The 139,903-nt window shown below is 47.6% G+C and overlaps 2 protein-coding genes across 2 annotated transcripts; one reads left to right on the top strand and one right to left on the bottom strand.

Annotated features, from left to right (window-relative positions):
* The first annotated feature begins 22,309 nt into the window (after positions 1-22,309).
* Positions 22,310-76,656, top strand: LOC124020913 (formin-2-like). Its single transcript, XM_046336227.1, has 11 exons — positions 22,310-22,451; positions 25,375-25,466; positions 28,731-28,860; positions 31,393-31,539; positions 32,793-32,852; positions 37,832-37,952; positions 57,927-58,019; positions 65,235-65,286; positions 65,728-65,877; positions 76,234-76,315; positions 76,441-76,656. The coding sequence occupies exons 2-11, from the start codon at positions 25,393-25,395 to the stop codon at positions 76,465-76,467; spliced, it is 936 nt and encodes a 311-aa protein (XP_046192183.1). The 5' UTR covers positions 22,310-22,451; positions 25,375-25,392; the 3' UTR covers positions 76,468-76,656.
* A 4,695-nt stretch (positions 76,657-81,351) lies between these two features.
* LOC124020912 (gremlin-2-like) lies at positions 81,352-82,475 on the bottom strand. The gene has a single exon (XM_046336226.1). The coding sequence runs from the start codon at positions 82,473-82,475 to the stop codon at positions 81,972-81,974; it is 504 nt and encodes a 167-aa protein (XP_046192182.1). The 3' UTR covers positions 81,352-81,971.
* Positions 82,476-139,903: the final 57,428 nt, after the last annotated feature.

Here is a 139,903-nt window from a genome sequence, read left to right as displayed (position 1 = left end):
ACAACACTATACTGTATATAACTATATCATTACAACACTATACTGACCCCATAACTATATCATTACAACACTATACTGACCCCCATAACTATATCATTACAACACTATACTGATCATAACTATATCATTACAACACTATACTGACCCCATAACTATATCATTACAACACTATACTGACCCCATAACTATATCATTACAACACTATACTGACCCCATAACTATATCATTACAACACTATACTGATATAACTATATCATTACAACACTATACTGATATAACTATATCATTACAACACTATACTGTATATAACTATATCATTACAACACTATACTGACCCCATAACTATATCATTACAACACTATACTGACCCCATAACTATATCATTACAACACTATACTGTACCCCATAACTATATCATTACAACACTATACTGACCCCATATATAACTATATCATTACAACACTATACTGACCCCATAACTATATCATTACAACACTATACTGACCCCATAACTATACTATCATTACAACACTATACTGACCCCATAACTATATCATTACAACACTATACTGTATATAACTATATCATTACAACACTATACTGTATATAACTATATCATTACAACACTATACTGACCCCATAACTATATCATTACAACACTATACTGTATATAACTATATCATTACAACACTATACTGACCCCATAACTATATCATTACAACACTATACTGACCCCATAACTATATCATTACAACACTATACTGACCCCATAACTATATCATTACAACACTATACTGACCCCATAACTATATCATTACAACACTATACTGACCCCATAACTATATCATTACAACACTATACTGACCCCATAACTATATCATTACAACACTATACTGACCCCATAACTATATCATTACAACACTATACTGACCCCATAACTATATCATTACAACACTATACTGTATATAACTATATCATTACAACACTATACTGACCCCATAACTATATCATTACAACACTATACTGTATATAACTATATCATTACAACACTATACTGACCCCATAACTATATCATTACAACACTATACTGACCCCATAACTATATCATTACAACACTATACTGTATATAACTATATCATTACAACACTATACTGACCCCATAACTATATCATTACAACACTATACTATACTCATTACAACACTATACTGTATATAACTATATCATTACAACACTATACTGACCCCATAACTATATCATTACAACACTATACTGACCCCATAACTATATCATTACAACACTATACTGACCCCATAACTATATCATTACAACACTATACTGTATATAACTATATCATTACAACACTATACTGACCCCATAACTATATCATTACAACACTATACTGACCCCATAACTATATCATTACAACACTATACTGACCCCATAACTATATCATTACAACACTATACTGACCCCCATAACTATATCATTACAACACTATACTGACCCCATAACTATATACAACACTATACTGACATAACTAATCACTACAACACTATACTGACCCCATAACTATATCATTACAACACTATACTGACCCCATAACTATATCATTACAACACTATACTGACCCCATAACTATATCATTACAACACTATACATCATTACAACACTATACTGACCCCATAACTATATCATTACAACACTATACTGTATATAACTATATCATTACAACACTATACTGACCCCATAACTATATCATTACAACACTATACTGACCCCATAACTATATCATTACAACACTATACTGTATATATAACTATATCATTACAACACTATACTGACCCCATAACTATATCATTACAACACTATACTGACCCCATAACTATATCATTACAACACTATACTGTATATAACTATATCATTACAACACTATACTGTATATAACTATATCATTACAACACTATACTGACCCCATAACTATATCATTACAACACTATACTGACCCCATAACTATATCATTACAACACTATACTGACCCCATAACTATATCATTACAACACTATACTGACCCCATAACTATATCATTACAACACTATACTGACCCCATAACTATATCATTACAACACTATACTGACCCCATAACTATATCATTACAACACTATACTGACCCCATAACTATATACATTAACAACACTATACTGACCCCATAACTATATCATTACAACACTATACTGATATAACTATATCATTACAACACTATACTGACCCCATAACTATATCATTACAACACTATACTGACCCCATAACTATATCATTACAACACTATACTGTATATAACTATATCATTACAACACTATACTGACCCCATAACTATATCATTACAACACTATACTGATATAACTATATCATTACAACACTATACTGACCCCATAACTATATCATTACAACACTATACTGACCCCATAACTATATCATTACAACACTATACTGTATATAACTATATCATTACAACACTATACTGACCCCATATACTATATCATTACAACACTATACTGACCCCATAACTATATCATTACAACACTATACTGTATATAACTATATCATTACAACACTATACTGACCCCATAACTATATCATTACAACACTATACTGATATAACTATATCATTACAACACTATACTGACCCCATAACTATATCATTACAACACTATACTGACCCCATAACTATATCATTACAACACTATACTGTATATAACTATATCATTACAACACTATACTGACCCCATAACTATATCATTACAACACTATACTGACCCCATAACTATATCATTACAACACTATACTGACCCCATAACTATATCATTACAACACTATACTGACCCCATAACTATATCATTACAACACTATACTGACCCCATAACTATATCATTACAACACTATACTGACCCCATAACTATATCATTACAACACTATACTGACCCCATAACTATATCATTACAACACTATACTGACCCCATAACTATATCATTACAACACTATACTGTATATAACTATATCATTACAACACTATACTGACCCCATAACTATATCATTACAACACTATACTGACCCCATATACTATATCATTACAACACTATACTGTATATAACTATATCATTACAACACTATACTGTATTACAACACTATACATAACTATATCATTACAACACTATACTGACCCCATAAACTATATCATTACAACACTATACTGACCCCATAACTATATCATTACAACACTATACTGACCCCATAACTATATCATTACAACACTATACTGACCCCATAACTATATCATTACAACACTATACTGACCCCATAACTATATCATTACAACACTATACTGTATATAACTATATCATTACAACACTATACTGTATATAACTATATCATTACAACACTATACTGACCCCATAACTATATCATTACAACACTATACTGACCCCATAACTATATCATTACAACACTATACTGATATAACTATATCATTACAACACTATACTGACCCCATAACTATATCATTACAACACTATACTGACCCCATAACTATATCATTACAACACTATACTGACCCCATAACTATATCATTACAACACTATACTGACCCCATAACATATCATTACAACACTATAACTATATCATTACAACCCCATAACTATATCATTACAACACTATACTGACCCCATAACTATATCATTACAACACTATACTGACCCCATAACTATATCATTACAACACTATACTGACCCCATAACTATATCATTACAACACTATACTGACCCCATAACTATATCATTACAACACTATACTGTATATAACTATATCATTACAACACTATACTGACCCCATAACTATATCATTACAACACTATACTGTATATAACTATACTGAATAAACTATATCATTACAACACTATACTGACCCCATAACTATATCATTACAACACTATACTGTATATAACTATATCATTACAACACTATACTGACCCCATAACTATATCATTACAACACTATACTGACCCCATAACTATATCATTACAACACTATACTGTATATAACTATATCATTACAACACTATACTGTATATAACTATATCATTACAACACTATACTGACCCCATAACTATATCATTACAACACTATACTGTATATAACTATATCATTACAACACTATACTGTATATAACTATATCATTACAACACTATACTGACCCCATAACTATATCATTACAACACTATACTGACCCCATAACTATATCATTACAACACTATACTGTATATAACTATATCATTACAACACTATACTGACCCCATAACTATATCATTACAACACTATACTGACCCCATAACTATATCATTACAACACTATACTGACCCCATAACTATATCATTACAACACTATACTGACCCCATAACTATATCATTACAACACTATACTGACCCCATAACTATATCATTACAACACTATACTGTATATAACTATATCATTACAACACTATACTGACCCCATAACTATATCATTACAACACTATACTGACCCCATAACTACATTACAACACTATACTGTATATAACTATATCATTACAACACTATACTGACCCCATAACTATATCATTACAACACTATACTGTATATAACTATATCATTACAACACTATACTGACCCCATAACTATATCATTACAACACTATACTGACCCCATAACTATATCATTACAACACTATACTGTATATAACTATATCATTACAACACTATACTGACCCCATAACTATATCATTACAACACTATACTGACCCCATAACTATATCATTACAACACTATACTGACCCCATAACTATATCATTACAACACTATACTGACCCCATAACTATATCATTACAACACTATACTGTATATAACTATATCATTACAACACTATACTGTATATAACTATATCATTACAACACTATACTGACCCCATAACTATATCATTACAACACTATACTGACCCCATAACTATATCATTACAACACTATACTGACCCCATAACTATATCATTACAACACTATACTGACCCCATAACTATATCATTACAACACTATACTGACCCCATAACTATATCATTACAACACTATACTGACCCCATAACTATATCATTACAACACTATACTGACCCCATAACTATATCATTACAACACTATACTGACCCCATAACTATATCATTACAACACTATACTGTATATAACTATATATCATTACAACACTATACTGACCCCATAACTATATCATTACAACACTATACTGATTAAACACAACACTATACTGTATATAACTATATCATTACAACACTATACTGACCCCATAACTATATCATTACAACACTATACTGACCCCATAACTATATCATTACAACACTATACTGACCCCATAACTATATCATTACAACACTATACTGTATATAACTATATCATTACAACACTATACTACTATAACTATATCATTACAACACTATACTGACCCCATAACTATATCATTACAACACTATACTGACCCCATAACTATATCATTACAACACTATACTGACCCCATAACTATATCATTACAACACTATACTGACCCCATAACTATATCATTACAACACTATACTGACCCCATAACTATATCATTACAACACTATACTGACCCCATAACTATATCATTACAACACTATACTGATATAACTATATCATTACAACACTATACTGACCCCATAACTATATCATTACAACACTATACTGTATATAACTATATCATTACAACACTATACTGACCCCATAACTATATCATTACAACACTATACTGACCCCATAACTATATCATTACAACACTATACTGATATAACTATATCATTACAACACTATACTGTATATAACTATATCATTACAACACTATACTGACCCCATAACTATATCATTACAACACTATACTGACCCCATAACTATATCATTACAACACTATACTGTATATAACTATATCATTACAACACTATACTGACCCCATAACTATATCATTACAACACTATACTGACCCCATAACTATATCATTACAACACTATACTGATATAACTATATCATTACAACACTATACTGACTAACTATATCATTACAACTATACTATATAACTATATCATTACAACACTATACTGACCCCATAACTATATCATTACAACACTATACTGACCCCATAACTATATCATTACAACACATACTGTATATAACTATATCATTACAACACTATACTGTATATAACTATATCATTACAACACTATACTGACCCCATAACTATATCATTACAACACTATACTGACCCCATAACTATATCATTACAACACTATCATATAACTATATCATTATACTGACCCCATAACTATATCATTACAACACTATACTGTATATAACTATATCATTACAACACTATACTGTATATAACTATATCATTACAACACTATACTGATATTACAACACTATACTGTATATAACTATATCATTACAACACTATACTGACCCCATAACTATATCATTACAACACTATACTGACCCCATAACTATATCATTACAACACTATACTGACCCCATAACTATATCATTATAACTATATAACTATATCATTACAACACTATACTGACCCATAACTATATCATTACAACACTATACTGACCCCATAACTATATCATTACAACACTATACTGACCCCATAACTATATCATTACAACACTATACTGTATATAACTATATCATTACAACACTATACTGACCCCATAACTATATCATTACAACACTATACTGACCCCATAACTATATCATTACAACACTATACTGTATATAACTATATCATTACAACACTATACTGTATATAACTATATCATTACAACACTATACTGTATATAACTATATCATTACAACACTATACTGTATATAACTATATCATTACAACACTATACTGTATATAACTATATCATTACAACACTATACTGACCCCATAACTATATCATTACAACACTATACTGACCCCATAACTATATCATTACAACACTATACTGTATATAACTATATCATTACAACACTATACTGACCCCATAACTATATCATTACAACACTATACTGACCCCATAACTATATCATTACAACACTATACTGTATATAACTATATCATTACAACACTATACTGACCCCATAACTATATCATTACAACACTATACTGTATATAACTATATCATTACAACACTATACTGTATATAACTATATCATTACAACACTATACTGTATATAACTATATCATTACAACACTATACTGACCCCATAACTATATCATTACAACACTATACTGTATATAACTATATCATTACAACACTATACTGTATATAACTATATCATTACAACACTATACTGACCCCATAACTTATATCATTAACAATCATTACAACTATACTATAACTATATCATTACAACACTATACTGTATATAACTATATCATTACAACACTATACTGACCCCATAACTATATCATTACAACACTATACTGACCCCATAACTATATCATTACAACACTATACTGACCCCATAACTATATCATTACAACACTATACTGACCCCATAACTATATCATTACAACACTATACTGTATATAACTATATCATTACAACACATATACTGACCCCATAACTATATCATTACAACACTATACTGACCCCATAACTATATCATTACAACACTATACTGTATATAACTATATCATTACAACACTATACTGACCCCATAACTATATCATTACAACACTATACTGTATATAACTATATCATTACAACACTATACTGATATAACTATATCATTACTACACTATACTGTATATAACTATATCATTACAACACTATACTGACCCCATAACTATATCATTACAACACTTTACTATAACATTACAACACTATACTGACCCCATAACTATATCATTACAACACTATACTGACCCCATAACTATATCATTACAACACTATACATTACAACCTATACTGATAAACTATATCATTACAACACTATACTGTATATAACTATATCATTACAACACTATACTGTATATAACTATATCATTACAACACTATACTGTATATAACTATATCATTACAACACTATACTGACCCCATAACTATATCATTACAACACTATACTGACCCCATAACTATATCATTACAACACTATACTGACCCCATAACTATATCATTACAACACTATACTGACCCCATAACTATATCATTACTAACACTATACTGACCCCATAACTATATCATTACAACACTATACTGTATATAACTATATCATTACAACACTATACTATATAACTATATCATTACAACACTATACTGTATATAACTATATCATTACAACACTATACTGACCTATATCATTACTACACTATACTGACCCCATAACTATATCATTACAACACTATACTGTATATAACTACATCATTACAACACTATACTGTATATAACTATATCATTACAACACTATACTGTATATAACTATATCATTACAACACTATACTGACCCCATAACTATATCATTACAACACTATACTGACCCCCATAACTATATCATTACAACACTATACTGACCCCATAACTATATCATTACAACACTATACTGTATATAACTATATCATTACAACACTATACTGACCCCATAACTATATCATTACAACACTATACTGACCCCATAACTATATCATTACAACACTATACTGTATATAACTATATCATTACAACACTATACTGACCCCATAACTATATCATTACAACACTATACTGACCCCATAACTATATCATTACAACACTATACTGACCCCATAACTATATCATTACAACACTATACTGTATATAACTATATCATTACAACACTATACTGACCCCATAACTATATCATTACAACACTATACTGTATATAACTATATCATTACAACACTATACTGTATATAACTATATCATTACAACACTATACTGTATATAACTATATCATTACAACACTATACTGTATATAACTATATCATTACAACACTATACTGACCCCATAACTATATCATTACAACACTATACTGACCCCATAACTATATCATTACAACACTATACTGTATATAACTATATCATTACAACACTATACTGTATATAACTATATCATTACAACACTATACTGTATATAACTATATCATTACAACACTATACTGTATATAACTATATCATTACAACACTATACTGACCCATAACTATATCATTACAACACTATACTGACCCCATAACTATATCATTACAACACTATACTGTATATAACTATATCATTACAACACTATACTGTATATAACTATATCATTACAACACTATACTGTATATAACTATATCATTACAACACTATACTGTATATAACTATATCATTACAACACTATACTGACCCCATAACTATATCATTACAACACTATACAACACTATATCATTACAACACTATACTGTATATAACTATATCATTACAACACTATACTGTATATAACTATATCATTACAACACTATACTGTATATAACTATATCATTACAACACTATACTGACCCCATAACTATATCATTACAACACTATACTGACCCCATAACTATATCATTACAACACTATACTGTATATAACTATATCATTACAACACTATACTGTATATAACTATATCATTACAACACTATACTGACCCCATAACTATATCATTACAACACTATACTGACCCCATAACTATATCATTACAACACTATACTGTATATAACTATATCATTACAACACTATACTGTATATAACTATATCATTACAACACTATACTGTATATAACTATATCATTACTACACTATACTGACCCCATAACTATATCATTACAACACTATACTGACCCCATAACTATATCATTACTACACTATACTGACCCCATAACTATATCATTACAACACTATACTGACCCCATAACTATATCATTACTACACTATACTGACCCCATAACTATATCATTACAACACTATACTGTATATAACTATATCATTACAACACTATACTGACCCCATAACTATATCATTACAACACTATACTGTATATAACTATATCATTACAACACTATACTGACCCCATAACTATATCATTACAACACTATACTGTATATAACTATATCATTACAACACTATACTGACCCCATAACTATATCATTACTACACTATACTGTATATAACTATATCATTACAACACTATACTGTATATAACTACATCATTACAACACTATACTGTATATAACTATATCATTACAACACTATACTGACCCCCATAACTATATCATTACTACACTATACTGACCCCATAACTATATCATTACAACACTATACTGACCCCATAACTATATCATTACAACACTATACTGACCCCATAACTATATCATTACAACACTATACTGACCCCATAACTATATCATTACAACACTATACTGACCCCCATAACTATATCATTACCACACTATACTGACCCCATAACTATATCATTACAACACTATACTGACCCCATAACTATATCATTACAACACTATACTGACCCCATAACTATATCATTACAACACTATACTGACCCCATAACTATATCATTACAACACTATACTGTATATAACTATATCATTACAACACTATACTGACCCCCATAACTATATCATTACCACACTATACTGACCCCATAACTATATCATTACTACACTATACTGTATATAACTATATCATTACAACACTATACTGACCCCATAACTATATCATTACAACACTATACTGACCCCATAACTATATCATTACAACACTATACTGTATATAACTATATCATTACAACACTATACTGACCCCATAACTATATCATTACAACACTATACTGTATATAACTATATCATTACAACACTATACTGACCCCATAACTATATCATTACAACACTATACTGACCCCATAACTATATCATTACAACACTATACTGACCCCATAACTATATCATTACAACACTATACTGTATATAACTATATCATTACTACACTATACTGACCCCATAACTATATCATTACAACACTATACTGACCCCATAACTATATCATTACAACACTATACTGACCCCCATAACTATATCATTACAGCACTATACTGTATATAACTATATCATTACAACACTATACTGTATATAACTATATCATTACTACACTATACTGACCCCATAACTATATCATTACAACACTTTACTGACCCCATAACTATATCATTACAACACTATACTGTATATAACTATATCATTACAACACTATACTGACCCCATAACTATATCATTACAACACTATACTGACCCCATAACTATATCATTACAACACTATACTGTATATAACTATATCATTACAACACTATACTGACCCCATAACTATATCATTACAACACTATACTGACCCCATAACTATATCATTACAACACTATACTGTATATAACTATATCATTACCACACTATACTGTATATAACGATATCATTACTACACTATAGACCTGACTGTCAGACCCCCTACTGACCTGTAGCAGTCTGTACTGTAGACCTGACTGTCAGACCCCCTACTGACCAGTAGCAGTCTGTAGAGCTGACTATCAGACCCCCTACTGACCAGTAGCAGTCTGTAGACCTGACTGTCAGACCCCCTACTGACCAGTAGCAGTCTGTAGAGCTGACTGTCAGACCCCCTACTGACCAGTAGCAGTCTGTAGAGCTGACTGTCAGACCCCCTACTGACCAGTAGCAGTCTGTAGAGCTGACTGTCAGACCCCCTACTGACCAGTAGCAGTCTGTAGAGCTGACTGTCAGACCCCCTACTGACTAGTAGCAGTCTGTAGAGCTGACTGTCAGACCCCCTACTGACCAGTAGCAGTCTGTAGAGCTGACTGTCAGACCCCCTACTGACCAGTAGCAGTCTGTAGACCTGACTGTCAGACCCCCTACTGACCAGTAGCAGTCTGTAGACCTGACTGTCAGACCCCCTACTGCCCAGTAGCAGTCTGTACTGTAGACCTGACTGTCAGACCCCCTACTGACCAGTAGCAGTCTGTAGACCTGACTGTCAGACCCCCTACTGACCAGTAGCAGTCTGTAGAGCTGACTGTCAGACCCCCTACTGACCAGTAGCAGTCTGTACTGTAGAGCTGACTGTCAGACCCCCTACTGACCAGTAGCAGTCTGTAGACCTGACTGTCAGACCCCCTACTGACCAGTAGCAGTCTGTAGAGCTGACTGTCAGACCCCCTACTGACCTGTAGCAGTCTGTAGACCTGACTGTCAGACCCCCTACTGACCAGTAGCAGTCTATACTGTAGAACTGACTGTCAGACCCCCTACTGACCAGTAGCAGTCTATACTGTAGAACTGACTGTCAGACCCCCTACTGACCAGTAGCAGTTTGGGCCATGTACTGTCGCCTTGTTCTACACACTGACCTTGGGTGGAATACGACCCCCTAGGCACACTGTAATATTTAGAGGGAGAGGACAGTGAGTGAATCGATCGACTGATATTTTTGTACAATAAAAAGGCATTTCCTTCAGTTTTCATAATGCTCTTTTCTTGCGTCAACGAGAGAGTTGTCTTGTTTCCTGACCTTTTGAGTTGCTGGTTGTTTACTGACTGTTGAGTTGTTGGTTGTTTGTGTTGCTGTCATTGTTTAGAAGAGGATGTGTTTTGAAGTAAAAGTTCCCCTGGCTTTCTGGAAGCAGTGACCTCATTTCCTTTCTGTCCTCGTGCTCTGTTGTCTGGTGATGTGGTAAGATCTCCTACAGCATTATAAACTGATGTGGTGATGGCTCCTACAGCATTATAAACTGTTGTGGTGATGGCTCCTACAGCATTATAAACTGATGTGGTGATGGCTCCTACAGCATTATAAACTGATGTGGTGATGGCTCCTACAGCATTATAAACTGATGTGGTGATGGCTCCTACAGCATTATAAACTGATGTGGTGAGGGCTCCTACAGCATTATAAACTGATGTGGTGATGGCTCCTACATGCTACAGCATTATAAACTGGTGTGGTGATGGCTCCTACAGCATTATAAACTGTTGTGGTGATGGCTCCTACAGCATTATAAACTGATGTGGTGATGGCTCCTACAGCATTATAAACTGATGTGGTGAGGGCTCCTACATGCTACAGCATTATAAACTGATGTGGTGATTGCTCCTACAGCATTATAAACTGATGTGGTGATGGCTCTCCCCACTCTAACCACTAGACTACCCTGCCGCCCCTACACTCTAACCACTAGACTACCTGCCGCCCCTCCACTCTAACCGCTAGGCTACCTGCCTCCCCTCCACTCTAACCACTAGGCTACCTGCCACCCCTCCACTCTAACCACTAGGCTACCTGCCACCCCTCCACTCTAACCACTAGGCTACCTGCCTCCCCTCCACTCTAACCACTAGGCTACCTGCCACCCCTTCACTCTAACCACTAGACTACCTGCCGCCCCTCCACTCTAACCACTAGGTTACCTGCCTCCCCTCCACTCTAACCACTAGGCTACCTGCCACCCCTTCACTCTAACCACTAGACTACCTGCCGCCCCTCCACTCTAACCACTAGGCTACCTGCCTCCACTCCACTCTAATCACTAGGCTACCCTGCCTCCCCTCCACTCTAACCACTAGGCTACCCTGCCACCCCTCCACTCTAACCACTAGGCTACCTGCCGCCCCTCCACTCTAACCACTAGGCTACCTGCCGCCCCTCCACTCTAACCACTAGGCTACCTGCCACCCCTTCACTCTAACCACTAGACTACCTGCCGCCCCTCCACTCTAACCACTAGGCTACCCTGCCGCCCCTCCACTCTAACCACTAGGCTACCTGCCTCCCCTCCACTCTAACCACTAGGCTACCTGCCTCCACTCTACTCTAATCACTAGGCTACCCTGCCTCCCTCCACTCTAACCACTAGGCTACCCTGCCACCCTCCACTCTAACCACTAGGCTACCTGCCTCCACTCCACTCTAACCACTAGGCTACCCTGCCTCCCCTCCACTCTAACCACTAGGCTACCCTGCCTCCCCTCCACTCTAACCACTAGGCTACCTGCCTCCACTCTACTCTAATCACTAGGCTACCCTGCCGCCCCTCCACTCTAACCACTAGACTACCTGCCTCCCCTCCACTCTAACCACTAGGCTACCTGCCTCCACTCTACTCTAATCACTAGGCTACCCTGCCTCCCCTCCACTCTAACCACTAGGCTACCCTGCCTCCCCTCCACTCTAACCACTAGGCTACCCTGCCACCCCTCCACTCTAACCACTAGGCTACCCTGCCACCCCTCCACTCTAACCACTAGACTACCTGCCTCCCCATTTGTACATGTTTTTTTCCAGGTTGTTTGTTTGAATAGACGGATAGTTTATAGTAACATAAATCACGTGATCAGTGAAGTCCTGAGCTTTGTTTCTGATGTGGTTTTCCAGACAGTCGCGACAGATCTTAATGATTTCTCCGTGGTGCCGGTTCTTTCTTTGACGCGAAGCTGCTTTAAAACACCGGCCTCTACTATACACTTTACTGACTCATTTAGTTGGATTTCTTCCAGTTTATAGCACCTGAACGTCAGCTCAGCACTTTAGGGACGGGATTTGCGATCAGACCACGTAGGTACAAGAGAGAATTCCTGTCTATTGTTGAAAAATGATTTTCTGAAACCGCACCGTCTTCCCATTGTTCACATCATTAGTTTTATTTGGCCACCGTACCAAAACGAACGGACAGATGACCGGCCAACAGGCTGTCTGTTCGAAAGGAATTTAAATGTATTTATTGAACGTTTTATTTAGAAAGGAATAGAGAGTAATCCGAGTCCCTCTGCCTGAGCCTCATCTCCAGGAACTCAGTGTGTCTGAGACTTACAGAACGTATAAACACATTGATTAGATTGAAATGTGCTACAAATTATTCTGGCACCAGCATGAAATATACAGCAACATTCCTCCCAATAAGCCCTGATTGTTAAGCAGAGCTAAATAAACAGCAGGAATCTCCTCTCCATCCCCCTTCTCCACCCTCCACTCCACCCCCTTCTCCTCTCCACCCCTTCTCCTCTCCACCCCTTCTCCTCTCCACCCCTTCTCCTCTCCACCCCTTCTCCCCTCCCCTCCACCCCTTCTCCCTCCACCCCTTCTCCTCTCCACCCCTTCTCCTCTCCACCCCTTCTCCTCTCCACCCCTTCTCCTCTCCACCCCTTCTCCTCTCCACCCCTTCTCCCACCCCTTCTCCTCTCCACCCCTTCTCCTCTCCTTTCCACTCCACCCCTCCTCCTTTCCACCTCCCTCCTCCTTTCCACCCCTCCTCCTCTCCACCTCCCCTCCTCTCCACCCCCCCCCCCCGGTCATCCTCGACTCCATCCTCCTCCTCTCTACCCGTCCTCCTCTCTACCCCTCCTCTCTCCTCCTCTACCCGTCCTCCTCTCCACCTCCCCTCCTATCCACCCTCGTCCGTCCGTCCGTCGTCCTCGACTCATCCTCTCCACCCCCCTGTTGTCTTAGTATTCTCAGGTAGAAAGCATTTAAGAGAATATTCCCTAAATCGTTCACTACTTTTGACCAGGGCTCTGGTTGAGAGTAGTGCACCAAATGGGGAATAATGGTGCCATTTTGTGAAGCAGCCAAATCTGTCCTGTGTTGACTTCCCCTGTCCCTTAATGTCTGTCCGTCGGTTCAAACAGGCACCGTGTCGTAGCAAGCAGGCGAGACGTTCTCTATGGTTTTACTAGTGAATACACTCGCTGTACTAAACGCTTCAAAGTAATACTATATGTTAGGATTAAACATTCAACCACTTCACCTCTGTTTGTGTTCAAACATTAACTTTTTTAAAGGATTACAGTTGGAGGCGCCAGCTCTTTGCTAGCCCAGACTAAAAGTCGACGTGAGGAATTTAAACAGTCTTTTATCTGACAGATTTGAGGATTTTGTTTCTTTCATCGTTTCGCCGTTTCTTGTGGAGTGTTGCGCCGCTGATTATATGTTGGTAGACAAATATTCCCCCTCTAGACAAGACCGACACAGCTAGACAGGAGAGCATGGAGTGAGAAACACTAACACTAGTAGTGTCCTTGCTCTCTCTTGCTTTCTCTCTTGCTTTCTCTCTCGCTCTCTCTCTCTCTCGCTCTCTCTCTCGCTCTCTCTCTCTCTCGCTCTCTCTCTCTCTCGCTCTCTCGCTCTCTCGCTCTCTCGCTCTCTCTCTCGCTCTCTCGCTCTCTCTCTCGCTCTCTCTCTCGCTCTCTCCATGGCTTAGTGTTACCAAAGGCTCTGTCATTCCACAGGCGCTCTGATAAAGCTAACAACAAAGGAATGACCGAGAGGTTGCAACAAGTCACAGTGACTTAAACTGCCATTTGGAGTAGTGTTGAATCACAGGACTGTTCAGACTGGAGACTACTGCTGTTCAGAGAGGGCTGAGGATAGGTCATGTAGACACTGACTAGAGACTACTGCTGTTCAGAGAGTGCTGAGGATAGGTCATGTAGACACTGACTAGAGACTACTGCTGTTCAGAGGGCTGAGGATAGGTCTAGTAGAGACTACTGCTGTTCAGAGGGCAGAGGATAGGTCATGTAGACACTGACTAGAGACTACTGCTGTTCAGAGGGCTGAGGATAGGTCATGTAGACACTGACTAGAGACTACTGCTGTTCAGAGGGCTGAGGATAGGTCATGTAGACACTGACTAGAGACTACTGCTGTTCAGAGACTACTGAGACTACTGCTGTTCAGAGAGCGCTGAGGATGGGTCATGTAGAAACTGACTAGAGACTACTGCTGTTCAGAGGGCTGAGGATAGGTCAAGTAGACACTGACTAGAGACTACTGCTGTTCAGAGAGTGCTGAGGATAGGTCATGTAGACACTGACTGGACAGTTAACAGCATTTTATTAATAAAACTACATTTCGTCTGCATTTAAAATGTTTTATTTCACCTTTATTTAACCAGGTAGGCTAGTTGAGAACACCTTTATTTAACCAGGTAGGCCAGTTGAGAACACCTTTATTTAACCAGGTAGGCCAGTTGAGAACACCTTTATTTAACCAGGTAGGCCAGTTGAGAACACCTTTATTTAACCAGGTAGGCCAGTTGAGAACACCTTTATTTAATCAGGTAGGCCAGTGGAGAACACCTTTATTTAACCAGGTAGGCCAGTGGAGAACACCTTTATTTAACCAGGTAGGCCAGTTGAGAACACCTGGTAGGCCAGTTGAGAACACCTTTATTTAACCAGGTAGGCCAGTTGAGAACACCTTTATTTAACCAGGTAGGCCAGTTGAGAACACCTTTATTTAATCAGGTAGGCCAGTGGAGAACACATTTAACCAGGTAGGCCAGTGGAGAACACCTTTATTTAACCAGGTAGGCCAGTGGAGAACACCTTTATTTAACCAGGTAGGCCAGTGGAGAACACCTTTATTTAACCAGGTAGGCCAGTTGAGAACACCTTTATTTAACCAGGTAGGCCAGTGAGAACACCTTTATTTAACCAGGTAGGCCAGTTGAGAACACCTTTATTTAACCAGGTAGGCCAGTTGAGAACACCTTTATTTAACCAGGTAGGCCAGTTGAGAACACCTTTATTTAACCAGGTAGGCCAGTTGAGAACACCTTTATTTAACCAGGTAGGCCAGTTGAGAACACCTTTATTTAACCAGGTAGGCCAGTTGAGAACACCTTTATTTAACCAGGTAGGCCAGTTGAGAACACCTTTATTTAACCAGGTAGGCCAGTTGAGAACACCTTTATTTAACCAGGTAGGCCAGTTGAGAACACCTTTATTTAACCAGGTAGGCCAGTTGAGAACACCTTTATTTAACCAGGTAGGCCAGTTGAGAACACCTTTATTTAACCAGGTAGGCCAGTTGAGAACACCTTTATATAACCAGGTAGGCCAGTTGAGAACACCTTTATATAACCAGGTAGGCCAGTTGAAAACACCTTTATATAACCAGGTAGGCCAGTTGAAAACACCTTTATATAACCAGGTAGGCCAGTTGAAAACACCTTTATATAACCAGGTAGGCCAGTTGAAAACACCTTTATATAACCAGGTAGGCCAGTTGAAAACACCTTTATATAACCAGGTAGGCCAGTTGAGAACACCTTTATTTAACCAGGGAGGCCAGTTGAGAACACCTTTATTTAACCAGGTAGGCTAGTTGAGAACACCTTTATTTAACCAGGGAGGCCAGTTGAGAACACCTTTATTTAACCAGGGAGGCCAGTTGAGAACACCTTTATTTAACCAGGTAGGCCAGTTGAAAACACCTTTATTTAACCAGGTAGGCCAGTTGAAAACAAGTTCTCATTTACATCGATCTAATGAAGAGGATCTTATGTACCTTGTTGGAGTTTTATTATTGTTGGTGGTCGGAGACACTTACAGTATATATTAAGATAATAGCTTTTCCTTCGAAAGGTTGTTTGGTAAATTGGCCTGATAATTTCCCCTCCGTAAAAAGGCGGTTGAGCTGAATTGGTGTCAGAGGTTCTCGTTAGCCGAGCAGACAGCCAGTCTCTCCTTGACAGCGATTCTCGATGTGGAGGAGTGATTTTTTTTTGTTGCCATGCAGCCAAATGTAGTTAATACTCTCCCCCCAGCCTCATCACACCCCCATTAAGCGTCTTAGTGGTGTCAGGCTTGGAGGGCTGGGGACCTTTTTATACGCCTGTGGGTGGTACTGAACTCTGTGGGAATAGGAAAAGAAATACTCAGCTCTGCTCTAAAGCTGGGAGCTTTGCACACGGTGGATTTGACCCCGTTTCAAGGTCGTGGAGGATTAATCCAGCTGCTGCATTATGAGCAGAGCCGTGCTCCCCTGTGTCCAGGCCGTGTCAGGAATGAGCTTATTTGGTGTCTGTGGTACAGACTTCTCCCCCCCCCCCTCTCTCCAAGTTCTCACAGCTCTCAGGGTGTCAGCTCCCAGCTTGCACTTCCCCCCCCTCTCTCCAAGTTCTCACAGCTCTCAGGGTGTCAGCTCCCAGCTTGCACTCCCCCCTCTCTCCAAGTTCTCACAGCTCTCAGGGTGTCAGCTCCCAGCTTGCACTTTCCCCCCCTCTCTCCAAGTTCTCACAGCTCTCAGGGTGTCAGCTCCCAGCTTGCACTTTCCTCTCCCCTCTCTCCAAGTTCTCACAGCTCTCAGGGTGTCAGCTCCCAGCTTGCACCCCCCTCTCTCCCAAGTTCTCACAGCTCTCAGGGTGTCAGCTCCCAGCTTGCACTTTCCTCTCCCCTCTCTCCAAGTTCTCACAGCTCTCAGGGTGTCAGCTCCCAGCTTGCACTTTCCTCTCCCCTCTCTCCAAGTTCTCACAGCTCTCAGGGTGTCAGCTCCCAGCTTGCACTTCCCCCCCTCTCTCCAAGTTCTCACAGCTCTCAGGGTGTCAGCTCCCAGCTTGCACTCCCCCCTCTCTCCAAGTTCTCACAGCTCTCAGGGTGTCAGCTCCCAGCTTGCACTCCCCCCTCTCTCCAAGTTCTCACAGCTCTCAGGGTGTCAGCTCCCAGCTTGCACTCCCCCCCTCTCTCCAAGTTCTCACAGCTCTCAGGGTGTCAGCTCCCAGCCTGCACTTTCCTCTCCCCTCTCTCCAAGTTCTCACAGCTCTCAGGGTGTCAGCTCCCAGCTTGCACCTGATCTCGATGCTCTGGCGTCTTGTTGGCGCCACTGCGTCACTGCGTCTCGGCCTTGCAGAGATATGTTTAAGGTTTAAGTCTTGTTGGCGCCAACACTTGTTTTGACCCCATCTCTCCCGTCAGACGAGGGCTGTAGTAAGGTCAGTGTCCCCCCCCCCATTACCAACCCCCACCAGCCTTCAGTCTTTAACCTTATGACCAGTGGTCAGAGGGTAAATGGGCAAGACAAGGATTTAAGTGCCTTTGAAGGGGGTATGGGTATGGTTGTGGTTTCCAGGTGCATCGGTTTGAGTGTATCAAGAACTGCAACGCTGCTGGGTTTTTCACACTCAACAGTTTCTCGTGTGTATCAAGCATGGTCCACCACCCAAAGGACATCCAGCCAACTTGACACAACTGTTGGGGAGGCATTAGAGTCGACATGGACCAGCATCCCCTGTGTCACTCTTTAAGACACCTTGTAGAGTCCATGACCAGACGAATCCAGGCTGTTCTGAGGGGGTGCAACTCAAATATTAGGAAAGTGTTCCTAAGGTTTTGTACCCTCAGCGTATGTCTATAAACACGTGTTTGTATGTGTACACACACACACACACACACACACACACACACACACACACACACACACACACACACAGATACAGTTGAAGTTGGAAGTTTAGCCAAATACATTTAAACTCAGTTTTTCACATTGGCACAGTTATTTTAAGAATGTGAAATGTCAGAATAATAGTAGAGTGATTTCTTTCATCACATTCCCAGTGGTTCAGAAGTTTACATACACTCAATTAGTATTTGGTAGCATTGCCTTTTTAAATGGTTTAACTTGGGTCAAACGTTTCAGGTAGCCTTCCACAAGCTTCCCACAATAAATTGGGTGAATTTTGGCCCATTCCTCATGACAGAGCTGGTGTCAGGTTTGTGGGCCTCCTTGCTCGCACACACTTTTTCAGTTCTGCCCACAGATTTTCTATGGGATTGAGGTCAGGGCTTTGTGATGGCCCCTCCAATACCTTGACTTTGTTGTCCTTAAGCCATTTTGCCACAACTTTGGAAGTATGCTTGGGGTCATTATCCATTTGGGACCAAGTTTAAACTTCCTGACTGATGTCTTGAGATGTTGCTTCAATATATCCACATACTTTTCCTAGCTCATGATGCCATCTATTTTGTCAAGTGCACCAGTCCCTCCTGCAGCAAAGCACCCCCACAACATGATGCTGCCACCCCCATGCTTCACTGTTGGGATGGTGTTCTTCGGCTTGCAAACCTCCCTATTTTTCCTCCTAATATAATGATGGTCATCATGGCCAAACAGTTCTATTTTTGTTTCATCAGCCCAGAGGACATTTCTCCAGAAAATTACGATCTTTGTCCCCATGTGCAGTTGCAAACCGTAGTCTGGCTTTTTTATGTTGGTTTTGGAGCAGTGCCCTCTTCCTTGCAGCGTGGCCTTTCATGTTATGTGGATATAGATACTTTGGTACCTGTTTCCTCCATCTTCACAAGGTCCTTTGCTGTTCTCGGATTGATTTGCACTTTTCGCACCAACGTATGTTCATCTCTAGGAGACAGAACGCGTCTCCTTCCTGAGCGGTATGACGGCTGCGTGGTCCCATGGTGTTTATACTTGCGTACTATTGTTTGTACAGATGAATGTGGTACCTTCAGGCGTTTGGAAATTGCTCCCAAGGATGAATCAGACTTGTGGAGGTCTACCATTTTTTTTCTGAAGTCTTGACTAATTTTTTTGATTTTCCCATGTTGTCAAGCAAAGAGGCACTGAGTTTGAAGGTAGGCCTTGAAATACATCCACAGGTACATCTACAATTGACTCAAATGATGCCAATAAGCCTATTAGAAGCTTCTAAAGCCATTGACATTTTCTGGAATTTTCCAAGCTTTTTTACAGTTAAATAATCTGACTGTAAACAATTGTTGGAAAAATGACTTGTGTCATGTCAAGTAGATGTCCTAACCGACTTGCTAAAACTTGCTAAAACTGAAATTTGTGGAGTGGTTGAAAAATAAAATAAGTTTTAATCACTCCAACCTAAGTGTATGTAAACTTCCGACTTCAACTGTGTGTGTGTATATATGTATATATATATATATATATATATATATATATATATATATATATATATATATATATAAACAACTCACTTTCTTCTCTCCCTTCCAGCCATCCTCAATAACCACTAACTGTGTTCTGTCCCTTCCTGCCATCCTCAATAACCACTAACTGTGTTCTGTCCCTTCCAGCCAGCCTCAATAACCACTAACTGTGTTCTGTCCCTTCCAGCCATCCTCAATAACCACTAACTGTGTTCTGTCCCTTCCAGCCATTCTCAATAACCACTAACTGTGTTCTGTCCCTTCCAGCCAGCCTCAATAACCACTAACTGTGTTCTGTCCCTTCCAGCCAGCCTCAATAAACACTAACTGTGTTATGTCCCTTCCAGCCATCCTCAATAACCACTAACTGTGTTCTGTCCCTTCCAGCCATCCTCAATAACCACTAACTGTGTTCTCTCCCTTCCAGCCATCCTCAATAACCACTAACTGTGTTCTGTCCCTTCCAGCCATCCTCAATAACCACTAACTGTGTTCTGTCCCTTCCAGCCATCCTGAACCTGGACAATACTGTGGTGGATCTGGAGACTCTACAAGCCCTCTATGAAAACGTAAGGCTCTGATCTCTCATCCCCAGTCCAAAGGAAGGTGTGTCTTTGGCCAGGATTCAAACACATGCAAATAAATGAGCATCACACTGTGTTGGTTTGAATCATGGCCTTAGTCTTATTGTTGGCTGTCAATGTATCCAGGCTATGATGGACTCCCTTAGTTCTGACCACTACATGTCACTATGTATCCAGGCTGATGGACTCCCCTTAGTTCTGACCACTACATGTCACTATGTATCCAGGCTGATGGACTGTCCCAGTTCTGACCCCTTAGTTCTGACCACTACATGTCACTATGTATCCAGGCTGATGGACTCCCCTGAGTTCTGACCACTACATGTCACTATGTATCCAGGCTGATGGACTCCCCTTAGTTCTGACCACTACATGTCACTATGTATCCAGGCTGATGGACTCCCCTTAGTTCTGACCACTACATGTCACTATGTATCCAGGCTGATGGACTCCCCTTAGTTCTGACCACTACATGTCACTATGTATCCAGGCTGATGGACTCCCCTTAGTTCTGACCACTACATGTCACTATGTATCCAGGCTGATGGACTCCCCTTAGTTCTGACCACTACATGTCACTATGTATCCAGGCTGATGGACTCCCCTTAGTTCTGACCACTACATGTCACTATGTATCCAGGCTATGATGGGCTCCCCTTAGTTCTGACCACTACATGTCACTATGTATCCAGGCTATGATGGACTCCCCTTAGTTCTGACCACTACATGTCACTATGTATCCAGGCTGATTTTCACTCCCCTTAGTTCTGACCACTACATGTCACTATGTATCCAGGCTGATGGACTCCCCTTAGTTCTGACCACTACATGTCACTATGTATCCAGGCTGATGGACTCCCCTTAGTTCTGACCACTACATGTCACTATGTATCCAGGCTGATGGACTCCCCTTAGTTCTGACCACTACATGTCACTATGTATCCAGGCTGATGGACTCCCCTTAGTTCTGGCCTTGTTATTTTTTATATTCTTTATTTATTTCACCTTTATTTAACCAGGTAGGCTAGTTGAGAACACCTTTATTTAACCAGGTAGGCCAGTTGAGAACACCTTTATTTAACCAGGTAGGCCAGTTGAGAACACCTTTATTTAACCAGGTAGGCCAGTTGAGAACACCTTTATTTAACCAGGTAGGCCAGTTGAGAACACCTTTATTTAAACAGGTAGGCCAGTTGAGAACACCTTTATTTAACCAGGTAGGCCAATTGAGAACACCTTTATTTAACCAGGTAGGCCAGTTGAGAACACCTTTATTTAACCAGGTAGGCCAGTTGAGAACACCTTTATTTAACCAGGTAGGCCAGTTGAGAACACCTTTATTTAAACAGGTAGGCCAGTTGAGAACACCTTTATTTAACCAGGTAGGCCAGTTGAGAACACCTTTATTTAACCAGGTAGGCCAGTTGAGAACACCTTTATTTAACCAGGTAGGCCAGTTGAGAACACCTTTATTTAACCAGGTAGGCCAGTTGAGAACACCTTTATTTAACCAGGTAGGCCAGTTGAGAACACCTTTATTTAACCAGGTAGGCCAGTTGAGAACACCTTTATTTAACCAGGTAGGCCAGTTGAGAACACCTTTATTTAACCAGGTAGGCCAGTTGAGAACACCTTTATTTAACCAGGTAGGCCAGTTGAGAACACCTTTATTTAACCAGGTAGGCCAGTTGAGAACACCTTTATTTAACCAGGTAGGCCAGTTGAGAACACCTTTATTTAACCAGGTAGGCCAGTTGAGAACACCTTTATTTAACCAGGTAGGCCAGTTGAGAACACCTTTATTTAACCAGGTAGGCCAGTTGAGAACACCTTTATTTAACCAGGTAGGCCAGTTGAGAACACCTTTATTTAACCAGGTAGGCCAGTTGAGAACACCTTTATTTAACCAGGTAGGCCAGTTGAGAACACCTTTATTTAACCAGGTAGGCCAGTTGAGAACACCTTTATTTAACCAGGTAGGCCAGTTGAGAACACCTTTATTTAACCAGGTAGGCCAGTTGAGAACACCTTTATTTAACCAGGTAGGCCAGTTGAGAACACCTTTATTTAACCAGGTAGGCCAGTTGAGAACACCTTTATTTAACCAGGTAGGCCAGTTGAGAACACCTTTATTTAACCAGGTAGGCCAGTTGAGAACACCTTTATTTAACCAGGTAGGCCAGTTGAGAACACCTTTATTTAACCAGGTAGGCCAGTTGAGAACACCTTTATTTAACCAGGTAGGCCAGTTGAGAACACCTTTATTTAACCAGGTAGGCCAGTTGAGAACAAGTTCTCATTTACAACTGCTACCTGGCCAAGATAAAGTAAAGCAGTGCGACAGAAACAACAACACAGAGTTACACAGGGAATAAACAAACATACAGTCAATAATACAGTATAAACAAGTCTATATACAATGTGAGAAAATGAGGTGAGAAGGGAGGTAAAGGCAAAAAAGGCCATGGTGGCAAAGTAAATACAATATAGCAAGTAAAACACTGGAATGGGTGATGTGCAGAAGATGAATGTGCAAGTAGAGATACTGGGGTGCGAAGGAGCAAGATAAATAAATAAATACTATATGGGGATGAGGTAGGTAGATAGATGGGCTGTTTACAGATGGGCTATGTACAGGTGCTGTGATCTGTGAGCTGCTCTGATGGCTGGTGCTTAAAGATAGTGAGGGAGATATGGGTCTCCAGCTTCACTGATTTTTGCAGTTCGTTCCAGTCATTGGTTTGAGAGTAGTAGTGGTGAAATACTATTGAAATACTACTACTGTACTACACTACTACTGCCTGCAGTACAGTACACTATTAAACTACTACTGTACTACTGTCTGTAGTACTTCTGCCGTTGTCATGTAGTACAGTACTTTGATCATGTTGTCCTGTTGTCTTTTCAGAGAGCACAACAGGATGAGATGGAGAAAATCGATAAGCACATCAAGTCATCTAAAGACAAGGACAACGCCAAACCACTGGACAAACCTGAGCAGTAGGTGTTCTGGAGAATCGGTTCAATTATTCAAACAACCAGTTCAAAAAGTAGAGAGACTTAAAACCCGTCCTCCAATATCTTGTCTCCTCTATTCCAGGTTCCTGTTACATCATGAAGTGGTATCCTCAAACCCATCCTCCGATCTCTTCTCTATTCCAGGTTCCTATTCCAGTTACATTATGAAGTGGTATCCTCAAACCCATCCTCTGATCTCTTGTCTCTATTCCAGTTACATTATGAAGTGGTATCCTCTAACCCATCCTCTGATCTCTTGTCTCTATTCCAGTTACATTATGAAGTGGTAGCCTCTAACCCATCCTCCGATCTCTTCTCTATTCCAGTTACATTATGAAGTGGTATCCTCAAACCCATCCTCCGATCTCTTCTCTATTCCAGGTTCCTATTCCAGTTACATTATGAAGTGGTATCCTCAAACCCATCCTCCGATCTCTTCTCTATTCCAGGTTCCTATTCCAGTTACATTATGAAGTGGTATCCTCAAACCCATCCTCTGATCTCTTGTCTCTATTCCAGTTACATTATGAAGTGGTATCCTCTAACCCATCCTCTGATCTCTTGTCTCTATTCCAGTTACATTATGAAGTGGTAGCCTCTAACCCATCCTCCGATCTCTTCTCTATTCCAGTTACATTATGAAGTGGTATCCTCTAACCCACCCTCCGATCTCTTGTCTCTATTCCAGTTACATCATGAAGTGGTATCCTCAAACCCATCCTCTGATCTCTTGTCTCTATTCCAGTTACATTATGAAGTGGTATCCTCAAACCCATCCTCCGATGTCTTGTCTCTATTCCAGTTACATTATGAAGTGGTATCCTCAAACCCATCCTCTGATCTCTTCTCTATTCCAGTTACATTATGAAGTGGTAGCCTCTAACCCGTCCTCCGATCTCTTGTCTCTATTCCAGTTACATTATGAAGTGGTATCCTCAAACCCATCCTCTGATCTCTTCTCTATTCCAGTTACATTATGAAGTGGTAGCCTCTAACCCATCCTCCGATGTCTTGTCTCTATTCCAGTTACATTATGAAGTGGTAGCCTCTAACCCATCCTCCGATCTCTTCTCTATTCCAGGTTCCAGTTACATTATGAAGTGGTAGCCTCTAACCCATCCTCCGATGTCTTGTCTCTATTCCAGTTACATTATGAAGTGGTAGCCTCTAACCCATCCTCCGATCTCTTGTCTCTATTCCAGTTACATTATGAAGTGGTAGCCTCTAACCCATCCTCCGATGTCTTGTCTCTATTCCAGTTACATTATGAAGTGGTAGCCTCTAACCCATCCTCTGATCTCTTCTCTATTCCAGTTACATTATGAAGTGGTAGCCTCTAACCCATCCTCCGATCTCTTCTCTATTCCAGGTTCCAGTTACATCATGAAGTGGTAGCCTCTAACCCATCCTCCGATGTCTTGTCTCTATTCCAGTTACATTATGAAGTGGTATCCTCTAACCCATCCTCCGATCTCTTGTCTCTATTCCAGTTACATCATGAAGTGGTAGCCTCTAACCCATCCTCTGATGTCTTGCCTCTATTCCAGTTACATTATGAAGTGGTATCCTCTAACCCATCCTCCGATCTCTTGTCTCTATTCCAGTTACATTATGAAGTGGTAGCCTCTAACCCATCCTCCGATCTCTTCTCTATTCCAGGTTCCAGTTACATCATGAAGTGGTAGCCTCTAACCCATCCTCCGATGTCTTGTCTCTATTCCAGTTACATTATGAAGTGGTATCCTCTAACCCATCCTCCGATCTCTTGTCTCTATTCCAGTTACATCATGAAGTGGTAGCCTCAAACCCATCCTCTGATCTCTTCTCTATTCCAGTTACATTATGAAGTGGTATCCTCAAACCCGTCCTCCGATCTCTTGTCTCTATTCCAGGTTCCTATTCCAGTTACATTATGAAGTGGTATCCTCTAACCCATCCTCCGATCTCTTGTCTCTATTCCAGTTACATCATGAAGTGGTAGCTTCAAACCCATCCTCCGATCTCTTCTCTATTCCAGGTTCCTATTCCAGTTACATTATGAAGTGGTAGCCTCTAACCCATCCTCCGATGTCTTGTCTCTATTCCAGTTACATTATGAAGTGGTATCCTCTAACCCATCCTCCGATCTCTTGTCTCTATTCCAGTTACATCATGAAGTGGTAGCCTCTAACCCATCCTCTGATCTCTTCTCTATTCCAGTTACATTATGAAGTGGTATCCTCAAACCCATCCTCCGATCTCTTGTCTCTATTCCAGTTACATTATGAAGTGGTATCCTCAAACCCGTCCTCCGATCTCTTGTCTCTATTCCAGTTACATCATGAAGTGGTAGCTTCAAACCCATCCTCCGATCTCTTCTCTATTCCAGTTACATTATGAAGTGGTATCCTCAAACCCATCCTCCGATCTCTTCTCTATTCCAGGTTCCTATTCCAGTTACATTATGAAGTGGTATCCTCAAACCCGTCCTCCGATCTCTTGTCTCTATTCCAGGTTCCTATTCCAGTTACATTATGAAGTGGTATCCTCTAACCCACCCTCCGATCTCTTGTCTCTATTCCAGTTACATCATGAAGTGGTATCCTCAAACCCATCCTCTGATCTCTTGTCTCTATTCCAGTTACATTATGAAGTGGTATCCTCAAACCCATCCTCCGATGTCTTGTCTCTATTCCAGTTACATTATGAAGTGGTATCCTCAAACCCATCCTCTGATCTCTTCTCTATTCCAGTTACATTATGAAGTGGTAGCCTCTAACCCGTCCTCCGATCTCTTGTCTCTATTCCAGTTACATTATGAAGTGGTATCCTCAAACCCATCCTCTGATCTCTTCTCTATTCCAGTTACATTATGAAGTGGTAGCCTCTAACCCATCCTCCGATGTCTTGTCTCTATTCCAGTTACATTATGAAGTGGTAGCCTCTAACCCATCCTCCGATCTCTTCTCTATTCCAGGTTCCAGTTACATTATGAAGTGGTAGCCTCTAACCCATCCTCCGATGTCTTGTCTCTATTCCAGTTACATTATGAAGTGGTAGCCTCTAACCCATCCTCCGATCTCTTGTCTCTATTCCAGTTACATTATGAAGTGGTAGCCTCTAACCCATCCTCCGATGTCTTGTCTCTATTCCAGTTACATTATGAAGTGGTAGCCTCTAACCCATCCTCCGATCTCTTCTCTATTCCAGTTACATTATGAAGTGGTAGCCTCAAACCCATCCTCCGATCTCTTGTCTCTATTCCAGGTTTCTGTTCCAGTTACATCAGATCCCCAACTTCTCAGGCCGGGTGTTCTGTATCCTGTTTCAGTCCACCTTCTCTGAATGGCTCTCCTCTATCCTGCGCAAACTGGACATCCTGCAGAGAGTGTGCACGGTGAGTCTGTGTGACTGCGGAGAGTGTGCACGGTGAGTCTGTGTGACTGCGGAGAGTGTGCACGGTGAGTCTGTGTGACTGCAGAGAGTGTGCACGGTGAGTCTGTGTGACTGCAGAGAGTGTGCACGGTGAGTCTGTGTGACTGCGGAGAGTGTGCACGGTGAGTCTGTGTGACTGCGGAGAGTGGAGAGTGTGCACGGTGAGTCTGTGTGACTGCGGAGAGTGTGCACGGTGAGTCTGTGTGACTGCGGAGAGTGTGCACGGTGAGTCTGTGTGACTGCGGAGAGTGTGCACGGTGAGTCTGTGTGACTGCGGAGAGTGTGCACGGTGAGTCTGTGTGACTGCGGAGAGTGTGCACGGTGAGTCTGTGTGACTGCGGAGAGTGTGCACGGTGAGTCTGTGTGACTGCGGAGAGTGTGCACGGTGAGTCTGTGTGACCCTGCTGGTCATTTATGAACATTTGAACATCTTGGTCATGTTCTGTTATAATCTCCACCCGGCACAGCCAGAAGAGGACTGGCCACCCCTCATAGCCTGGTTCCTCTCTAGGTTTCTTCCTAGGTTTTGGCCTTTCTAGGGAGTTTCTCCTAGCCACCGTGCTTCTACACCTGCATTGCTTGCTGTTTGGGGTTTTAGGCTGGGTTTCTGTACAGCACTTTGAGATATCAGCTGATGTACGAAGGGTTGTATAAATAAATTTGATTGATTGTGACGTGTGTGACGTGTTTGTTTGTGTGTGTGTGCCTATAGACCTGTTTCGTGTGCCTATAGACCTGTTTCGTGTGCCTATAGACCTGTTTCGTGTGCCTATAGACCTGTTTCGTGTGCCTATAGACCTGTTTCGTGTGCCTCACCTCCGTAGAAATCAGAGGAGGTCTGCTAAGGTTTTGTCCTCTGGACAGTTCTACCAGACACTCATATTACTGAGGAAATACCGTCTCAATCCTTCCACTGTGGACGTTGTTTTAAACAGGAACGTCGTCGTAGGTTGATATTGACAGCCCTTCTGGTTGAAGTGTGTTCAGAAAACAGTTTTCATATTGAAGCCAGGTGACTGTGAATTCTTGATACTATTAATCTGCTCAGCCTCATAACACTGACTGTTGTCCCCGTCCCCCCCTCGCTCTCTCTCTGTCTCCTGTCTGTCCCCCCCCTCGCTCTCTCTCTCTCTGTCTCCTGTCTGTCCCCCCCTCGCTCTCTCTCTCTCTGTCTCCTGTCTGTCCCCCTGTCTGTCTCTCTCTCTCTCTGTCTCCTGTCTGTCCCCCTCTTCTCTCTGCCTCGATCTCTCCTGTCTGCCCCCTCTTCTCTCTGCCTCGATCTCTCCTGTCTGTCCCCCTCTTCTCTCTGCCTCGATCTCTCCTGTCTGTCGCCCTCTTCTCTCTGCCTCGATCTCTCCTGTCTGTCGCCCTCTTCTCTCTGCCTCGATCTCTCCTGTCTGTCCCCCTCGCTCTCTCTCTCTCTGTCTCCTGTCTGTCCCCCACTTCTCTCTGCCTCGATCTCTCCTGTCGGTCCCCCTCTTCTCTCTGCCTCAATCTCTCCTGTCTGTCCCCCTCTTCTCTCTGCCTCGATCTCTCCTGTCTGTCCCCCTCTTCTCTCTGCCTCGATCTCTCCTGTCTGTCCCCCTCTTCTCTCTGCCTCGATCTCTCCTGTCTGTCCCCCCTTCTCTCTGTCTCGATCTCTCCTATCTGCCCCCTCTTCTCTCTGCCTCGATCTCTCCTGTCTGTCCCCCTCTTCTCTCTGCCTCGATCTCTCCTGTCTGTCTCCCTCTTCTCTCTGCCTCGATCTCTCCTGTCTGTCCCCCTCTTCTCTCTGCCTCGATCTCTCCTGTCTGTCCCTCTCTGCCTTCTCTCTGCCTCGATCTCTCCTGTCTGTCCCCCTCTTCTCTCTGCCTCGATCTCTCCTGTCTGTCCCCCTCTTCTCTCTGCCTCGATCTCTCCTGTCTGTCCCCCTCTTCTCTCTGCCTCGATCTCTCCTGTCTGTCCCCCTCTTCTCTCTGCCTCGATCTCTCCTGTCTGTCCCCTCTTCTCTCTGCCTCGATCTCTCCTCTCTGTCCCCCCCTCTGTCTCGATCTCTCCTATCTGCCCCCTCTGTCTCGATCTCTCCTGTCTGTCCCCCTCTTCTCTCTGCCTCGATCTCTCCTGTCTGTCCCCCTCTTCTCTCTGCCTCGATCTCTCCTGTCTGTCCCCCTCTTCTCTCTGCCTCGATCTCTCCTGTCTGTCCCCCTCTTCTCTCTGCCTCGATCTCTCCTGTCTGTCCCCCTCTTCTCTCTGCCTCGATCTCTCCTGTCTGGCCCCCTCTTCTCTCTGCCTCGATCTCTCCTGTCTGGCCCCCTCTTCTCTCTGCCTCGATCTCTCCTGTCTGTCCCCCTCTTCTCTCTGCCTCGATCTCTCCTGTCTGGCCCCCTCTTCTGTCTCGATCTCTCCTCTGTGTCTCAATCTGTCTCCCTGCCTCTGTCTCTCTCTCTCATGTCTGTCCCTTTGTCTCCCTGTCTGTCTCCCTGTGTGTGTGCCTGCTCATCTCCTCCTCCTCCAGACCTTGCAGAGTGGCCAGTGTGTGATGCAGGTGCTGGGTCTGGTCCTGGCCTTTGGTAACTTCATGAATGGTGGCAACCGAACCAGAGGACAGGCTGACGGCTTTAACCTGGATATCCTGCCCAAGCTGAAGGATGTGAAGAGCAGTGTGAGTGGCACTACTAGGGCACTAGGACCTGCACCCTATTCTCTATGGTTGGTAGAGGCACTACTAGGGCACTAGGACCTACACCCTATTCCCTATGGTTGGTAGAGGCACTACTAGGGCACTAGGACCTGCACCCTATTCCCTATGGTTGGTAGAGGCACTACTGGGGCACTAGGACCTGCACCCTATTCCCTATGGTTGGTAGAGGCACTACTAGGGCACTAGGACCTACACCCTATTCCCTATGGTTGGCAGAGGCACTACTAGGGCACTAGGACCTGCACCCTATTCTCTATGGTTGGAAGAGGCACTACTAGGGCACTAGGACCTGCACCCTATTCTCTATGGTTGGAAGAGGCACTACTAGGGCTCTCGGACCTGCACCCTATTCTCTATGGTTGGTAGAGGCACTACTAGGGCACTAGGACCTGCACCCTATTCCCTAAGGTTGGCAGAGGCACTACTAGGGCACTAGGACCTGCACCCTATTCCCTATGGTTGGAAGATGTACTACTAGGGCACTAGGACCTGCACCCTATTCTCTATGGTTGGTAGAGGCACTACTAGGGCACTAGGACCTACACCCTATTCTCTATGGTTGGTAGAGGCACTACTAGGGCACTAGGACCTGCACCCTATTCCCTATGGTTGGCAGAGGCACTACTAGGGCACTAGGACCTACACCCTATTCCCTAAGGTTGGAAGAGGCACTACTAGGGCTCTAGGACCTGCACCCTATTCTCTATGGTTGGCAGAGGCACTAATAGGGCACTAGGACCTACACCCTATTCCCTAAGGTTGGAAGAGGCACTACTAGGGCACTAGGACCTGCACTACTAGGGCACTAGGACCTGCACTACTAGGGCACTAGGACCTGCACTACTAGGGCACTAGGACCTGCACTACTAGGGCTCTAGGACCTGCACTACTAGGGCTCTAGGACCTGCACCATAATGGCTCCCTGTTCTCTATGTAGAGTCCATCTGGTCAACAGTAGACTGATGTATAGGCAGTAGGGAGCCATTGGGACCAGGCTTAGTTACACCTCTAGTTACACTGTTCGACATGACTGTCTATTTTGACCGGGTTTATATTATAAAGACTGTAGTTACTGTTCCTACCATGTCTTTTGATGGTGTGGATTAAAATATATATTCATTTTGTAAAAGCTTTGCAGAACACTTTGTGAGAAAGTAAACTAAACATGAATTCCCTGAACTGAAGCGAATGCCTTGTCTTCCTCCTTTTGGCAGGATAACACACGGAGCCTGTTGTCCTACATAGTGGCGTACTATCTGAGGCACTTTGACGAGGTACGTTGAATCCTGTTTTTCTGAGTACTGTTCTAATCACTTGTTTTGGCACCGGGCAGACCGGGACTTTTAAATTATTTATTTTCCCTCAGTGGTAACTAATGTGTAGTAAGGTGTTTAGCTGGATGAAGCCCAGTAAGGTGTTTAGCTGGATGAAGCCCAGTAAGGTGTTTAGCTGGATGAAGCCCAGTAAGGTGTTTAGCTAGATGAAGCCCAGTAAGGTGTTTAGCTGGATGAAGCCCAGTAGGGTGTTTAGCTGGATGAAGCCCAGTAAGGTGTTTAGCTGGATGAAGCCCAGTAAGGTGTTTAGCTGGATGAAGCCCAGTAAGGTGTTTAGCTGGATGAAGCCCAGTAAGGTGTTTAGCTAAATGAAGCCCAGTAAGGCGTTTAGCTGGATGAAGCCCAGTAAGGTGTTTAGCTGGATGAAGCCCAGTAAGGTGTTTAGCTGGATGAAGCCCAGTAAGGTGTTTAGCTGGATGAAGCCCAGTAAGGTGTTTAGCTAAATGAAGCCCAGTAAGGTGTTTAGCTGGAGAAAGCCCAGTAAGGTGTTTAGCTGGATGAAGCCCAGTAAGGCGTTTAGCTGGATGAAGCCCAGTAAGGCGTTTTGCTGGATGAAGCCCAGTAAGGTGTTTAGCTGGATGAAGCCCAGTAAGGTGTTTAGCTGGATAAATCCCAGTAAGGTGTTTAGCTAGATGAAGCCCAGTAAGGTGTTTAGCCGGATGAAGCCCAGTAAGGTGTTTAGCCGGATGAAGCCCAGTAAGGTGTTTAGCTGGAGAAATCCCAGTAGGGTGTTTAGCTGGATGAAGCCCAGTAAGGTGTTTAGCTGGATGAAGCCCAGTAAGGTGTTTAGCTGGATGAAGCCCAGTAAGGTGTTTAGATGGATGAAGCCCGGTAAGGTGTTTAGATGGATGAAGCCCGGTAAGGTGTTTAGCTAGATGAAGCCCAGTAGGGTGTTTAGCTGGATGAAGCCCAGTAAGGTGTTTAGCTGGAGAAATCCCAGTAGGGTGTTTAGCTGGATGAAGCCCAGTAAGGTGTTTAGCTGGATGAAGCCCAGTAAGGTGTTTAGCTGGATGAAGCCCAGTAAGGTGTTTAGCTGGATGAAGCCCAGTAAGGTGTTTAGCTGGATGAAGCCCAGTAAGGTGTTTAGCTGGATGAAGCCCAGTAAGGTGTTTAGCTGGATGAAGCCCAGTAAGGTGTTTAGCTGGATGAAGCCCAGTAAGGTGTTTAGCTGGAGAAATCCCAGTAAGGTGTTTAGCTGGAGAAATCCCAGGAAGGCGTTTAGCTGGATGAAGCCCAGTAGGGCGTTTAGCTGGATGAAGCCCGGTAAGGCGTTTAGCTAGATGAAGCCCGGTAAGGTGTTTAGCTAGATGAAGCCCAGTAAGGTGTTTAGCCGGATGAAGCCCAGTAAGGTGTTTAGCCGGATGAAGCCCAGTAAGGTGTTTAGCTGGAGAAATCCCAGTAGGGTGTTTAGCTGGATGAAGCCCAGTAAGGTGTTTAGCTGGATGAAGCCCAGTAAGGTGTTTAGCTGGATGAAGCCCAGTAAGGTGTTTAGATGGATGAAGCCCGGTAAGGTGTTTAGATGGATGAAGCCCAGTAAGGTGTTTAGCTAGATGAAGCCCAGTAGGGTGTTTAGCTGGATGAAGCCCAGTAAGGTGTTTAGCTGGAGAAATCCCAGTAGGGTGTTTAGCTGGATGAAGCCCAGTAAGGTGTTTAGCTGGATGAAGCCCAGTAAGGTGTTTAGCTGGATGAAGCCCAGTAAGGTGTTTAGCTGGATGAAGCCCAGTAAGGTGTTTAGCTGGATGAAGCCCAGTAAGGTGTTTAGCTGGATGAAGCCCAGTAAGGTGTTTAGCTGGATGAAGCCCAGTAAGGTGTTTAGCTGGATGAAGCCCAGTAAGGTGTTTAGCTGGAGAAATCCCAGTAAGGTGTTTAGCTGGAGAAATCCCAGGAAGGCGTTTAGCTGGATGAAGCCCAGTAGGGCGTTTAGCTGGATGAAGCCCGGTAAGGCGTTTAGCTAGATGAAGCCCGGTAAGGTGTTTAGCTAGATGAAGCCCGGTAAGGTGTTTAGCTGGATGAAGCCCAGTAGGGTGTTTAGCTGGATGAAGCCCGGTAAGGTGTTTAGCTGGATGAAGCCCAGTAGGGTGTTTAGCTAGATGAAGCCCAGTAAGGTGTTTAGCTGGATGAAGCCCGGTAAGGTGTTTAGCTGGATGAAGCCCAGTTTAGGTATTGATTTTGATTTTGTCAACAAACAAAAAAGTAAAAATGAAAAATATATATCCACACAGTACCAGTCAAAAGTTTGGACACCTACTTATTCAAGTTTTTTTAATAAAAAAAAATATTAAAAATCGACATTGTAGAATAATAGTGAAGACATCAAACTATGAAACAACACTTATGGAATCACGTAGTAACCAAGAAAGTGTTAAACTAATCAAAATACATTTGAGATCCTTCAAAGTTGCCAGCCTTTTGCCTTGATGACAGCTTTGCTTACTCTTGGCATTCTCTCAACCAGCTTCATGAGGTCGTCACCTGGAATGCATTTCAATGAACAGGTGTGCTTTGTTAAAAGTTGTGGTATTTCTTTCTTTAATGTTTTTGAGCCAATCAGTTGCGTTGTGACAAGGTAGGGGTGGTATACAGAAGATAGCCCTATTTGGTAGAAGACCAAGCCCATATTATGCCAAGAAAAACTCAAATAAGCAAAGAGAAGCAAAGGTCCACCATTACTTTAAGACATGAAGGTCAGTCAATCTGGAAAATTAAGAACTTTGAAACGTTCTTCAAGTGCAGTCGCAAAAACCATCACGCGCCCTTGATGAATCTGGCTCTCATGAGGACCGCCACAGGAAAGGATGACCCAGAGTTACCTCTGTTGCAGAGGATAAGTTCATTAGAGTTAACGGCGCCTCAGATTGCAGCCCAAATAAATGCTTCGCAGAGTTCAAGTAAGACGCATCCCAACATCAACTGTTCAGAGGAGACTGTGTGAATCAGGCCTTCATGGCCGAATTGCTGCAAAGAAACCACTACTAAAGGACACCAATAATGCGAACAGACTTCCTTGAGCCAAGAAACAAGAGCAACAGACATTAGACCGGTGGAAATCTGTTATTTTGGTCTGATGAGTCCAAATGTGTGATTTTTGCATCCAACTGCTGTGTCTTTGTGAGACACAGAGTAGGTGAACGGATGATCTCTGCATGTGTGGTTCCCATTGTGAAGCATGGAGGAGGTGGTGTTGGGTGCTTTGCTGGTGACACTGTGATTTATTTAGATTTCAAGGCATACTTAACCAGTATGGCTACCACAGCATTCTGCAGCAATACATCATCACATCTGGTTTGCGCTTAGTGGGACTATCATTTGTTCTTCAACAGGACAATGATGCAACACACCTCCTAGCTGTGTAAGGGCTATTTGACCAAGAAGGAGAGTAATGGACTACTGCATCTGATGACTTGGCCTCCACAATCACCTGACCTCAACCCAATTGAGATGAGTTGGACCGCAGAGTGAAGAAAAATCAGCCAACAAGTGCTCCGCACATGTGGGAACTCTTTCAAGACTGTTGGAAAAGCATTCCTCATGAAGCTGGTTGAGAGAATGCCAAGATTTTCCAGAGCTGTCATCGAGGCAAAGGGTGGCTACTTTGAAGAATCTAAAATATATTTTGATTCAACACTTTTTTGATTACTACATGATTCCATATGTGTTTCATAGTTTTGATGTCTTCAGTATTATTTTACTGTAGAAAATAGTAAATTACTACCCTAACCCACTCTACTACCCTAACCCACTCTACTACCCTAACCCACTCTACTACCCTAACCCACTCTACTACCCTAACCCACTCTACTACCCTAACCCACTCTACTACCCTAACCCACTCTACTACCCTAACCCACTCTACTACCCTAACCCACTCTACTACCCTAACCCACTCTACTACCCTAACCCACTCTACTACCCTAACCCACTCTACGTGATCTAACTCTACTACCCTAACCCACTCTACGTGATCTAACTCTACTACCCTAACCCACTCTACGTGATCTAACTCTACTACCCTAACCCACTCTACGTGATCTAACTCTACTACCCTAACCCACTCTACTACCGTGATCTAACTCTACTACCCTAACCCACTCTACTACCCTAACCCACTCTACTACCCTAACCCACTCTACTACCCTAACCCACTCTACTACCCTAACCCACTCTACTACCCTAACCCACTCTACTACCCTAACCCACTCTACTACCTTAACCCACTCTACGTGATCTAACTCTACTACCGTGATCTAACTCTACTACCGTGATCTAACTCTACTACCGTGATCTAACTCTACTACCGTGATCTAACTCTACTACCGTGATCTAACTCTACTACCGTGATCTAACTCTACTACCGTGATCTAACTCTACTACCGTGATCTAACTCTACTACCGTGATCTAACTCTACTACCGTGATCTAACTCTACTACCCTAACCCACTCTACTACCCTAACCCACTCTACTACCCTAACCCACTCTACTACCCTAACCCACTCTACTACCCTAACCCACTCTACTACCCTAACCCACTCTACTACCCTAACCCACTCTACTACCCTAACCCACTCTACTACCCTAACCCACTCTACTACCCTAACCCACTCTACTACCCTAACCCACTCTACTACCCTAACCCACTCTACTACCCTAACCCACTCTACTACCCTAACCCACTCTACTACCCTAACCCACTCTACTACCCTAACCCACTCTACTACCCTAACCCACTCTACTACCCTAACCCACTCTACTACCCTAACACACTCTACTACCCTAACACACTCTACTACCCTAACACACTCTACTACCCTAACACACTCTACTACCCTAACACACTCCAAGTGATCTAACTCCACTAACCCCCGCTGCTTAATCTAATGCTCTGTGCTCTAAGGACTAAGGTCATGTCATGTATTGTCAGGACGCCGGCAGGGAGACGTGCCTCTACCCTCTCCCTGAGCCCCAGGATCTGTTCCAGGCTTCACAGATGAAGTTTGAGGACTTTCAGAAGGACCTGACCAGGCTGAAGAAGGACCTTCGAGGTAACTGTACTGAACCAAAATATAAACACATCCATTTCAAAGATTTGACTTGAGTTCACAGTTCATATAAGGAAATCAGTCAATTGAAATAAATAAATTAGGCCCACATCTATGGGTTTCACATGACTGGGAATACAGTCTGTTGGTCACAGATATAAACTACATGACTGGGAATACAGTCTGTTGGTCACAGATATACAGTCTGTTGGTCACAGATATACAGTCTGTTGGTCACAGATATACAGTCTGTTGGTCACAGATATACAGTCTGTTGGTCACAGATATACAGTCTGTTGGTCACAGATATACAGTCTGTTGGTCACAGATATACAGTCTGTTGGTCACAGATATACAGTCTGTTGGTCACAGATATACAGTCTGTTGGTCACAGATATACAGTCTGTTGGTCACAGATATACAGTCTGTTGGTCACAGATATACAGTCTGTTGGTCACAGATATACAGTCTGTTGGTCACAGATATACAGTCTGTTGGTCACAGATATACAGTCTGTTGGTCACAGATATACAGTCTGTTGGTCACAGATATACACTACATGACTGGGAATACAGTCTGTTGGTCACAGATATACACTACATGACCAAAAGTATGTGAACACCTGCTCGTCGAACATCTCATTCCAAAATCATCTGCATTAATTAATATCCCCCCCCCCTTGCTGCTATAACAGCATTCACTCTTCTGGGAAGGCTTTCCACTAGATGTTGGAACATTGCTGCTATAACAGCCTCCACTCTTCTGGGAAGGCTTTCCACTAGATGTTGGAACATTGCTGCTATAACAGCCTCCACTCTTCTGGGAAGGCTTTCCACTAGATGTTGGAACATTGCTGCTATAACAGCCTCCACTCTTCTGGGAAGGCTTTCCACTAGATGTTGGAACACTGCTGCTATAACAGCCTCCACTCTTCTGGGAAGGCTTTCCACTAGATGTTGGAACATTGCTGCTATAACAGCCTCCGCTCTTCTGGGAAGGCTTTCCACTAGATGTTGGTACATTGCTGCTATAATAGCCTCCACTCTTCTGGGAAGGCTTTCCACTAGATGTTGGAACATTGCTGCTATAACAGCCTCCACTCTTCTGGGAAGGCTTTCCACTAGATGTTGAAACATTGCTGCAGGGACTTGCTTCTACTCAGCCTCGAGCATTAGTGAGGTCAGGTACTGATGTTGGGCGATGAGGCCTGGCTCGCAGTCGGCGTTCCAATTCATCCCAAAGGTATTGGATGTCATTGTATTCTGTAGCGTTAAGATTTCCCTTTACTGGAACTAACAGCCTCGGACCATTATTCCTCCTCCACCAAACTTTACAGTTGGTACCATGCATTGGGGAAGGTAACGTTCTCCTGGCATCCACCAAACTTTACAGTTGGTACAATGCATTGGGGAAGGTAACGTTCTCCTGGCATCCGGCAAACTTTACAGTTGGTACCATGCATTGGGGAAGGTAACGTTCTCCTAGCATCCACCAAACTTTACAGTTGGTACCATGCATTGGGGAAGGTAACGTTCTCCTGGCATCCACCAAACTTTACAGTTGGTACCATGCATTGGGGAAGGTAACGTTCTCCTAGCATCCGCCAAACCCAGATTTGGCTGTCGGACTGCCAGATGGTGAAGTGTGATTCAGCACTATTTTATACTACAGCCCTATATAGTGCACTATTTTATACTACAGCCCTATTCCCTATATATATATATATATATATATATATATATATATATATATATATATATATATATATATATATATGCCATTTAGCAGACGCTTTTATCCAAAGCGACTTAGTCATGTGTGCATACATTCTACGTATATATTACATTACAGCCCTATTCCATGTATAGTGCACTAGGTTTATATAGGGAATAGAATGGCATTTGGGATGCAGTCAAGCTGTCAGAGTTCAGGGTAGAGACTAGGATGTGTTTACACAACTCTCTCCTGCTTCCTCATCTCATCATTTAATGAGCTGCTTGGAACCACATAAAAAACAACGAAGAATCAGAGAGAAAATGGCCCAAATGACCCTGATCTGGTTCTGTCCTGAAATAGCCTGCTGCCCTGACCTCTCCCTGGCCTGCGCGAGGGGCTGTGACAGCAGTGACCTCAGTGTAGACGGGTCAGGTTTCATCTGGTTGGTTGATAAGACAGACGTTGGGACGAGAACAGTCCAGGAATTAAAAAAATTATAGCGGGAACAGGGTGAGAAGTCTTTTCTTTAAAAAATTGTTTTGAGAGAAAGAGAGAAAGGGAGCGAGTTACAGAGAGAAAGAGCGCGAGAGAGAGAGAGTGGGTGACTGAGTGACTTTGAAAAAGGGAGAGGGAGAGAGGGAGAGAGGGAGAGAGGGAGAGAGGGAGAGAGGGAGAGAGGGAGAGAGGGAGAGAGGGAGAGAGGGAGAGAGGGAGAGAGGGAGAGAGGGAGAGAGGGAGAGACTTTGAAAGAGAGAGAGAGGGAGAGACTTTGAAAGAGAGAGAGAGGGAGAGACTTTGAAAGAGAGAGAGAGGGAGAGACTTTGAAAGAGAGAGAGAGGGAGAGACTTTGAAAGAGAGAGAGAGGGAGAGACTTTGAAAGAGAGAGAGAGGGAGAGACTTTGAAAGAGAGAGAGAGAGAGACTTTGAAAGAGAGAGAGAGGGAGAGACTTTGAAAGAGAGAGAGAGGGAGAGACTTTGAAAGAGAGAGAGAGGGAGAGACTTTGAAAGAGAGAGAGAGGGAGAGACTTTGAAAGAGAGAGAGGGCGAGCGGGTGACAGAGTGACTTTGAAAAAGAGAGAGAGATCTGACTTTGAAAGAGAGAGAGAGAGGGAGAGACTTTACCATTTCCAATGTGTTAACAACTTCCAGGCTTCTAAATGCTTGACCTTCAGGAAATAACTTGTAGTTTACACACTGTGTTCAAAGCCCTGTTCTCTGCCAGCGCTGTACACTACATTTACATCAATATTTACACAAGGAAGTGGAGTCCTTATGTCTGAAGCTCCCTGGATAATTAGCATAATAATTCAAGCCACCCCTGTATGATGAGCAATCATGAGGACAAGGTAACGGTCAAACAAGAAGAGGGCCTAGGAGACACATACAGGCATGGTGTAGGAGTGGGCTTTTCAGAGAGCTTTACACTACACAAACAAGCAGAGGGCCTAGGAGAAACATACAGGCGTGGTGTAGGAGTGGGCTTTTCAGAGAGCTGTACACTACACAAACAAGCAGAGGGCCTAGGAGAAACATACAGGCGTGGTGTAGGAGTGGGCTTTTCAGAGAGCTGTACACTACACAAACAAGCAGAGGGCCTAGGAGAAACATACAGGCATGGTGTAGGAGTGGGCTTTTCAGAGAGCTGTACACTACACAAACAAGCAGAGGGCCTAGGAGAAACATACAGGCATGGTGTAGGAGTGGGCTTTTCAGAGAGCTGTACACTACACAAACAAGCAGAGGGCCTAGGAGTGGGCTTTTCAGAGAGCTGTACACTACACAAACAAGCAGAGGGCCTAGGAGTGGGCTTTTCAGAGAGCTGTACACTACACAAACAAGCAGAGGGCCTAGGAGTGGGCTTTTCAGAGAGCTGTACACTACACAAACAAGCAGAGGGCCTAGGAGTGGGCTTTTCAGAGAGCTGAACACAACAAGTCTGGTGCAACTCTCTCCCTGGCCTGGCTGGCATTAGAAGCAGTGTTCTAGAACACCAGGGAGGTAGGGGAGGGAGGGCCTAGGAGAGGTGGGGAGGGCCTAGGAGAAGTGGGGGGGGCTAGGAGAGGTGGGGGGGCTAGGAGAGGTGGGGGGGGGGCTCGGAGAGGCAGCAGCCACACACAAGTCTAAGATCACCATTTACAATGCCAAGCGCCGGCTGGAGGGGTGTAAAGCTCGCCGCCATTGGACTCTGGAACAGTGGAAACGCGTTCTCTGTTATCACTAACCTCGATATAGACTTCATCTCTGACTCAGCTATTCCACTGTTCATATCGGACCATAATCCTTTGCTCCATGGGCTACCAAAACACTGTAGACGTGGGATGATGAGGTGGGGTGAAATTGGAGGCGAAGAGAGAACCGAATGGCGCTCCCCCTCCGTTCGATTGGCCAATGTCCAGTCACTCAGAAATTAGATGGATGAGCGTCGTCCGAGAGTCTTCTATCAGAAAGACTTGAACAATATAATATCTTAGTGATACGTGGCTGGATGATGACTCTCTGCACGTTGTACTCTGTGGATTCTCCATGAGTGGATGGATGATGACGCTCTGCACGTTGTACCCTGTGGATTCTCCATGAGTGGATGGATGATGACGCTCTGCACGTTGTACTCTGTGGATTCTCCATGAGTGGATGGATGATGACGCTCTGCACGTTGTACTCTGTGGATTCTCCATGAGTGGATGGATGATGACGCTCTGCACGTTGTACTCTGTGGATTCTCCATGAGTGGATGGATGATGACGCTCTGCACGTTGTACCCTGTGGATTCTCCATGAGTGGATGGATGATGACGCTCTGCACGTTGTACTCTGTGGATTCTCCATGAGTGGATGGATGATGACTCTCTGCACGTTGTACTCTGTGGATTCTCCATGAGTGGATGGATGATGACGCTCTGCACGTTGTACCCTGTGGATTCTCCATGAGTGGATGGATGATGACGCTCTGCACGTTGTACTCTGTGGATTCTCCATGAGTGGATGGATGATGACTCTCTGCACGTTGTACTCTGTGGATTCTCCATGAGTGGATGGATGATGACGCTCTGCACGTTGTACCCTGTGGATTCTCCATGAGTGGATGGATGATGACTCTCTGCACGTTGTACTCTGTGGATTCTCCATGAGTGGATGGATGATGACGCTCTGCACGTTGTACCCTGTGGATTCTCCATGAGTGGATGGATGATGACGCTCTGCACGTTGTACCCTGTGGATTCTCCATGAGTGGCAGGATGATGACTCTCTGCACGTTGTACCCTGTGGATTCTCCATGAGTGGATGGATGATGACGCTCTGCACATTGTACCCTGTGGATTCTCCATGAGTGGATGGATGATGACTCTCTGCACGTTGTACTGGGTGGATTCTCCATGAGTGGATGGATGATGACTCTCTGCACGTTGTACCCTGTGGATTCTCCATGAGTGGATGGATGATGACTCTCTGCACGTTGTACCCTGTGGATTCTCCATGAGTGGATGGATGATGACTCTCTGCACGTTGTACCCTGTGGATTCTCCATGAGTGGATGGATGATGACTCTCTGCACGTTGTACTGGGTGGATTCTCCATGAGTGGCAGGATGATGACGCTCTGCATGTTGTACCCTGTGGATTCTCCATGAGTGGATGGATGATGACTCTCTGCACATTGTACTGGGTGGATTCTCCATGAGTGGATGGATGATGACTCTCTGCATGTTGTACTCTGTGGATTCTCCATGAGTGGATGGATGATGACTCTCTGCACGTTGTACTCTGTGGATTCTCCATGAGTGGATGGATGATGACTCTCTGCACGTTGTACTCTGTGGATTCTCCATGAGTGGATGGATGATGACTCTCTGCACGTTGTACTCTGTGGATTCTCCATGAGTGGATGGATGATGACTCTCTGCACGTTGTACTCTGTGGATTCTCCATGAGTGGATGGATGATGACTCTCTGCACGTTGTACTCTGTGGATTCTCCATGAGTGGATGGATGATGACTCTCTGCACGTTGTACCCTGTGGATTCTCCATGAGTGGATGGATGATGACTCTCTGCACGTATTCTGTGGATTCTCCATGAGTGGATGGATGATGACTCTCTGCATGTTGTACTCTGTGGATTCTCCATGAGTGGATGGATGATGACTCTCTGCACGTTGTACTCTGTGGATTCTCCATGAGTGGATGGATGATGACTCTCTGCACGTTGTACTCTGTGGATTCTCCATGAGTGGATGGATGATGACTCTCTGCACGTTGTACCCTGTGGATTCTCCATGAGTGGCTGGATGATGACTCTCTGCACGTTGTACCCTGTGGATTCTCCATGAGTGGCTGGATGATGACTCTCTGCACGTTGTACCCTGTGGATTCTCCATGAGTGGCTGGATGATGACTCTCTGCACGTTGTACTCTGTGGATTCTCCATGAGTGGCTGGATGATGACGCTCTGCACGTTGTACTCTGTGGATTCTCCATGAGTGGCAGGATGATGACTCTCTGCACGTTGTACCCTGTGGATTCTCCATGAGTGGATGGGTGATGACTCTCTGCACGTTGTACTCTGTGGATTCTCCATGAGTGGATGGATGATGACTCTGCACGTTGTACTCTGTGGATTCTCCATGAGTGGATGGATGATGACTCTCTGCACGTTGTACTCTGTGGATTCTCCATGAGTGGATGGATGATGACGCTCTGCACGTTGTACCCTGTGGATTCTCCATGAGTGGATGGATGATGACGCTCTGCACGTTGTACCCTGTGGATTCTCCATGAGTGGATGGATGATGACGCTCTGCACGTTGTACTCTGTGGATTCTCCATGAGTGGCTGGATGATGACTCTCTGCACGTTGTACTCTGTGGATTCTCCATGAGTGGATGGATGATGACGCTCTGCACGTTGTACCCTGTGGATTCTCCATGAGTGGATGGATGATGACGCTCTGCACGTTGTACTCTGTGGATTCTCCATGAGTGGATGGATGATGACTCTCTGCACGTTGTACCCTGTGGATTCTCCATGAGTGGATGGATGATGACGCTCTGCACGTTGTACCCTGTGGATTCTCCATGAGTGGATGGATGATGACGCTCTGCACGTTGTACTCTGTGGATTCTCCATGAGTGGCTGGATGATGACTCTCTGCACGTTGTACTCTGTGGATTCTCCATGAGTGGATGGATGATGACGCTCTGCACGTTGTACCCTGTGGATTCTCCATGAGTGGATGGATGATGACGCTCTGCACGTTGTACTCTGTGGATTCTCCATGAGTGGCTGGATGATGACTCTGCACGTTGTACCCTGTGGATTCTCCATGAGTGGATGGATGATGACTCTCTGCACGTTGTACTGGGTGGATTCTCCATGAGTGGATGGATGATGACTCTCTGCACGTTGTACCCTGTGGATTCTCCATGAGTGGATGGATGATGACGCTCTGCACGTTGTACTCTGTGGATTCTCCATGAGTGGATGGATGATGACTCTCTGCACGTTGTACTCTGTGGATTCTCCATGAGTGGATGGATGATGACGCTCTGCACGTTGTACCCTGTGGATTCTCCATGAGTGGATGGATGATGACGCTCTGCACGTTGTACTCTGTGGATTCTCCATGAGTGGATGGATGATGACGCTCTGCACATTGTACCCTGTGGATTCTCCATGAGTGGATGGATGATGACTCTCTGCACGTTGTACTGGGTGGATTCTCCATGAGTGGATGGATGATGACTCTCTGCACGTTGTACCCTGTGGATTCTCCATGAGTGGATGGATGATGACTCTCTGCACGTTGTACCCTGTGGATTCTCCATGAGTGGATGGATGATGACTCTCTGCACGTTGTACCCTGTGGATTCTCCATGAGTGGATGGATGATGACTCTCTGCACGTTGTACTGGGTGGATTCTCCATGAGTGGCAGGATGATGACGCTCTGCATGTTGTACCCTGTGGATTCTCCATGAGTGGATGGATGATGACTCTCTGCACATTGTACTGGGTGGATTCTCCATGAGTGGATGGATGATGACTCTCTGCATGTTGTACTCTGTGGATTCTCCATGAGTGGATGGATGATGACTCTCTGCACGTTGTACTCTGTGGATTCTCCATGAGTGGATGGATGATGACTCTCTGCACGTTGTACTCTGTGGATTCTCCATGAGTGGATGGATGATGACTCTCTGCACGTTGTACTCTGTGGATTCTCCATGAGTGGATGGATGATGACTCTCTGCACGTTGTACTCTGTGGATTCTCCATGAGTGGATGGATGATGACTCTCTGCACGTTGTACTCTGTGGATTCTCCATGAGTGGATGGATGATGACTCTCTGCACGTTGTACCCTGTGGATTCTCCATGAGTGGATGGATGATGACTCTCTGCACGTATTCTGTGGATTCTCCATGAGTGGATGGATGATGACTCTCTGCATGTTGTACTCTGTGGATTCTCCATGAGTGGATGGATGATGACTCTCTGCACGTTGTACTCTGTGGATTCTCCATGAGTGGATGGATGATGACTCTCTGCACGTTGTACTCTGTGGATTCTCCATGAGTGGATGGATGATGACTCTCTGCACGTTGTACCCTGTGGATTCTCCATGAGTGGCTGGATGATGACTCTCTGCACGTTGTACCCTGTGGATTCTCCATGAGTGGCTGGATGATGACTCTCTGCACGTTGTACCCTGTGGATTCTCCATGAGTGGCTGGATGATGACTCTCTGCACGTTGTACTCTGTGGATTCTCCATGAGTGGCTGGATGATGACGCTCTGCACGTTGTACTCTGTGGATTCTCCATGAGTGGCAGGATGATGACTCTCTGCACGTTGTACCCTGTGGATTCTCCATGAGTGGATGGGTGATGACTCTCTGCACGTTGTACTCTGTGGATTCTCCATGAGTGGATGGATGATGACTCTGCACGTTGTACTCTGTGGATTCTCCATGAGTGGATGGATGATGACTCTCTGCACGTTGTACTCTGTGGATTCTCCATGAGTGGATGGATGATGACGCTCTGCACGTTGTACCCTGTGGATTCTCCATGAGTGGATGGATGATGACGCTCTGCACGTTGTACCCTGTGGATTCTCCATGAGTGGATGGATGATGACGCTCTGCACGTTGTACTCTGTGGATTCTCCATGAGTGGCTGGATGATGACTCTCTGCACGTTGTACTCTGTGGATTCTCCATGAGTGGATGGATGATGACGCTCTGCACGTTGTACCCTGTGGATTCTCCATGAGTGGATGGATGATGACGCTCTGCACGTTGTACTCTGTGGATTCTCCATGAGTGGATGGATGATGACTCTCTGCACGTTGTACCCTGTGGATTCTCCATGAGTGGATGGATGATGACGCTCTGCACGTTGTACCCTGTGGATTCTCCATGAGTGGATGGATGATGACGCTCTGCACGTTGTACTCTGTGGATTCTCCATGAGTGGCTGGATGATGACTCTCTGCACGTTGTACTCTGTGGATTCTCCATGAGTGGATGGATGATGACGCTCTGCACGTTGTACCCTGTGGATTCTCCATGAGTGGATGGATGATGACGCTCTGCACGTTGTACTCTGTGGATTCTCCATGAGTGGCTGGATGATGACTCTGCACGTTGTACCCTGTGGATTCTCCATGAGTGGATGGATGATGACTCTCTGCACGTTGTACTGGGTGGATTCTCCATGAGTGGATGGATGATGACTCTCTGCACGTTGTACCCTGTGGATTCTCCATGAGTGGATGGATGATGACTCTCTGCACGTTGTACTCTGTGGATTCTCCATGAGTGGATGGATGATGACTCTCTGCACGTTGTACCCTGTGGATTCTCCATGAGTGGATGGATGATGACTCTCTGCACGTTGTACCCTGTGGATTCTCCATGAGTGGATGGATGATGACTCTCTGCACGTTGTACTCTGTGGATTCTCCATGAGTGGATGGATGATGACTCTCTGCACGTTGTACTCTGTGGATTCTCCATGAGTGGATGGATGATGACTCTCTGCACGTTGTACTCTGTGGATTCTCCATGAGTGGATGGATGATGACTCTCTGCACGTTGTACTCTGTGGATTCTCCATGAGTGGATGGATGATGACTCTCTGCACGTTGTACTCTGTGGATTCTCCATGAGTGGCAGGATGATGACTCTCTGCACGTTGTACCCTGTGGATTCTCCATGAGTGGATGGATGATGACTCTCTGCACGTTGTAGTGGGTGGATTCTCCATGAGTGGCAGGATTGGACGACGACTTCTTCTTTTCCATAAATAACTGGTTTGCTGCTTCAAGTTTGAAGGAAACATTTTGCTTTTGATCACCTGGTTTTAAATGCTGGGTGATTTCAGACCGTCCCACCTCACGTCTACCAACACATCTCCTGTACCCCTATGGGGCCTAAACTCCAGACCACCTGTATCCTACCAACACATTTCCTGTTGAAACCCCAGATCACCTGTATCCTACCAACACATCTCCTGTTAAAACCCCAGACCACCTGTATCCTACCAACACATCTCCTGTGCCCCTATGGGGTGTTAAAACCCCAGACCACCTGTATCCTACCAACACATCTCCTGTTAAAACCCCAGACCCCCTCACGTCTACCAACACATCTCCTGTTGAAACCCCAGATCACCTGTATCCTACCAACACATCTCCTGTTAAAACCCCAGACCACCTGTATCCTACCAACACATCTCCTGTGCCCCTATGGGGTGTTAAAACCCCAGACCACCTGTATCCTACCAACACATCTCCTGTGCCCCTATGGGGACTTAACTCCAGACCACCTGTATCCTACCAACACATCTCCTGTGCCCCTATGGGGTGTTACAACCCCAGACCACCTGTATCCTACCAACACATCTCCTGTGCCCCTATGGGGTGTTACAACCCCAGACCACCTGTATCCTACCAACACATCTCATGTTAAAACCCCAGACCCCCTCACGTCTACCAACACATCTCCTGTTAAAACCCCAGACCACCTGTATCCTACCAACACATCTCCTGTGCCCCTATGGGGTGTTAAAACCCCAGACCACCTGTATCCTACCAACACATCTCCTGTGCCCCTATGGGGACTTAACTCCAGACCACCTGTATCCTACCAACACATCTCCTGTGCCCCTATGGGGTGTTACAACCCCAGACCACCTGTATCCTACCAACACATCTCCTGTGCCCCTATGGGGTGTTACAACCCCAGACCACCTGTATCCTACCAACACATCTCATGTTAAAACCCCAGACCCCCTCACGTCTACCAACACATCTCCTGTTAAAACTCCAGACCACCTGTATCCTACCAACAGAAACTCATTCAAGGCACTCCCTCGTCCTCCCTTCGGCCAATCTTACCGTGACTCCATTCTCCTGCTTCCTGTTTACAAACAAAAGCTTCAACAGGACGTACCAGTGACGCACTCCAATACAGAAGTGGTCCGACAAAGCCGACCCGCTTACAATGAACGTGACACATACAAGAAGTCTCCGACCTCCGAGTCTTCAAACCTGTCGGAAGGCAGTATAGGAGGAAAAAGGCTTCCTATTACACCGACTATGAAGCTTGTCGTATATGTGACTGGGTCTGTCAGACTGTAACGAATTACAAAGGGAAACCATGAAGCCATGGACCCATGGACACAACTCCCAAACGAGCTACATGTCTTTCTATGCTCTCTCTGAGGAGATGTCTTTCTATGCTCTCTCTGAGGAGATGTCTTTCTATGCTCTCTCTGAGGAGATGTCTTTCTATGCTCTCTCTGAGGAGATGTCTTTCTATGCTCTCTCTGAGGAGATGTCTTTCTATGCTCTCTCTGAGGAGATGTCTTTCTATGCTCTCTCTGAGGAGATGTCTTTCTATGCTCTCTCTGAGGAGATGTCTTTCTATGCTCTCTCTGAGGAGATGTCTTTCTATGCTCTCTCTGAGGAGATGTCTTTCTATGCTCTCTCTGAGGAGATGTCTTTCTATGCTCTCTCTGAGGAGATGTCTTTCTATGCTCTCTCTGAGGAATATAACACTGTGCCTTGTGTGAAAGAGCCCCTGCTTTTCCTGACGACTGTGTGATCTCGCTCTCCGTGGCCGATGTGAGCAAAACATTTAAACAGGTTAACAATCAATCAATCACATTTATTGAAATCCCTTCTTATATCAGCTGATGTCACAAAGCGCTGTACAGAAACTCAGCCTAAAACCCAAACAGGAAGCAGTGCAGGTGTAGAAGCACGGTGGCTAGGACAAAACTCCCTAGAAATGCCAGAACCTAGGAAGAAACCTAGAGAGGAACCAGGCTAGGAAACTCCCTAGAAAGGCCACAACCTAGGAAGAAACCTAGAGAGGAACCAGGCTAGGAAACTCCCTAGAAAGGCCACAACCTAGGAAGAAACCTAGAGAGGAACCAGGCTAGGAAACTCCCTAGAAAGGCCACAACCTAGGAAGAAACCTAGAGAGGAACCAGGCTAGGAAACTCCCTAGAAAGGCCAAAACCTAAGAAGAAACCTAGAGAGGAACCAGGCTAGGAAAACCTCCCTAGAAACGTCGCCGTGCCAGATGGAATACCAGGGCGGGTTTTCAAAGCATCCGCTGACCTTCTACAGACATATTTACTCTCTCGTTGTCCAAGTCTGTCATCCCAACATGTATCAACCTGACCGCCATTGTCCCTGTTCCCAAGAGCTCCAAGGTAACCTACCTGAATGACGATCGCCCTGTAGCACTCGTGTATAATAAGGAAGTGGTTTGAAAGGCTGGTCATGAAGCACCATCATCCCAGACACCCCAGACCCATTCCTATTCGTATATCCGCCCTAACAGATCCACAGATAGTTTTATCTCAACTACCCTCTACCACCTGGACAAGAAGGGTCATAACTATGTGAGATTACTGTTCATTGACTACAGCTCAGCGTTCAACACCATAGTCCCCTCCAAGCTCATCACTAAGCTAAGGTCCCTGGAACTAAACACCTCCCTCTGCGACTGACTTCCTGACAGGCCGCCCCCAGGTGGTGAGGCTAGGCAACAACACCTCCGTCACGCTGGCCCGCAACAAGGGGGCCCATCGGGTGTGTGCTTAGTTCTCTCATGTACTTCCTGTTCACCCACAACTGCGAGGCCATACATGACTGCAACATGACTGAAGTTTTACTGACGACACAACGGTGGAAGGCCTGATCGCCGGTGGCGACGAGTCAGCCTATAGGGAGGGAGGTCCGAGACTTAGCAGTGTGTTGCCAGGACAACACCCTCTCCCTCAACGTCATTAAGGCCACGGAGCTCTTCGAGGACTACAGGAGAAAGAGGGGAGAGCATGTCCACATCGATGATGTTGTGTAGCGGGTCGAGAGCTTTAAGTTCCTTGTCGTCCACATCACCAATGATTTACCATGGTCCACACACACCACACAGTTTTCAGCCTCAGTAAGCCCCCTCTGTTCTGTAGCTAGATGGTCCTCTCTCTTTACAGTAAGCCCCCTCTGTTCTGTAGCTAGATGGTCCTCTCTCTTTACAGTAAGCCCCCTCTGTTCTGTAGCTAGATGGTCCTCTCTCTTTACAGTAAACCCCCTCTGTTCTGTAGCTAGATGGTCCTCTCTCTTTACAGTAAGCCCCCTCTGTTCTGTAGCTAGATGGTCCTCTCTCTTTACAGTAAGCCCCCTCTGTTCTGTAGCTAGATGGTCCTCTCTCTTTACAGTAAGCCCCCTCTGTTCTGTAGCTAGATGGTCCTCTCTCTTTACAGTAAGCCCCCTCTGTTCTGTAGCTAGATGGTCCTCTCTCTTTACAGTAAGCCCCCTCTGTTCTGTAGCTAGATGGTCCTCTCTCTTTACAGTAAGCCGTCTCTGTTCTGTAGCTATATGGTCCTCTCTTTACAGTAAGCCCTCTCTGTTCTGTAGCTATATGGTCCTCTCTCTTTACAGTAAGCACTCTCTGTAGCTATATGGTCCTCTCTCTTTACAATAAGCCCTCTCTGTTCTGTAGCTATATGGTCCTCTCTCTTTACAATAAGCCCTCTCTGTTCTGTAGCTATATGGTCCTCTTTACAGTAAGCCCTCTCTGTTCTGTGACTATATGGTCTCTCTTTACAGTAAGCCCTCTCTGTTCTGTGACTATATGGTCTCTCTTTACAGTAAGCCCTCTCTGTTCTGTGACTATATGGTCTCTTTACAGTAAGCCCTCTCTGTTCTGTGACTATATGGTCTCTTTACAGTAAGCCCTCTCTGTTCTGTGACTATATGTTCTCTCTTTACAGTAAGTCCTCTCTGTTCTGTGACTATATGGTCCTCTCTTTACAGTAAGCCCTCTCTGTTCTGTGACTATATGTTCTCTCTTTACAGTAAGCCCTCTCTGTTCTGTGACTATATGGTCCTCTCTTTACAGTAAGTCCTCTCTGTTCTGTGACTATATGGTCTCTCTTTACAGTAAGCCCTCTCTGTTCTGTAGCTAGATGGTCCTCTCTGTTTACAGTAAGCCCTCTCTGTTCTGTGACTATATGGTCTCTTTACAGTAAGCCCTCTCTGTTCTGTGACTATATGGTCTCTCTTTACAGTAAGCCCTCTCTGTTCTGTGACTATATGGTCTCTTTACAGTAAGCCCTCTCTGTTCTGTGACTATATGGTCTCTTTACAGTAAGCCCTCTCTGTTCTGTGACTATATGTTCTCTCTTTACAGTAAGCCCTCTCTGTTCTGTGACTATATGGTCCTCTCTTTACAGTAAGTCCTCTCTGTTCTGTGACTATATGGTCTCTCTTTACAGTAAGCCCTCTCTGTTCTGTAGCTAGATGGTCCTCTCTGTTTACAGTAAGCCCTCTCTGTTCTGTAGCTAGATGTATTACAGACAGATGGTGTGTAGCCTACTGAGATGTCTGTTATATTGGTGGTCTTCAGAGGTGACTGTAGGCTGGGTCTGTATTACAGACAGATGGTGTCTAGCCTACTGAGATGTCTGTTATATTGGTGGTCTTCAGAGGTGACTGTAGGCTGGGTCTGTATTACAGACAGATGGTGTCTAGCCTACTGAGATGTCTGTTATATTGGTGGTCTTCAGAGGTGACTGTAGGCTGGGTCTGTATTACAGACAGATGTTGTCTAGCTTAGTGAAAGGTGCTCAACCAGTGTGCTCCAGGAAGAACAACATGGCCCTCCCTGACACAGGCTAAAGGTCAGGTCGAGGGCGGTAATTGTCCAGCTGGGATTTAGATTGGACGCTGACACTCTGACTCTAATTCATTGTGGCCACTGATTGGTGCGTGACTCTCAGAGCTTCACGGAAGTTCTAGAATAGATTCCAGAATTCCACAGCAGGCATCATCGTTCTGGGGAGGGGAGCAGGGGTTTCCAGGGCGACGGGTTACCAGGGGCGACAGGTGATGGGGTCAGAATGCAGTTGAATGATTTGCCTTCGCAGCCACATGCAGTGCCTTGACAGATCTTCACAAAGTCAAATTGTATTTGTCACCTGTGCTGAAAACAACAGGTACATTGTACACAGGTACAAACACTACCATTCTTACAAATGGACAATAAACATAGTTTCCTACCACCTATTCTATACCTTACAGTGAAATACCTTACAGTGAAAAGCTTGCTCATGAGCCCTTAACCAACAATGCAGTTTTAAGAAGAAAAAAACATCTGTGCTATATGCAGGGTGTGTTGAGGCTATATACAGGGTATTACGGTACAGAGTCAATGTGGAGACTATATACAGGGTATTACGGTACAGAGTCAATGTGGAGACTATATACAGGGTATTACGGTACAGAGTCTATGTGGAGGCTATGTACAGGGTGTTACGGTACAGAGTCAATGTGGAGGCTATGTACAGGGTGTTACGGTACAGAGTCAATGTGGAGGCTATGTACAGGGTGTTACGGTACAGAGTCAATGTGGAGGCTATATACAGGGTATTACGGTACAGAGTCAATGTGGAGGCTATATACAGGGGGTACCGGTACAGAGTCGATGTGGAGGCTATATACAGGGGTTACTGGTACAGAGTCAATGTGGAGACTATATACAGGGGTTACCGGTACAGAGTCAATGTGGAGACTATATACAGGGGGTACTGGTACAGAGTCAATGTGGAGACTATATACAGGGGGTACCGGTACAGAGTCAATGTGGAGGCTATATACAGGGGGTACCGGTACAGAGTCAATGTGGAGGCTATATACAGGGGGTACCGGTACAGAGTCAATGTAGAGACTATATACAGGGGGTACTGGTACAGAGTCAATGTGGAGGCTATATACAGGGGGTACCGGTACAGAGTCAATGTGGAGGCTATATACAGGGGGTACCGGTACAGAGTCAATGTGGAGGCTATATACAGGGTGTACCGGTACAGAGTCAATGTGGAGGCTATATACAGGGTGTACCGGTACAGAGTCAATGTGGAGGCTATATACAGGGGGTACCGGTACAGAGTCAATGTGGAGGCTATATACAGGGTGTACCGGTACAGAGTCAATGTGGAGGCTATATACAGGGGGTACCGATACAGAGTCAATGTGGAGGCTATATACAGGGGGTACCGGTACAGAGTCAATGTAGAGACTATATACAGGGGGTACCGGTACAGAGTCAATGTGGAGGCTATATACAGGGGGTACCGGTACAGAGTCAATGTGGAGGCTATATACAGGGGGTACCGGTACAGAGTCAATGTGGAGGCTATATACAGGGTGTACCGGTACAGAGTCAATGTGGAGGCTATATACAGGGTGTACCGGTACAGAGTCAATGTGGAGGCTATATACAGGGGGTACCGGTACAGAGTCAATGTGGAGGCTATATACAGGGGGGTACCGGTACAGAGTCAATGTGGAGGCTATATACAGGGGGTACCGGTACAGAGTCAATGTGGAGGCTATATACAGGGGTACCGGTACAGAGTCAATGTGGAGGCTATATACAGGGGGTACCGGTACAGAGTCAATGTAGAGACTATATACAGGGGGTACCGGTACAGAGTCAATGTGGAGGCTATATACAGGGTATTACGGTACTGAGTCAATGTAGAGACTATATACAGGGGGTACCGGTACAGAGTCAATGTGGAGGCTATATACAGGGGGTACCGGTACAGAGTCAATGTGGAGGCTATATACAGGGGGTACCGGTACAGAGTCAATGTGGAGGCTATATACAGGGTGTACCGGTACAGAGTCAATGTGGAGGCTATATACAGGGTGTACCGGTACAGAGTCAATGTGGAGGCTATATACAGGGGGTACCGGTACAGAGTCAATGTGGAGGCTATATACAGGGTGTACCGGTACAGAGTCAATGTGGAGGCTATATACAGGGGGTACTGATACAGAGTCAATGTGGAGGCTATATACAGGGTATTACGGTACTGAGTCAATGTGGAGACTATATACAGGGGGTACCGGTACAGAGTCAATGTGGAGACTATATACAGGGGGTACTGGTACAGAGTCAATGTGGAGGCTATATACAGGGGTTACTGGTACAGAGTCAATGTGGAGGCTATATACAGGGTGTACTGGTACAGAGTCAATGTGGAGGCTATATACAGGGGGTACTGGTACAGAGTCAATGTGGAGGCTATATACAGGGGTTACTGGTACAGAGTCAATGTGGAGGCTATATACAGGGGGTACTGGTACAGAGTCAATGTGGAGGCTATATACAGGGGTTACTGGTACAGAGTCAATGTGGAGGCTATATACAGGGGTTACCAGTACAGAGTCAATGTGGAGGCTATATACAGGGTGTACTGGTACTGAGTCAATGTGGAGACTATATACAGGGGGTACCGGTACAGAGTCAATGTGGAGACTATATACAGGGGGTACTGGTACAGAGTCAATGTGGAGGCTATATACAGGGGTTACTGGTACAGAGTCAATGTGGAGGCTATATACAGGGTGTACTGGTACAGAGTCAATGTGGAGGCTATATACAGGGGGTACTGGTACAGAGTCAATGTGGAGGCTATATACAGGGGTTACTGGTACAGAGTCAATGTGGAGGCTATATACAGGGGGTACTGGTACAGAGTCAATGTGGAGGCTATATACAGGGGTTACTGGTACAGAGTCAATGTGGAGGCTATATACAGGGGTTACCAGTACAGAGTCAATGTGGAGGCTATATACAGGGTGTACTGGTACAGAGTCAATGTGGAGGCTATATACAGGGGGTACTGGTACAGAGTCAATGTGGAGGCTATATACAGGGGTTACTGGTACAGAGTCAATGTGGAGGCTATATACAGGGGGTACCGGTACAGAGTCAATGTGGAGGCTATATACAGGGGGGTACCGGTACAGAGTCAATGTGGAGGCTATATACAGGGGGGTACCGGTACAGAGTCAATGTGGAGGCTATATACAGGGGTTACTGGTGTCGAAGTAATTGAGATAATATGTACATGTAGGTAGTTATTAAAGTGACTATGCATAGATAATAACAGAGGGTAATAAGGAGCAGCAGCAGCATAGAAGTGACCTGCCCATGCAAATAGTCTAGGTAGTCATTTGATTAGCTGTACATGAGTCTTATGGCTTGGGGGTAGAAGCTGTTTAGAAGCCTCTTGGACCTAGATTTGGCGCTCCGGTACCACTTGCCGTGTGGTAACAGAGAGAACAGTCTATGACTTGGGTGGTTGGAGTCTTTGACAATTTATAGGGCTCTGACACCGCCTGGTATAGAGGTCCTGGATGGCAGGAAGCTTTGCCTCGGTGATGTACTGGGTCGTAAGCACTACCCTCTGTAGTGCCTTGTGGTCGGAGGCTGAGCAGTTGCCATACCAGGCAGTGATTCAACCCGTCAGGATGCTCTCGATGGTGCAGATGTAAAACCTTTTGAGGATCTGAGGACCCATGAGGATCAGCGTTTTTTATTTTATTTTACCTTTATTTTACTAGGCAAGTCAGTTAAGAACAAATTCTTATTTTCAATGACTGCCTAGGAACAGTGGGTTAACTGCCTGTTCAGGGGCAGAACGACAGATTTTGTACCTTGTCAGCTCGGGGGTTTGAACTTGCAACCTTTCGGTTACTAGTCCAATGCTATAACCACTAGGCTACCCTGCCGCCCCAAGGATGTTGAGGATGTGTTGTTACCTACCCTTGGGTCGGCCAATCAGGAAGTGCAGGTTCCAGTTGCAGAGGGAGGTGTTTAGTCCCATGGTCCTTAGCGATGAGCTTTGAGGGCACTTTGGTGTTGAACGCTGTGCTGTAGTCAATGAATAGCATTCTCACATAGCTGTTCCTTTTGTCCAGGTAGGAAAGGGTAGCGTGGAGTGCAATAGAGATTGTATCATCTGTGGATCTGTTGGGGCGGTATGTGAATTGGAGTGGGTCTAAGGTTTCTGGGATGATGGTGTTGATGTGAGCCATGACCAGCCTTTCAAAGAATTTCATGGCAACAGACGTGAGTGCTACGGGTTGGTAGTCATTTAGGCAGGTTACCTTACTGTTCTTGGGCACAGGGACTGTGGTGGTCTGCTTGAAACATGTTAGTATTATGGACTCGGTCAGGGAGAGGTTGAAAATGGCAGTGAAGACAGTTGCCATCTGGTCAGCGAACGCTCACATTACCCGTCCTGGTAAACCGTCTGGCCCTGCGGCCTTGTGAGTGTTGACTTGTTTAAAGCTCTTCCTCTCATCGGCTGCGGAGACCGCGATCACAGTCTTCTGGAACAGCTAGTGCTCTCATGCATGTTTCAGTGTTACTTGCCTCGAAGTTAGCATAGAAGTTATTTAGCTCCTCTGGTAGACTCGTGTCACAGGGCAGCTCTCGACTGAGTCATATTTATCAACGAGTAATAGTTGATCAGTATAGGTTAGTTTTCTCTAAGTACAGGGCCCATTTCAGGGATGTTAGAGAAGAGGGCTGGGTTCATGTGAAACTATAGCTAGGTCATAGTAACATGGTTTAGCTACACTGAAGATGACCACTGGTCGGGCACTAATCTGTTATGGTCGACATTGTATGTAGCCTAGTGGTTAGAGCGTTGGGCACGTAACCGAATGGTTGCTGGTTTGAAGGTACAAATCTGTCGTTCTGCTCCTGAACAAGGCAGTTAACCCACTGTTCCCCGGTAGGCCGTCATTGTAAATAAGAATTTGTTCTTAACTGACTTGCCTAGTTAAAGGTTAAATATTTACATATCTTAAATGGTGATTTTTCTGTTGAAATCAGCCTTTGTATTGCCTTTCTGTGGCCGTTTTGTGACCAGTTTGTCCTCTTCATTCCAGCGTGCAACACAGAGGTGGAGAAGGTGTGTAAAGTGTCGTCTGAAGATCACCTACAGCCCTTCAAGGACAAGATGGAGGAATTCCTCAGCCAAGGTAGGAGAGAACACTACTATGGACACACACACACAGTCCTATTTTCCCCCGAACCCTAAACGTAACCCGAACCCTAAACGTAACCCGAACCCTAAACGTAACCCGAACCCTAAACGTAACCCGAACCCTAAACGTAACCCGAACCCTAAACGTAACCCGAACCCTAAACGTAACCCGAACCCTAAACGTAACCCGAACCCTAAACGTAACCCGAACCCTAAACGTAACCCGAACCCTAAACGTAACCCGAACCCTAAACGTAACCCGAACCCTAAACGTAACCCGAACCCTAAAGCCTAAAATATCATTTTAACATATTCAGGAAACAAAAAAAGCCCTCGAGTTTTGTTATCTAACCTTGTCAGAACATTCTGGTAATATAGGAAATGTGTGTACACATACACATACACACATAACACACACACACCTCAACCTGATGCCAAGCAGTGTGGACGACACCTCAACCTGATGCCAAGCAGTGTGGACGACACCTCAACCTGATGCCAAGCAGTGTGGACGACACCTCAACCTGATGCCAAGCAGTGTGGACGACACCTCAACCTGATGCCAAGCAGTGTGGACGACACCTCAACCTGATGCCAAGCAGTGTGGACGACACCTCAACCTGATGCCAAGCAGTGTGGACGACACCTCAACCTGATGCCAAGCAGTGTGGACGACACCTCAACCTGATGCCAAGCAGTGTGGACGACACCTCAACCTGATGCCAAGCAGTGTGGACGACACCTCAACCTGATGCCAAGCAGTGTGGACGACACCTCAACCTGATGCCAAGCAGTGACACCTCAACCTGATGCCAAGCAGTGACACCTCAACCTGATGCCAAGCAGTGACACCTCAACCTGATGCCAAGCAGTGACACCTCAACCTGATGCCAAGCAGTGACACCTCAACCTGATGCCAAGCAGTGACACCTCAACCTGATGCCAAGCAGTGACACCTCAACCTGATGCCAAGCAGTGACACCTCAACCTGATGCCAAGCAGTGACACCTCAACCTGATGCCAAGCAGTGACACCTCAACCTGATGCCAAGCAGTGACACCTCAACCTGATGCCAAGCAGTGACACCTCAACCTGATGCCAAGCAGTGACACCTCAACCTGATGCCAAGCAGTGACACCTCAACCTGATGCCAAGCAGTGACACCTCAACCTGATGCCAAGCAGTGACACCTCAACCTGATGCCAAGCAGTGACACCTCAACCTGATGCCAAGCAGTGACACCTCAACCTGATGCCAAGCAGTGACACCTCAACCTGATGCCAAGCAGTGACACCTCAACCTGATGCCAAGCAGTGACACCTCAACCTGATGCCAAGCAGTGACACCTCAACCTGATGCCAAGCAGTGACACCTCAACCTGATGCCAAGCAGTGACACCTCAACCTGATGCCAAGCAGTGACACCTCAACCTGATGCCAAGCAGTGACACCTCAACCTGATGCCACGCAGTGTGTTCTGCCAATGATAGGATCGTATTAAATATTCTTCAGAAGCATGCATCCTTGTGACTGGACAAACCCGACGACGAGGAGCTTCATGCCAACTTGAATGTCCATTAGACGTGTCACGTCCCCATTTTAATTTCCATTGTTTTCATGGCATCTCGTTAAAATTGTCTGACTAATATATTGTTATTGTTGACAACACTGATGTTTCAATGATGCCAAGTTATTGGTCCACTGAGGGAGTTTCATTGTGTAATGATTTTACTGAGTTACATTTACTGATTATATGAACTGTAAATTAATTTATGGAATTCACATGACTGGGCAGGGGTGCAGCCATGGGGTGGGCCTGGGAGGGCACAGGGGAGCTAGGCCCACCTACTTGGCAGCCAGGCCCACCCACTTGGCAGCCAGGCCCACCCACTTGGCAGCCAGGCCCACCTACTTGGCAGTCATCCAAGCTCGTCATCAAGCTCGAGACCCTGGGTCTCGACCCCGCCCTGTGCAACTGGGTACTGGACTTCCTGACGGGCCGCCCCCAGGTGGTGAGGGTAGGCAACAACATCTCCTCCCCGCTGATCCTCAACACGGGGGCCCCACAAGGGTGCGTTCTGAGCCCTCTCCTGTACTCCCTGTTCACCCACGACTGCGTGGCCACGCACGCCTCCAACTCAATCATCAAGTTTGCGGACGACACAACAGTGGTAGGCTTGATTACCAACAACGACGAGACGGCCTACAGGGAGGAGGTGAGGGCCCTCGGAGTGTGGTGTCAGGAAAATAACCTCACACTCGACGTCAACAAAACTAAGGAGATGATTGTGGACTTCAGGAAACAGCAGAGGGAACACCCCCTATCCACATCGATGGAACAGTAGTGGAGAGGGTAGCTAGTTTAAGTTCCTCGGCATACACATCACAGACAAACTGAATTGGTCCACTCACACTGACAGCGTCGTGAAGAAGCGCAGCAGCGCCTATTCAACCTCAGGAGGCTGAAGAAATTCGGCTTGTCACCAAAAGCACTCACAAACTTCTACAGATGCACAATCGAGAGCATCCTGGCGGGCTGTATCACCGCCTGGTACGGCAACTGCTCCGCCCTCAACCGTAAGGCTCTCCAGAGGGTAGTGAGGACTGCACAACGCATCACCGGGGGCAAACTACCTGCCCTCCAGGACACCTACACCACCCGTTGTTACAGGAAGGCCATAAAGATCATCAAGGACATCAACCACCCGAACCACTGCCTGTTCACCCCGCTATCATCCAGAAGGCGAGGTCAGTACAGGTGCATCAAAGCTGGGACCGAGAGACTGAAAAACAGCTTCTATCTCAAGGCCATCAGACTGTTAAACAGCCACCACTAACACTGAGTGGCTGCTGCCAACACACTGTCATTGACACTGACCCAACTCCAGCCATTTTAATAATGGGAATTGATGGGAAATGATGTAAATATATCACTAGCCACTTTAAACAATGCTACCTTATATAATGTTACTTACCCTACATTATTCATCTCATATGCATATGTATATACTGTACTCTACAACATCGACTGCATCCTTATGTAACACATGTATCACTAGCCACTTTAACTATGCCACTTTGTTTACTTTGTCTACACACTCATCTCATATGTATATACTGTACTCGATACCATCTACTGTATGCTGCTCTGTACCATCACTCATTCATATATCCTTATGTACATGTTCCTTATCCCCTTACACTGTGTATAAGACAGTAGTTTTGGAATTGTTAGTTAGATTACTTGTTGGTTATCACTGCATTGTCGGAACTAGAAGCACAAGCATTTCGCTACACTCGCATTAACATCTGCTAACCATGTGTATGTGACAAATAAAATTTGATTTGATTTGAGCCAGGCCCACCTACTTGGCAGCTAGGCCCACCTACTTGGCAGCTAGGCCCACCTACTTGGCAGCCATGCCCACCTACTTGGCAGCCAGGCCCACCCACAGGGGAGCCAGGCCCACCCACAGGGGAGCCAGGCCCACCCACAGGGGAGCCAGGCCCACCCACAGGGGAGCCAGGCCCACCCACAGGGGAGCCAGGCCCACCCACAGGGGAGCTAGGCCCACCCAATCAGAAATTGGTTTCCCCCACAAAAGGGCTTGCTACAGACATAAATAGTCCTCAGCACCCCCCCCTCAGACGGTCCCGCTGATGAGGAAGTCGGATGTGGAGGTACCGGGGCTGGCGAGCTTGCAAGTGGTCTGCTGCTGTGAGGTCACTTGGACAAACTGCAGATTATGTTGGAGAAACATTGGATTTCTATTGTTGTTTTTTTGGTTCAGTGGAGAGATTGATCTGAACTGGTTGTTTAATCTCACCCAGTGGACTTCACATTATTGACTTCTTGATGATCTTCCCCTGAAACTAATTCCAAATTCCTCACATTCATTACCTCCCCCCTGTTTTCTAAAGGAAATGATATGCACTGAAAGCAAATCACTGGGCAGCCATTTCACTGAGCAGCCATTTCACTGAGCAGCCATTTCACTGAGCAGCCATTTCACTGAGCAGCCATTTCACTGAGCAGCCATTTCACTGAGCAGCCATTTCACTGAGCAGCCATTTCACTGAGCAGCCATTTCACTGAGCAGCCATTTCACTGAGCAGCCATTTCACTGAGCAGCCATTTCACTGAGCAGCCATTTCACTGAGCAGCCATTTCACTGAGCAGCCATTTCATTGAGCAGCCATTTCACTGAGCAGCCATTTCACTGAGCAGCCATTTCACTGAGCAGCCATTTCACTGAGCAGCCATTTCACTGAGCAGCCATTTCACTGAGCAGCCATTTCACTGAGCAGCCATTTCACTGAGCAGCCATTTCACTGAGCAGCCATTTCACTGAGCAGCCATTTCACTGAGCAGCCATTTCACTGGGCAGCCATTTCACTGAGCAGCCATTTCACTGAGCAGCCATTTCACTGAGCAGCCATTTCACTGAGCAGCCATTTCACTGAGCAGCCATTTCACTGAGCAGCCATTTCACTGAGCAGCCATTTCACTGAGCAGCCATTTCACTGAGCAGCCATTTCATTGAGCAGCCATTTCACTGAGCAGTAATTTCACTGAGCAGTAATTTCATTGAGCAGCCATTTCATTGAGCAGCCATTTCCTGGTCCTGTGTAGCTCAGTTGGTAGAGCATGGCGCTTGTAACGCCAGGGTAGTGGGTTCGATCCCCGGGACCACCCATACGTAGAATGTATGCACACATGACTGTAAGTCGCTTTGGATAAAAGCGTCTGCTAAATGGCATATATTATTATTATTATTATTTCATTGAGCAGTAATGTCACCTATTGAGAGGCATTATAAATCAAAGTGACTCTGGTATCCTGCTTGATTGTCGTGGCAGACTATTCCGGGCTCAGAGCTGTCGTGGTCTGGGTTATCTGGATGTGATTAGCCCGGACCAGTAAGAACCCAGCGCCACTTATTAAAGGGAAAGCTCCACCCCGAAAACAATATTTTGGTATTTGATTCATTAGTCCATTGTTGATATCGTCTCAATGTTTTGTTTGTCAGCACCCAAGTTTTCAAAATATTTAACTTTCGAAATACAGAAATCATCCCCGTATGATGCATTTTGTTGCATAATTTGATGCTGCGTTTTGAATCATATGAATCCATGGTTTCTGTATTCTGGAAGTTACATTCCTTCACATGAGTGTAGACAAGCAAAACATTTTGGGACGATGTCAACAATGGACGTATGAAACAAATTCCCAAAGAGTTTTTGGATGGCGTTTTCCTTTATCATGGTGGATAAATGCCTCGACCATTGACGTTCCGTCCACCATGAGAGGTTTCGGTAACCTTCCATGGCCATTCATCTTTGCCTGTGACCCGTGAGGACCTCAGAGTCTGGGGTGTCGGGCATTAACCCCTGAGCTTGTCTGCCACCCCCACTCCCCCCCTTCCACCTCTCACGCCGAGAACCTCACTGCTGCAGGCTGCTGTGTCACTCTCCATTCAGCTTCACGGTGGAATCTCTCTTTTTACCCACAACTGGGATCAATTTGTCAGAGAGCACCCCTGGCACTGACCCCTGATACCCCAGGAAGACCCCACTGCAACCCCTAACGGAGACCCTACTTCCCCAGATCTCCCACTACCAGAGCCACCGGTACCATGGCTAACTGCACTCTAACGAACAGTTATTCAGGAACCTCCAAGTGGGTCGTAGGCTGATGTATGACAGCACCCACACACTTTACATTGAAATGGGAATCTAAATGGTTGCTTTGTCTTGGGGCAGGTCTCCCTGACTGGGAGGAGAAGGTTGTCTTGGGGTAGGTCTCCCTGACTGGGAGAAGGTTGTCTTGGGGCAGGTCTCCCTGACTGGGAGGAGAAGGTTGTCTTGGGGCAGGTCTCCCTGACTGGGAGGAGAAGGTTGTCTTGGGGTAGGTCTCCTGACTGGGAGGAGAAGGTTGTCTTGGGGTAGGTCTCCTGACTGGGAGGAGAAGGTTGTCTTGGGGTAGGTCTCCTGACTGGGAGGAGAAGGTTGTCTTGGGGTAGGTCTCCCTGACTGGGAGGAGAAGGTTGTCTTGGGGTAGGTCTCCCTGACTGGGAGGAGAAGGTTGTCTTGGGGCAGGTCTCCCTGACTGGGAGGAGAAGGTTGTCTTGGGGTAGGTCTCCCTGACTGGGAGGAGAAGGTTGTCTTGGGGCAGGTCTGCCTGACTGGGAGGAGAAGGTTGTCTTGGGGTAGGTCTCCCTGACTGGGAGGAGAAGGTTGTCTTGGGGTAGGTCTCCCTGACTGGGAGGAGAAGGTTGTCTTGGGGCAGGTCTGCCTGACCGGGAGGCCGAGGTGGTCTGCCTGACCGGGAGGCCGATAGGATGGTTTAGTGAGGGACCACAGAGATCTTATTGTTCACTATGTCAATAGGTTCCACCTGTAGACCAATAGGATTGTGTAGTGAGGGACCACAGATCTTATTGTTCACTGTACAGTACCAGTCAAAAGTTTGGACAGACCAAGTCATTCAAAGATTTTAGTTTATTTTTATGATTTTCTTAATTGTAGAATAATACTGAATAACTATGAAATAACACATATGGAATCATGTAGTAACCAAAAAAGTGTTAAACAAATCTAAATATATGTTAAACTCTTTAAAGTAGCCACCCTGTGCCTTGACAACTTTGCACACTCTTGGCATTCTGTCAACTACTACCCTCATTGAGAGACGAGGCTGTTCTGAGACCTGTCAACTACTAACCAACTACTACCCTCATTGAGAGACTAGGCTGTTCTGAGACCTGTCAACTACTAACCAACTACTATCATGACTGAGAGACTAGGCTGTTCTGAGACCTGTCAACTACTACCCTGACTGAGAGACTAGGCTGTTCTGAGACCTGTCAACTACTAACCAACTACTACCCTCATTGAGAGACTAGGCTGTTCTGAGACCTGTCAACTACTACCCTGACTGAGAGACTAGGCTGTTCTGAGACCTCTCAACTACTACCCTGACTGAGAGACTAGGCTGTTCTGAGACCTCTCAACTACTACCCTGACTGAGAGACTAGGCTGTTCTGAGACCTGTCAACTACTACCCTGACTGAGAGACTAGGCTGTTCTGAGACCTGTCAACTACTACCCTGACTGAGAGACTTGGCTGTTCTGAGACCTGTCAACTACTGAGTAACGAGCGATCCTACTTACAATAACCACTGTTGTCTTTCATGTTTTCTGTCTTGCAGCTAAATCTGACCTGGAGGTCCAGGAGACGCAGCTCAGTGACACTCACAAGTTGTAAGGAACCGTTTCAATGCAGTCATCTGTACCTACCACTTTCAGATACATTTACGAGTTCTATACCCACTGGGCAATGGTTGAATCAACGTTGTTGAATCATTGAAATGACGTGGAACCAACGTGGAATAGACGTTGAGTTGATGTCTATGCCCAGTGGGTAGAAATGAAGTTGTGTGTGTTTTCTTCTGAGTTTAAGCAAACAGTGTTGTCATCCAATATAGCAGCATATTTTGACAGTTTGGAATAAAGTAGTGTTTAGCTAGTAAAGCTCTATATTTTGGGAAACCCTATTTAATGAATACCTCATATGAAACATGAAACGGTGTAAAGTATTTATTCCTACATTCCTACAGTTGTAAAACACATTCTATCTTTATGTTTCGTTTCCTCCGTCTCCATTGGTTGTTCCATAACAGTGTGTTGTTGTTGTTGTTGTAGGTTCCTGGAGTTGACGGTGTTCTACCAGGTGAAGGCTAAGATGGGAGAGAAGGAGGTTTCCCCCCACACCTTCTTCTCCGTGTGGCACGACTTCTCCTCCGACTTTAAAGACCTGTGGAAGAAGGAGAACAAGATGATCCTACAGGAAAGGTACCAACCAGTCCTGTGTTTTTAACAACCAGATGTTTTAAATTAGATCATGAGTTTTATTATGTACAGGTTACTATGTTAGAATTGAAGACTGTGCTTTGTCTCACTGAAACTAATTGAGACCGGTTGGTTACTTTCCAGGAATCAGAAATGCATCAGGATTGACTTGTTGGATACATGATGCTCTTCAGGGCGTTGTGGGGCGTTGTGGGGCGTTGTGGGGCGTTGTGGGGCGTTGTGGGGCGTTGTGGGGCGTTGTGGGGCGTTGTGGGGCGTCGTGGGGCGTCGTGGGGCGTTGTGGGGCGTGATAGGAGTCATCTACTCTGTCATCACTGCTGACCTTTCTACCAGCTTGACTCTGCTAGGTCTTCAGGTCTTCAGAATCATTGTACCATCTAAACCACTGTGAATGAAATATATTTTTCATAACAAAAATGATGTATTTTCAGCTGTTTGAAGCTGGTGTTACAAAACCGAAAGTCGGGACGCAAAAATAAATCATAATGAAGCATAGAAATAGAGCAGATCTACCCGCTTCTTAGACTTGTTTTCAATGAGAACGACAGATCTATAACATACACATCTTTGTGAATATGTTTGGGTCGCCCATAAAGTAACACATTGCAGCTTTAGGTTACCACACATGCTTTTCCAGCGATCTTAGGGACAGTATTATGAGGAATTGTTTTATATTAGTATATTAATCTAACAGACATTATTAGGAGGAATTGTTTTATATTAGTCAGTGGTCTAACAGACAGTATTAGGAGGAATTGTTTTATATTAGTCAGTGGTCTAACAGACAGGAGGAATTGTTTTATATTAGTCAGTGGTCTAACAGACAGTATTAGGAGGAATTGTTTTATATTAGTCAGTGGTCTAACAGACATTATTAGGAGGAATTGTGTTTTATTAGTCAGTGGTCTAACAGACAGGAGGAATTGTATTATATTAGGCAGAGGTCTAACAGACATTATTAGGAGGAATTGTTTTATATTAGTCAGTGGTCTGACAGACAGGTATGAGGAATTGTTTTATATTAGTATATTAGTCTAACAGACAGTATTATGAGGAATTGTTTTATTAGTCAGTGGTCTAACAGACAGTATTAGGAGGAATTGTTTTATATTAGTCAGTGGTCTAACAGACAGGAGGTATTGAATGCACCAATTTGTAAGTCGCTCTGGATAAGAGCGTCTGCTAAATGACTTAAATGTATTGTTTTATATTAGTCAGTGGTCTAACAGACAGGAGGTATTGTTTTATATTAGTCAGTGGTCTAACAGACAGGAGGAATTGTTTTATATTAGTCAGTGGTCTAACAGACAGGAGGTATTGTTTTATATTAGTCAGTGGTCTAACAGACAGGAGGTATTGTTTTATATTAGTCAGTGGTCTAACAGACAGGAGGAATTGTTTTATATTAGTCAGTGGTCTAACAGACAGGAGGTATTGTTTTATATTAGTCAGTGGTCTAACAGACAGGAGGAATTGTTTTATATTAGTCAGTGGTCTAACAGACAGGAGGTATTGTTTTATATTAGTCAGTGGTCTAACAGACAGGAGGAATTGTTTTATATTAGTCAGTGGTCTAACAGACAGGGGGTATTGTTTTATATTAGTCAGTGGTCTAACAGACAGGGGGAATTGTTTTATATTAGTCAGTGGTCTAACAGACAGGAGGTATTGTTTTATATTAGTCAGTGGTCTAACAGACAGGAGGTATTGTTTTATATTAGTCAGTGGTCTAACAGACAGGAGGAATTGTTTTATATTAGTCAGTGGTCTAACAGACAGGAGGAATTGTTTTATATTAGTCAGTGGTCTAACAGACAGGAGGAATTGTTTTATATTAGTCAGTGGTCTAACAGACAGGAGGTATTGTTTTATATTAGTCAGTGGTCTAACAGAGACAGTACTACTTTTGCGGTGGTCTTGGTGTGTGTGTGTCCTATTCCATTAGTATTCCATCACTGTTACCCCCATGGTTGAATCGTGATCTCTCATAACGTTCCCCATATGTTTAATATCAGATCATATCTGTCTCCATTAAAACCCATTCAAAACGCAGGCAAACCTGTCACTGAACCACATCAGTGAATATGTATTCATCCCCAATATTAAAAAGACTGCTAAGGATTTGTCCCAAATGGCACCCTATTCCCTATATTGTGCACTACTTTTGACCAAGTGTCCTTAGGGAGTAGGGTGCCGTTTGGGACCACAGCCTAGGCTGGTCCGGTTAGCTTCCCGTTGGTCGATGAGGTTTCCTGATAATACAGAGTCAACAGGGTAGAAATGAGCCCCTGAACCTGGGGAAGAGGTGAGGGTTACTGTTTGTTATACATTACAAACCCCAAACCACTAAAGGACCAGGGATCACACACATCAACACACATCTTGCCTCTCTCTGTCTGGATCTGGTACGATAATGTCTAGTTTCTCTCTCTGTCTGGAGCTGGTACGATAATGTCTAGGTTTCTCTGTCTGGATCTGGTACGATAATGTCTAGGGTTCTCTGTCTGGAGCTGGTACGATAATGTCTAGGGTTCTCTGTCTGGAGCTGGTACGATAATGTCTAGGGTTCTCTGTCTGGAGCTGGTACGATAATGTCTAGTTTCTCTCTCTGGAGCTGATACGATAATGTCTAGTTTCTCTCTGTCTGGATCTGGTACGATAATGGCTAGGTTCTCTCGGTCTGGATCTGGTATGATAATGTCTAGTTTCTGTCTTGATCTGGTCTAGTTTCTCTGTCTCGATCTGGTACGATAATGTCTTGTTTCTCTTTCTGGATCTGGTACGATAATGTCTAGGTTCTCTGTCTGGATCTGGTACGATAATGTCTCGTTTCTCTTTCTGGATCTGGTACGATAATGTCTTGTTTATCTTTCTGGATCTGGTACGATAATGTCTCGTTTATCTTTTTGGATCTGGTACGATAATGTCTCGTTTATCTTTCTGGATCTGGTACGATAATGTCTGGATCTGGTACGATAATGTCTAGTTTCTCTCTGTCTGGATCTGGTTCGATAATGTCTGATTTCTCTGTCTGGATCTGGTACGATAATGTCTAGTTTCTCTCTGTCTGGATCTGGTACGATAATGTCTGGATCTGGTATGATAATGTCTCGTTTCTCTTTCTGGATCTGGTACGATAATGTCTAGTCTCTCTGCCTGGATCTGGTACAATAATGTCTAGTTTCTCTGTCTGGATCTGGTATGATAATGTCATAATCTGGTACAATAATGTTGGGATCTGGTACGATAATGTCTAGTTTGTCTGGATCTGGTACGATAATGCATTCCTCTCTGTCTGGATCTGGTACGATAATGCATTTCTCTCTGTCAGGATCTGGTACGATAATGTCTAGTTTGTCTGGATCTGGTACGATAATGCATTTCTCCCTGTCTGGATCTGGTACGATAATGCATTTCTCTCTGTCTGGATCTGGTACGATAATGTCTCGTTTATCTTTCTGGATCTGGTACGATAATGTCTCGTTTATCTTTCTGGATCTGGTACGATAATGTCTGGATCTGGTACGATAATGTCTAGTCTCTCTGCCTGGATCTGGTACGATAATGTCTAGTCTCTGTCTGGATCTGGTACGATAATGTCTAGTTTCTCTCTATCTGGATCTGGTTCGATAATGTCTAGTTTCTCTCTGTCTGGATCTGGTACGATAATGTCTAGTTTCTCTGTCTGGATCTGGTATGATAATGTCATAATCTGGTACGATAATGTCGAGATCTGGTACTATAATGTCTAGTTTGTCTGGATCTGGTACGATAATGCATTTCTCTCTGTCTGGATCTGGTACGATAATGTCTGGATCTGGTACGATAATGTCTGGATCTGGTACGATAATGTCTGGATCTGGTACGATAATGTCTGGATCTGGTACGATAATGTCTGGATCTGGTACGATAATGTCTGGATCTGTTAATGTCTGGATCTGGTACGATAATGTCTGGATCTGGTACGATAATGTCTGGATCTGGTACGATAATGTCTGGATCTGGTACGATAATGTCTGGATCTGGTACGATAATGTCTGGATCTGGTACGATAATGTCTGGATCTGGTACGATAATGTCTGGATCTGGTACGATAATGTCTGGATCTGGTACGATAATGTCTGGATCTGGTACGATAATGTCTAGTCTCTGTCTGGATCTGGTACGATAATGTCTAGTCTCTGTCTGGATCTGGTATGATAATGTCTAGTTTCTCTCTCTGGATCTGGTATGATAATGTCTAGTTTCTCTCTCTGGATCTGGTACGATAATGTCTAGTTTCAGGTTCCTCTGAATGCATAGAGAATGTCCCTGCACTGCTCTGCAGTACAAGAGGGTGTGTGTGTGTGAGACACCGCAGTGCCCTGTGAGAGACGTACAGATGTCGGTCATGGTTTCAGGGCCTTAACCTGGAGGAGAGGAGGGAAGTGGTTTGTAAAGAAAACATCAGGAGTCACATCATCATCTTGTTCCCGTTGGGTTGCAAGGTTTGTTCAGGCAAATTAACAGTTTGTTTTCCCACAATTACAGAGGGCACTTTCGACCCCTATTCTGCACTCTTAATAGGTAACACTTCTGACCCCTGTACTGCACTCTAATAGGTAACACTTCTGACCCCTGTACTGCACTCTAATAGGTAACGCTTCTGACCCCTGTACTGCACTCTAATAGGTAACACTTCTGACCCCTGTTCTGCATTCTAATAGGTAACACGACGTCTAACTAGACCGGATCCAGACAGAGATCTTTGCCGACGTCGAACTAGACTGGATCCAGACAGATCTTTGCCGACGTCTAACTAGACCGGATCCAGAATGACATGTCTAGGTTAGGAAGGTTTCTCCCAGGGGACAGAATGACATGTCTAGGTTAGGAAGGTTTCTCCCAGGGGACAGAATGACATGTCTAGGTTAGGAAGGTTTCTCCCAGGGGACAGAATGACATGTCTAGGTTAGGAAGGTTTCTCCCAGGGGACAGAATGACATGTCTAGGTTAGGAAGGTTTCTCCCAGGGGACAGAATGACATGTCTAGGTTAGTTTCTCCCAGGTGACATGTCTAGGTTAGGAAGGTTTCTCCCAGGGGACAGAATGACATGTCTAGGTTAGGAAGGTTTCTCCCAGGGGACAGAATGACATGTCTAGGTTAGGAAGGTTTCTCCCAGGGGACAGAATGACATGTCTAGGTTAGGAAGGTTTCTCCCAGGGGGACAGAATGACATGTCTAGGTTAGGAAGGTTTCTCCCAGGGGACAGAATGACATGTCTAGGTTAGGAAGGTTTCTCCCAGGGGACAGAATGACATGTCTAGGTTAGGAAGGTTTCTCCCAGGGGACAGAATGACATGTCTAGGTTAGGAAGGTTTCTCCCAGGGGACAGAATGACATGTCTAGGTTAGGAAGGTTTCTCCCAGGGGACAGAATGACATGTCTAGGTTAGGAAGGTTTCTCCCAGGGGACAGAATGACATGTCTAGGTTAGGAAGGTTTCTCCCAGGGGACAGAATGACATGTCTAGGTTAGGAAGGTTTCTCCCAGGGGACAGAATGACATGTCTAGGTTAGGAAGGTTTCTCCCAGGGGACAGAATGACATGTCTAGGTTAGGAAGGTTTCTCCCAGGGGACAGAATGACATGTCTAGGTTAGGAAGGTTTCTCCCAGGGGACAGAATGACATGTCTAGGTTAGGAAGGTTTCTCCCAGGGGACAGAATGACATGTCTAGGTTAGGAAGGTTTCTCCCAGGGGACAGAATGACATGTCTAGGTTAGGAAGGTTTCTCCCAGGGGACAGAATGACATGTCTAGGTTAGGAAGGTTTCTCCCAGGGGACAGAATGACATGTCTAGGTTAGGAAGGTTTCTCCCAGGGGACAGAATGACATGTCTAGGTTAGGAAGGTTTCTCCCAGGGGACAGAATGACATGTCTAGGTTAGGAAGGTTTCTCCCAGGGGACAGAATGACATGTCTAGGTTAGGAAGGTTTCTCCCAGGGGACAGAATGACATGTCTAGGTTAGGAAGGTTTCTCCCAGGGGACAGAATGACATGTCTAGGTTAGGAAGGTTTCTCCCAGGGGACAGAATGACATGTCTAGGTTAGGAAGGTTTCTCCCAGGGGACAGAATGACATGTCTAGGTTAGGAAGGTTTCTCCCAGGGGACAGAATGACATGTCTAGGTTAGGAAGGTTTCTCCCAGGGGACAGAATGACATGTCTAGGTTAGGAAGGTTTCTCCCAGGGGACAGAATGACATGTCTAGGTTAGGGAGGTTTCTCCCAGGGGACAGAATGACATGTCTAGGTTAGGAGGTTTCTCCCAGGGGACAGAATGACATGTCTAGGTTAGGGAGGTTTCTCCCAGGGGACAGAATGACATGTCTAGGTTAGGAAGGTTTCTCCCAGGGGACAGAATGACATGTCTAGGTTAGGAAGGTTTCTCCCAGGGGACAGAATGACATGTCTAGGTTAGGAAGGTTTCTCCCAGGGGACAGAATGACATGTCTAGGTTAGGAAGGTTTCTCCCAGGGGACAGAATGACATGTCTAGGTTAGGAAGGTTTCTCCCAGGGGACAGAATGACATGTCTAGGTTAGGAAGGTTTCTCCCAGGGGACAGAATGACATGTCTAGGTTAGGGAGGTTTCTCCCAGGGGACAGAATGACATGTCTAGGTTAGGAAGGTTTCTCCCAGGGGACAGAATGACATGTCTAGGTTAGGAAGGTTTCTCCCAGGGGACAGAATGACATGTCTAGGTTAGGAAGGTTTCTCCCAGGGGACAGAATGACATGTCTAGGTTAGGAAGGTTTCTCCCAGGGGACAGAATGACATGTCTAGGTTAGGAAGGTTTCTCCCAGGGGACAGAATGACATGTCTAGGTTAGGGAGGTTTCTCCCAGGGGACAGAATGACATGTCTAGGTTAGGGAGGTTTCTCCCAGGGGACAGAATGACATGTCTAGGTTAGGAGGTTTCTCCCAGGGGACAGAATGACATGTCTAGGTTAGGAAGGTTTCTCCCAGGGGACAGAATGACATGTCTAGGTTAGGAAGGTTTCTCCCAGGGGACAGAATGACATGTCTAGGTTAGGAAGGTTTCTCCCAGGGGACAGAATGACATGTCTAGGTTAGGAGGTTTCTCCCAGGGGACAGAATGACATGTCTAGGTTAGGGAGGTTTCTCCCAGGGGACAGAATGACATGTCTAGGTTAGGAAGGTTTCTCCCAGGGGACAGAATGACATGTCTAGGTTAGGAAGGTTTCTCCCAGGGGACAGAATGACATGTCTAGGTTAGGAAGGTTTCTCCCAGGGGACAGAATGACACGTCTAGGTTAGGAAGGTTTCTCCCAGGGGACAGAATGACACGTCTAGGTTAGGAAGGTTTCTCCCAGGGGACAGAATGACACGTCTAGGTTAGGAAGGTTTCTCCCAGGGGACAGAATGACATGTCTAGGTTAGGAAGGTTTCTCCCAGGGGACAGAATGACATGTCTAGGTTAGGAAGGTTTCTCCCAGGGGACAGAATGACATGTCTAGGTTAGGAAGGTTTCTCCCAGGGGACAGAATGACATGTCTAGGTTAGGAAGGTTTCTCCCAGGGGACAGAATGACATGTCTAGGTTAGGAAGGTTTCTCCCAGGGGACAGAATGACATGTCTAGGTTAGGAAGGTTTCTCCCAGGGGACAGAATGACATGTCTAGGTTAGGGAGGTATATGAATATGTCTGTTTTGGTGGCAGGATAGTGATCTTCCTCTCTCCTTCCCTCTCCCCCTCTGCCCCCCTCCTCTCCACACCCCTTCCCTCCTCTCTCCTTCCCCGCCCCTCCTCTCTCCTTCCCTCCTCTGTTTTGAAGGCAGGATAGTCATCCTCCTCTCCCCTTCCCCTCACCACCTCTTTCCTTCCCTCCTCTTTCCTTCCCTCCTCTCTCCTTCCCTCCTCTCTCCTTCCCTCTGTTTTGAAGGCAGGATAGTCATCCTCCTCTCCCCTTCCCCTCACCTCCTCTTTCCTTCCCTCCTCTCTCCTTCCCTCCTCACCCCTTCCTCTCCTCTGTTTTGGTGGCAGGATAGTCATCCTCCTCCAGTCGTAGTGAAGGGAAGCGTGGGGCTTGTGGACAGGTGCTGGGTAGAGAGGGTGTCAGGCTGTCAGTTAAGAACTTCCGACCACAGAGATTTAACATCTGGCTACAATTAAAATCTGTCATGAAGAGGATACTCTTTCTCTCACTCTCTCCTTACTGCTGCTGCTGCTCTCTCTCTCTCTCCTCTCTCTCTCTTACTGCCTCTCTCTTTGTGCTCTTACTGCCTCTCTCTTACTGCCTCTCTCTTACTGCCTCTCTCTTTGTGCTCTTACTGCCTCTCTCTTACTGCCTCTCTCTTACTCTCTCTCTCTCTCTGCCCCTCTCTCTCTCTCTCACTGCCCCTCTCTCTCTCTCTCACTGCCCCTCTCTCTCTCTCTCTCACTGCCCCTCTCTCTCTCACAGCTCCTCTCTCCCTCACTGCCCCTCTCTCTCTCTCACTGCCCCTCTCTCTCTCTCACTGCCCCTCTCTCTCTCTCTCACTGCCCCTCTCTCTCTCTCTCACTGCCCCTCTCTCCCTCACTGCCCCTCTCTCTCTCTCTCTCACTGCCCCTCTCTCTCTCTCACTGCCCCTCTCTCTCTCTCTCACTGCCCCTCTCTCTCTCACTGCCCCTCTCTCTCTCACTGCCCCTCTCTCTCTCTCACTGCCCCTCTCTCTCTCTCACTGCCCCTCTCTCTCTCACTGCCCCTCTCTCTCTCACTGCGCCTCTCTCTCTCACTGCGCCTCTCTCTCTCACTGCGCCTCTCTCTCTCACTGCGCCTCTCTCTCTCACTGCGCCTCTCTCTCTCACTGCGCCTCTCTCTCTCACTGCGCCTCTCTCTCTCACTGCGCCTCTCTCTCTCACTGCCCTCTCTCTCTCACTGCGCCTCTCTCTCTCACTGCGCCTCTCTCTCTCACTGCCCCTCTCTCTCACTGCCCCTCTCTCTCTCACTGCCCCTCTCTCTCACTGCCCCTCTCTCTCTCACTGCCCCTCTCTCTCTCACTGCCCCTCTCTCTCTCACTGCCCCTCTCTCTCTCACTGCCCCTCTCTCTCTCACTGCCCCTCTCTCTCTCACTGCCCCTCTCTCTCTCACTGCCCCTCTCTCTCTCACTGCCCCTCTCTCTCTCACTGCCCCTCTCTCTCTCTGCCCCTCTCTCTCTCACTGCCCCTCTCTCTCTCACTGCCCCTCTCTCTCTCACTGCCCCTCTCTCTCTCACTGCCCCTCTCTCTCTCACTGCCCCTCTCTCTCTCACTGCCCCTCTCTCTCTCACTGCCCCTCTCACTGGAGGAGTAGTTCAGTTTCATGATATCCTGTTGTCAGTTTGACTGAAGACTGAGAATATGACTCTGTGGGGTTGACTCTGTGGGGTTGACTCTGTGGGGTTGACTCTGTGGGGTTGACTCTGTGGGGTTGACTCTGTGGGGTTGACTCTGTGGGGTTGACTCTGTGGGGTTGACTCCTGACTTCCTGATGGGACAGTTTGTCCCGACCGCTCCACCTCTGTAATGGGGAGCCCCTGTTCCTGATGGGAACAGTTTGACAGTTTGTCCCGACCGCTCCACCTCTGTAATGGGGAGCCCCTGTTCCTGATGGGAACAGTTTGACAGTTTGTCCCGACCGCTCCACCTCTGTAATGGGGAGTCCCTGTTCCTGATGGGACAGTTTGTCCCTACTGCTCCACCTCTGTAATGGGGAGCCCCTGTTCCTGATGGGAACAGTTTGACAGTTTGTCCCGACCGCTCCACCTCTGAAATGGGGAGCCCCTGTTCCTGATGGGAATGGAGTTCCTTTCCTGATCCTGTTAAACCAATCATTATCAAGGAGCACACAGGGCCAGTGGCTAATGACCTTGAATACATAGGCCTGTGTAGAAGGATCTGTGTCGGCTCGCCATGGCTGGAAGGCCCGTGTGTCGGCTCGCCATGGCTGGAAGGCCCGTGTGTCGGCTCGCCATGGCTGGAAGGCCCGTGTGTCGGCTCGCCATGGCTGGAAGGCCCGTGTGTCGGCTCGCCATGGCTGAAAGGCCCGTGTGTCGGCTCGCCATGGCTGGAAGGCCCGTGTGTCGGCTCGCCATGGCTGAAAGGCAAATGTAGAGGGCCTGTGTGTCGGCCTGCAGGATCTTTTTAAGTGGGATTATACTGTTTATTTGGATGTTCTGTCCATGGTGCCCCAAACGTTGTATGAAGGTGGTGGAAGGTTGGCTAGATGATGGAGCTGGTATCAGGACAGTGGGTTTTCACTATGACCCAGATGTATATGGTAGCTGACTGCTGTGTAATGTTGTGTTTCTGCGATACAGACTGAAGAAGGCAGAGGAGTGCTTCAGACAAGCCAAGGAGAAGGCTACCTACAGTGTCAAACCCAAGCATGCTTCGGGAATCGTAAGTGATCAACATCACAATTATAATCGGCCACTATATACACATGGACTTTTACTTGATTGAGTCTTTATCACCGTTTAAAGCCTGAAGAACGTCTGAACATTTAACGTATCGTTTTTCCACAGAAAGCCAAGCTGGGCATGAAGATTTAAGACCGGTGGACGGCTACGTTTACTGTAGAGAGACACGAGGAACAACCACATTGGACTGCATGTACTACTACACACTATTCCCTATGTAGGGCACTACTTTAGACCAGGGTCCCATAGGGCTCCAGTCTAAAGTAGTGCACTACATAGGGAATAGGGTCCCATAGGGCTCTAGTCTGAAGTAGTGCACTACATATGGAATAGGGTCCCATAGGGCTCTAGTCTAAAGTAGGGCACTACATAGGGAATAGGGTCCCATAGGGCTCTAGTCTAAAGTAGGGCACTACATAGGGAATAGGGTCCCATAGGGCTCTAGTCTAAAGTAGGGCACTACATAGGGATTAGGGTGCTGTTTGGGACATAAGATACTACTTATTTTTTTTTTACTCCAAGCAGCTGTCAGTCTGTCCGTCTCCCGGTCCTCCTGCCTGCTCTATGGGACCGACTATGCAGGCTTCTGTTATTAGTTCATCAGACACACAAACTTCAACATCCAATCAGAGAGAAGAGGGAAGCACCATGGGATCAGAGGTCACAGGATGTCATTATACCAGAACTATATTTATAGGATGACTTCCGAAGGGACATACTAAAGCATACCTACTGTAGAGGTACCAGGAGCCATCTTCTCCACAGTCCTACCCCCTACTGTAGAGGTACCAGGAGCCATCTTCTCCACAGTCCTACCCCCTACTGTAGAGGTACCAGGAGCCATCTTCTCCACAGTCCTACCCCCTACTGTAGAGGTACCTGGAGCCATCTTCTCCACAGTCCTACCCCCTACTGTAGAGGTACCTGGAGCCATCTTCTCCACAGTCCTACTCCCTACTGTAGAGGTACCTGGAGCCATCTTCTCCACAGTCCTACCCCCTACTGTAGAGGTACCTGGAGCCATCTTCTCCACAGTCCTACCCCCTACTGTAGAGGTACCTGGAGCCATCTTCTCCACAGTCCTACCCCCTACTGTAGAGGTACCTGGAGCCATCTTCTCCACAGTCCTACTCCCTACTGTAGAGGTACCTGGAGCCATCTTCTCCACAGTCCTACTTCCTACTGTTGAGGTACCAGGAGCTATCTTCTCCACAGTCCTACTTCCTACTGTAGAGGTCCCTGGAGCCATCTTCTCCACAGTCCTACTCCCTACTGTTGAGATACCTCGAGCCATCTTCTCCACAGTCCTACCCCCTACTGTAGAGGTACCTGGAGCCATCTTCTCCACAGTCCTACTTCCTACTGTTGAGGTACCAGGAGCCATCTTCTCCACAGTCCTACTTCCTACTGTTGAGGTACCAGGAGCTATCTTCTCCACAGTCCTACTCCCTACTGTTGGGATACCTGGAGCCATCTTCTCCACAGTCCTACTCCCTACTGTTGGGATACCTGGAGCCATCTTCTCCACAGTCCTACTCCCTACTGTTGAGATACCTGGAGCCATCTTCTCCAGTCATACCCCCTACTGTTGGGATACCTGGAGCCATCTTCTCCAGTCCTACCCCCTACTGTTGGGATACCTGGAGCCATCTTCTCCAGTCCTACCCCCTACTGTTGGGATACCTGGAGCCATCTTCTCCAGTCCTACCCCCTACAGTACTGATCTGAAATGCCAAACATGTTACCTATTCCAGCTTACTGTATACCATGATGAGATGTGTATTAGGCTCACTGGAACAGTGATAGTGGACATATTAAAACACAACCTTCTTTGGACGTGAGAGAGGAGACGTGTGAAGAGAAACACAGCAGAATGTGAAGAAGGAAAACGAACACAGCCGTTGTCCAGGATACATCCCAAATAGCACCCTATTCCCTATATAGTACACTACTGTTGACCAGGGCCCATGCACCCTATTCCCTATATAGTACACTACTGTTGACCAGGGCCTATGAACCCTATTCCCTATATAGAACACTACTGTTGACCAGAGCCCTATTCCCTATATAGAACACTACTGTTGACCAGAGCCCTATTCCCTATATAGAACACTACTGTTGACCAGGGCCCTATTCCCTATATAGAACACTACTGTTGACCAGAGCCCTATTCCCTATATAGAACACTACTGTTGACCAGAGCCCTATTCCCTATATAGAACACTACTGTTGACCAGAGCCCTATTCCCTATATAGAACACTACTGTTGACCAGGACCCAGGCACCCTATTCCCTATATAGAACACTACTGTTGACCAGGGCCCTATTCCCTATATAGTACACTACTTTTTACCAGGGCCCATGCACCCTATTTCCTATATAGTGCACTACTGTTGAACAGGGCCCATGCACCCTATTCCCTATATAGTACACTACTGTTGAACAGGGCCCATGCACCCTATTCCCTATATAGTACACTACTGTTGAACAGGGCCCATGCACCCTATTCCCTATATAGTACACTACTGTTGACCAGGACCTCTGCACTATATAGTGTTCCATTTGGGATGCAGACTCTGGCAGGTCACCGTCAACATGGTGATGTTCGGTGTTGTTGGTTTTAGCCCGTTGATCCCTTAGAGAGTAATTCACCCTTCTTAATCCCAAATGGGTGGCAGCAACCAGTCGCCTGAATGTTCTCAACATGCATTTGAAATTAAACGTGGTATTAGGGGGGGGGGGGGGTTCAAAAACCGAAAGAGCGTTACCCATGTTCTTTAGTCCAAGTCAATAATGGATCAGCTTAGCTGGGTGTTCATACAGCAACATAATAACCTTGGTCTGTGTCCCAAACTGCTCCCTATTCTCTATTTAGTACCTTACTTTGGATTAGGGCCCATAGTAGTGGTCTATATAGGGAATAGGGAGCCGTTTGGCATACAGACATGATGTCCAACGTTGAGCTCAACTAGATTGTGTCCGACAGAGAAGAGCTCTCTGTGTCCTTCCTGACCAGTAGAGAGGTTTACCCACAGCAGCTCTTATCTGATCACTGTTCACTCAGTCTAGACGACCAGCTGTAGAATAGACTTCTGGCATGTTTTACTCACTTAACAATGAAAACATCACTTCAAAGACATATTTCTACTCTTTATCGAGGAAAAATATAAATGCCGATTTTTTTTTTGTGTAAAAAACCTGTAAATGTATAACTTATTCCTGTTTCCTTTATCTGAAGTGACGTCCATGTGACTCGGTAAGAAGACATTTCTAATGTATGTGAGGACAGAGAGGGTCATGGGAAATGTAGTCTGTTGGTTTGACAAACATTTTTTTAATGTAATATAGTGAACAGTCCTAAAGGAATTGTTCATTTACATTGAGAAGTGCATTGAAATTATTGACTTGATTATTAAAAAATAATATATTTAAAATGCTTTTATCAATGTAAGGTAGTATTGTATTCTTTGGGTAACATATTTTTGTAAAGATTTTTATTTTCTGTCCCCCGCAGCAGCATGTTAAATCATCATCCTGGAGTTGTTGGATAACGGTTTATTATTGTCAAATGTTGTTAGTATGTTACTGGATCTCTGCTTGTTTCTGGGAGCAGCAATGTCATTTATCTACAATAAAAAGGAATAAATTCAGACTTTCTGTGGTTGGTCGATTTTTGATTCTCTTTTGTTGAGAACAGCTTTTCTGTGGTTGGTCGATTTTGATTCTCTTCTGTTGAGAACAGCCTTTCTGTGGTTGGTCGATTTTTGATTCTCTTTTGTTGAGAACAGCCTTTCTGTGGTTGGTCGATTTTGATTCTCTTCTGGTGAGAACAGCCTTTCTGTGGTTGGTCGATTTTGATTCTCTTCTGTTGAGAACAGCCTTTCTGTGGTTGGTCGATTTTGATTCTCTTCTAATAATATATAATAATATATGCCATTTAGCAGACGCTTTTATCCAAAGCAACTTACAGTCATGTGTGCATACATTCTACGTGTGGGTGGTCCCGGGGATCGAACCCACTACCCTGGCGTTACAAGCGCCATGCTCTACCAACTGAGCTACAGAAGGACCAGCCTTTCTGTGGTTGGTCGATTTTGATTCTCTTTTGAAGGCCAACGTTCTACTCAGAAACGTGAAAGAAGATGTGTGAGAATATGAGTCTTCAGACTGAGTTGTTGTTGTTGTTTGCAGCAACTTTCATCTGAACTTTTTACAATACTGACGAAGTTTAAACAAAACACTGAAAACACCAAGATGAAACAAGTTTAACTTTGGTACAGATTTAGTATATCATTTATTCATTTTTGTAAATATAAATGCTATTGTAATGTAACATTGTATTGATATAAATTCTCTAAATCTAATAATAATGTGATATTTATTTGTACAGAATGATATAATGCCTGTGAAACCCCAGGTAGGCTGTTGCTGCAGTAGGTCTACTACTAACCCAGTAGTCTCTATTCAACACCCTCCTACCCTCTGTGAAACCCCAGGTAGGCTGTTGCTGCAGTAGGTCTACTACTAACCCAGTAGTCTCTATTCAACACCCTCCTACCCTCTGTGAAACCCCAGGTCAGCTGTTACTGCAGTAGGTCTACTACTAACCCAGTCAGTCTCTATTCAACACCCTCCTACCCTCTGTGAAACCCCAGGTCAGCTGTTACTGCAGTAGGTCTACTACTAACCCAGTCAGTCTCTCCAACACCCTCCTACCCTCTGTGAAACCCCAGGTCAGCTGTTACTGCAGTAGGTCTACTACTAACCCAGTCAGTCTCTCCAACACCCTCCTACCCTCTGTGAAACCCCAGGTCAGCTGTTACTGCAGTAGGTCTACTACTAACCCAGTCAGTCTCTATTCAACACCCTCCTACCCTCTGAAACCCCCGGTCAGCTGTTACTGCAGTAGGTCTACTACTAACCCAGTCAGTCTCTCCAACACCCTCCTACCCTCTGTGAAACCCCAGGTAGGCTGTTACTGCAGTAGGTCTACTACTAACCCCCCCCCTCTCCGACAGGCTGAGGAGACCTGTGGTCCAGGTAAGTCTGTTTCTGCAGAGACGGTAGAGGAAGTGAGATGTCTCACTCTGCTTTTTCCCCCCCAGGTTCATATACAGTTAATGAACTAAGTAGACCAGACCCAGCTGCTATCACATTGTTGTCTATTGGAAAGGCACTTCCTTAAGCAGTCTGGAATTGTGACCATTTTTTGTTTTTAACGGTAAACCCGCCTGAGTAAGACATCTTCATTTATCCACCATCTTTGAACTACAGAGTGTATGGGTTTAATCGGTCTGGATTGTAGAAAATGTCCGTTTTGTCTCGTATATATACAGAGTGCTTGGTATGATCAACACAGAGCTGCTCCATAGAAACATCTGTCACGCTCAGTACTTCTAGAGAGAGAGTCTGTTTTCTGCAGAGACGGTAGAGGAAGTGAGATGTCTCACTCTGGAGAAAGTGGGGCCCCTTCAGCTTTTATGTATTCATTCTGTGTGCCTTCAGTAGAAATACATGTCCTGAGCCTCCATGTACTCGAGTCTTGTACAAACTGTCTCCTGTGAGGTGAGCGGACAATCTGGACAGTATCTAGGGATTGTCCAAGATGATAAGAGAGAGAGAGAGAGAGACGAGTATCACCGCTTCCCAGGGTCACCGACGGAGACCGATATACAGCGACACTGTTTGACTCTCTGGATCTTGCGGTGCCGGAAGGGCGGCTGGAGGTCGGGACAGTCCAGCTCTACGGTCAGCGTGGTGAAACGCTGCGGCCGGCAGAAAGCACAGGACCGGAAAGACTCCTGCTCCGTCTTAACGTGTCGTGGGATATAGAAGGAGTTACACTGTCCGTAGCAGAACCTGTTGATGACGGTACGACTCAGACAGCCCTCCTCGCTCACCGTCTGACGCAGCGGCTGGGTCTTGCACCAGTCACTCTTCAGGTACTTCCTCTCTGTGACGACCAGCGCTTCCTGGCTGGAGGCAAGTATTTCCTGTTTACGGGTGCGTTTGTCAGAGGTGTTGCCGTTCCCTTTGAAAGGGTTGGGGATGGAGCCTTGGAGGCGGGTCTTGCGGGTGTCACCGCCCACCAGGCACAGGACGCCTGCAAGCAGGATTGACAGAACAAACTGTCTGTACATCCTGACAGAGAGAGGAGAGGAGAGGTTAGAACAAACTACCTGGACATCCTGACAGAGAGAGGAGAGGAGAGGTTAGAACAAACTACCTGGACATCCTGACAGAGAGGTTAGAACAAACTACCTGGACATCCTGACAGAGGAGAGGAGAGGTTAGAACAAACTGCCTGTACATCCTGACAGAGAGAGGAGAGGAGAGGTTAGAACAAACTACCTGTACATCCTGACAGAGAGAGGAGAGGAGAGGTTAGAACAAACTACCTGTACATCCTGACAGAGAGAGGAGAGGTTAGAACAAACTACCTGTACATCCTGACAGAGAGAGGAGAGGTTAGAACAAACTACCTGTACATCCTGACAGAGAGAGGAGAGGAGAGGTTAGAACAAACTACCTGTACATCCTGACAGAGAGAGGAGAGGTTAGAACAAACTACCTGTACATCCTGACAGAGAGAGGAGAGGAGAGGTTAGAACAAACTACCTGTACATCCTGACAGAGAGAGGAGAGGTTAGAACAAACTACCTGTACATCCTGACAGAGAGAGGAGAGGTTAGAACAAACTACCTGTACATCCTGACAGAGAGAGGAGAGGTTAGAACAAACTACCTGTACATCCTGACAGAGAGAGGAGAGGAGAGGTTAGAACAAACTACCTGTACATCCTGACAGAGAGAGGAGAGGTTAGAACAAACTACCTGTACATCCTGACAGAGAGAGGAGAGGAGAGGTTAGAACAAACTACCTGTACATCCTGACAGAGAGAGGAGAGGAGAGGTTAGAACAAACTACCTGTACATCCTGACAGAGAGAGGAGAGGTTAGAACAAACTACCTGTACATCCTGGCAGAGAGGTTAGAACAAACTACCTGTACATCCTGGCAGAGAGAGGAGAGGTTAGAACAAACTACCTGTACATCCTGGCAGAGAGGTTAGAACAAACTACCTGTACATCCTGACAGAGAGACGAGAGGTTAGAACAAACTACCTGTACATCCTGACAGAGAGAGGAGAGGTTAGAACAAACTACCTGTACATCCTGACAGAGAGGTTAGAACAAACTACCTGTACATCCTGACAGAGGAGAGGAGAGGTTAGAACAAACTACCTGTACATCCTGACAGAGAGAGGAGAGGAGAGATTAGAACAAACTACCTGAACATCCTGACAGAGGTTAGAACAAACTACCTGTACATCCTGACAGAGAGGAGAGGTTAGAACAAACTACCTGTACATCCTGACAGAGAGGAGAGGTTAGAACAAACTACCTGTACATCCTGACAGAGAGAGGAGAGGTTAGAACAAACTACCTGTACATCCTGACAGAGAGAGGAGAGGAGAGGTTAGAACAAACTACCTGTACATCCTGACAGAGGTTAGAACAAACTACCTGAACATCCTGACAGAGGTTAGAACAAACTACCTGTACATCCTGACAGAGAGCGGAGAGGTTAGAACAAACTACCTGTACATCCTGACAGAGGAGAGGAGAGGTTAGAACAAACTACCTGTACATCCTGACCGAGAGGTTAGAACAAACTACCTGTACATCCTGACAGAGGAGAGGAGAGGTTAGAACAAACTACCTGTACATCCTGGCAGAGAGAGGAGAGGTTAGAACAAACTACCTGTACATCCTGGCAGAGAGAGGAGAGGTTAGAACAAACTACCTGTACATCCTGGCAGAGAGAGGAGAGGTTAGAACAAACTACCTGTACATCCTGGCAGAGAGGTTAGAACAAACTACCTGTACATCCTGACAGAGAGACGAGAGGTTAGAACAAACTACCTGTACATCCTGACAGAGAGAGGAGAGGTTAGAACAAACTACCTGTACATCCTGACAGAGAGGTTAGAACAAACTACCTGTACATCCTGACAGAGAGAGGAGAGGTTAGAACAAACTACCTGTACATCCTGACAGAGAGGTTAGAACAAACTACCTGTACATCCTGACAGAGAGAGGAGAGGTTAGAACAAACTACCTGTACATCCTGACAGAGAGAGGAGAGGTTAGAACAAACTACCTGTACATCCTGACCGAGAGAGGAGAGGAGAGGTTAGAACAAACTACCTGTACATCCTGACAGAGGTTAGAACAAACTACCTGTACATCCTGACCGAGAGGTTAGAACAAACTACCTGTACATCCTGACAGAGGAGAGGAGAGGTTAGAACAAACTACCTGTACATCCTGACAGAGGAGAGCGAGGTTAGAACAAACTACCTGTACATCCTGACAGAGGAGAGGAGAGGTTAGAACAAACTACCTGTACATCCTGACAGAGAGGTTAGAACAAACTACCTGTACATCCTGACAGAGAGAGGAGAGGTTAGAACAAACTACCTGTACATCCTGACAGAGAGAGGAGAGGTTAGAACAAACTACCTGTACATCCTGACAGAGAGGAGAGGTTAGAACAAACTACCTGTACATCCTGACAGAGAGGAGAGGTTAGAACAAACTACCTGTACATCCTGACAGAGAGGAGAGGTTAGAACAAACTACCTGTACATCCTGACAGAGGAGAGGTTAGAACAAACTACCTGTACATCCTGACAGAGAGGAGAGGTTAGAACAAACTACCTGTACATCCTGACAGAGGTTAGAACAAACTACCTGTACATCCTGACAGAGAGAGGAGAGGTTAGAACAAACTACCTGTACATCCTGACAGAGAGATTAGAACAAACTACCTGTACATCCTGACAGAGAGGTTAGAACAAACTACCTGTACATCCTGACAGAGAGAGGAGAGGTTAGAACAAACTACCTGTACATCCTCACAGAGAGAGGAGAGGAGAGGTTAGAACAAACTACCTGTACATCCTGACAGAGAGCGGAGAGGTTAGAACAAACTACCTGTACATCCTGACAGAGGAGAGGAGAGGTTAGAACAAACTACCTGTACATCCTGGCAGAGAGGTTAGAACAAACTACCTGTACATCCTGGCAGAGAGAGGAGAGGTTAGAACAAACTACCTGTACATCCTGGCAGAGAGGTTAGAACAAACTACCTGTACATCCTGACAGAGAGACGAGAGGTTAGAACAAACTACCTGTACATCCTGACAGAGAGAGGAGAGGTTAGAACAAACTACCTGTACATCCTGACAGAGAGGTTAGAACAAACTACCTGTACATCCTGACAGAGAGAGGAGAGGTTAGAACAAACTACCTGTACATCCTGACAGAGAGAGGAGAGGAGAGGTTAGAACAAACTACCTGAACATCCTGACAGAGGTTAGAACAAACTACCTGTACATCCTGACAGAGGTTAGAACAAACTACCTGTACATCCTGACAGAGGTTAGAACAAACTACCTGTACATCCTGACCGAGAGGTTAGAACAAACTACCTGTACATCCTGACAGAGGTTAGAACAAACTACCTGTACATCCTGACAGAGAGATTAGAACAAACTACCTGTACATCCTGACAGAGAGGTTAGAACAAACTACCTGTACATCCTGACAGAGAGAGGAGAGGTTAGAACAAACTACCTGTACATCCTGACAGAGAGGAGAGGTTAGAACAAACTACCTGTACATCCTGACAGAGAGGTTAGAACAAACTACCTGTACATCCTGACAGAGAGAGGAGAGGTTAGAACAAACTACCTGTACATCCTGACAGAGAGAGGAGAGGTTAGAACAAACTACCTGTACATCCTGACAGAGAGGAGAGGTTAGAACAAACTACCTGTACATCCTGACAGAGAGGAGAGGTTAGAACAAACTACCTGTACATCCTGACAGAGAGGAGAGGTTAGAACAAACTACCTGTACATCCTGACAGAGGAGAGGTTAGAACAAACTACCTGTACATCCTGACAGAGGAGAGGTTAGAACAAACTACCTGTACATCCTGACAGAGAGAGGAGAGGTTAGAACAAACTACCTGTACATCCTGACAGAGAGATTAGAACAAACTACCTGTACATCCTGACAGAGAGGTTAGAACAAACTACCTGTACATCCTGACAGAGAGAGGAGAGGTTAGAACAAACTACCTGTACATCCTGACAGAGAGGAGAGGTTAGAACAAACTACCTGTACATCCTGACAGAGAGGAGAGGTTAGAACAAACTACCTGTACATCCTGACAGAGGAGAGGTTAGAACAAACTACCTGTACATCCTGACAGAGAGATTAGAACAAACTACCTGTACATCCTGACAGAGAGGTTAGAACAAACTACCTGTACATCCTGACAGAGAGAGGAGAGGTTAGAACAAACTACCTGTACATCCTGACAGAGAGGAGAGGTTAGAACAAACTACCTGTACATCCTGACAGAGAGGAGAGGTTAGAACAAACTACCTGTACATCCTGACAGAGGAGAGGTTAGAACAAACTACCTGTACATCCTGACAGAGAGGAGAGGTTAGAACAAACTACCTGTACATCCTGACAGAGAGAGGAGAGGAGAGGTTAGAACAAACTACCTGTACATCCTGACAGAGAGGAGAGGTTAGAACAAACTACCTGAACATCCTGACAGAGAGAGGAGAGGAGAGGTTAGAACAAACTACCTGTACATCCTGACAGAGAGGAGAGGTTAGAACAAACTACCTGTACATCCTGACAGAGAGAGGAGAGGTTAGAACAAACTACCTGTACATCCTGACAGAGAGGAGAGGTTAGAACAAACTACCTGTACATCCTGACAGAGAGGAGAGGTTAGAACAAACTACCTGTACATCCTGACAGAGAGGAGAGGTTAGAACAAACTACCTGTACATCCTGACAGAGAGGAGAGGTTAGAACAAACTACCTGTACATCCTGACAGAGAGAGGAGAGGTTAGAACAAACGTGTGATTGTCAGTTTATACACATTGGTTTAGGAGCATTAATGACAGAACACAATCTACTGCCGCTGAGACCAATGTTTCTGAGTCTAGCTAGCAATAATTCATGGTCAACTGAATCAAAGACCTTTTGATAAATCCACACAATGTTGCTTTTTATCCATTATTACAAGTCGTAGCTGCAGTTGTGGTGCTTTGTCCCGATCTAAAGCCAGACTGAACCCCACTCAGTATGTGCTATTCAATTAAGATGTTTTTTAACTGTGAGTTCACTAGGGGTTCATAGACTTTGACCAGGACAGGGAGTTCACTAGGGATTCATAGACTTCGGCCAGGATAGGGAGTTCACTAGGGGTTCATAGACTTCGGCCAGGATAGGGAGTTTAGAGAGAGGACAATAGTTATTGGCATTACATTTACATTTACATTTAAGTCATTTAGCAGACGCTCTTATCCAGAGCGACTTACAAATTGGTGCATTCACCTTATGACATCCAGTGGAACAGTCACTTTACAATAGTGCATCTAAATCTTAAAGGGGAAGGGGGGGGGGGTGAGAAGGATTACTTATCCTATCTTAGGTATTCCTTAAAGAGGTGGGGTTTCAGGTGTCTCCGGAAGGTGGTGATTGACTCCGCTGTCCTGGCGTCTGAGGGATCTCCACCCTTTAGCAGTGGGAGGACATAAGCTGATTTCCAAAATGCAGGGTATGGAATTGGTCAAGACTCAAGTTGAAAATGTGAGCTACAGGTTCAGTAATAATACCAGCTGCTGTCTTTAAGAGGTAGGGTTGTCCAGGTTGTCTGGACCTGTAGACTTTTTAGTGTCTATTGCCTTTAGTTCTTTATAGACCTCAGTATAAGAAACGGGCTCAAAGTTAAAATGGTTCACATGCATTTACATTTACATTTAAGTCATTTAGCAGACGCTCTTATCCGGGTCTATATCATAGTTTACTGTAACAGAGCTGACATTAGAGGCCTGGTTCCCACCATTATCAACAACTGAACCAGCAGATATGAAGTGGTTAGAGTGGAGGGGCGGCAGGTAGCCTAGTGGTTAGAGTGGAGGGGCGGCAGGTAGCCTAGTGGTTAGAGTGGAGGGGCGGCAGGTAGCCTAGTGGTTAGAGTGGAGGGGCGGCAGGTAGCCTAGTGGTTAGAGTGGAGGGGCGGCAGGTAGTCTAGTGGTTAGAATGGAGGGGCGGCAGGTAGTCTAGTGGTTAGAGTGGAGGGGCGGCAGGTAGCCTAGTGGTTAGAGTGGAGGGGCGGCAGGGTAGCCTAGTGGTTAGAGTGGAGGGGCGGCAGGTAGCCTAGTGGTTAGAATGGAGGGGCGGCAGGTAGTCTAGTGGTTAGAATGGAGGGGCGGCAGGTAGCCTAGTGGTTAGAGTGGAGGGACGGCAGGGTAGCCTAGTGGTTAGAGTGGAGGGGCGGCAGGTAGTCTAGTGGTTAGAATGGAGGGGCGGCAGGTAGTCTAGTGGTTAGAGTGGAGGGGCGGCAGGTAGCCTAGTGGTTAGAGTGGAGGGGCGGCAGGTAGCCTAGTGGTTAGAGTGGAGGGGCGGCAGGTAGCCTAGTGGTTAGAGTGGAGGGACGGCAGGGTAGCCTAGCGGTTAGAGTGGAGGGGCGGCAGGGTAGCCTAGCGGTTAGAGTGGAGGGGCGGCAGGTAGCCTAGCGGTTAGAGTGGAGGGCGGCAGGTAGCCTAGCGGTTAGAGTGGAGGGGCGGCAGGTAGCCTAGCGGTTAGAGTGGAGGGGCGGCAGGTAGCCTAGCGGTTAGAGTGGAGGGCGGCAGGTATCCTAGTGGTTAGAGTGGAGGGGCGGCAGGTAGCCTAGCGGTTAGAGTGGAGGGGCGGCAGGGTAGCCTAGCGGTTAGAGTGGAGGGGCGGCAGGTAGCCTAGCGGTTAGAGTGGAGGGGCGGCAGGTAGCCTAGCGGTTAGAGTGGAGGGGCGGCAGGTAGCCTAGCGGTTAGAGTGGAGGGGCGGTAGGTAGCCTAGCGGTTAGAGTGGAGGGGCGGCAGGGTAGCCTAGCGGTTAGAGTGGAGGGGCGGCAGGGTAGCCTAGCGGTTAGAGTGGAGGGGCGGCAGGGTAGCCTAGCGGTTAGAGTGGAGGGGCGGCAGGTAGCCTAGCGGTTAGAGTGGAGGGGCGGCAGGTAGTCTAGTGGTTAGAGTGGAGGGGCGGCAGGTAGCCTAGTGGTTAGAGTGGAGGGGAGGCAGGTAGTCTAGCGGTTAGAGTGGAGGGGCGGCAGGTAGTCTAGCGGTTAGAGTGTAGAGGCGGCAGGGTAGCCTAGCGGTTAGAGTGGAGGGGGGGCAGGGTAGCCTAGTGGTTAGAGTGTAGAGGGAGGCAGGTAGTCTAGTGGTTAGAGTGGAGGGGAGGCAGGTATCCTAGTGGTTAGAGTGGAGGGGCGGCAGGTAGCCTAGTGGTTAGAGTGGAGGGGAGGCAGGTAGTCTAGTGGTTAGAGTGGAGGGGGTAGTCTAGTGGTAGTCCTAGTGGTTAGAGTGGAGGGGCGGCAGGTAGTCTAGTGGTTAGAATGGAGGGGCGGCAGGTAGTCTAGTGGTTAGAATGGAGGGGCGGCAGGTAGCCTAGTGGTTAGAGTGGAGGGACGGCAGGGTAGCCTAGTGGTTAGAGTGGAGGGGCGGCAGGTAGTCTAGTGGTTAGAATGGAGGGGCGGCAGGTAGTCTAGTGGTTAGAATGGAGGGGCGGCAGGTAGCCTAGTGGTTAGAGTGGAGGGGCGGCAGGTAGCCTAGTGGTTAGAGTGGAGGGACGGCAGGTAGCCTAGTGGTTAGAGTGGAGGGGAGGCAGGGTAGCCTAGTGGTTAGAGTGGAGGGGCGGCAGGTAGTCTAGTGGTTAGAGTGGAGGGGAGGCAGGTATCCTAGTGGTTAGAGTGGAGGGGCGGCAGGTAGTCTAGTGGTTAGAATGGAGGGGCGGCAGGTAGCCTAGTGGTTAGAGTGGAGGGACGGCAGGGTAGCCTAGTGGTTAGAGTGGAGGGGCGGCAGGTAGCCTAGCGGTTAGAGTGGAGGGGCGGCAGGTAGCCTAGCGGTTAGAGTGGAGGGGAGGCAGGTATCCTAGTGGTTAGAGTGGAGGGGCGGCAGGTAGCCTAGCGGTTAGAGTGGAGGGGCGGCAGGGTAGCCTAGCGGTTAGAGTGGAGGGGCGGCAGGTAGCCTAGCGGTTAGAGTGGAGGGGCGGCAGGTAGCCTAGCGGTTAGAGTGGAGGGCGGCAGGTAGCCTAGCGGTTAGAGTGGAGGGGCGGTAGGTAGCCTAGCGGTTAGGGAGGGGCGGCAGGGTAGCCTAGCGGTTAGAGTGGAGGGGCGGCAGGGTAGCCTAGTGGTTAGAGTGGAGGGGGGCAGGGTAGCCTAGTGGTTAGGTGTAGCCAGGTAGTCTAGGGTTAGAGTGGAGGGGGGCAGGTATCCTAGTGGTTAGAGTGGAGGGGCGGCAGGTAGCCTAGTGGTTAGAGTGGAGGGGAGGCAGGTAGTCTAGTGGTTAGAGTGGAGGGGAGGCAGGTATCCTAGTGGTTAGAGTGGAGGGGCGGCAGGTAGCCTAGTGGTTAGAGTGGAGGGGCGGCAGGTAGCCTAGTGGTTAGAGTGGAGGGGCGGCAGGTAGCCTAGTGGTTAGAGTGGAGGGGCGGCAGGTAGTCTAGTGGTTAGAGTGGAGGGGAGGCAGGTATCCTAGTGGTTAGAGTGGAGGGGCGGCAGGTAGCCTAGTGGTTAGAGTGGAGGGGCGGCAGGTAGCCTAGTGGTTAGAGTGGAGGGGCGGCAGGTAGCCTAGCGGTTAGAGCGTTGGGCCAGTAACCGAAAGGTTGCTGGATTGAATCCCTGAGCTGACGAGGTAAATCTGTCGTTCTGCCCCAAGGCAGTTATTAACCCACTGTTCCCCAGTAGACCCCAGTAGACGGTCATTGTAAATAAGAATTGGTTCTTAACTGATTTGCCTCGTCAGTCCGTTTGTATGTCTGATCCTTGAGATATGAGTTAGTTGTAATGATCCTGTCTACAAAAGCAAACACTTTGGATGTGAAGGTGGATGCTGTATATAACTATTTATATTTAGATATCAGTCTATTTGACGAATACACAAACTTCTGATTGAGAAGGCATGTTTGTTCTGCCTCTTGCCACTCGTCAACTGTAGCCTTGTTGGAGTTGGTGCCGAGTCAGAGCAAAGCTACGTGATGAGCTCTGAAGGTTAACTGTAGCCTTGCAGGAGTTGGTGCCGAGTCAGAGCAAAGCTACGTGATGAGCTCTGAAGGTTAACTGTAGCCTTGTAGGAGTTGGTGCCGAGTCAGAGCAAAGCTACGTGATGAGCTCTGAAGGTTAACTGTAGCCTTGCAGGAGTTGGTGCCGAGTCAGAGCAAAGCTACGTGATGAGCTCTGAAGGTTAACTGTAGCCTTGTAGGAGTTGGTGCCGAGTCAGAGCATAGCTACGTGATGAAGGTTAGGAGCTGAGAAGAACCCTGATGCACCATGGGGCGGTGGGGGAACTTTTCTGTATAAAGTGTATATCTACCTCATTTACCTGGTAGCCCTGCACATCAACTATGTACTGGTACTCTGTGTATATAGCCAAGATATTACCTGATAGCCCTGCACATGGGCTCAGTACTGGTACTCTGTGTATATAGCCAAGATATTACCTGATAGCCCTGAACATGGGCTCAGTACTGGTACTCTGTGTATATAGCCAAGATATTACCTGATAGCCCTGAACATGGGCTCAGTACTGGTAGCCAGTGTATACTGACTAGTTATCATTGGCTCAGTACTGGTGTATATATAGTACTGGTGTATATATAGTACTGGTGTATATATAGTACTGGTGTATATATAGTACTGGTGTGTATATAGTACTGGTGTGTATAGTACTGGTGTGTATATATAGTACTGGTGTGTATATATAGTACTGGTGTGTATATATAGTACTGGTGTGTATATATAGTACTGGTGTGTATATATAGTACTGGTGTGTATATATAGTACTGGTGTGTATATATAGTACAGGTGTGTATAGTACAGGTGTGTATAGTACAGGTGTGTATAGTACTGGTGTGTATAGTACTGGTGTGTATAGTACTGGTGTATATATAGTACTGGTGTATATATAGTACTGGTGTGTATAGTACTGGTGTGTATAGTACTGGTGTGTATATAGTACTGGTGTGTATATAGTACTGGTGTGTATATAGTACTGGTGTGTGTATAGTACTGGTGTGTGTATAGTACTGGTGTGTGTATATAGTACTGGTGTGTGTATATAGTACTGGTGTGTGTATATAGTACTGGTGTGTGTATATAGTACTGGTGTGTGTATATAGTACTGGTGTGTGTATATAGTACTGGTGTACATTCCACTGTTGTTTCTCTGTGTTGTTGGGAAGGACCCGTCAGTCAACATTCCACCTGTTGTTTCTCTGTGTTGTTGGGAAGGACCCGTCAGTCAACATTCCACCTGTTGTTTCTCTGTGTTGTTGGGAAGGACCCGTCAGTCAACATTCCACCTGTTGTTTCTCTGTGTTGTTGGGAAGGACCCGTCAGTCAACATTCCACTGTTGTTTCTCTGTGCTGTCGGGAAGGGCCCGTCAGTGCACTATGGGGACACAAGGTGCACTATGGGGACACAAGGTGCACTATGGGGACACAAGGTGCACTATGGGGACATTTTAGGATACTGTTAAAAAAAAAATAGAAACGGCTTTTCACTCACTCACTCACTCACTCCACTCCCTCCCTCCCTCCCTCATCTAGGTGTCTCCCTCCCTCCATGTCTTTCCCTCCTTATATCCCTTCCCTCCCTCCCCTCCCGCTCTCTCTCCCTCTCTCCCTCCCTCATCTAGGTGTCTCCCTCCCTCATCTAGGTGTCTCCCTCCCTCATCTGTCTCCCTCTTTCCCACTCTCTCTCCCTGTCTCTCTCTCTCCCTGTCTCTCTCTCTCCCTGTCTCTCTCTCTCCCTGTCTCTCTCTCTCCCTGTCTCTCTCTCCCCTGTCTCTCTCTCCCCCTGTCTCTCTCTCCCCCTGTCTCTCTCTCCCCCTGTCTCTCTCTCCCCCTGTCTCTCTCTCCCCCTGTCTCTCTCTCCCCCTGTCTCTCTCTCCCCCTGTCTCTCTCTCTCTCCCTGTCTCTCTCTCTCCCCCCTGTCTCTCCCCCTGTCCCCCCCCTGTCTCTCTCCCCCTGTCTCTCTCCCCCTGTCTCTCTCCCCTGTCTCTCTCTCCCCCTGTCTCTCTCTCTCTCCCTGTCTCTCTCTCTCTCCCTGTCTCTCTCTCTCTCCCTGTCTCTCTCTCTCTCCTGTCTCTCTCTCTCTCTCCCTGTCTCTCTCTCTCCCCTGTCTCTCTCTCTCTCCCTGTCTCTCTCTCTCTCTGTCTCTCTCTCTCTCCCCTGTCTCTCTCCCCCTGTCTCTCTCTCCCTGTCTCTCTCCCCTGTCTCTCCCCCCTGTCTCTCCCCCTGTCTCTCTCCCCTGTCTCTCTCCCCTGTCTCTCTCCCCCTGTCTCTCTCCCCTGTCTCTCTCCCCTGTCTCTCTCCCCCTCCCTCCCTCTCCTCTCCCTCTCCCTCTCCCTCTCCCTCTCCTCTCCCTCTCCCTCTCCTCTCTCTCCGTCTCCGTCTCCCTCTCAGTCTCCCTCTCCGTCTCCCTCTCCGTCTGTCTCTCTCTCTCTCTCTCTCTCTCTCTCTCTCTCTCTCTCTCTCTCTCTCTCTCTCTGTCTCTCTCTCTGTCTCTCTCTGTCTCTCTCTGTCTCTCGCTCTCCCTCTTTCCCACTCGCTCTCTCTCATATATATATATATTGCAGTACGGGGTCTGATTGTTGGGGTCAGTCAACCCTCTGCTCTTTCCACTAGTTTCACATAGTTTCCTTCAGGACAGGAAGAGGCAGATTAACTCTAATTTGTCACTTTGTCTCACTCAGCTCGGCAGGATCCACGGCTAGGAATAATGATTAAGTAGGGACAACTGAGGGGCCACTGTCAGACAGACAGACATCTTTGTAGCACATGTGGCTATAACTTTGAAAATCAATTTTCTAAGAGTTGAAATGGAATTACTCACAGACCTCTAACCTCTACCGCATCTGTTTGTCTCTAAGCTTTCTCCTATAGCTCTCCCCTCTCCCCTCTCCCCTCTCCCCCCTCTCCTCCCTCTCCCCTCTCCCTCTCTCCCCCTCCCCTCTCTCTCCCCTCTCCCTCTCCCCTCTCCCTCTCCCCTAGCTCTCCGCTCTCCTCTAGCTCTCCGCTCTCCTCTAGCTCTCCGCTCTCCTCTAGCTCTCCTCTCTCTCCTTTAGCTCTCCTCTTGCTCTCCTTTAGCTCTACTCTTGCTCTCCTTTAGCTCTACTCTTGCTCTCCTTTAGCTCTCCTCTTGCTCTCCTTTAGCTCTACTCTTGCTCTCCTTTAGCTCTCCTCTTGCTCTCCTTTAGCTCTCCTCTTGCTCTCCTTTAGCTCTCCTCTTGCTCTCCTTTAGCTCTCCTCTTGCTCTCCTCTCTCCTTTAGCTCTCCTCTCTCCTTTAGCTCTCCTCTCTCCTTTAGCTCTCCTCTCTCCTTTAGCTCTCCTCTCTCTCCTTTAGCTCTCCTCTCTCTCCTTTAGCTCTCTCCTCTAGCTCTCCTCTCTCCTAGCTCTCCTCTCTCCTTTAGCTCTCCTCTCTCCTTTAGCTCTCCTCTCTCCTTTAGCTCTCCTCTCTCTCTCCCCTCCTTTAGCTCTCCTCTCTCTCTCCCCTCCTCTAGCTCTCTTCTCTAGCTCTCTTCTCTCCTCTAGCTCTCTTCTCTCCTCTAGCTCTCTTCTCTCCTCTAGCTCTCTTCTCTCCTCTAGCTCTCTTCTCTCCTCTAGCTCTCTTCTCTCCTCTAGCTCTCTCTCTCTCCTCTAGCTCTCTCTCTCCTTAGCTCTCCTCTCTCTCTCTTCTCTCCTCTAGCTCCTTCTCTCTCCTCTAGCTCTCTTCTCTCCCTCTAGCTCTCTTCTCTCTCCTCTCTCTCTCTCCACCTCTCTCCTCTCTCTCTCTCCACCTCTCTCCTCTCTCTACCTCTCTCCTCTCTCCTCTCTCTACCTCTCTCCTCTCTCTCTCCACCTCTCTCCTCTCTCTCTCTCCACCTCTCTCCTCTCTCCTCTCTCTACCTCTCTCCTCTCTCTCTCCACCTCTCTCCTCTCTCTCTCCACCTCTCTCCACCTCTCTCCTCTCTCTCTCCACCTCTCTCCTCTCTCTCTCCACCTCTCACCTCTCTCCTCTCTCCTCGCTCCTCTCTCCTCTAGCTCTCTCTCCTCTAGCTCTCTCTCCTCTAGCTCTCTCCTCTCTCCTCTCTCCTCTCTCCTCTCCTCTCTCCTCTCTCTCTCCACCTCTCACCTCTCTCCTCTCTCCTCGCTCCTCTCTCCTCTAGCTCTCTCTCCTCTAGCTCTCTCTCCTCTCTCCTCTCCTCTCTCCTCTCCTCTCTCCCTTCCTCTCTCCTCTCTCTCTCTCCCTCTCTCTCTCCCTCTCCCAGTCTCCTCTCCTCTGGCTCTCTCTCCTCTAGCTCTCTCCTCTCTCCTCTCTCCTCTCTCCTCTCCTCTCCTCTCCTCTCTCCTCTCTCCTCTCCTCAAGCTCTCCTCTCTCCTCTAGCTCTAATACATCTGTCTGCCCTTCCCAGTATGAATACATCTGTCAGCCCTTCCCAGTATGATTACATCTGTCAGTCCTTCCCAGTATGAATACATCTGTCAGCCCTTCCCAGTATGAATACATCTGTCAGCCCTTCCCAGTATGAATACATCTGTCAGCCCTTCCCAGTATGAATACATCTGTCAGCCCTTCCCAGTATGAATACATCTGTCTGCCCTTCCCAGTATGATTACATCTGTCTGCCCTTCCCAGTATGAATACATCTGTCAGCCCTTCCCAGTATGATTACATCTGTCAGCCCTTCCCAGTATGATTACATCTGTCAGCCCTTCCCAGTATGATTACATCTGTCTGCCCTTCCCAGTATGATTACATCTGTCTGCCCTTCCCAGTATGATTACATCTGTCAGCCCTTCCCAGTATGATTACATCTGTCAGCCCTTCCCAGTATGATTACATCTGTCTGCCCTTCCCAGTATGAATACATCTGTCAGTAAAGTCAACACTTCCCAGTATGAATACATCTGTCAGCCCTTCCCAGTATGATTACATCTGTCTGCCCTTCCCAGTATGAATACATCTGTCAGTAAAGTCAACACTTCCCAGTATGAATGAGAATCTGATCTAGACCTAGAAATAGATTTCTGAGCCATGTGATTCCAAACTGTTCTATTCCGTGTACTGTTAGTAAACTGTCAGGGCAGTTTTCCATACTGGGCCTGAGTAAGAGGTCTCCAGTGGTGGACCTTGGAGCCTGAGTCATGAGGGAGGGAAGGAGTCCTCAGTGGAGTCATGAGGGAGGGAGGGAGGGAGTCATGAGGGGAGTCATGAGGGAGGGAAGGAGTCATGAGGGAGGGAAGGAGTCATGGGAGGAGTGGAGTAATGATGGAGGGAGGAGTCCTCAGTGGAGTCATGATGGAGGGAGGGAGTCCTCAGTGGAGTCATGATGGAGGGAAGGAGTCCTCAGTGGAGTCATGATGGAGGGAGGGAGTCCTCAGTGGAGTCATGATGGAGGGAGGGAGTCCTCAGTGGAGTCATGATGGAGGGAGGGAGTCCTCAGTGGAGTCATGATGGAGGGAGGGAGGGAAGGAGTCATGATGGAGGGAGGGAGTCCTCAGTGGAGTCATGATGGATGAGGGAGGGAGTCCTCAGTGGAGTCATGATGGAGGGAGGAAGGGAGTCCTCAGTGGAGTCATGATGGAGGGAAGGGGAGTCCTCAGTGGAGGGAGGGTCCTCAGTGGAGTCATGATGGAGGGGAGGGGAGTCATGATGGAGGGAAGGAGTCCTCAGTGGATGGAGGGAGGAGGTCATGATGGAGGGAGGGAGTCCTCAGTGGAGTCATGATGGAGGGAGGTGGAGTCATGATGGAGGGAAGGAGTCCTGAGTGGAGTCATGGGAAGGAGGGGAGTCCTCAGTGGAGTCATGATGGAGGGAGGAGTCCTCAGGATGGAGGGAAGGAGTCCTCAGTGGAGTCATGATGGAGGGAGGGAGTCCTCAGTGGAGTCATGATGGAGGGAGGGAGTCCTCAGTGGAGTCATGATGGAGGGAAGGAGTCCTCAGTGGAGTCATGATGGAGGGAAGGAGTCCTCAGTGGAGTCATGAGAGAGAGAGAGAGAGAGAGAGAGAGAGTTTAGCTCTCCTCTCTCTCCTTCAGTCCTCTGGAGGGAGAGAGAGAGAGAGAGAGAGAGAGAGAGAGAGAGAGAGAGAGAGAGCTCTCCTCTCTCCTCTGAGAGAGAGAGAGAGAGAGAGAGCTCTCCTCTCTCCTCTTGCTCTCCTCTCTCTCCTTAGCTCTCCTCCTCTCCTTTAGCTCTCCTCTCCCTTTAGAGAGAGAGAGAGAGAGAGAGAGAGAGAGAGAGAGAGAGAGAGAGAGAGAGAGAGAGAGAGAGAGAGAGAGAGAGAGAGAGAGAGAGAGAGAAAGCTTTTGTTGTATTTTTTTCTCACATTCACTTATCCAGCTAGTGAATACAGCTAGCTATTTTATCCTACTCAAACACCCGGCTAAAACAGAGAGGATACTAGAGAGGGATACTATGCTCCTAGAGAGAGAGAGAGAGAGAGAGAGAGGAAGGAAGGAGATAGAGAGAGAGAGAGAGAGAGAGAGGAAGGAAGGAGATAGGATGGAGGGAAGAAGAAGCAGCAGGATGGAGGGAAGAAGAAGCAGCAGGATGGAGGAAGAAGAAGCAGCAGGATGGAGTCCAGCTCCAGAACCAAGTGGAGAACATGTCTGTCAACGATTCTTAGACACCATCATCATTCCTATCCTTAAGTTGGAGAGATGCTGCTGCTGCTGCCTGGAACAGTAACCGTTATGAGGTGGACTAAATCATCTTGGGAAAAAAGGGGATATGAATATCGTGTCCCCTAAGGAAATGACCTCGAGGCCTTCCTACGTCCGAAACACATCTTCTGTATCAACAAGTTAGGAAGACCTGAAACCTGATGAGGCCTCTCTATGTCCACTAACACATCTTCTGATTCCTCTCTATGTCCACTAATACATCTTCTACATCAACACCAACAAGTCAGGAAGACCTGAAACCTGATGAGGCCTCTCTATGTCCACTAACACATCTTCTGAGGCCTTTGATTTCTAAATGAAGCATGTATTACATTTACACAATAAATCCCAATTCTACTAATTATCCTCATCACGTTCTCCAGATCCATTGGCTGAAAACCGCATTCCTAATGTGGAGCATTTAAAGAAACATGCTATATGTGGCTTCTCTAACACAGAGACAATTAGCCTGGGGCTGCTGTGTGGACATGGGCTGCTGTGTGGGACATCCTGCTGTGTGACATACTGCTGTGTGGACATGGGCTGCTGTGTATGAATACTGCTGTGTGGACATGGGCTGCTGTGTGGACATGGGCTGCTGTGTGGACATGGGCTGCTGTGTGGAATGGGCTGCTGTGTGGACATGGGCTGCTGTGAATACATGGGCTGCTGTGTGGACATGGGCTGCTGTGTGGACATGGGCTGCTGTGTGGACATGGGCTGCTGTGTGGACATGGGCTGCTGTGTGGACATGGGCTGCTGTGAATGGACATGGGCTGCTGTGTGGACATAGGGCTGCTGTGTGGACATAGGCTGCTGTAACCACAATACACTGAATGCACTTTGGACACAGACACAACCCTGAGCCCTTACTGCTGCTGGTGATAATTACCACCAGCTGAGAAACAGTCCTTATGTTGCCCCAGCCCGGAATACTGTTCAGTTTCCCAGATGGATTCTCAGCTACTTAGTTCAACCCCACATGTGGTCTTCGTTCCAGGGGTCAATAGTAGTGCACTATGTAGTGAAAGGGCTCCATTTGGGATTAACAACATGCCACAGGCTGAGGCCCACTTGGTCAGCCTGAGATGGTTTCAGAGGTGAATGGGTGGGCTGCTGTGGTGGGGTGGGGGTCAATCCTCGCTGGGTGTGGTGGTGGGCGTGGGGGTAGGAGCTGCTGTCTGTGGTGGGGTGGGGGTCAATTTGCTGCTGGGTGTGGGGTTGGGAGCTGTTGGGTGGGCTGCTGCTGGTCGGGCGTGGGAGGGGAGCTGCTGCTGGTCGGGCGTGGGGGTGGGAGCTGCTGCTGCTGGTCGGGCGTGGGGGTGGGAGCTGCTGCTGCTGGTCGGGCGTGGGGGTGGGAGCTGCTGCTGCTGCTGGTCGGGCGTGGGGGTGGGAGCTGCTGCTGCTGGGTCGGGCGTGGGGGTGGGAGCTGCTGCTGCTGGTCGGGCGTGGGGGTGGGAGCTGCTGCTGGTCGGGCGTGGGGGAAGGAGCTGCTGCTGGTCGGGGCGTGGGGGTGGGAGCTGCTGCTGGTCGGGCGTGGGGGTGGGAGCTGCTGCTGAGTCGGGCGTGGGGGTGGGAGCTGCTGCTGGTCGGGCGTGGGGGTGGGAGCTGCTGCTGGTCGGGCGTGGGGTGGGGGTGGGGGTGGGAGCTGCTGCTGCTGGTCGGGCGTGGGGGGTGGGAGCTGCTGCTGCTCCTGGTCGGGCGTGGGAGCTGCTGCTCCTGGTCGGGCGTGGGAGCTGCTGCTCCTGGTCGGGCGTGGGAGCTGCTGCTCCTGGTCGGGCGTGGGAGCTGCTGCTCCTGGTCGGGCGTGGGAGCTGCTGCTCCTGGTCGGGCGTGGGAGCTGCTGCTCCTGGTCGGGCGTGGGAGCTGCTGCTCCTGGTCGGGCGTGGGAGCTGCTGCTCCTGGTCGGGCGTGGGAGCTGCTGCTCCTGGTCGGGCGTGGGAGCTGCTGCTCCTGGTCGGGCGCGGGAGCTGCTGCTCCTGGTCGGGAGCGGGAGCTGCTGCTCCTGGTCGGGAGCCAGGCTGCTGCTCCTGGTCGGGAGCGGGAGCTGCTGGCTGTGGTGGGAGCGGAGCTGCTGGCTGTGGTGGGAGCGGGAGCTGCTGGCTGTGGTGGGAGCGGGAGCTGCTGGCTGTGGTGGGAGCGGGAGCTGCTGGCTGGGTGGGAGCGGGAGCTGCTGGCTGTGGTGGGAGCTGCTGGCTGTGGTGGGAGCTGCTGGCTGTGGTGGGAGCTGCTGGCTGTGGTGGGAGTGGGAGCTGCAGCTGCTGGGTGTGGTGGGAGTGGGGGCTGCAGCTGCTGGGTGTGGTTGTCGGGCGTGGGGGCTGCAGCTGCTGGGTGTGGTTGTCGGGCGTGGGGGCTGCTGGATGTGGTTGTAGGGCGTGGGGGCTGCTGGATGTGGTTGTAGGGCGTGGGGGCTGCTGGATGTGGTTGTAGGGCGTGGGGGCTGCTGGGTGTGGTGGGAGCTGCTGGCTGTGGTGGGGGTGGGGGCTGCTGGGTGTGGTGGGAGCTGCTGGCTGTGGTGGGGGTGGGAGCTGCTGGCTGTGGTGGGAGCTACTGGGGCTGTGGTCCGCCAACCACAGCCCCAGCAAGTTAGGGGGACCACAGGCCCGATCCAACAGGGAAGGCAGTACCAGCTCCCTGTGCTGGGCTGGTCAGACCTGGGGCTGCCCTCTCAAGGTGCCTCCTCAGAGGTTTATCTCCCTGGATAAACTAACCAACAGCATGGAAAGACAAACACTGTTGCCATGTCGTCTGGAGGTCAAGGTTACAGTAGGTTGGTCCACCTAACAACACTGTAGCCATGCCTCTCTCTGCTTCCTCCCAGCCTCTCTTCTACATTGGTTGTCCATCTCCCTCTGTGCCTCCCAGCCTCTAGACTCCAGCCTCTCGTCTCCCCCATCCCAGCCTCTCGTCTCCCCCATCACAGCCTCTCGTCTCCCCATCACAGCCTCTCGTCTCCCCATCACAGCCTCTTCGTCTCCCCATCACAGCCTCTCGTCTCCCCCTCCCAGCCTCTCGTCTCCCCCTCCCAGCCTCTCGTCTCCCCCCCTCCCAGCCTCTCGTCTCCCCCTCCCAGCCTCTCGTCTCCCCCTCCCCCTCCCAGCCTCTCGTCTCCCCCTCCCAGCCACTCTCGTCTCCCCCTCTCCCCCTCAGCCTCTCGTCTCCCCCTCCCAGCCTCTCGTCTCCCCCTCCCAGCCTCTCGTCTCCCCCTCCCAGCCTTCTCGTCTCCCCCTCCCAGCCTTCTCGTCTCCCCCTCCCAGCCTTCTCGTCTCCCCCCTCCCAGCCTTCTCGTCTCCCCCCTCCCAGCCTCTCGTCTCCCCCTCCCAGCCTCTCGTCTCCCCCCCAGCCTCTCGTCTCCCCCTCCCAGCCTCTCGTCCTCCCCCTCCCAGCCTCTCGTCTCCCCCTCCCAGCCTCTCGTCTCCCCCATCACAGCCTCTCGTCTCCCCATCACAGCCTCTCGTCTCCCCCATCACAGCCTCTCGTCTCCCCCCTCCCAGCCTCTCGTCTCCCCCTCCCAGCCTCTCTGTCTCCCCCTCCCAGCCTCTCGTCCCCCTCCCAGCCTCTCGTCTCCCCCCTCCCCCTCCCAGCCTCTCGTCTCCCCCTCCCAGCCTCTCGTCTCCCCCTCTCCCCCACCCAGCCTCTCGTCTCCCCTCCCAGCCTCTCGTCTCCCCCTCCCAGCCTCTCGTCTCCCCCTCCCAGCCTTCGTCTCCCCCTCCCAGCCTTCTCGTCTCTTCCCCCTCCCAGCCTTCTCGTCTCCCCCTCCCAGCCTCTCGTCTCCCCCTCCCAGCCTCTCGTCTCCCCCTCCCAGCCTCTCGTCTCCCCCTCCCAGCCTCTCGTCTCCCCCTCCCAGACTCTCCTCTCCCCCTCCCAGACTCTCGTCTCCCCTCCCAGCCTCTCGTCTCCTCCCAGCCTCTCGTCTCCCACATCCCAGCCTCTCGTCTCCCGCATCCCAGCCTCTCGTCTCCCGCATCCCAGCCTCTTCGTCTCCCCCTCCCAGCCTCTCGTCTCCCCCTCCAGCCTCTCGTCTCCCCCTTCCAGCCTCTCGTCTCCCCCCTTCCAGCCTCTCGTCTCCCCCACTTCCAGCCTCTCGTCTCCCCCCCCAGCCTCTCGTCTCCCCCTCCCAGCCTCTCGTCTCCCCCTCTATGTCCCAGCCTCTCGTCTCCCCCTCCCAGCCTCTCGTCTCCCCCTCCCAGCCTCTCGTCTCCCCCTCCCAGCCTCTCGTCTCCCCGTCTCAGCCTCCACGTCTCCCCACCTCTCCTTCCCCCTTGCCTGCTTCCCTCCCTGACTGCCTTCCTGCTTGTCCCCATCTCCCTGCCTCCCCCACCCCATCTTCATATCCCCATCTTGTGTGCTACATAACTACATAACTATAGCTACATAATCATACTAGGTCCTGAGGTGTACTACATAACTACAGATACATAATCATACTAGGTCTATAGGTGTACTACATAACTACAGATACATAATCATACTAGGTCCTGAGGTGTACTACATAACTACAGATACATAATCATACTAGGTCCTGAGGTGTACTACATAACTACAGATACATAATCATACTAGGTCCTGAGGTGTACTACATAACTACAGATACATAATCATACTAGGTCCTGAGGTGTACTACATAACTACATAACTATAAGCTGTCTGTACGGAGCTGTCTGTAACGGAGCTGTCTGCGGTCCCCTAACGGGCTGTCTGTGTGGTCCCTAACGGAGCTGTCTGTAACGGTCCCCTAACGGGCTGTCTGTAACAGCTGTCTGTAACGGAGCTGTCTGTAACGGTCCCCTAACGGAGCTGTCTGTAACGGTCCCCTGTGGACGGAGCTGTCTGTAACGGTCCCCTGACGGAGCTGTCTGTAACGGTCCCTGCTGACGGAGCTGTCTGTAACGGTCCCCTGACGGAGCTGTCTGTAACGGTCCCTGACGGAGCTGTCTGTAACGGTCCCCTGACGGAGCTGTCTGTAACGGTCCCCTGGCGGAGCTGTCTGTAACGGCTGTCTGTAACGGAGCTGTCTGGGGAGCTGTCTGTAACGGAGCTGTCTGGGTCCCCTAACGGAGCTGTCTGGGAGCTGTCTGTAACGGAGCTGTCTGTAGGAGCTGTCTGTAACGGAGCCGTCTGTAACAGAGCCGTCTGTAACGGTCCCCTAACGGAGCTGTCTGTAACGGAGCTGTCTGTGGTCGGTCCCCTGACGGAGCTGTCTGTAACGGTCCCTGGGTGGGAGCTGTCTGTAACGGTCCCTGGGTGGAGCTGTCTGTAACGGTCCCTGACGGAGCTGTCTGCGGTCCCCTGACGGAGCTGTCTGTAACGGAGCTGTCTGTAACGGAGCTGTCTGTAACGGTCCCCTAACGGAGCTGTCTGTAACGGAGCTGTCTGGTAACGGAGCTGTCTGTAACAGAGCTGTCTGTAACGGAGCTGTCTGTAACGGAGCTGTCTGTAACGGAGCCGTCTGTAACAGAGCCGTCTGTAACGGTCCCCTAACGGAGCTGTCTGTAACGGAGCTGTCTGTAACGGGGAGCTGTCTGTAACGGAGCTGTCTGTAGCGGAGCCGTCTGTAACGGAGCCGTCTGTAACGGTCCCCGTAACGGAGCTGTCTGTAACGGGCCGTCTGTAAGCGGTCCCTAACGGAGCCGTCTGTAACGGAGCCGTCTGTAACGGAGCCGTCTGTAACGGGGAGCCGTCTGTAACGTGGGAGCCGTCTGTAACGGTCCCCCTAACGGAGCTGTCTGTAACGGAGCTGTCTGTAACGGGAGCTGTCTGTGGTGGGAACGGGCAGTCTGTAACGGAGCAGTCTGTAACGGAGCCGTCTGTAACGGAGCCGTCTGTAACGGATCCGTCTGTAACGGATCCGTCTGCTGGGTGTAACGGGGCCGTCTGTAACGGATCCGTCTGTAACGGATCCGTCTGTAACGGAGCTGTCTGTAACGGGCCGTCTGTAACGGAGTGGTCTGTAACGGTCCCCTAACGGAGCTGTCTGTAACGGAGCTGTCTGTAACGGGCTGTCTGTAACGGAGCTGTCTGTAACGGTCCCTGGCTGGGTGGGAGCTGTCTGTAACGGAGCCGTCTGTAACGGTCCCCTAACGGAGCTGTCTGTAACGGAGCTGTCTGTAACGGAGCTGTCTGGAGCGGGCTGTCTGTAACGGAGCTGTCTGTAACGGTCCCTAACGGAGCTGTCTGTAACGGAGCTGTCTGTAACGGAGCTGTCTGTAACGGGAGCTGTCTGTAACGGAGCTGTCTGTAACGGAGCCGTCTGTAACGGTCCCCTAACGGAGCTGTCTGGTAACGGAGCTGTCTGTAACGGAGCTGTCTGTAACGGAGCTGTCTGTAACGGGCTGTCTGTAACGGAGCTGTCTGTAACGGAGCTGTCTGTAACGGAGCTGTCTGTAACGGAGCTGTCTGTAACAGTCCCCTAACGGAGCTGTCTGGAGCTGCGACTTTGAGAAATCACTAAGCGGATCACAGAACCCTTTTCCACACACACACACACATTCTTAGTTGGCACACACACACATACACATTCATAGTTCAGAGATACACACATTCATAGTACTGAGCAATACACAAAGCACTGTGCAAGCCTTCTAGACTTCTGAGGTCAACTAGCCATCCCTTCTCACTCTTGTTAAATGTTGAATATGTGTCAATAGTAGGAGAGAGGGGGTGGAATATGTGTCAATAGTAGGAGAGAGGGGGTGGGATATGTGTCAATAGTAGGAGAGAGGGGGTTGAATATGTGTGAATAGTAGGAGAGAGGGGGTGGAATATGTGTCAATAGTAGGAGAGAGGGGGTGAATATGTGTCAGTAGTAGGAGAGAGGGGTGGAATATGTGTCAGTAGTAGGAGAGAGGGGTGGAATATGTGTCAATAGTAGGAGAGAGGGGTGGAATATGTGTCAGTAGTAGGAGAGAGGGGTGGATATGTGTCAGTAGTAGGAGAGAGGGGTGGAATATGTGTCAGTAGTAGGAGAGAGGGGTGGATATGTGTCAGTAGTAGGAGAGAGGGGTGGAATATGTGTCAATAGTAGGAGAGAGGGGGTGGAATATGTGTCAGTAGTAGGAGAGAGGGGGTGGATATGTGTCAGTAGTAGGAGAGAGGGGTGGAATATGTGTCAGTAGTAGGAGAGAGGGGGTGGATATGTGTCAGTAGTAGGAGAGAGGGGGTTGAATATGTGTCAATAGTAGGAGAGAGGGGTGGAATATGTGTCAGTAGTAGGAGAGAGGGGGTGGGATATGTGTCAGTAGTAGGAGAGAGGGGCTGGAATATGTGTCAGTAGTAGGAGAGAGGGGGTGGAATATGTGTCAATAGTAGGAGAGAGGGGTGGAATATGTGTCAGTAGTAGGAGAGTGGGGGTGGGATATGTGTCAGTAGTAGGAGAGAGGGGGTGGGATATGTGTCAGTAGTAGGAGAGAGGGGGTGGGATATGTGTCAATAGTAGGAGAGAGGGGGTGGAATATGTGTCAATAGTAGGAGAGAGGGGGTGGAATATGTGTCAATAGTAGGAGAGAGGGGTGGAATATGTGTCAATAGTAGGAGAGAGGGGGTGAATATGTGTCAATAGTAGGAGAGAGGGGTGAATATGTGTCAATAGTAGGAGAGAGGGGGTGAATATGTGTCAATAGTAGGAGAGAGGGGTGGGATATGTGTCAATAGTAGGAGAGAGGGGTTGAATATGTGTAATTTAGTGTCAATAGTAGGAGAGAGGGGTGGAATATGTGTAATTTAGTGTCAATAGTAGGAGAGAGGGGGTGGAATATGTGTAATTTAGTGTCAATAGTAGGAGAGAGGGGTGGAATATGTGTAATTTAGTGTCAATAGTAGGAGAGAGGGGTGGAATATGTGTAATTTAGTGTCAATAGTAGGAGAGAGGGGGGTGGAATATGTGTAATTTAGTGTCAATAGTAGGAGAGAGGGGTGGAATATGTGTAATTTAGTGTCAATAGTAGGAGAGAGGGGTGGAATATGTGTAATTTAGTGTCAATAGTAGGAGAGAGGGGGTGGAATATGTGTAATTTAGTGTCAATAGTAGGAGAGAGGGGGTGGAATATGTGTCAATAGTAGGAGAGAGGGGTGGATATGTGTCAGTAGTAGGAGAGAGGGGTGAATATGTGTCAATAGTAGGAGAGAGGGGGGTTGAATATGTGTCAATAGTAGGAGAGAGGGGTGAATATGTGTCAATAGTAGGAGAGAGGGGGTTGAATATGTGTCAATAGTAGGAGAGAGGGGTGGAATATGTGTCAGTAGTAGGAGAGAGGGGGTAGAATATGTGTCAATAGTAGGAGAGAGGGGTTGAATATGTGTCAATAGTAGGAGAGAGGGGTGGAATATGTGTCAATAGTAGGAGAGAGGGGGTTGAATATGTGTCAATAGTAGGAGAGGGGGTGAATATGTGTCAATAGTAGGAGAGAGGTGGAATATGTGTCAATAGTAGGAGAGAGGGGTGGATATGTGTCAGTAGTAGGAGAGAGGGGGTGGGATATGTGTCAGTAGTAGGAGAGAGGGGTTGAATATGTGTCAGTAGTAGGAGAGAGGGGTGGAATATGTGTCAGTAGTAGGAGAGAGGGGTGGATATGTGTCAGTAGTAGGAGAGAGGGGGTGGAATATGTGTCAGTAGTAGGAGAGAGGGGGTGAATATGTGTCAGTAGTAGGAGAGAGGGGGTGGGATATGTGTCAATAGGAGAGAGGGTGGAATATGTGTCAATAGTAGGAGAGAGGGGTGGAATATGTGTCAATAGTAGGAGAGAGGGGTGGGATATGTGTCAGTAGTAGGAGAGAGGGGGTGGAATATGTGTCAGTAGTAGGAGAGAGGGGTGGGATATGTGTCAGTAGTAGGAGAGAGGGGTGGGATATGTGTCAGTAGTAGGAGCTGGGGGTGGGATATGTGTCAATAGTAGGAGAGAGGGGGTGAATATGTGTCAATAGTAGGAGAGAGGGGGTGGAATATGTGTCAGTAGTAGGAGAGAGGGTGGAATATGTGTCAATAGTAGGAGAGAGGGGGTGGGATATGTGTCAATAGTAGGAGAGAGGGGGTGAATATGTGTCAATAGTAGGAGAGAGGGGGTGGGATATGTGTCAATAGTAGGAGAGGGGTTGAATATGTGTAATTTAGTGTCAATAGTAGGAGAGAGGGGTGGAATATGTGTAATTTAGTGTCAATAGTAGGAGAGAGGGGGTGGAATATGTGTAATTTAGTGTCAATAGTAGGAGAGAGGGGTGGAATATGTGTAATTTAGTGTCAATAGTAGGAGAGAGGGGTGGGATATGTGTCAATAGTAGGAGAGAGGGGTGAATATGTGTCAATAGTAGGAGAGAGGGGGAGGAATATGTGTCAATAGTAGGAGAGGGGGGTGGATATGTGTCAGTAGTAGGAGAGAGGGGGTGGAATATGTGTCAATAGTAGGAGAGAGGGGTGGAATATGTGTCAATAGTAGGAGAGAGGGGGTGGAATATGTGTCAATAGTAGGAGAGAGGGGTTGAATATGTGTCAATAGTAGGAGAGAGGGGGTGGAATATGTGTCAATAGTAGGAGAGAGGGGGTGGAATATGTGTCAATAGTAGGAGAGAGGGGGTGGAATATGTGTCAATAGTAGGAGAGAGGGGGTTGAATATGTGTCAATGGTAGGAGAGAGGGGGTGGAATATGTGTCAATAGTAGGAGAGAGGGGTGGAATATGTGTCAATAGTAGGAGAGAGGGGGTGGAATATGTGTCAATAGTAGGAGAGAGGGGTGGATATGTGTCAGTAGTAGGAGAGAGGGGGTGGAATATGTGTCAGTAGTAGGAGAGAGGGGTGGAATATGTGTCAGTAGTAGGAGAGAGGGGGTGAATATGTGTCAGTAGTAGGAGAGAGGGGGTGAATATGTGTCAGTAGTAGGAGAGAGGGGGTGGGATATGTGTCAGTAGTAGGAGAGGGGGGTGGAATATGTGTCAGTAGTAGGAGAGAGGGGTGGGATATGTGTCAGTAGTAGGAGAGAGGGGGTGAATATGTGTCAGTAGTAGGAGAGAGGGGTGAATATGTGTCAGTAGTAGGAGAGAGGGGGTGGAATATGTGTCAGTAGTAGGAGAGAGGGGGTTGAATATGTGTCAGTAGTAGGAGAGAGGGGTGGGATATGTGTCAGTAGTAGGAGAGAGGGGGTTGAATATGTGTCAGTAGTAGGAGAGGGGGTGGAATATGTGTCAGTAGTAGGAGAGAGGGGTGGAATATGTGTCAGTAGTAGGAGAGAGGGGGTGGAATATGGGTCAGTAGTAGGAGAGAGGGGTGGGATATGTGTCAATAGTAGGAGAGAGGGGGTGGGATATGTGTCAATAGTAGGAGAGAGGGGGTGGAATATGTGTCAGTAGTAGGAGAGAGGGGGTTGAATATGTGTCAGTAGTAGGAGAGAGGGGTGGGATATGTGTCAGTAGTAGGAGAGAGGGGGTTGAATATGTGTCAGTAGTAGGAGAGAGGGGTGGAATATGTGTCAGTAGTAGGAGAGAGGGGTGGAATATGTGTCAGTAGTAGGAGAGAGGGGGTGGAATATGGGTCAGTAGTAGGAGAGAGGGGGTGGGATATGTGTCAATAGTAGGAGAGAGGGGGTGGGATATGTGTCAATAGTAGGAGAGAGGGGGTGGAATATGTGTCAGTAGTAGGAGAGAGGGGTTGAATATGTGTCAGTAGTAGGAGAGAGGGGTGGAATATGTGTCAGTAGTAGGAGAGAGGGGGTGGAATATGTGTCAGTAGTAGGAGAGGGGGTGGAATATGTGTCAGTAGTAGGAGAGAGGGGGTGAATATGTGTCAGTAGTAGGAGAGAGGGGGTGGAATATGTGTCAGTAGTAGGAGAGAGGGGTTGAATATGTGTCAGTAGTAGGAGAGAGGGGTGGAATATGTGTCAGTAGTAGGAGAGAGGGGTGGAATATGTGTCAGTAGTAGGAGAGAGGGGGTGAATATGTGTCAGTAGTAGGAGAGAGGGGGTGGAATATGTGTCAGTAGTAGGAGAGAGGGGTGGAATATGTGTCAATAGTAGGAGAGAGGGGTGGGATATGTGTCAGTAGTAGGAGAGGGGGGTGGAATATGTGTCAGTAGTAGGAGAGAGGGGGTGGAATATGTGTCAGTAGTAGGAGAGAGGGGTGGGATATGTGTCAGTAGTAGGAGAGAGGGGGTGGAATATGTGTCAGTAGTAGGAGAGAGGGGTGGAATATGTGTCAGTAGTAGGAGAGAGGGGTGAATATGTGTCAGTAGTAGGAGAGAGGGGTGGAATATGTGTCAGTAGTAGGAGAGAGGGGGTGGAATATGTGTCAGTAGTAGGAGAGAGGGGTGAATATGTGTCAGTAGTAGGAGAGAGGGGTGGAATATGTGTCAGTAGTAGGAGAGAGGGGGTGGAATATGTGTCAGTAGTAGGAGAGAGGGGGTGGAATATGTGTCAGTAGTAGGAGAGAGGGGGGTGGAATATGTGTCAATAGTAGGAGAGAGGGGTGGGATATGTGTCAGTAGTAGGAGAGAGGGGTGGAATATGTGTCAGTAGTAGGAGAGAGGGGGTGGGATATGTGTCTGTAGTAGGAGAGAGGGGGTGGGATATGTGTCAGTAGTAGGAGAGAGGGGGTGGAATATGTGTCAATAGTAGGAGAGAGGGGGTGGAATATGTGTCAGTAGTAGGAGAGAGGGGTGGAATATGTGTCAGTAGTAGGAGAGAGGGGGTGGAATATGTGTCAGTAGTAGGAGAGAGGGGTGGAATATGTGTCAGTAGTAGGAGAGAGGGGTGGGATATGTGTCAGTAGTAGGAGAGAGGGGTGGGATATGTGTCAGTAGTAGGAGAGAGGGGTGGGATATGTGTCAGTAGTAGGAGAGAGGGGTGGGATATGTGTCAGTAGTAGGAGAGAGGGGTGGAATATGTGTCAGTAGTAGGAGAGAGGGGGTGGAATATGTGTCAGTAGTAGGAGAGAGGGGGTGGAATATGTGTCAGTAGTAGGAGAGAGGGGTGGGATATGTGTCAGTAGTAGGAGAGAGGGGGTGGGATATGTGTCAGTAGTAGGAGAGAGGGGGTGGAATATGTGTCAATAGTAGGAGAGAGGGGGTGGAATATGTGTCAATAGTAGGAGAGAGGGGTGAATATGTGTCAATAGTAGGAGAGAGGGGTGGAATATGTGTCAATAGTAGGAGAGAGGGGTTGAATATGTGTCAGTAGTAGGAGAGAGGGGGTGGAATATGTGTCAGTAGTAGGAGAGAGGGGGTTGAATATGTGTCAATAGTAGGAGAGAGGGGGTGGGATATGTGTCAGTAGTAGGAGAGAGGGGGTGGAATATGTGTCAGTAGTAGGAGAGAGGGGGTGAATATGTGTCAGTAGTAGGAGAGAGGGGTGGAATATGTGTCAGTAGTAGGAGAGAGGGGGTGGAATATGTGTCAGTAGTAGGAGAGAGGGGGTGGGTAAGTTAAACCAGTTTTAACATTCAGCTTCCGTCTGTCAAAGGAAATACAGTATTCTTTCGAACAAAGATATCTACATATATTTCAGGATGGCGTGTATCCCCAGAAATAATCATAATTCATGCTATGTTGTCTTCGGTCTGTCTTTATGTTGTGGTGTCTCTCTTCTGCTTTGCTATGTTGTTGTCTTCGGTCTGTCTTTATGTTGTGTTGTGGTGTCTCTCTTCTGCCATGCTATGTTGTTGTCTTCGGTCTGTCTTTGTGTTGTGGTGTCTCTCTTCTGCCTTGCTATGTTGTTGTCTTAGGTCTGTCTTTATGTTGTGGTGTCTCTTCTGCCTTGCTATGTTGTTGTCGTGTTGTGGTGTCTCTCTTCTGCCTTGCTATGTTGTTGTCTTAGGTCTGTCTTTATGTTGTGGTGTCTCTCTTCTGCCTTGCTATGTTGTTGTCTTCGGTCTGTCTTTATGTTGTGGTGTCTCTTCTGCCTTGCTATGTTGTTGTCTTCGGTCTGTCTTTATGTTGTGGTGTCTCTCTTCTGCCTTGCTATGTTGTTGTCTTAGGTCTGTCTTTATGTTGTGGTGTCTCTCTTGTTGATGTCGTGCATCCCCAGCTAGCTAACGTCCACTGATTAGCTGCACTGGAGAAACTATTACACTGAACTGAACGACTTGATTAGTGTAGTGTTAGCTAGCTACATAGCTGTCTTTGCTGTCTTCGTATCTTCGTTCCAAGATAATTGTGTTGTTTAGGTTTAGAGTGTGTAGTCTTAGTGATTATCTTAATTTACCGAGGTTAGCTAGCCAGCTATTTGTCGTCCTTAACGTAGGAGACTCTGCTAGCTAGCCAACAGCTAGCCAACGCTAGCCAACGTCTTCTGAATAGAACTCAACAACCCGGTCGCATTCACAGGTAGTATCACATTTTCATTTCATTTCATTACAGTACAACGGTTTGATTTGTTTGATCGTAGCTAGCTACATAGCTAGCTACATAGCCGTCTTTGTATCAAAGATAATTGTGTAGTCTAGAGCGATTTTCTAGGTTAGCTAGCCAGCTATTGTCGTTCTTTTAACGCAACGTAACGTAAACAACACTACTAGCTAGCCAGCTAGCCCCCGAATAGCAGCACTGTAGAGACTATTACACTCAACGGAACGACTTGATTAGTGTAGTGTCAACAACGCACCCACTGCCAGCTAGCCTACTTCAGCAGTACTGTATCATTTTAATCATTTTTAGTCAATAAGATTCTTGCTACGTAGCTTAACTTTCTGAACATTCGAGACGTGTAGTCCACTTGTCATTCCAATCTCCTTTGCATTAGCGTAGCCTCTTCTGTAGCCTGTCAACTATGTGTCTGTTTATCCCTGTTCTCTCCTCTCTGCACAGACCATACAAACGCTCCACACCGCGTGGCCGCGGCCACCCTAATCTGGTGGTCCCAGCGCGCACGACCCACGTGGAGTTCCAGGTCTCCGGTAGCCTCTGGAACTGCCAATCTGCGGTCAACAAGGCAGAGTTCATCTCAGCCTATGTCTCCCTCCAGTCCCTCGACTTCTTGGCACTAACGGAAACATGGATCACCACAGACAACACTGCTACTCCTACTGCTCTCTCTTCGTCCGCCCACGTGTTCTCGCACACCCCGAGAGCTTCTGGTCAGCGGGGTGGTGGCACTGGGATCCTCATCTCTCCCAAGTGGTCATTCTCTCTTTCTCCCCTTACCCATCTGTCTATCGCCTCCTTTGAATTCCATGCTGTCACAGTTACCAGCCCTTTCAAGCTTAACATCCTTATCATTTATCGCCCTCCAGGTTCCCTCGGAGAGTTAATCAATGAGCTTGATGCCTTGATAAGCTCCTTTCCTGAGGACGGCTCACCTCTCACAGTTCTGGCGCTTGACTTTAACCACCCATCCCCATGACTGTAAGTCTACCTTTGACTCATTCCTCTCTGCCTCCTTCTTTCCACTCCTCTCTGCTCTTTTTCCCTCACCCTCTCACCTTCCCCCCCCCTCACAAGGCAGGCAATACGCTCGACCTCATCTTTACTAGATGCTGTTCTTCCACTAACCTCATTGCAACTCCCCTCCAAGTCTCCGACCACTACCTTGTATCCTTTTCCCTCTCGCTCTCATCCAACACCTCCCACACTGCCCCTACTCGGATGGTATCGCGCCGTCCCAACCTTCGCTCTCTCTCCCCCGCTACTCTCTCCTCTTCCATCCTATCATCTCTTCCCTCCGCTCAAACCTTCTCCAACCTATCTCCTGATTCTGCCTCCTCAACCCTCCTCTCCACCCTCTCTGCATCCTTTGACTCTCTATGTCCCCTATCCTCCAGGCCGGCTCGGTCCTCCCCTCCCGCTCCGTGGCTCGATGACTCATTGCGAGCTCACAGAACAGGGCTCCGGGCAGCCGAGCGGAAATGGAGGAAAACTCGCCTCCCTGCGGACCTGGCATCCTTTCACTCCCTCCTCTCTACATTTTCCTCCTCTGTCTCTGCTGCTAAAGCCACTTTCTACCACGCTAAATTCCAAGCATCTGCCTCTAACCCTAGGAAGCTCTTTGCCACCTTCTCCTCCCTCCTGAATCCTCCTCCCCCTCCCCCCTCCTCCCTCTCTGCAGACGACTTCGTCAACCATTTTGAAAAGAAGGTCGACGACATCCGATCCTCGTTTGCTAAGTCAAACGACACCGCTGGTTCTGCTCACACTGCCCTACCTTGTGCTCTGACCTCTTTCTCCCCTCTCTCTCCAGATGAAATCTCGCGTCTTGTGACGGCCGGCCGCCCAACAACCTGCCCGCTTGACCTATCCCCCTCTTCTCCAGACCATTTCCGGAGACCTTCTCCCTTACCTCACCTCGCTCATCAACTCATCCCTGACCGCTGGCTACGTCCCTTCCGTCTTCAAGAGAGCGAGAGTTACACCCCTTCTGAAAAAACCTACACTCGATCCCTCCGATGTCAACAATTACAGACCAGTATCCCTTCTTTCTTTTCTCTCCAAAACTCTTGAACGTGCCGTCCTTGGCCTCCTTGGCCAGCTCTCCCGCTATCTCTCTCTGAATGACCTTCTTGATCCAAATCAGTCAGGTTTCAAGACTAGTCATTCAACTGAGACTGCTCTCCTCTGTATCACGGAGGCGCTCCTCACTGCTAAAGCTAACTCTCTCTCCTCTGCTCTCATCCTTCTAGATCTATCGGCTGCCTTCGATACTGTGAACCATCAGATCCTCCTCTCCACCCTCTCCGAGTTGGGCATCTCCGGCGCGGCCCACGCTTGGATTGCGTCCTACCTGACAGGTCGCTCCTAACAGGTGGCGTGGCGAGAATCTGTCTCCTCACCACACGCTCTCACCACTGGTGTCCCCCAGGGCTCTATTCTAGGCCCTGGGGGCCTATTCTCGCTATACACCAAGTCACTTGGCTCTGTCATAACCTCACATGGTCTCTCCTATCATTGCTATGCAGACGACACACAACTAATCTTCTCCTTTCCCCCTTCTGATGACCAGGTGGCGAATCGCATCTCTGCATGTCTGGCAGACATATCAGTGTGGATGACGGATCACCACCTCAAGCTGAACCTCGGCAAGACGGAGCTGCTCTTCCTCCCGGGGAAGGACTGCCCGTTCCATGATCTCGCCATCACGGTTGACAACTCCATTGTGTCCTCCTCCCAGAGCGCTAAGAACCTTGGTGTGATCCTGGACAACACCCTGTCGTTCTCAACCAACATCAAGGCGGTGGCCCGTTCCTGTAGGTTCATGCTCTACAACATCCGCAGAGTACGACCCTGCCTCACACAGGAAGCGGCGCAGGTCCTAATCCAGGCACTTGTCATCTCCCGTCTGGATTACTGCAACTCGCTGTTGGCTGGGCTCCCTGCCTGTGCCATTAAACCCCTTCAACTCATCCAGAACGCCGCAGCCCGTCTGGTGTTCAACCTTCCCAAGTTCTCTCACGTCACCCCGCTCCTCCGTTCTCTCCACTGGCTTTCAGTTGAAGCTCGCATCCACTACAAGACCATGGTGCTTGCCTACGGAGCTGTGAGGGGAACGGCACCTCAGTACCTCCAGGCTCTGATCAGGCCCTACACCCAAACAAGGGCACTGTGTTCATCCACCTCTGGCCTGCTCGCCTCCCTACCACTGAGGAAGTACAGCTCCCGCTCAGCCCAGTCAAAACTGTTCGCTGCTCTGGCCCCCCCAATGGTGGAACAAACTCCCTCACGACGCCAGGACAGCGGAGTCAATCACCACCTTCCGGAGACACCTGAAACCCCACCTCTTTAAGGAATACCTAGGATAGGATAAGTATTCCCTCTCACCCCCCCCCCCCTTTAAGATTTAGATGCACTATTGTAAAGTGACTGTTCCACTGGATGTCATAAGGTGAATGCACCAATTTGTAAGTCGCTCTGGATAAGAGCGTCTGCTAAATGACTTAAATGTAAATGTAAATAATCATAATTCATGCTATGTCGTTGTCGTGTTGTGGTGTCTCTCTTGTTGGGATGTGTGTGTTGTCCTATAAAAGGCCTTTTGCCTTTTGGTAGGCCGTCATTGAAAAATAAGAATTTGTTCTTAACTGACTTGCCTAGTTAAATAAAGGTTAAATCATTCATGTAAACAGTTACAGTTCAAAACATTACAGTTTTGAAAACCAAAAAAGTGGTCTCTTGGAACGGGACAAGGTAAATTAAGCCACCTACACATTAAATTGTAATTAATTACGTAACTAAATATTTCCACCACCTTTTAAAAACCTAAGTCTATCTTTAGTTCTCAAACACACAATCACAATCTAGGCCCTGTTGATACCTCATATCTCACCCATAATGCTTTGCATTCCCCCTTGGAAAAAAACACTTACATTGGCTCAACTTGACATTGGCTCAACATACCCCAAGGCAAACATTTACACTCTATTAGCCTACACAGCTACAAGGATGCACTTTCATACTATATTTAGGACCTCATATTGAAGCTAATCGAGGCCCCAACTGATGTTTATAATTATGTTAAACTGATCTACTTTGGTTAAGATACAAGCATAATGAAACCTCTAACACAATAAAATCGTTTGACTTGGTGAAAATCTGTTTGTTTTGGACCTAACTTGCTGGTCAGTTTTTCCATGTGGTTTCATCCTTCGCAGACTCCATGAACTGATGACCTCTTCCTGCATATTAGGTCACATGATTCATTTTGTGTACGGTTTCCTAGAAACAAGGGTGGTTCAAACTGCACCCACTCTCCCCTTCTGCTACACTATTGGTTATGAATTAAAATGTCCCTCAACACATCAATCATTTAATAAATAATGTTGTGTGAATTGTGGTGAGGGCAAGTTCTCTCATTTCAGTGATGTAAATGAATTAAAGTCATCTAGATAAATCATATTTAAGGGGTACTGGAGTACAACATCACAGCTGATCATATTAACACCATATCAACACCAGAGATTATGTTAACCTCTTACCTTATACGTCTGTACCATTTACAGTAAACTGTGCCCAGAGCTTGTCTAAGTGAGGATGATTGAGATAAGGAGGACATTGGTACTCTATTCTCAGTGTGGTTCTGTCTCTAAGGTTAGGAAGTGTCAGGTCAGTTGACATCTTGTCTCTAAAGTTAGGAAGTGTCAGGTCAGTTGACATCTTGTCTCTAAGGTTAGGAAGTGTCAGGTCAGTTGACATCTTGTCTGTAAGGTTAGGAAGTGTCAGGTCAGTTGACATCTTGTCTGTAAGGTTAGGAAGTGTCAGGTCAGTTGACATCTTGTCTGTAAGGTTAGGAAGTGTCAGGTCAGTTGACATCTTGTCTGTAAGGTTAGGAAGTGTCAGGTCAGTTGACATCTTGTCTGTAAGGTTAGGAAGTGTCAGGTCAGTTGACATCTTGTCTGTAAGGTTAGGAAGTGTCAGGTCAGTTGACATCTTGTCTCTAAGGTTAGGAAGTGTCAGGTCAGTTGACATCTTGTCTCTAAGGTTAGGAAGTGTCAGGTCAGTTGACATCTTGTCTGTAAGGTTAGGAAGTGTCAGGTCAGTTGACATCTTGTCTGTAAGGTTAGGAAGTGTCAGGTCAGTTGACATCTTGTCTGTAAGGTTAGGAAGTGTCAGGTCAGTTGACATCTTGTCTGTAAGGATAGGAAGTGTCAGGTCAGTTTTACATCTTGTTTCAGGTGTCCAAAGTGTCAGGTCCTTTTACTCTCTTCTCTCTCTCTCTCTCTGTGTCCCGGTCTGTCTCTGCGTTAGGGTTAGGTAATTATTCCAGTAGAGACAGAGGTCAGGGGTTGAGGTGGTCTATTCGTTGGTCACTCATCGGTTGTCTCCTCTGTTTTGCTGGTCAGTTTGAAGGTTGTTCAGCTCTTCTGTCAGATCAGGGTTTCTATGCTGAGCTCTGTTTTGCTGGTTTGTTCGCTGGTCTCTACCCTGGCCAGTCCGCGACTCTCTTCGGGGTCCTGGTGAGGTAGCTGTATGGATGCCCATAGACAGCCTGAGTTCCTGTGGTTAGGGTCTCTCTCTCTCCGCGTCTCTGTGTTCTGGCTCCTCTCCATCTCCCACATGTGGATATTATCACCCAGCAGACTTTCTATTGGCTTTCATCACTAAACAAGTCTTGCCCTCGCCCTCTCCCTCCCTAACACTCTCTCTCCCTCGCCCTCTCCCTCCCTAACACTCTCTCTCCCTCGCCCTCTCCCTCCCTAACACTCTCTCTCCCTCGGCTTCTCCCTCCCTAACACTCTCTCTCCCTCGCTAACACTCTCTCTCCCTCGCCTTCTCCCTCCCTAACACTCTCTCTCTGTAGACTGCCCCTCGCTGTTTCTCCCCTTCTCACCCTCATTGCATTGTTAATTCAATCCAACCAGCCCCGTCGACAGCGCGCGCGCACACACACACACACACTGCAACACTTTCCCCTGATGTGGTCGGCCCCCTGCTTGCTGCCCGGCAGGGAGGAGAGAACTCTCTCTGAAAGAGAGAGAGGGGAACAAGACCAAGAAGAAGTTACAGCAGGGACGTGTTTTATCACCACAGATGGAGTTTAAACACTTAAAACAGCCTTTTTATTGAACACTTTAAGGTCTCTAAGTGTCTGAAGGTTTAAGTACGGCTCAGTGGGATGAAAGTCATTTTGACACGTGAAATACCACTACTGGAGTGATCTGGACGTAATGTCTCCAACCAGACAACTCCAACCATGCTGTATGTTCTTCAACCAGACAACTCCAACCATGCTGTATGTTCTTCAACCAGACAACTCCAACCATGCTGTATGTTCTTCAACCAGACAACTCCAACCATGCTGTATGTTCTTCAACCAGACAACTCCAACCATGCTGTATGTTCTTCAACCAGACAACTCCAACCATGCTGTATGTTCTCCAACAGACAACTCCAACCATGCTGTATGTTCTTCAACCAGACAACTCCAACCATGCTGTATGTTCTTCAACAACCGTCAAGGTGATGGAGTTGTGTTGCTCCTTGGGTAATAATAAGAGAACACAGCAGTGTTCTTTCACAGTACTTTCCATAGTAGTCTACACGTCACCAGCAATTAATAACACCCATGGATCAAACACTTCCTGTTTAATTAATAACACCCATAGATCATACACTTACTGGAATTAATAACACCCATAGATCATACACTTCCTGTTTAATTAATAACACCCATAGATCATACACTTCCTGGTTAATTAATAACACCCATAGATCATACACTTCCTGTTTAATTAATAACACCCATAGATCATACACTTCCTGTTTAATTAATAACACCCATAGATCATACACTTCCTGTTTAATTAATAACACCCATAGATCATACACTTCCTGTTTAATTAATAACACCCATAGATCATACACTTCCTGTTTAATTAATAACACATACCAATAGATCATACACTTCCTGTTTAATTAATAACACCCATAGATCATACACTTCCTGTTTAATTAATAACACCCATAGATCATACACTTCCTGTTTAATTAATAACACCCATAGATCATACACTTCCTGTTTAATTAATAACACCCATAGATCATACACTTCCTGTTTAATTAATAACACCCATAGATCATACACTTCCTGTTTAATTAATAACACCCATAGATCATACACTTCCTGTTTAATTAATAACACCCATAGATCATACACTTCCTGTTTAATTAATAACACCCATAGATCATACACTTCCTGTTTAATTAATAACACCCATAGATCATACACTTACTGGTTAATTAATAACACCCATAGATCATACACTTCCTGTTTAATTAATAACACCCATAGATCATACACTTCCTGTTTAATTAATAACACCCATTCATACTTCCTGTTTAATTAATAACACCCATAGATCATACACTTCCTGTTTAATTAATAACACCCATAGATCATACACTTCCTGTTTAATTAATAACACCCATAGATCAAACACTTCCTGTTTAATTAATAACACCCATAGATCATACACTTCCTGTTTAATTAATAACACCCATAGATCATACATTCCTGTTTAATAACACCCACACTTCCTGTTTAATTAATAACACCCATAGATCATACACTTCCTGTTTAATTAATAACACCCATAGATCATACACTTCCTGTTTAATTAATAACACCCATGGATCATACACTTCCTGTTTAATTAATAACACCCATAGATCATACACTTCCTGTTTAATTAATAACACCCATAGATCATACACTTCCTGTTTAATTAATAACACCCATAGATCATACACTTCCTGTTTAATTAATAACACCCATAGATCAAACACTTCCTGTTTAATTAATAACACCCATGGATCAGACACTTCCTGTTTAATTAATAACACCCATAGATCATACACTTCCTGTTTAATTAATAACACCCATGGATCAAACACTCTGTTCAATTAATAACACCTTATCATGATTCAAATAATGAGACTTCCTGTTTAATTAATAACACCCATAGATCATACACTTCCTGTTTAATTAATAACACCCATAATCAACACTTCCTGAATTAATAACACCATAGATCATACACTTCCTGTTTAATTAATAACACCCATAGATCATACACTTCCTGTTTAATTAATAACACCCATAGATCAAACTTCCTTTCATACATTCCTTCACCAAGTTTAATTAATAACACCTAGATTAGATCAAAATAGTATGAAATGGTCTTCCTGTTTAATTAATAACACCCAAAACTAAATTAGAATACTTAATTTAATTCATTATTCTGTATACTTCTGTTTAATGTTTATAATCAATTAAACAAGATCAGTATCGTTATCATGCATTCAAATAATGAGATGGATTGTCAAAGCTCTGTGTCGTTAAACTCCTAGACTACAGTGACGCCACAGTGGCAGAACAAAATAGTGTCTGGTGCCATCTAGTGGCCATAGATGGAATTTCCCTCCTTTATATTCCTCAATACCGGCCTGCAGCTCAGGGGTGTCAAACTCATTTCCCCCCTGGGCTTGCATTCGGTCTTCACCAAGGTCAAATACAATTAGATTATTTTACATCAAAATTAGTATGAAATGGTCCTTTTGTCCTTTTATTTATTACAAGTAAAACTAAATTAGAATACTTAATTTAATTCATTATTCTGTATACTTCTGGCCCTTCTTTCAATTGCTCTTAAATACAAGTAAAACTAAATGCATGCTCTTCCACCGATCGCTGCCTGCACCTGCTTGCCTGTACAACAACATTACTCTGGACGGTTCTGACTTAGAATACGTGGACAAGTACAAATACCTAGGTGTCTGGTTAGACTGTAAACTCTCCTGTCTGGTGTAACCTCTCGGTGTGACCTCTAACCTCTTGGTGTGACCTCTAACCTCTTGGTGTGACCCTCTAACTTCTTGGTGTAATCTCTCGGTGTAACCTCTAACCTCTCGGTGTACCCTCTAACCTCTCGGTGTAACCTCTAACTTCTTGGTGTAATCTCTCGGTGTACCCTCTAACCTCTCGGTGTAACCTCTAACTTCTTGGTGTAATCTCTCGGTGTACCCTCTAACCTCTCGGTGTAACCTCTAACTTCTTGGTGTAACCTCTCGGTGTAACCTCTAACCTCTTGGTCTGAAGACTATCTGTGTTGCTACTTCAACATCCCTCTGCTCCTGTACATATTGTGTTCAATCTTATCAGTGGAGACTTTATAAGAGCCCTGTACAGGGTGATAACTAGTCTCATGGAACAAGGCGTGTGTGTCAGTAGGCTTAAAATATACCTTCGTCCCCAAGAGATTCCTTCCATCGTTCCCCTGCATCCGAATATCTGTGTTAAGAAATTTGCTATATTTTGTCTTTGTAGGTTAAACTTAACTGTGATGGAAGGATGATGCCACTGGGTGGCACCAAAACCCAAAGATATCATCTACGTACTGGATGTAAAGGGAGGGTAGCTTCCTGCGCTTGGTGTAGACGGTATGCTCCCAATCGGCTATGTAGTGGCCTGGATGTAAAGGGAGGGTAGCTTCCTGCGCTTGGTGTAGACGGTATGCTCCCAAACGGCTATGTAGTGGCCTGGATGTAAAGGGAGGGTAGCTTCCTGCGCTTGGTGTAGACGGTATGCTCCCAATCGTCTATGTAGTGGCATATGCAGGAGGAAACTTCTTACTCATCGCAGTACCCGAAACCTGCTAAATAGTGTTTGCTATACCACAATCTGCCTGGCCAGGACCAGACAGTCCCTGCTATACCACAATCTGCCTGACCAGGACCAGACAGTCCCTGCTATACCACAATCTGCCTGGCCAGGACCAGACAGTCCCTGCTATACCACAATCTGCCTGGCCAGGACCAGACAGTCCCTGCTATACCACAATCTGCCTGTCCAGGACCAGACAGTCCCTGCTATACCACAATCTGCCTGTCCAGGACCAGACAGTCCCTGCTATACCACAATCTGCCTGGCCAGGACCAGACAGTCCCTGCTATACCACAATCTGCCTGGCCAGGACCAGACAGTCCCTGCTATACCGCAATCTGCCTGGCCAGGACCAGACAGTCCCTGCTATACCACAATCTGCCTGGCCAGGACCAGACAGTCCCTGCTATACCACAATCTGCCTGGCCAGGACCAGACAGTCCCTGCTATACCACAATCTGCCTGGCCAGGACCAGACAGTCCCTGCTATACCACAATCTGCCTGGCCAGGACCAGACAGTCCCTGCTATACCACAATCTGCCTGGCCAGGACCAGACAGTCCCTGCTATACCACAATCTGCCTGGACCAGGACCAGACAGTCCCTGCTATACCACAATCTGCCTGGCCAGGACCAGACAGTCCCTGCTATACCACAATCTGCCTGTCCAGGACCAGACAGTCCCTGCTATACCACAATCTGCCTGTCCAGGACCAGACAGTCCCTGCTATACCACAATCTGCCTGGCCAGGACCAGACAGTCCCTGCTATACCACAATCTGCCTGGCCAGGACCAGGACCAGACAGTCCCTGCTATACCACAATCTGCCTGGCCAGGACCAGACAGTCCCTGCTATACCACAATCTGCCTGGCCAGGACCAGACAGTCCCTGCTATACCACAATCTGCCTGTCCAGGACCAGACAGTCCCTGCTATACCACAATCTGCCTGGCCAGGACCAGACAGTCCCTGCTATACCACAATCTGCCTGGCCAGGACCAGACAGTCCCTGCTATACCACAATCTGCCTGGCCAGGACCAGACAGTCCCTGCTATACCACAATCTGCCTGTCCAGGACCAGACAGTCCCTGCTATACCACAATCTGCCTCCAGGACCAGACAGTCCCTGCTATACCACAATCTGCCTGGCCAGGACCAGACAGTCCCTGCTATACCACAATCTGCCTGGCCAGGACCAGACAGTCCCTGCTATACCACAATCTGCCTGGCCAGGACCAGGACCAGACAGTCCCTGCTATACCACAATCTGCCTGGCCAGGACCAGACAGTCCCTGCTATACCACAATCTGCCTGTCCAGGACCAGACAGTCCCTGCTATACCACAATCTGCCTGTCCAGGACCAGACAGTCCCTGCCTGGCCAGGACCAGGACAGACAGTCCCTGCTATACCACAATCTGCCTGGCCAGGACCAGACAGTCCCTGCTATACCACAATCTGCCTGGCCAGGACCAGACAGTCCCTGCTATACCACAATCTGCCTGTCCAGGACCAGACAGTCCCTGCTATACCACAATCTGCCTGGCCAGGACCAGACAGTCCCTGCTATACCACAATCTGCCTGTCCAGGACCAGACAGTCCCTGCTATACCACAATCTGCCTGGCCAGGACCAGACAGTCCCTGCTATACCACAATCTGCCTGTCCAGGACCAGACAGTCCCTGCTATACCACAATCTGCCTGTCCAGGACCAGACAGTCCCTGCTATACCACAATCTGCCTGGCCAGGACCAGACAGTCCCTGCTATACCACAATCTGCCTGGCCAGGACCAGACAGTCCCTGCTATACCACAATCTGCCTGTCCAGGACCAGACAGTCCCTGCTATACCACAATCTGCCTGGCCAGGACCAGACAGTCCCTGCTATACCACAATCTGCCTGTCCAGGACCAGACAGTCCCTGCTATACCACAATCTGCCTGTCCAGGACCAGACAGTCCCTGCTATACCACAATCTGCCTGGCCAGGACCAGGACCAGACAGTCCCTGCTATACCACAATCTGCCTGTCCAGGACCAGACAGTCCCTGCTATACCACAATCTGCCTGTCCAGGACCAGACAGTCCCTGCTATACCACAATCTGCCTGTCCAGGACCAGACAGTCCCTGCTATACCACAATCTGCCTGGCCAGGACCAGACCAGTCCCTGCTATACCACAATCTGCCTGGCCAGGACCAGACAGTCCCTGCTATACCACAATCTGCCTGGCCAGGACCAGACAGTCCCTGCTATACCACAATCTGCCTGTCCAGGACCAGACAGTCCCTGCTATACCACAATCTGCCTGTCCAGGACCAGACAGTCCCTGCTATACCACAATCTGCCTGTCCAGGACCAGACAGTCCCTGCTATACCACAATCTGCCTGGCCAGGACCAGACAGTCCCTGCTATACCACAATCTGCCTGGCCAGGACCAGACAGTCCCTGCTATACCACAATCTGCCTGGCCAGGACCAGACAGTCCCTGCTATACCACAATCTGCCTGGCCAGGACCAGACAGTCCCTGCTATACCACAATCTGCCTGTCCAGGACCAGACAGTCCCTGCTATACCACAATCTGCCTGTCCAGGACCAGACAGTCCCTGCTATACCACAATCTGCCTGGCCAGGACCAGGACCAGACAGTCCCTGCTATACCACAATCTGCCTGTCCAGGACCAGACAGTCCCTGCTATACCACAATCTGCCTGTCCAGGACCAGACAGTCCCTGCTATACCACAATCTGCCTGGCCAGGACCAGACAGTCCCTGCTATACCACAATCTGCCTGGCCAGGACCAGGACCAGACAGTCCCTGCTATACCACAATCTGCCTGGCCAGGACCAGACAGTCCCTGCTATACCACAATCTGCCTGTCCAGGACCAGACAGTCCCTGCTATACCACAATCTGCCTGGCCAGGACCAGACAGTCCCTGCTATACCACAATCTGCCTGGCCAGGACCAGGACAGTCCCTGCTATACCACAATCTGCCTGTCCAGGACCAGACAGTCCCTGCTATACCACAATCTGCCTGTCCAGGACCAGACAGTCCCTGCTATACCAGCCTGGCCAGGACCAGACCAGACAGTCCCTGCTATACCACAATCTGCCTGGCCAGGACCAGACAGACAGTCCCTGCTATACCACAATCTGCCTGTCCAGGACCAGACAGTCCCTGCTATACCACAATCTGCCTGGCCAGGACCAGGACCAGACAGTCCCTGCTATACCACAATCTGCCTGGCCAGGACCAGACAGTCCCTGCTATACCACAATCTGCCTGGCCAGGACCAGACAGTCCCTGCTATACCACAATCTGCCTGGCCAGGACCAGACAGTCCCTGCTATACCACAATCTGCCTGTCCAGGACCAGACAGTCCCTGCTATACCACAATCTGCCTGGCCAGGACCAGGACCAGACAGTCCCTGCTATACCACAATCTGCCTGGCCAGGACCAGACAGTCCCTGCTATACCACAATCTGCCTGTCCAGGACCAGACAGTCCCTGCTATACCGCAATCTGCCTGTCCAGGACCAGACAGTCCCTGCTATACCACAATCTGCCTGGCCAGGACCAGGACCAGACAGTCCCTGCTATACCACAATCTGCCTGGCCAGGACCAGACAGTCCCTGCTATACCACAATCTGCCTGGCCAGGACCAGACAGTCCCTGCTATACTGCACAGGACCAGACAGTCCCTGCTATACCAGGACCAGACCAGACAGTCCCTGCTATACCACAATCTGCCTGTCCAGGACCAGACAGTCCCTGCTATACCACAATCTGCCTGTCCAGGACCAGACAGTCCCTGCTATACCACAATCTGCCTGTCCAGGACCAGACCAGTCCCTGCTATACCACAATCTGCCTGTCCAGGACCAGACAGTCCCTGCTATACCACAATCTGCCTGTCCAGGACCAGACAGTCCCTGCTATACCACAATCTGCCTGTCCAGGACCAGACAGTCCCTGCTATACCACAATCTGCCTGGCCAGGACCAGACAGTCCCTGCTATACCACAATCTGCCTGGCCAGGACCAGGACCAGACAGTCCCTGCTATACCACAATCTGCCTGGCCAGGACCAGACAGTCCCTGCTATACCACAATCTGCCTGTCCAGGACCAGACAGTCCCTGCTATACCACAATCTGCCTGGCCAGGACCAGACAGTCCCTGCTATACCACAATCTGCCTGGCCAGGACCAGACAGTCCCTGCTATACCACAATCTGCCTGGCCAGGACCAGACAGTCCCTGCTATACCACAATCTGCCTGGCCAGGACCAGGACCAGACAGTCCCTGCTATACCACAATCTGCCTGTCCAGGACCAGACAGTCCCTGCTATACCACAATCTGCCTGGCCAGGACCAGACAGTCCCTGCTATACCACAATCTGCCTGGCCAGGACCAGACAGTCCCTGCTATACCACAATCTGCCTGGCCAGGACCAGACCAGCCTGTCCACCAGTCCCTGCTATACCACAATCTGCCTGGCCAGGACCAGACCAGTCCCTGCTATACCACAATCTGCCTGGCCAGGACCAGACAGTCCCTGCTATACCACAATCTGCCTGGCCAGGACCAGACAGTCCCTGCTATACCACAATCTGCCTGGCCAGGACCAGACAGTCCCTGCTATACCACAATCTGCCTGTCCAGGACCAGACAGTCCCTGCTATACCACAATCTGCCTGTCCAGGACCAGACAGTCCCTGCTATACCACAATCTGCCTGGACCAGGACCAGACAGTCCCTGCTATACCACAATCTGCCTGGCCAGGACCAGACAGTCCCTGCTATACCACAATCTGCCTGGACCAGGACCAGACAGTCCCTGCTATACCACAATCTGCCTGGCCAGGACCAGACAGTCCCTGCTATACCACAATCTGCCTGGCCAGGACCAGACAGTCCCTGCTATACCACAATCTGCCTGGCCAGGACCAGACAGTCCCTGCTATACCACAATCTGCCTGGCCAGGACCAGGACCAGACAGTCCCTGCTATACCACAATCTGCCTGTCCAGGACCAGACAGTCCCTGCTATACCACAATCTGCCTGGCCAGGACCAGACAGTCCCTGCTATACCACAATCTGCCTGGACCAGGACCAGACAGTCCCTGCTATACCACAATCTGCCTGGCCAGGACCAGACAGTCCCTGCTATACCACAATCTGCCTGGCCAGGACCAGACAGTCCCTGCTATACCACAATCTGCCTGTCCAGGACCAGACAGTCCCTGCTATACCGCAATCTGCCTGTCCAGGACCAGACAGTCCCTGCTATACCACAATCTGCCTGGCCAGGACCAGACAGTCCCTGCTATACCACAATCTGCCTGTCCAGGACCAGACAGTCCCTGCTATACCACAATCTGCCTGTCCAGGACCAGACAGTCCCTGCTATACCTGCCTGCCTGGCCAGGACCAGACAGTCCCTGCTATACCACAATCTGCCTGGCCAGGACCAGGACCAGACAGTCCCTGCTATACCACAATCTGCCTGGCCAGGACCAGACAGTCCCTGCTATACCACAATCTGCCTGGCCAGGACCAGGACCAGATACCACAATCTGCCTGGCCAGGACCAGACAGTCCCTGCTATACCACAATCTGCCTGTCCAGGACCAGACAGTCCCTGCTATACCACAATCTGCCTGGCCAGGACCAGACAGTCCCTGCTATACCACAATCTGCCTGTCCAGGACCAGACAGTCCCTGCTATACCACAATCTGCCTGGCCAGGACCAGGACCAGACAGTCCCTGCTATACCACAATCTGCCTGGCCAGGACCAGACAGTCCCTGCTATACCACAATCTGCCTGGCCAGGACCAGACAGTCCCTGCTATACCACAATCTGCCTGTCCAGGACCAGACAGTCCCTGCTATACCACAATCTGCCTGGCCAGGACCAGACAGTCCCTGCTATACCACAATCTGCCTGGCCAGGACCAGACAGTCCCTGCTATACCACAATCTGCCTGGCCAGGACCAGACAGTCCCTGCTATACCACAATCTGCCTGTCCAGGACCAGACAGTCCCTGCTATACCACAATCTGCCTGGCCAGGACCAGACAGTCCCTGCTATACCACAATCTGCCTGGCCAGGACCAGACAGTCCCTGCTATACCACAATCTGCCTGGCCAGGACCAGACAGTCCCTGCTATACCACAATCTGCCTGGCCAGGACCAGACAGTCCCTGCTATACCACAATCTGCCTGTCCAGGACCAGACAGTCCCTGCTATACCACAATCTGCCTGGCCAGGACCAGACAGTCCCTGCTATACCACAATCTGCCTGTCCAGGACCAGACAGTCCCTGCTATACCACAATCTGCCTGTCCAGGACCAGACAGTCCCTGCTATACCACAATCTGCCTGTCCAGGACCAGACAGTCCCTGCTATACCACAATCTGCCTGTCCAGGACCAGACAGTCCCTGCTATACCACAATCTGCCTGTCCAGGACCAGACAGTCCCTGCTATACCACAATCTGCCTGTCCAGGACCAGACAGTCCCTGCTATACCACAATCTGCCTGGCCAGGACAGGACCAGACAGTCCCTGCTATACCACAATCTGCCTGGCCAGGACCAGGACCAGACAGTCCCTGCTATACCACAATCTGCCTGGCCAGGACCAGGACCAGACAGTCCCTGCTATACCACAATCTGCCTGTCCAGGACCAGACAGTCCCTGCTATACCACAATCTGCCTGTCCAGGACCAGACAGTCCCTGCTATACCACAATCTGCCTGGCCAGGACCAGGACCAGACAGTCCCTGCTATACCACAATCTGCCTGGCCAGGACCAGGACCAGACAGTCCCTGCTATACCACAATCTGCCTGGCCAGGACCAGACAGTCCCTGCTATACCACAATCTGCCTGGCCAGGACCAGACAGTCCCTGCTATACCACAATCTGCCTGGCCAGGACCAGACAGTCCCTGCTATACCACAATCTGCCTGGCCAGGACCAGACAGTCCCTGCTATACCACAATCTGCCTGTCCAGGACCAGACAGTCCCTGCTATACCACAATCTGCCTGTCCAGGACCAGACAGTCCCTGCTATACCACAATCTGCCTGTCCAGGACCAGACAGTCCCTGCTATACCACAATCTGCCTGTCCAGGACCAGACAGTCCCTGCTATACCACAATCTGCCTGTCCAGGACCAGACAGTCCCTGCTATACCACAATCTGCCTGTCCAGACAGTCCCTGCTATACAGGAGGACCAGACAGTCCCTGCTATACCACAATCTGCCTGGCCAGGACCAGACAGTCCCTGCTATACCACAATCTGCCTGTCCAGGACCAGGACCAGACAGTCCCTGCTATACCACAATCTGCCTGTCCAGGACCAGACAGTCCCTGCTATACCACAATCTGCCTGTCCAGGACCAGACAGTCCCTGCTATACCACAATCTGCCTGTCCAGGACCAGACAGTCCCTGCTATACCACAATCTGCCTGTCCAGGACCAGACAGTCCCTGCTATACCACAATCTGCCTGTCCAGGACCAGACAGTCCCTGCTATACCACAATCTGCCTGGCCAGGACCAGACAGTCCCTGCTATACCACAATCTGCCTGGCCAGGACCAGACAGTCCCTGCTATACCACAATCTGCCTGTCCAGGACCAGACAGTCCCTGCTATACCACAATCTGCCTGGCCAGGACCAGGACAGTCCCTGCTATACCACAATCTGCCTGGCCAGGACCAGACAGTCCCTGCTATACCACAATCTGCCTGGCCAGGACCAGACAGTCCCTGCTATACCACAATCTGCCTGTCCAGGACCAGACAGTCCCTGCTATACCACAATCTGCCTGTCCAGGACCAGACAGTCCCTGCTATACCACAATCTGCCTGGCCAGGACCAGGACCAGTCCCTGCTATACCACAATCTGCCTGTCCAGGACCAGACAGTCCCTGCTATACCACAATCTGCCTGTCCAGGACCAGACAGTCCCTGCTATACCACAATCTGCCTGGCCAGGACCAGGACCAGACAGTCCCTGCTATACCACAATCTGCCTGGCCAGGACCAGGACCAGACAGTCCCTGCTATACCACAATCTGCCTGTCCAGGACCAGACAGTCCCTGCTATACCACAATCTGCCTGGCCAGGACCAGGACCAGACAGTCCCTGCTATACCACAATCTGCCTGTCCAGGACCAGACAGTCCCTGCTATACCACAATCTGCCTGTCCAGGACCAGACAGTCCCTGCTATACCACAATCTGCCTGGCCAGGACCAGACAGTCCCTGCTATACCACAATCTGCCTGTCCAGGACCAGACAGTCCCTGCTATACCACAATCTGCCTGGCCAGGACCAGATACAGCCTGGCCAGGACCAGGACCAGACAGTCCCTGCTATACCACAATCTGCCTGGCCAGGACCAGACAGTCCCTGCTATACCACAATCTGCCTGTCCAGGACCAGACAGTCCCTGCTATACCACAATCTGCCTGGCCAGGACCAGACAGTCCCTGCTATACCACAATCTGCCTGGCCAGGACCAGACAGTCCCTGCTATACCACAATCTGCCTGGCCAGGACCAGACAGTCCCTGCTATACCACAATCTGCCTGTCCAGGACCAGACAGTCCCTGCTATACCACAATCTGCCTGGCCAGGACCAGACAGTCCCTGCTATACCACAATCTGCCTGTCCAGGACCAGACAGTCCCTGCTATACCACAATCTGCCTGGCCAGGACCAGACAGTCCCTGCTATACCACAATCTGCCTGGCCAGGACCAGGACCAGACAGTCCCTGCTATACCACAATCTGCCTGTCCAGGACCAGACAGTCCCTGCTATACCACAATCTGCCTGGCCAGGACCAGACAGTCCCTGCTATACCACAATCTGCCTGGCCAGGACCAGGACCAGACAGTCCCTGCTATACCACAATCTGCCTGTCCAGGACCAGACAGTCCCTGCTATACCACAATCTGCCTGTCCAGGACCAGACAGTCCCTGCTATACCACAATCTGCCTGTCCAGGACCAGACAGTCCCTGCTATACCACAATCTGCCTGGCCAGGACCAGACAGTCCCTGCTATACCACAATCTGCCTGTCCAGGACCAGACAGTCCCTGCTATACCACAATCTGCCTGTCCAGGACCAGACAGTCCCTGCTATACCACAATCTGCCTGTCCAGGACCAGACAGTCCCTGCTATACCACAATCTGCCTGGCCAGGACCAGGACCAGACAGTCCCTGCTATACCACAATCTGCCTGGCCAGGACCAGGACCAGACAGTCCCTGCTATACCACAATCTGCCTGTCCAGGACCAGACAGTCCCTGCTATACCACAATCTGCCTGTCCAGGACCAGACAGTCCCTGCTATACCACAATCTGCCTGGCCAGGACCAGGACCAGACAGTCCCTGCTATACCACAATCTGCCTGGCCAGGACCAGACAGTCCCTGCTATACCACAATCTGCCTGTCCAGGACCAGACAGTCCCTGCTATACCACAATCTGCCTGGCCAGGACCAGGACCAGACAGTCCCTGCTATACCGCAATCTGCCTGGCCAGGACCAGACAGTCCCTGCTATACCACAATCTGCCTGTCCAGGACCAGACAGTCCCTGCTATACCACAATCTGCCTGGCCAGGACCAGGACCAGACAGTCCCTGCTATACCACAATCTGCCTGGCCAGGACCAGGACCAGACAGTCCCTGCTATACCACAATCTGCCTGACCAGGACCAGACAGTCCCTGCTATACCACAATCTGCCTGGCCAGGACCAGGACCAGACAGTCCCTGCTATACCACAATCTGCCTGGCCAGGACCAGACAGTCCCTGCTATACCACAATCTGCCTGTCCAGGACCAGACAGTCCCTGCTATACCGCAATCTGCCTGTCCAGGACCAGACAGTCCCTGCTATACCACAATCTGCCTGGCCAGGACCAGGACCAGACAGTCCCTGCTATACCACAATCTGCCTGGCCAGGACCAGACAGTCCCTGCTATACCACAATCTGCCTGGCCAGGACCAGACAGTCCCTGCTATACCACAATCTGCCTGTCCAGGACCAGACAGTCCCTGCTATACCGCAATCTGCCTGGCCAGGACCAGACAGTCCCTGATATACCACAATCTGCCTGTCCAGGACCAGACAGTCCCTGCTATACCGCAATCTGCCTGTCCAGGACCAGACAGTCCCTGCTATACCACAATTTGCCTGGCCAGGACCAGGACCAGACAGTCCCTGCTATACCACAATCTGCCTGTCCAGGACCAGACAGTCCCTGCTATACCACAATCTGCCTGTCCAGGACCAGACAGTCCCTGCTATACCACAATCTGCCTGTCCAGGACCAGACAGTCCCTGCTATACCACAATCTGCCTGGCCAGGACCAGGACCAGACAGTCCCTGCTATACCACAATCTGCCTGGCCAGGACCAGGACCAGACAGTCCCTGCTATACCACAATCTGCCTGGCCAGGACCAGACAGTCCCTGCTATACCACAATCTGCCTGTCCAGGACCAGACAGTCCCTGCTATACCGCAATCTGCCTGGCCAGGACCAGACAGTCCCTGCTATACCACAATCTGCCTGGCCAGGACCAGGACCAGACAGTCCCTGCTATACCACAATCTGCCTGTCCAGGACCAGACAGTCCCTGCTATACCACAATCTGCCTGTCCAGGACCAGACAGTCCCTGCTATACCACAATCTGCCTGGCCAGGACCAGGACCAGACAGTCCCTGCTATACCACAATCTGCCTGGCCAGGACCAGGACCAGACAGTCCCTGCTATACCACAATCTGCCTGTCCAGGACCAGACAGTCCCTGCTATACCACAATCTGCCTGGCCAGGACCAGGACCAGACAGTCCCTGCTATACCGCAATCTGCCTGGCCAGGACCAGACAGTCCCTGCTATACCACAATTTGCCTGTCCAGGACCAGACAGTCCCTGCTATACCACAATCTGCCTGGCCAGGACCAGGACCAGACAGTCCCTGCTATACCACAATCTGCCTGTCCAGGACCAGACAGTCCCTGCTATACCACAATCTGCCTGGCCAGGACCAGGACCAGACAGTCCCTGCTATACCACAATCTGCCTGGCCAGGACCAGGACCAGACAGTCCCTGCTATACCACAATCTGCCTGTCCAGGACCAGACAGTCCCTGCTATACCACAATCTGCCTGTCCAGGACCAGACAGTCCCTGCTATACCACAATCTGCCTGGCCAGGACCAGACAGTCCCTGCTATACCACAATCTGCCTGGCCAGGACCAGACAGTCCCTGCTATACCACAATCTGCCTGGCCAGGACCAGACAGTCCCTGCTATACCACAATCTGCCTGTCCAGGACCAGACAGTCCCTGCTATACCACAATCTGCCTGGCCAGGACCAGACAGTCCCTGCTATACCACAATCTGCCTGTCCAGGACCAGACAGTCCCTGCTATACCACAATCTGCCTGGCCAGGACCAGACAGTCCCTGCTATACCACAATCTGCCTGGCCAGGACCAGGACCAGACAGTCCCTGCTATACCACAATCTGCCTGTCCAGGACCAGACAGTCCCTGCTATACCACAATCTGCCTGGCCAGGACCAGACAGTCCCTGCTATACCACAATCTGCCTGGCCAGGACCAGGACCAGACAGTCCCTGCTATACCACAATCTGCCTGTCCAGGACCAGACAGTCCCTGCTATACCACAATCTGCCTGTCCAGGACCAGACAGTCCCTGCTATACCACAATCTGCCTGTCCAGGACCAGACAGTCCCTGCTATACCACAATCTGCCTGGCCAGGACCAGGACCAGACAGTCCCTGCTATACCACAATCTGCCTGTCCAGGACCAGACAGTCCCTGCTATACCACAATCTGCCTGTCCAGGACCAGACAGTCCCTGCTATACCACAATCTGCCTGTCCAGGACCAGACAGTCCCTGCTATACCACAATCTGCCTGGCCAGGACCAGGACCAGACAGTCCCTGCTATACCACAATCTGCCTGGCCAGGACCAGGACCAGACAGTCCCTGCTATACCACAATCTGCCTGTCCAGGACCAGACAGTCCCTGCTATACCACAATCTGCCTGTCCAGGACCAGGACCAGACAGTCCCTGCTATACCACAATCTGCCTGGCCAGGACCAGGACCAGACAGTCCCTGCTATACCACAATCTGCCTGGCCAGGACCAGACAGTCCCTGCTATACCACAATCTGCCTGGCCAGGACCAGACAGTCCCTGCTATACCACAATCTGCCTGGCCAGGACCAGGACCAGACAGTCCCTGCTATACCACAATCTGCCTGGCCAGGACCAGGACCAGACAGTCCCTGCTATACCACAATCTGCCTGGCCAGGACCAGGACCAGACAGTCCCTGCTATACCACAATCTGCCTGGCCAGGACCAGACAGTCCCTGCTATACCACAATCTGCCTGGCCAGGACCAGACAGTCCCTGCTATACCACAATCTGCCTGGCCAGGACCAGACAGTCCCTGCTATACCACAATCTGCCTGGCCAGGACCAGGACCAGACAGTCCCTGCTATACCACAATCTGCCTGGCCAGGACCAGACAGTCCCTGCTATACCACAATCTGCCTGTCCAGGACCAGACAGTCCCTGCTATACCACAATCTGCCTGTCCAGGACCAGACAGTCCCTGATATACCACAATCTGCCTGTCCAGGACCAGACAGTCCCTGCTATACCACAATCTGCCTGGCCAGGACCAGGACCAGACAGTCCCTGCTATACCACAATCTGCCTGGCCAGGACCAGACAGTCCCTGCTATAACACAATCTGCCTGGCCAGGACCAGACAGTCCCTGCTATACCACAATCTGCCTGGCCAGGACCAGGACCAGACAGTCCCTGCTATACCACAATCTGCCTGGCCAGGACCAGGACCAGACAGTCCCTGCTATACCACAATCTGCCTGGCCAGGACCAGACAGTCCCTGCTATACCACAATCTGCCTGGCCAGGACCAGACAGTCCCTGCTATACCACAATCTGCCTGGCCAGGACCAGGACCAGACAGTCCCTGCTATACCACAATCTGCCTGGCCAGGACCAGGACCAGACAGTCCCTGCTATACCACAATCTGCCTGGCCAGGACCAGACAGTCCCTGCTATACCACAATCTGCCTGTCCAGGACCAGACAGTCCCTGCTATACCACAATCTGCCTGTCCAGGACCAGGACCAGACAGTCCCTGCTATACCACAATCTGCCTGGCCAGGACCAGGACCAGACAGTCCCTGCTATACCACAATCTGCCTGGCCAGGACCAGGACCAGACAGTCCCTGCTATACCACAATCTGCCTGGCCAGGACCAGACAGTCCCTGCTATACCACAATCTGCCTGTCCAGGACCAGACAGTCCCTGCTATACCACAATCTGCCTGGCCAGGACCAGGACCAGACAGTCCCTGCTATACCACAATCTGCCTGTCCAGGACCAGACAGTCCCTGCTATACCACAATCTGCCTGTCCAGGACCAGACAGTCCCTGCTATACCACAATCTGCCTGGCCAGGACCAGACAGTCCCTGCTATACCACAATCTGCCTGTCCAGGACCAGACAGTCCCTGCTATACTCTGCCTGGCCAGGACCAGACAGTCCCTGCTATACCACAATCTGCCTGGCCAGGACCAGACAGTCCCTGCTATACCACAATCTGCCTGTCCAGGACCAGACAGTCCCTGCTATACCACAATCTGCCTGTCCAGGACCAGACAGTCCCTGCTATACCACAATCTGCCTGGCCAGGACCAGACAGTCCCTGCTATACCACAATCTGCCTGTCCAGGACCAGACAGTCCCTGCTATACCACAATCTGCCTGTCCATATCAGGCTGTGTACATTCTACTACCTAATCAACCAGACGTTTCTATCAGGCTGTGTACATTCTACTACCTAATCAACCAGACGTTTCTATCAGGCTGTGTACATTCTACTACCTCATCAACCAGACGTTTCTATCAGGCTGTGTACATTCTACTACCTAATCAACCAGACGTTTCTATCAGGCTGTGTACATTCTACTACCTAATCAACCAGACGTTTCTATCAGGCTGTGTACATTCTACTACCTAATCAACCAGACGTTTCTATCAGGCTGTGTACATTCTACTACCTAATCAACCAGACGTTTCTATCAGGCTGTGTACATTCTACTACCTAATCAACCAGACGTTTCTATCAGGCTGTGTACATTCTACTACCTAATCAACCAGACGTTTCTATCAGGCTGTGTACATTCTACTACCTAATCAACCAGACGTTTCTATCAGGCTGTGTACATTCTACTACCTAATCAACCAGACGTTTCTATCAGGCTGTGTACATTCTACTACCTAATCAACCAGACGTTTCTATCAGGCTGTGTACATTCTACTACCTAATCAACCAGACGTTTCTATCAGGCTGTGTACATTCTACTACCTAATCAACCAGACGTTTCTATCAGGCTGTGTACATTCTACTACCTAATCAACCAGACGTTTCTATCAGGCTGTGTACATTCTACTACCTAATCAACCAGACGTTTCTATCAGGCTGTGTACATTCTACTACCTAATCAACCAGACGTTTCTATCAGGCTGTGTACATTCTACTACCTAATCAACCAGACGTTTCTATCAGGCTGTGTACATTCTACTACCTAATCAACCAGACGTTTCTATCAGGCTGTGTACATTCTACTACCTAATCAACCAGACGTTTCTATCAGGCTGTGTACATTCTACTACCTAATCAACCAGACGTTTCTATCAGGCTGTGTACATTCTACTACCTAATCAACCAGACGTTTCTATCAGGCTGTGTACATTCTACTACCTAATCAACCAGACGTTTCTATCAGGCTGTGTACATTCTACTACCTAATCAACCAGACGTTTCTATCAGGCTGTGTACATTCTACTACCTAATCAACCAGACGTTTCTATCAGGCTGTGTACATTCTACTACCTAATCAACCAGACGTTTCTATCAGGCTGTGTACATTCTACTACCTAATCAACCAGACGTTTCTATCAGGCTGTGTACATTCTACTACCTAATCAACCAGACGTTTCTATCAGGCTGTGTACATTCTACTACCTAATCAACCAGACGTTTCTATCAGGCTGTGTACATTCTACTACCTAATCAAGGAAATCTTTGACTTCTCCCCAAAAAGCTAAAACATTTCAAAAGGGAAAAAACATCAGATTGTGTATAAACCTGAACACAGCACTTTGCAGAGTGTTGTGTCCATGAATAAAGCACCGATGTTGAACTATGCCTGAGGTTGTGGCTAAGTGAAGGCAATGAGAAACACGTCTTCTAGTCTGGTTTCCATACTAATGAACAAGCTTCTGCCAAAAAGGGCATGACTTGCTAATGCCTCCTCTCCTAATCAGCTAGCCCACAATCAATAAAGCTCAGCAGGGGTCCAGCTAACAGAGCCAGAGTCTGCATCCCATAACATGCGCTCCAGCAGATGTATCTCACTGATCATCCCTAAAGCCAACACCTCATTTGGCCGCCTTTCGTTCCAGTTCTCTGCTGCCTGTGACTGGAACGAACTGCAAAAATCGCTGAAGTTGGAGACTTTTATCTCCCTCACCAACTTCAAACATCAGCTATCTGAGCAGCTAACCGATCGCTGCAGCTGTACATAGTCTATTGGTAAATACCCCACCCATTTTCACCTACCTCATCCCCATACTGTTTTTATTTATTTTATTTTCTGCTCTTTTGCACACCAATATCTCTACCTGTACATGACCATCTGATCATTTATCACTCCAGTGTTAATCTGCAAAATTGTAATTATTCGCCTACCTCCTCATGCCTTTTGCACACAATGTATATACTCTCCTTTTTTCTACTGTGTTATTGACTTGTTAATTGTTTACTCCGTGTGTAACTCTGTGTTGTCTGTTCACACTGCTATGCTTTATCTTGGCCAGGTCGCAGTTGCAAATGAGAACTTGTTCTCAACTAGCCTACCTGGTTAAATAAAGGTGAAATAAAAATTAAAAAATGTAATAAAATCCCAAAAGGCACCCTATTCCCTATACGGTAGAATACTTTTGTCCAGAGCCCCGACGGCTGGCGGTCAAACGAAGTATAGGGAATAGGGTGCCATTTACGTTGCAGTTAAGGTCGGCAGGGTGTCTGCCCTTAGACAGGCTGCCACAGCTCTGGAGGTCTGAGCTAAGTCCTTCCCCAGGGGAGATACCTGCTGATCTCCGACATGTCACTCTAACTCTCCTCATCTCTCTGGATTGTGTCCCAAATGGAACCCTATTCCCTATATAGTGCACTACTTTAGAGCAGAACCCTATTCCCTGTGTAGTGCACTACTTTAGAGCAGAACCCTATTCCCTGTACTTCCGGCGCCGACAGAGATGGCCGCCTCCCTTCGCGTTCCTAGGAAACTATGCAGTTTTTTGTTTTTTTACGTGTTATTTCTTACATTAGTACCCCGGTGTTCTGCCTTACAAACAGGACAACGGAATGGATCGCATGCAGCGACCCGAGAAAATGACTCCGAAAAAGAGGGAAACGAGGCGGTCTTCTGGTCAGACTCCGAAAAAGGGCACATCGCGCACCACTCCCCAACATTCTTCTTGCCAATGTCCAGTCTCTTGACAACAAGGTTGACGAAATCCGAGCAAGGGTGGCATTCCAGAGGGACATCAGAGACTGCAACGTTCTCTGCTTCACGGAAACATGGCTCACTGGAGAGACGCTATCCGATGCGATGCAGCCAACGGGTTTCTCCACGCATCGCGCCGACAGAAACAAACATCTTTCTGGTAAGAAGAGTGGCGGGGGCGTATGCCTCATGACTAACGAGACATGGTGTGATGAAGGAAACATACAGGAACTCAAATCCTTCTGTTCACCTGATTTAGAATTCCTCACAATCAAATGTAGACCGCATTATCTTCCAAGAGAATTCTCTTCGATTATAATCACAGCCGTATATATCCCCCCCCAAGCAGACACATCGATGGCTCTGAACGAACTTTATTTAACTCTTTGCAAACTGGAAACCATTTATCCGGAGGCTGCATTCATTGCAGCTGGGGATTTTAACAAAGCTAATCTGACAACAAGACTCCCTAAATTTTATCAGCATATCGATTGCGCAACCAGGGGTGGTAAAACCTTGGATCATTGTTACTCTAACTTCCGCGACGCATATAAGGCCCTGCCCCGCCCCCTTTCGGGAAAGCTGACCACGACTCCATTTTGCTGATCCCTGCCTACAGGCAGAAACTAAAACAAGAGGCTCCCACGCTGAGGTCTGTCCAACGCTGGTCAGACCAAGCTGACTCCACACTCCAAGACTGCTTCCATCACGTGGACTGGGACATGTTTCATATTGCGTCAGATAAAAATATTGACGAATACGCTGATTCGGTGTGCGAGTTCATTAGAACGTGCGTCGAAGATGTCGTTCCCATAGCAACGATAAAAACATTCCCTAACCAGAAACCGTGGATTGATGGCAGCATTCGCGTGAAACTGAAAGCGCGAACCACTGCTTTTAATCAGGGCAAGGTGTCTGGTAACATGTCCGAATATAAACAATGCAGCTATTCCCTCCGCAAGGCTATTAAACAAGCTAAGCCTCAGTACAGAGACAAAGTGGAATCTCAATTCAATGGCTCAGACACAAGAGGCATGTGGCAGGGTCTACAGTCAATCACGGACTACAAGATGAAATCCAGCCCAGTCACGGACCAGGATGTCTTGCTCCCAGGCAGACTAAATAACTTTTTTGCCCGCTTTGAGGACAATACAGTGCCACTGACACGGCCTGCAACGGAAACATGCAGTCTCTCCTTCACTGCAGCCGAGGTGAGTAAAGACATTTAAACGTGTTAACCCTCGCAAGGCTGCAGGCCCAGACGGCATCCCCAGCCGCGCCCTCAGAGCATGCGCAGACCAGCTGGCCGGTGTGTTTACGGACATATTCAATCAATCCCTATACCAGTCTGCTGTTCCCACATGCTTCAAGAGGGCCACTATTGTTCCTGTTCCCAAGAAAGCTAAGGTAACTGAGCTAAACGACTACCGCCCCGTAGCACTCACTTCCGTCATCATGAAGTGCTTTGAGAGACTAGTCAAGGACCATATCACCTCCACCCTACCTGACACCCTAGACCCACTCCAATTTGCTTACCGCCCAAATAGGTCCACAGACGATGCAATCTCAACCATGCTGTTCATCGACTACAGCTCGGCATTCAACACCATAGTACCCTCCAAGCTCGTCATCAAGCTCGAGACCCTGGGTCTCGACCCCGTCCTGTGCAACTGGGTACTGGACTTCCTGACGGGCCGCCCCCAGGTGGTGAGGGTAGGCAACAGCATCTCCTCCCCGCTGATCCTCAACACGGGGGCCCCACAAGGGTGCGTTCTGAGCCCTCTCCTGTACTCCCTGTTCACCCACGACTGCGTGGCCACGCACGCCTCCAACTCAATCATCAAGTTTGCGGACGACACAACAGTGGTAGGCTTGATTACCAACAACGACGAGACGGCCTACAGGGAGGAGGTGAGGGCCCTCGGAGTGTGGTGTCAGGAAAATAACCTCACACTCAACGTCAACAAAACTAAGGAGATGATTGTGGACTTCAGGAAACAGCAGAGGGAACACCCCCCCTATCC

Source organism: Oncorhynchus gorbuscha, unplaced genomic scaffold (assembly GCF_021184085.1).
Source record: "Oncorhynchus gorbuscha isolate QuinsamMale2020 ecotype Even-year unplaced genomic scaffold, OgorEven_v1.0 Un_scaffold_982, whole genome shotgun sequence".
Lineage (NCBI taxonomy): Eukaryota > Metazoa > Chordata > Actinopteri > Salmoniformes > Salmonidae > Oncorhynchus > Oncorhynchus gorbuscha.
The sequence above is the reverse complement of the archived record's forward strand: the minus strand, read 5'-3'. Positions and strand labels throughout refer to the sequence as shown.

Bases quoted from the DNA above. Each gene is read 5' to 3' on its own strand.
- LOC124020913 (XM_046336227.1), top strand. From the start codon at position 25,393: ATGGAGAAAATCGATAAGCACATCAAGTCATCTAAAGACAAGGACAAC. The intron at 25,467-28,730 runs GTAGGTGTTCTG...TCTCTATTCCAG, and splicing joins CCACTGGACAAACCTGAGCA to GTTTCTGTTCCAGTTACATC. The intron at 58,020-65,234 runs GTAGGAGAGAAC...TCTGTCTTGCAG, and splicing joins GGAGGAATTCCTCAGCCAAG to CTAAATCTGACCTGGAGGTC.
- LOC124020912 (XM_046336226.1), bottom strand. From the start codon at position 82,475: ATGTACAGACAGTTTGTTCTGTCAATCCTGCTTGCAGGCGTCCTGTGC.